The sequence below is a fragment of the Trifolium pratense genome, linkage group LG7 (genome assembly GCF_020283565.1).
Source record: "Trifolium pratense cultivar HEN17-A07 linkage group LG7, ARS_RC_1.1, whole genome shotgun sequence".
Classification (NCBI taxonomy): Eukaryota; Viridiplantae; Streptophyta; class Magnoliopsida; order Fabales; family Fabaceae; genus Trifolium; species Trifolium pratense.
This window is the reverse complement of record NC_060065.1, coordinates 43664886-43777597: the sequence shown is the minus strand read 5'-3', so window position 1 is coordinate 43777597 and position 112712 is coordinate 43664886. Positions and strand designations below refer to the sequence as shown.

General features: G+C 32.6%; 12 protein-coding genes and 1 pseudogene across 14 annotated transcripts; 7 read left to right on the top strand and 6 right to left on the bottom strand.

Annotated features, from left to right (window-relative positions):
* Positions 1-7378: 7378 nt before the first annotated feature.
* LOC123896463 lies at positions 7379-10348 on the bottom strand (annotated as a pseudogene).
* Positions 10349-12262: 1914 nt separating this feature from the next.
* On the top strand, positions 12263-13706 carry LOC123895153 (VQ motif-containing protein 4). The gene has a single exon (XM_045945377.1). The coding sequence runs from the start codon at positions 12670-12672 to the stop codon at positions 13408-13410; it is 741 nt and encodes a 246-aa protein (XP_045801333.1). The 5' UTR covers positions 12263-12669; the 3' UTR covers positions 13411-13706.
* A 3829-nt stretch (positions 13707-17535) lies between these two features.
* Positions 17536-28239, bottom strand: LOC123895152 (probable bifunctional methylthioribulose-1-phosphate dehydratase/enolase-phosphatase E1). Its single transcript, XM_045945376.1, has 12 exons — positions 27862-28239; positions 26438-26574; positions 25434-25529; positions 24431-24550; positions 24256-24345; positions 23837-24013; positions 23471-23626; positions 20723-20872; positions 20546-20647; positions 19073-19182; positions 18880-18998; positions 17536-17969 (listed from the first exon to the last, which is right to left on the bottom strand). The coding sequence occupies exons 1-12, from the start codon at positions 28082-28084 to the stop codon at positions 17878-17880; spliced, it is 1572 nt and encodes a 523-aa protein (XP_045801332.1). The 5' UTR covers positions 28085-28239; the 3' UTR covers positions 17536-17877.
* A 2371-nt stretch (positions 28240-30610) lies between these two features.
* On the top strand, positions 30611-43059 carry LOC123895151. The gene is made up of 12 exons (XM_045945375.1): positions 30611-30925; positions 31918-31982; positions 32123-32221; positions 32795-32930; positions 33032-33091; positions 33217-33276; positions 38628-38750; positions 39709-39780; positions 40087-40224; positions 41629-41784; positions 42019-42117; positions 42683-43059. The coding sequence occupies exons 1-12, from the start codon at positions 30689-30691 to the stop codon at positions 42713-42715; spliced, it is 1278 nt and encodes a 425-aa protein (XP_045801331.1). The 5' UTR covers positions 30611-30688; the 3' UTR covers positions 42716-43059.
* A 1576-nt stretch (positions 43060-44635) lies between these two features.
* LOC123895145 (proline-rich extensin-like protein EPR1) lies at positions 44636-48361 on the bottom strand. Its single transcript, XM_045945368.1, has 2 exons — positions 47893-48361; positions 44636-47782 (listed from the first exon to the last, which is right to left on the bottom strand). Exons 1-2 carry the CDS (start codon positions 48059-48061, stop codon positions 44796-44798), a joined length of 3156 nt encoding a protein of 1051 aa, XP_045801324.1. The 5' UTR covers positions 48062-48361; the 3' UTR covers positions 44636-44795.
* A 3859-nt stretch (positions 48362-52220) lies between these two features.
* On the top strand, positions 52221-54860 carry LOC123895150 (surfeit locus protein 6 homolog). 2 transcript variants are annotated; one of them, XM_045945372.1, is made up of 2 exons: positions 52221-52402; positions 53590-54860. In XM_045945372.1, the coding sequence occupies exon 2, from the start codon at positions 53605-53607 to the stop codon at positions 54610-54612; it is 1008 nt and encodes a 335-aa protein (XP_045801328.1). In that variant the 5' UTR covers positions 52221-52402; positions 53590-53604; the 3' UTR covers positions 54613-54860. The 2 variants fall into 2 exon arrangements, with proteins under 2 accessions (XP_045801328.1, XP_045801330.1); XM_045945374.1 differs by lacking the exon at positions 52221-52402 and adding an exon at positions 52548-52967.
* Positions 54861-55541: 681 nt separating this feature from the next.
* LOC123895146 (protein PLASTID MOVEMENT IMPAIRED 1-like) lies at positions 55542-58286 on the bottom strand. Its single transcript, XM_045945369.1, has one exon. The coding sequence runs from the start codon at positions 58284-58286 to the stop codon at positions 55680-55682; it is 2607 nt and encodes an 868-aa protein (XP_045801325.1). The 3' UTR covers positions 55542-55679.
* A 2433-nt stretch (positions 58287-60719) lies between these two features.
* On the bottom strand, positions 60720-62878 carry LOC123895148 (pectinesterase-like). The gene is made up of 3 exons (XM_045945370.1): positions 62249-62878; positions 61621-61950; positions 60720-61421 (listed from the first exon to the last, which is right to left on the bottom strand). Exons 1-3 carry the CDS (start codon positions 62799-62801, stop codon positions 60727-60729), a joined length of 1578 nt encoding a protein of 525 aa, XP_045801326.1. The 5' UTR covers positions 62802-62878; the 3' UTR covers positions 60720-60726.
* Positions 62879-66237: 3359 nt separating this feature from the next.
* On the bottom strand, positions 66238-70122 carry LOC123895149 (protein DETOXIFICATION 18-like). 2 transcript variants are annotated; one of them, XR_006804106.1, is made up of 8 exons: positions 69571-70122; positions 68447-68991; positions 67843-67929; positions 67699-67755; positions 67173-67411; positions 66972-67090; positions 66533-66735; positions 66238-66330 (listed from the first exon to the last, which is right to left on the bottom strand). XR_006804106.1 is itself a non-coding variant. In XM_045945371.1 (7 exons), exons 1-7 carry the CDS (start codon positions 69838-69840, stop codon positions 66604-66606), a joined length of 1449 nt encoding a protein of 482 aa, XP_045801327.1. In that variant the 5' UTR covers positions 69841-70122; the 3' UTR covers positions 66238-66603. The 2 variants fall into 2 exon arrangements, 1 of the variants encoding a protein (XP_045801327.1); XM_045945371.1 differs by having other exon boundaries at positions 66238-66735.
* Positions 70123-78084: 7962 nt separating this feature from the next.
* Positions 78085-79912, top strand: LOC123895144 (F-box/kelch-repeat protein At3g06240-like). The gene has a single exon (XM_045945367.1). The coding sequence runs from the start codon at positions 78445-78447 to the stop codon at positions 79582-79584; it is 1140 nt and encodes a 379-aa protein (XP_045801323.1). The 5' UTR covers positions 78085-78444; the 3' UTR covers positions 79585-79912.
* Positions 79913-95237: 15325 nt separating this feature from the next.
* LOC123895143 (phytosulfokine receptor 2) lies at positions 95238-99855 on the top strand. Its single transcript, XM_045945366.1, has one exon. It carries the CDS (start codon positions 96323-96325, stop codon positions 99494-99496), a length of 3174 nt encoding a protein of 1057 aa, XP_045801322.1. The 5' UTR covers positions 95238-96322; the 3' UTR covers positions 99497-99855.
* Positions 99856-104003: 4148 nt separating this feature from the next.
* LOC123895142 lies at positions 104004-105252 on the top strand. Its single transcript, XM_045945365.1, has 2 exons — positions 104004-104378; positions 104815-105252. The coding sequence occupies exons 1-2, from the start codon at positions 104271-104273 to the stop codon at positions 105067-105069; spliced, it is 363 nt and encodes a 120-aa protein (XP_045801321.1). The 5' UTR covers positions 104004-104270; the 3' UTR covers positions 105070-105252.
* A 2850-nt stretch (positions 105253-108102) lies between these two features.
* On the top strand, positions 108103-109176 carry LOC123895141. Its single transcript, XM_045945364.1, has 2 exons — positions 108103-108294; positions 108700-109176. Exons 1-2 carry the CDS (start codon positions 108163-108165, stop codon positions 108949-108951), a joined length of 384 nt encoding a protein of 127 aa, XP_045801320.1. The 5' UTR covers positions 108103-108162; the 3' UTR covers positions 108952-109176.
* The last annotated feature ends 3536 nt before the right edge of the window (positions 109177-112712 follow it).

Here is a 112712-nt window from a genome sequence, read left to right as displayed (position 1 = left end):
ATTATAATTAAAATATTTTATAAGTCACCAAGATGTGTCTTGACCAATTGACATTTGACACATTCTATGAAAGTATAGCACATGGAAGTATTTGGAAGATAAGTAAATACTTAAAGGTTTGATAAAGTTATGGCATCATGATATTTTAATTTGTTTTGTGTCTTCAAGGTTATTACATAGTCTTTGGATATATAAATATATTACCTTACTGACTCACTCATATGTATGGCGTGCAACTAAAATTAAGCACTAGCTAGATACAATTAATTTCATAAAAAAATAGATACAATTAATAATAAGTAAATTTTCTAAAATGGTTAATTTCTTACTCTAGACGCTTAAATCAACCCCCCTTTTCTTTATAGAGATATTTTAAATTGGGTTTTTGGATTACCAAATCTTAATTAAGTTAGTCTCTCAGTTAGATTTTGACATTATCCAAATTATCATAGACTAACTTGATCAATTTAAGAGCTATTAGATGAGATGACATGTCTCTTCTAACTTAACCAATGTCTTAGGTTCGTTTTTGACTTGGACATGCAACATAGTTAAAATTAGGGACAGTTTGTGGCTTTTTGAATCCTACAAAGCTCGAAAAATTAGTCTCTGCAGTTGCGCATAAAGGCTATCTGATTTACGCCAAAAAGAGAGACTAATAAGTTTATCAATATTTGGTACCATAAACCAATTTAAACAATATACTATTCAATTTAAGTGCTAAATGTTGGAAGTCACTAAGTTTAAACCGGTTTGAGTAGTATGTATAAGGTTCTAAGTTCAATTAGATATTTACTCAATTAATAATTTTGCCGGCGGTTTTGAATGTTTGTAGCTTGTTTCGGTTTGCTCTGGTCTCCACGTCGAAAGAATTGGGGTTCTGTTTTTGTTCTGTCACTAGTACGGTGGTGGTTTTTTGCCTAGGTGCTCGCGACGGATCTGGGAGTGTGGTGGTTGTGATGGTTCTAATTTGGGATGGTGGTGGCTGAGTCAGATCAGTGAAGGGGTGGTGTGGCGGAGGCTGCGACGGTTCTGAGTTGGAGGTGTTGCGAGGGTGTGGTGGTGAGGTGTCGAAGTAGAGGTGTTGGTTTTGGCGCCGCTGATGGGAGGTTGATGTTGTGTGTAACTGGTTTTCCTCGATACGGAATTCTCTGACCGCTTACAAATCTGTTGAGATTTGCATGACTCGTGTTTTAGTCTTTGAGGGTTTCCAAATCTGCTGAGATTTGCAGGTTTCTTTGTATCTGGTCGACCTTTTTCGCATCGGTGATGACTGCGAGCTAGGGACTTAACTGCCTAGGTTTTCATTTTGTCATTGCCCCATTAATTTTTGCCCCACAAAGCTGCTTTTTGTATTCTGATGGGCCGATCACTTTTTATTCGAGATCGGGAGTTAGAGTCTTATGGCATATTTTTGGGTCGGTTGATGATCCTCTTTGGTGGTCTGGTGATTGTGGTGTGTGCTCTAGGTGGTCTGGTGACTGTGGAGTGTGTACTAGTTGGTGTCCGTTTTTTAGCTTTTACATTGGTGTTCCGCTTATATACAACACATTTGTTTTGTAATTCCGATTATCCCGACCTCTGCTCGTCTTGTGGAGAAACCGGTTATTATTAATAATATTTTTCCGTTTAAAAAAAAAACAAAAACTTATAGCTACCGCATCATTTCAAAAGTTACATGTTGGAGTTAAATTTGATCCAAGAAATGAAAAGGTTAAACTAAGAAAAATATATCCTTTATCATGAAGACAGAAAGAGAGCAAGTAGTCTATTTACCCTTTTGAAATATTGTTCTTTTGACATGAATTGAAGCTTGAAATTGACTCATGTAAGAAGAATAAGGTGCTTGATCATATATCAAGATTTGTTTTTATTTTTTGGTTTCTATAGTGATAAACAAACACAAGACATATTTTCCTATTGCACTCAAATGGGTTGTGATTCCATTAATAATGTCATTGATTGATTATGAATTTGAAACTATAGTAACATGAATTCTCCAATCATATGTCTCCAACACTAGAGTTGAGGAACCAAAAAAATAAACAAAAGGGTCATTTTCATAAAAATAGATCATGACTTGACTTTAGTATTGGTCTCTTTTGTTGATCAAGATATCTCATATAGTTTGGTATTGCGCTTTGTCATCTTATTCAATGCTAGTCATTCATCAATGCTTACTCATTTTCCACTTTGAAGGTGGACATGGTATCTCACTTTCTTCCTCAAATCCATTTAGCTTCTTGACACTTAAAACTCTCACTGATTTTTAGTATCTCATTAACCCTTTATGTAGATTTCTATATTGATGCAAAGAAGATATATTTTTTGTTCTTGCTAATTTTTTTTTTTGTTCTCTAATTATCATTGAAGAACTTTCTTTGATTTCCTAATTACCATAAAGTTTGTCTCTCATTATTTTTTTTTCTTCACAATTATTTGTGATTTGGACTATAAGATTATGTCTTAATCAAGAAAGACTATGTGAACAAAAATATTAATGGGGATGATAAGGGTTGATATTAAATTTATTAAGACTAAGTTTGACTTGATCAATTACTTAAGTATGACATATTACTTGTTCATAAGCTGATATTTTAGGTCAAATAGACTTTTTTAAAACTCGGATACAGCTTGTTAACCCGTTTAAATAAGAAAAGATCTTGCTAACGAGTGTCTCCGGCGCACTCTTTAAGCATTCTATTTAAAAAACTTTTTATTCAAAAAACTAACACTATAATTTCCAATGCGTTGACTTTACACATTCCCATAAAAATTCTATAAAAAACTTATTACTTAAAGTCTTAAAGAATGCTCCGGAGACACTCGTTAGCATTTGTCAATAAGTAATATAACATATTTTTTTATTATAATATAACATTTTTAAATAAACTAAAAATATTAACAAATTTGTGATTTAACACAAAATACAAACCTTTTTTTAACCAAAAAGAGGTGGAATCAAAGCGCACTCCACCGAAAATATATTAAGCAAGCAAACTAAAAAACCAAACTACATGGAGGGGACCAAATCAAAACTCCATTAACAAGAACATAATCTAAAACAATGCATACCTAACTTGTTTTTATCAAAACAATCCCTAATAAACAAAGGAGCTTCTTGCCAATATGCTATCAAAATTAAAGTAAGACTATGGTTAGCCATAAGATCAGCCACTTGTTCTTTAGAGACCAAAAAACTGATTTATCAGAGTTTCGAAAAGCTGAAACAACCAAAGGTAGAGTTAATTTCAAATCCAGATATTGTGCCAATTATTTTGAGAAACAATTTCAAAAGCCCTCATTAGAAAGTGATAATACCTAAAGTTTCAGCAAAACCAAATACAAACTCTATATGCAAACACAAGACATATTTTCCTTTAATATAATGATAATGATGATAATGTTTTTATTTATATTTATTCAAATATGCCGGTCTAGTAATTTTGAAAGACTTTTTTGATAACCTATAGTCAAATCTGGATTTTTTTAAACAAACTTAAAAAAATAAAAAAATAAAAACTATTTTGTGTATTTTAAGAAAACCTTATTTAACATGATAGACTAGATCATAAGCTCTTTTCGGTTGGTCTAATCTATTTCTTTTTTTATTTTGATATATACAACTGAGACTCATACATACAACAAGATTTCAAACTCAAATATCAATATTGTGAATTGAATTAAGTCTTATTGACTCGCTTATGATGGGAGTTTGATTATAATCATAGCTAATACGTTTCTTATATGTCACTTAATTAAGCAGTAGTAATAAATTCATAATTTTTTTTGCATAACAGAAGGAGTTTTAAAAGGAATTCCACAATCCTAATAATGATTATACATTTAGAGTAATAAAACAATTCATGAAAGAAGTGACTTTGTCTTATTGGAATTTGGTCCCCCACCTCACTCTTTTTCTAATGTAAAATATACTAATATAATACAGAATTTGATTCTCCTTTCTTTATTTACTTTTTTAGATTTTTCTTAAGTGTGGAAAGAACAATTTAAACCACTTACTCAAGTGGGGAGTGGATATGAAATTACACATTACCAATCAGAAGCTTTGGAGAATGAATGAGTGAATGAAAGTCATGGAATCCACAATTGCTCCTTCTTCACTTTGTTTGTAGAACAGAACTTATTCACATAAGCAATTAATTAAGGTTCAAATGCTGATTAAATTATATATTAATGACATTATTTTAACATGATATTTAGTGACTAGAGGAAGTTTGTGGATTAAATCTAAAGACACGTCGAAAATAATGGACCGTTGAAACTAGGAATAAAATTTTTCTCCATATTCATGCATTTAAGATATTGATGGTCGTTCAATCATGATTAGATTGTCTCGCAAAAAAATGCAATCTTATAATTTAAAAAATCGAGGTTGAATCAAGATTGTTCGATCAGGTCACCAATGTTTCAAGTGTTTGAATGTGCAGAATCTCCGACCACGGAATCCGAACTTTAAAACTAAGAAACTCATCATAAAGTATCTATGTTGGAGTAATATACTTGGAAAAAAAAAATCAAAGATTGGAACTGTTCAAATACAAATGATGTTTATATCTAATAAAGTCACTAGGTTTGGTCTAATGGTGAAAGATTTTGATAGTATGTTAGATGTCCTGAGTTCGATCCTCAGCTCCATTATAAAAAAAAATTTAATAGAAGAGACTTTCGTATGACGAACCACTATTTAAATCTATCTTAATTAAGAAAGCATCCACATTTAAAAGAACCATCTAAGAGTTTCATGATATTGAAGAGAAAAGCAAATTGTATGAGAGGATCTATTAGTTTTAATTTTAAGCATATGATTTCTTTATATGATGCTCTCCTATTTTAATGAGGAACTTGAAAAAAAAGTCCTTGTGGAATTTTACCCACTGAATCTGGTTGGTTATAGTGCCATAGAACCATATGCATATAAGTGCATGTTTCTTCTCCAATTTGGGCTGCAACTAGCTTTTAATTTTATCAAACTAAAATATGTATATGCAAGAGACAATAAGCATTAGCAAGCCAATAACATGCATGTATCTGTACTTCTGAACTCAACTCATATATATATATATATATATATATATATATATATATATATATATATTTTTCAAGTAGTCTAATTATTAGAATTTTTCTTTTTAAGGTGGAATAGTGGAAATATCGGGGTTCTAACCCAACTCATATTTATCTTCTTTTTTTTTATTTAACTAATGATCGGGGTTCTAACTCAAGCCGCCGTCGCAAGGACGAGGAGCACCTTCAGCTTCTATTTTCAGGGTTAGGAGTCATCGTCGTTAGAATTTTAAATATCTTTTAAAAGTATATCATGTTTGCTATTTGTGGGAGAAAAAAAAATTGATTGCTATGAAATCTTTGAAGAAAATAGGTACAAATTGAATTTTTTACATACTTAAGAATTTTGTCAACTCCTTCGTTGCAATCAAAAGTCTCGTCCATCTTATCTTTGAGAATATACTCCCTCCGGTCCTTTTTATAAGGAACAATTTAAAAAAATCACATAGACCAAGGAATTACATTTAACATAATTATTTTTATTTAATACTCTTATAAATTTAAATTTATTCTATATATACCCTTATTTAATTACTCTTTATTCAACTAATTTACTTATTTTTAAATTCTCTCTCATAATAAATAAGGGTATAAGTGAAATTTAATATTTAAAACATTTGAAAATTGGTCAAAGTTTCTTATAAAAAGGACCAAATTTTTTGCCCTAAGTGTTCCTTATAAAAAGGACCGGAGGGAGTAGTATAAGTAAGGATTACATCTCAATTTAAGCGCACACATATTACCAATAAACTACAAATAATTAAAATGAGATATTAATTGTTGATAAATTTTAACTCAACTAACCAAAAAAAATAACAAAATTGTTAGGTTATAAGATTCGGTCTGAACTTTGTTCCTTTTTTATAAAAGAAACTAAGGAACAAGTCTAAGAATATTGCATCTCATTACATCAAAGTGTAACTTTATAAGACTAATTAATAGAGGGCGAGGAGAATCCACATTAGACCAACTATAAGCTCAACACAAGCTTCTCTACAAATATTGGAGAGAAACAGTGGATAAAATACCCTTTTATATTATGCTAACGACATTTGAAAGTCTACTTCAACGACAAGAGAGTGAATTGATAAATTTCTACCGAGCTTCAAACCAAAGTTTTTTTTTTTTTTTTAACCAAACAAACTTACTGTATTTCATTAATTATTAAAAGTTCAATACATGAAAGAATAATCTCAAATCTATGTGAAATTTTGGCAGGCTGGTGGAAAGATGTTGTGAAAGATGCTACAACATCTCGTACCAGTACAGAGCACAATAGACAAGTTAAAATTAAATTAAGTGCAGGAAGATAAATAAAACAGATCGTTTGATGAAATTACATGCTCGACAAAGATGAGAGTACGTGTTCTTAAATTGCAATAGAATCTTTTGATGAAATTACATACGGAGTCTCTAATTAATCTACCATAAGCAATTGATCTATTAGTGGTTTGGTGAGAACCATCAATATTAAGCTTCTAGAAATTATCATGGGGAGGTTGCCAGGCAATGCACCATTCTTTCTCCCGGTTTCAAAAGTAAGAGTTTGAGGTAAACGTTTTACTAAATACTAATGACATGAACAAAGTAATATGGTACACGTTTTACTAAATACTAATGACATGAACAAAGTTATACACTATATTGTGGAGATTTGTGTCAAAATATGATTTGTCATCAAAGGTTCTTTTGGATTAACTTATTTTTGAGCTTATGCAAACAGTTTTATGCAATATAAATTAGGTTTTATGCTATTTTATAAGTTCACACTAGTAGTGAAAATTGTATTTTTATAAGCTATTTTATCAAAAGGCAGACTTTTCTTTGAGGGTCATGCCATATCCACACCAATATTGAAAGAGGGGATCAATGTTCGAACTGGTAATAATAAGATTATTGGAAAGAAAATCATAAGCATATTTAAAAAAGAAAGTTCCCATCATTAGATAAGTTCCATCTTGAGAAATCGTGAGTGCCATTTGAGGAGGGAGAGTGGTGACTATTAGGGAGAAAACGCTCTCATGAAGTAGAGTGCGAAGTTTTGGCTAGTTCCAACCTGAAGCAATAACATAAGAAGTGAAGTTTTGGCAAGTCAGTTTTTACGTAAAGCAAAGGTTTTAGAGATAGAATGAATCGTATCCGGTCTTTTTGTACGAGAATGATATATATAGTCTCCAATGCAGAGCCAAGACAATAAATGTGAGAACGAATTTAGCGTCCTCGCTATTAATAGTTATCGAAATAACGACCGAAAAATCATAATTGACCGTAAATGACAATCATTCCGATGTCAACCGTTACATAAATGATAGTTTTTGTGGCCATTAGAGAGGACACATGGTTTTGGGCCAGTGTACTTTTGGGTCGAGCTTGACATTGAATTGAACTTGAACCTATTTAGAACATGGATCTTGACCCATTTGGCTCTAGTCAAAGTTAACAGCAATAGTAATGAACTAGTCACCATGCCTGTGCGTTCGCACGGGTCAATATTTCTCAATAACATAATTGGAACTCAAACTTTCAATATTAACTTGTGATTTGGAAGGCCCGAACAGACAATTGTATTTAAAAACTCGAAGTGTGTATATTATTCGGCCTGTCGAAACCAGAGTTATCACTATCTGGAGAATCGTAGCTCAAATATACTTTCTCATCAGCATCTATCAATGACAACATGTACTCATTAATCAAGTCAACAATTGAATTTTTTGGAGTCAATATGGCTCTATCCTGAAAAAATGAAGGATCTTTCATATTATCAAATATAGATGGATATATGGCAATAACAATCGAGGCAATAGGATGATCTGAGCTTGGAATCATAACATCATCTGGAATATGCAGCGTGATGTCAACATCATCTCTGTCTCTAGTCTCCAATACTTCCATCACCAATTCCCAAAACTCAATCTGAGAACATTTTCCTTTCATGTAGATCCTGATCAACACTACCATGCAAAAGTCTCATATTAGTGGTTAATGATAATACTTCGCAGTGATTCCAAATTTTGGATGAATTAATGCTAGCATTTACAATTGCTTGCCTAGTTCATTTGGGTATGACCGGTAGAATTTGTCGAAAATCACCACCAAATACTAGAACTTTTCCCCCAAAAGGAATGTATTTATTGCCCGCAACATAAGGTGTAAGAATATCGCTTAAGGTGCGATCAGCTGCCTCAAAACAATGTTTGTGGATCATAGGAGCTTCGTCCCATATAATGAGTCTTGCCTTGGTAATCAATTGTGCTAAATGACTGTTAGGATGAATAGCGCAACTAGAGTATTCATCCACATTTATGGGAATGCAAAACCTGGAATGTGCAGTTCTTGCGCTAGGTAATAACCGTGTTGTAATACCACTTGATGCAACCTTTAAAACAATATCGGCTCTTGATCGAAATACAGCGGATAAAGCTCTCCAAATAAAACTCTTACCTTTTCAACCATAGCCGTAAAGGAAAAAAAGCTCCAGTTTATTTTCATTCGCCCTTGTCATAATCTTATCATATACGCTCATCTGCTCAAAGTGATTATTGACATCAATTGAACATGTTCCTCCATCAACTTTTGTCTGTCATCAATCGAAGACGTCATCAACAATTCGCTATCAGCCCGAGGCATTGGTGGATAATCCTCTAGACTGGCACAATTACTTTGGAGCAATTTCTCAATTTCTGCAAGTGCGTACCTCTTTATTTGATCATCGCTCAAAACTAAATTAAATAAACCAACTATATCATATAAATGTATTTTTATATAAATAACTCTTTTTTTACCTATATATATATATATATATATATATATATATAAACAATAAAGCGATCATGTCAAATTTTTATTATAAATAAATCGAATCTTTGGGAATTTGTTTATGGAGAAACAAATTATTACAGATGATGTTATTATCTATAAATTTGCATTCAACTCACTTGTTTTTTTATTTTTTTTTATTTTGGTCCAAATTATCACAGATGAAAGATAACTTCATATATCGATAAACAAATAAATGATGATGTCAAATGAAAATTAATAACTTTTTACTTGGGGTTCGTAAAATCTGTCTCTGTCGGTGTAATATGTCATCGCTCAATAAAACCCAAGTGTTGGTCCAAACAATCTCTGGTCTAGATAACTGTTTGAATATCAACAAAATAACGAATAATCTTCTTAAAAAAAATTTGTGCCCCAATGCCCTGCCCTTTGATTCCATCTATATATTTCTTATCATCATCAAGTAATCACATTGCGTAGCAAGCTTCCTTGAATGTTTTGTACCATACATTTTTTATTGTTTTGATATAATCGTAATAAGTGGGTCCTTTGACGTAATTTCAACAATATCCTTAAATAAAATTTCCTACCAGAACCTGGTGGGACATAATGAATTCTACCAATATTGAAAAACCTCTCTGACGGGAAGACCAGAAACGACCATCTTTCTTCCACACAAACTTTGTTGGAAATTGACAGTATGTTAGTTCACGTGCTTCTGGATATTTTTTGTTTGCATTCATCCAAGCTAAAGATTTGGTTTTGTGAATAGATGGCTTATTTAACACATCTTTTGTTGCTTCATGGTCTTCATATACAACTGGTTCTTCACCTTTCAAGTGAAAACTTAAACGTTCAACAGACGGTTCTCTATAATGAACGTCAAAAGAAAAAATTCTCCAAGCAGCCTTACATGCCGATAGATATCTACAATCATAGTACATTTTAATCTCATCAAGACATATATCATCATTCTTTCCCCTGTCTGCGCTATAAAATGTCGTTGTAACATGATCAGATCCTTTGTTGACATATTGGAAAAGATACTTTATGAACTGTGATTGGTTACACCACTCAGCATTTATATGAGCATTATACTTTAAGAGCAACTGGCGATTATAAGGGACAACAAAATGATTATCTACTAGTTTTCATCCTTTATGATTGAAACACCATTATCTCTTCTCCTATAAACTGGATAACCATCTGCATCAATGACTGTGCTATCAGCCAAACTCGTCAGTACGTCAATCCATACAAAGATATATTGGGAGATTGCATTTTTTTTACGATAAAACTATAATAATTCTAATAGATAAGAATTCCCATTTTTTTTATTATCATAAGAAAATTAACCCACTTAATTGTCCTATGAAATGTTGCGCAAAGGAAATTGATGGTGCTTAATTGTCATATGAAAACTTTTCTATTTGATTGATGATAATTGATTCCACAATATGGATGTTTATTACCTTGAGGACATAATTTTAATCACAATCGGTTTACATGTCATAGTAGTTGAGCGACTTTATTCACATCAAGTGTTTTGTGTTCGATTCTCATGATAAACACATTTCTATTTTTTAAATAATAAATGTATTGAGAAAGTTTCCTCCAAAACTGCATATGCAAATTAAGGTCAACCTAGTTGCATATTATAACCATTATATGTAAGAATGATATGCGACTTTTAGCACACTCCAAGTATTATTTAACTTTTTTTTAAGCACCAAGTATATATATACAAGATGTATACATCATTAATCTGCTAGTATAATAATCTGGTAAAATAGATGAAGTACTTGATATAGTATTAAATTGACATAAAAATATGCAAAAAAATAAAAATAAAAAATACTTTCCATAGTTTGAATTCTTATACAAAATTAATTCATGCATCATCCTCTTATAGTAATATATCTATCTTTCTGTTGTCATGGTTACATAGTTGTGTATGTATGGTAGAGCTTGTCCATACTCATAACATGATTTGTACGTGATGTACACGCTCTATTACAAAAGCCACAATCTAAGACTCAAATGAATAATAGTAATAATAATACTCGCTCCGGTGCTTTCTATAAGAAATAATTTGGGAAAAAATATTGGTCATTTTTTTTTTATAAGAAATTTTGATCAATTTTCAAATGTTTTAAATATTTAATTTTACTTATGCCCTTATTTATTATGAGAGAGAATATTAAAAATAAGTAATTTAGTTAAATTAAGAGTAATTAAATAAGGGTATACATAAAAATTTATAATAGTATTAAATGAAAATAACTATGTACAATGTATTTCTTTGGTATGTGTAATTTTTTCAAATTGTTTTTATAAAAAGAACCGGGAGTAATAATAATAATAAATAATTATAATAATTGGTGTTCTCATCAAAACTTATTTATCACCAATCCCATCAAACTAGTATACAGTGTATCATAATTTGCTTTTCAATAATATTTTTCAGTTTTCAAAAAAAAAAAAAAAAAAAAAAAAAAAAAAAAAAAGTATACATTAGTCTTTGTGGTTTGGCTCTGAAGTCAATGCCACATTTATATTTAAACGCCAAAATTATGACTAAACAAAAAATAATAATTAAATCACTATTCTCAATTTCTCATTGTCATTGCTTACTATTCTCAATTCTCTTGCTTTCTGTCTTTATAAGTCCCAAAACCGTTTGAGTGCTTTTTTTTTTCTCTAGCCAACCAAAATCCAAAACCCCACCAAATTAAAACATGGAGAAATTCAATTTTATACATATGGACAAATAAAAAAAATATTAAGAGACATATTCTCTCATATTTAAAATTAAAGAGAATTAAGTGATTATATTTAAGTGGTTAATGAATTTCATCTAAATATAAATTTATTCGAGAGAATTTGAATTTGAATTAAACTCTAATCCGTTTGGTATGATGGAAAGAAAGTGGAAGAAAAGAAAATTACGAAAATTAATTGATGAACTTGGACTAACTTTATAAAGAGTTAAGACAAAAGAGTACTCCTCAAAGCTTGAACATAATTAAGGAAATTAAGAGTCACACTGCACTGCTTTCGGGATACCGGTTAAGAAAATAAAAATGGGTAGGTTTTATTTTGAAAATATCATTTTTTTTTATTTTTTAAAACTATTGACTACACAAATTCTAAAATAAAACCAATGGATTTATCTCTACAATAGCACACAAAGAACATCTAGTTAAAAGATTAAAGAGAAATAAAAAAAAAATTAAAGAGAATCTCATGAGCTTAGTAAGTCACAACAGGTGTAAGCGGATTCTAAACAGACCAGGATCCCATGTTGTAAACATATCCCACAGTTTTCGCAAAAATGAATCTGAGCCATTAATTTAAGATCAGTCGATTGATATTACATCTTTATAAAATCTATACAAAACAATCTCTGTCATTGATTCATGATCAAAGAACTGTAATCGATTACAACTGTACACGGCGTGAAATCCGTTTCCGATTCTAAAGATCAATATCAACCCTTGATTAGAAAATGAAAAGTTTGAATAGTATTACACAAGAGAAAATGAAAATAGTATATAGAAATAGAAGAGTCACAACAAAACAAAACAAAGGCACAATAAGCAACTCTCACCCTCCAACTCTCACACCTTCTTTCTTTCCTCAAAACCTTGTTTTTCACTCTTTCACATTTCTTGTCCAATCTCCACCCAAACAACCCCACCCTTTTTTCCTCTCTTTCCTCTCTCCCTTGATATTTCTCAATTTTTTTTGGTTTCAAGGAGAGAGAGAGAGAAAAAGAGAGAAATATCTCTCCCTCCTTCATCAATGGAAATCACCTCAAGATTTCATCATGAAAGAGAAAATCCATCTCCAATGAACTCACCAAAAAGCAATGTAAGTAATTGCATGAGTAGCAGCAATTCCAATAGCAATGGAATCCAAATTCCAACACCACCTCTCACTCCAAAAACAATCCCTAGATCTGATTCAAATCCTTATCCAACAACTTTTGTTCAAGCTGATACAACTACTTTCAAACAAGTAGTTCAAATGTTAACAGGTTCATCAGAAACACCAACAACAGCACCAACAACACCAACAACAAAACATCAACAACATCATCAACAACATCAAGATCTACCTCAACAAACAAGAAACTTTAACATCCCACCAATCAAAACAGCACCAAAGAAACAAGGTTTCAAATTATATGAAAGAAGGAACAGTCTTAAGAACAGTGTTCTTATGCTCAATACTCTGATGCCAAATTTTTCACAGAATTCTAATTTCTCATCACCAAGAAAACAACATCATCAACAAGAGATTCTTTCTCCAAGTTTGCTTGATTTTCCTTCACTTGCTCTTAGTCCTGTAACACCATTAAACGATGATGCTTTTGATAAATCTTCACCTTCATTAGGAAATTCATCAGAAGAAGACAAAGCTATAGCTGAAAAAGGTTACTATTTACACCCCTCTCCTATTACTACACCAAGAGATGCAGAGCCACAGCTTCTACCTCTGTTCCCTGTTTCTTCACCTAGAGTTTCACAATCAAGTTCTTGAGGATGAAAGAATTGATTGTTGTGTAAAAGATTGAAACTTGCTATGTGGGTCATTTAGATTGAGAAATTTACTACATGGGTTTTGAAATTTGAATCATTTCAATTTCAAAATTACAACAAGGTACAAATACATAGCTTGGTTTAATTTGTAAAAGTGGATTTCTTAATCTTAATCATGAAATGGTTAAGATAATCTTTAATTCTCTCATGTTAATTTTGTTTTCAACTTTTCCAAATATTTGCTATCATTTACCTTTCCATAAATGAAAGAAGAAGAAAAAAATTCTCTTTGTCTAATGAATTTTGTTTATAATTTGTTTTTGTTTTTCTTATATTTTATTAAGTTATTTAATTGTTATTTTTGTTATAAAATCACATCTTAGGATTAATCATAAGATGAGATGTCTTGTCTTAATTCATTATCTTATGATGAATTCAATGAATAAGATTTCTACAAAGTGTTTTGTTTGTGTGTGATTCATGTTTCACACCTACCACATCCACATGTGAAGTTGTGTTTGATTGAGAGATGAATAGAATCCAAAGAAGGCAAAGAGAAGAAAAGTGATTTTTTTTTTCTTTTGAGAAAATAAGGAAGCTTGGAGGGGACACTGACACATTGTACTGGAAATCAGTCTTAAGAAGAACTTAACAAAACCATGTACTATGTTGTCATCATCACATAAAGCTGCACCAACAAGAAGGTGGGGTGTTTAACTTGGTTAAGGTTGAGGGGGTCCATCTTCTTGGTTATTGGTTATGCCACTTTAATCAATTTTCAAAGTGGTTGATTAGCCTCAATTATAATCAAATTCGAATAATTGAGTTTAAATCCCGACAGAAACAATCGTTCATCAGAATTTACCTGAGTTGAACTTCGGATTACCATGACCCTTTTCTCTTATATATATGATCATATGTTTTGGTTTTTCTTTTTCTCTTTTTTTTTCCATTACTCCTATTTGAAGAAAAACCATATATTTCAATATCCCTTTCTGATGAAGAAGTAAAACAAATTAAAGACTTTTCTTTCTTTGCATCCTTTTTTAGTGAAGAACATTTATGCACAATGTTACCAACTTGTACTTCTTACAATCTAGACAAGGGACCTATAAGTATGTGTGTTGATCACAAAATTGTATTTTCTATTATAGGATCTATGTTTGTGTTGAACTGTTGATCATAAACATTCCTTTAGTATTATGCAATCATTCAATGAAAAAGAATTTTTGTACTAAGTGACTGTTTCCTTATAGTAGTACTAGGGAAATGAAAATTCTCACAATGGACATGAAAATCACTCATGTTGACTTTGCATCCCCAAACTCACGGTAGTTCCACATCTAATATAGGTGACCATCATATGGAAAATTACAGTAAAAAATAATCAATCCGGTTGAAATTGTAGTTATGAAGATATCAAACACCTTGATGTCGGTTCTGTTTTTTAAAATCTTGCATCTAATATTGAAATATCACATGAAATTAAGACAAAAAAGATACTCCTTAATAAGCGTGCAAAAAGCAATTTTTGCTTACAAAAGAGGCTAAAGTAGTAGTAGTGATCGATATAATCAAAGTAGAAGGAAAAAAAAACTTAGTATCGAAAAGTCTTAGCAATATATTTTATATCTGTTAAAATGATTCAGTGAATACTAAAATTTATCTATTTTAAGAAAAATCTTTTTTTATGATGTGACATAGTAGAATTGTATATCTCTATTTTTCAATCTTTTTTACTATGTGCTCTTGAATGGAATATTTAATCATACAACATAGTAATAAAAGTTCTATGTGATTACCAACTATATTTTATATTTATAAACTTGAATCAACAAAAAATGGTTCTTTTCTCTTGTTTTCAATTTTCACTCTCTTTGTTCATTGTTTAATTGATTTAAATTTACTTGGATTGAATGAGAAGCATAGTAGGGTTGACAAAATGACAAAGAGAGAAAGATAAGATTAGAGAGAAAGTGGAACTTTTGTTTACAATCATCTTTGCTAAGAGAAAGTGAGGCTAAAAAGAAACAAAATGTAAATTACAAAAGCAGAGAAAACGTGAAGACCACTACCCTTTTTCTTTTTCTTCCTCCTTTTTAGACTTTGCTTTGTCATTTAGGTACATCTTGGTTGGTACCTATTGTTGGTGATGCATTGAACAATAAAACCGCCAATATCTTTTACTTTTCAAGTTTTTATGCAACTTCAAAGTTCAAATATCTTCTACATATTTCGAATCTAGATTCCATGCGGTCAGAAAATCACGTATCAGACAAGTTACATTATACAATAGTAATAAAATTCATTTTAGATGATTTTGACTGTTAGTTTAAGATCGGACGATTGAGATTGAAACGTGTGTGACATAGCTGATGCACCAAATTCAAATCTATATATATTACATGTGACACAACTTTTTTGACTAAGATAGGAGCTAATTAGTTGGTTTGTGAAAAGAGCATGTTGCAATGACCACATGCTTAGAATGAACTTTTACTTATTCAAGCAAATATAATAAGCACTTTATAAATGAATCCATATGCATCAAGCTGAATTGTTACTTGAATTTAGGCATGTTGTTTGTTACTCTCCATGTTATATGTGGAAATGAGAAGTAATGAGAAGAAAAAAAAATATTTTCCATTTTAAATAATTTATTGATGCAAATAGAAAAAAGGGAAATGTGAGCAATGGAGGATCAAACAAGTCTTAAGGGAAATGGGGTTGTGATAACAATGTTTTGGAGGGTTGTCTTGTTAGAACATGCTACACTAGTCAATGAATGAAAAAATTGAAAGCTACCTATTTTAATTTGACAATGACTTTGTTTTGGTGTATTTGAATAATTGAATTTCTTGTTGAATCCGAATCTTCTACTAGTCTTTATGATTTAATGCCCCATGTGTAAAAAAAATTGATTTAAATTTAATGCCCCCAATAAAAATAACTCATTCAAAGTTCAAGATAAACGGCAGAAGAGAAAAAGTCATGCAAAAATAACAAATATTCTTTTCTTTGAAGCAAAAATAACAATATTCTAAGTGGTGTATATTTTCTATGAAAATGGATTTAATAATTTCTTCAGTTATCACTTTGGTCAATAATCTCAACTATTCATGAAAACTCCTATCAAATAGTTTAGATTTTGAGTATTTCAATTTGCTAAAATCACCGCGACTCGTCTCATTTCTATCCAACGATTTATATCTACCGACTACAGCAGCCACAAGAACTATCGAGTCCGATGATACACTGTAATATGCATCAACACAAGATCTATGTATGTCTGTCATCTAGCATGGTCATAGGTTACACTAAGTCTTTGTTCAATTACTTTGTCCTCAACAATCTTGGCATAACAAACATAATGTAAGACTAAGAAGAGGGATGTAAAACTTTTCTGAAAATTGCATTGCTCTTTTTTGGGAAATGAATACCTTATGTTGAAAAAGATCTTAGTTTGGAATTTTAATTTATGTTTCTTCAAAAATATTCAGTAATTATATATCAAAAAAAAATCAGTAATTTTGGAAAAATCTCTAATACAGTTTATTTTTTTTGACAAAAATCTCTCATACAGTTTTAATAATAAGAGAAATAGTCAGAAATTCATTGTGACAATATGAGATTAAATTTCAAGGTGAAAATCCACTTACACTCTTTCAAAGTTGGAAATCATGATGTTAGTCCTTTTCTGCATATCAGGTGTATTTTTCTCATTCACCATATGTGGAGTACATAATAAGACAATAACTATTATACATAGAGAAGACATTTGACTTAACCAAAGTATGACTATTGCATTATTTTTTAGAAAAAGTAACGACTAATTCAAACTAATTTAATTTTAAAAAAATCGGTTATTATAAAAAAAAATTCTAATTTGTTATAAAAGTGAAGTAATATAAATGTAGCTGTTTCAAAAAAAACAGTTGAGTGCAGAAAAAATAAATTTTGATGTAAAAGAATAAAATGATTTTCTTTTTTAATATCGAGAGATAAAAGAGAATTTTTTTTTAAGCAAAAAGAGAAATTATTTGAAATATTGATTTTTAAGAATATAATAAACCTGAAATTTAAAAGCAAAATAAAATTAACAAACATTTTTTGACATAATTTACAGTTTGAGAAAACGCTCTCACTATTAGCATCCCCTTCAATATCCATGACAAGTCTTCAACAATCTAACAAATCTTTTTGACTCATGATGATTCACAAGTAAATCTTTTTATTTTTTCTATCAAGAATGCCTCATGTGGAGAAGACTGTGCCTTATGTAAGCTAGCTAATGGAAATGCATGCAACATGACCATATTTATATTTACATTTTGTTTTTGAAAATAAGCAAGTTAAATCTGAAACTTGTTGAATTCGACATACATTATTTCATATTAAGAAGTAAATGTTACAATGTCCTTAATTATCATCACGTTTAATATCATCAAAGATGACTGCAATTTTACTCTTAGATCTCCGAAAAGGATTTGACTGTCTTGAACCCATGCTGTCCGGGGAGAGGTCCATTTCCAGGTCGAATCGAAATTATCACCTCCAAACCTGAAACAATAGTCCACAAATCAATGTGCAGACAGAAAACGTAGTTTTGTTATATAAAATGAATCTCAGGGGAACGCCAGAAAAAATCCTTTTAGCATACCAATTGGAGGCTTTCATTCACCATCAGTAATTATGCAGGGTGGTAAATCTTGGTTTTGGCCAGCAGTTGGCCCAAAAAGACATGCAAACTATTGTGAAAAACTCAAGTCTCACAATGACTAGAGATACTACTTAATAAAAGCTTATAAAGCTTGGTAACTTCTCACCTCGCAAGCTAGTTTTGTTGTGAGGTTAAACTTGGCTCAAAATCTAAATAACATCGGAGTTTATCCTAGATTCATTGTTGAGTCACTGACGATATTATTCAGTCACCAAACTCATTAGTGCGGAGCGTGAGGTGTATTGAAAAGAAAAGGTCCTACATTGACTAGATGTCATGCCTAGTAAGAGCTTATAAAACTTGGGCACTCTCCATCTTACAAGTTGGTTTTGCTGTATTAAGTTCGGTCCATTGTGCATAGGTGCAATTGGTGTATAAGTGGATGAAGTTTACAAAGCCTGTATATTGCATCTACTGAGCCAAATTTATGTCAATTTTCTATTTCATGTAAATCATGATGTGACATTTTCTTGTTTACCATAGTAAAAATAATTTAAACTTTGTACCCAAAAAAATAATAATAATAATTTAAACTTTTAAGTTTAGTATAAAGGACTAAGTTCATATTGTCTTCACTGCAAGTTAAAAAAAAAGTTGCTATAATCATGTGAAACTTTAGGCTTACTGAAAATGTATTGATAAAAGAAAAAGAAAAAAAAGCTTATTGAAAATATAACAAGTTTCATAACTGTTGGATAAAATTTAACTAAAAATAAATGATGGTTTAGATTCGGAAAAAAATGCTCATACCTGCTGCCTTTGCAGCTGTAGCTTCTTGATATACATCAGTGACAAATAAAATATCTGATGGCTTATCTACGCCAAGTGACTGAGAAATTTCAACGTAACTTCGTGTCTCTTTCTTGTTCCTACAAAAGAGTTTTGCATGAATATAGGGAAACTTAAGACAGTCATCAAAGGGAAACATCAATATAAGCATTACCCCACTGTGGTGTCAAAAAACCCAGATAGAAATTTTCTTAGGTCCCCATAGTTTGTTTTTCCAAATATTAGCCTTTGCGCCAACCTGCTACCACTAGAATATATGTACACCTGTTGCATATAGATCAGAAAAGGTAATTAAAATGAAATAAAATATGCTCTTCAAACACCAGATAAAAACTGCATATAAAATGTGACGCAAACTTTCATTCTCGGCCAACTGAAAATAACAATGCACAGCAGAGAATGAAACAACTTGAAGTTTGCGTCACATTTTATATGCAGTTGTCCATTCTCGGCAAACTTCAAGTTGTTTCATTCTCCGACTGAGATAGGAGTTGAGTAATTTTACACTTAAAAGAATAACAGAGGTCCGTTTCAATTTGTATTATTATATATTAATATTAATTGTATACTCCCTCCGTTCCTTTTTAAGTGTCACGGTTTGACCATGTCATGAAGAAGACATGACAATGCACAACTTTGATCTCTAATATCTTTAATTATCTATTATAATGAAAAGTTTATATTTTGAAAATATTCGTCGAGACAAATTGACCAGTATCTTATGTGACATTTAAAAAGGAACGGAGGGAGGACTAAATTTAAGGGTATTATAACCATGAAGCATTTTATAGTTTTACCATATTACTATATATATACACCAAAAACCAAGTGATTAAGCTCAAGTGGTATATGAACTCCCCCTAGGACGGACTGTTCGGGAGAACCCGAGTTTGATTTCTGGGAGGAACAATTCTTGGCTAGACTTTACTTACCTCGCGGCCGGACTCCAGATTACCAGGGCCCTTTTCCCTTGGCAACCGGTGGCTTAACACCAGAAAAAATATTACTATATATATACTGTATGGTATTTGTGTCTTTTTGTGTTATAATTGCTGGACTGGAACTGTCTCTTCAGGCCAATTCTTTTATGCGTATTCCTTGGTAACTTGATAGTAGGCATGTGATGCCAGTTTAGTGGGTCCATTGAGAAGTCAACATGTGACACAAAGAGAAAAGGAATGGTATTATGGTAGGATAAAGGAGATAAGGATGTAATGGGTGGCTGACAGTATTAAACATGTGTTACAAAGGAATTTTGGTTCGGTGGGGACATACAAAGCCAAGGGCCCACTTTAGGCACCTAAGACCAAACCAGTGGAAAGAGTGGACATAGAAAGAGAACAAGTAAGACAATATAAATGGAAATTCAAATCAAATGGTTAAATTCTAATGGCTATGGAAAGGCATCATATACTCACACAGCCACACATGTTCTTCCTTTTAGCTAATCGAGGGAATATCAACCTATGGTCATGGTATACCCTGACCCTTGTACCAAACATTGGCATCTTGCTTATGCATCAAAGATGCCTAGGGTCAGAATACATGGAAAAAGAAGCGACAATCCAATAGAAAGTCAACAAGGCAACCGAAAAGAAGTATAGAGTTAATAATCAGTAAAGACAACCTTTATGCCCAATGCATTCCACTTTTCTAAAGCCTCGGGTACATCATCAAAAACTATTCCCTCCAATTCATTATTCGCATAACCAGTTTGCCATATATGACCCTGCATAGCTAATTGTCAGCAATATAAAAAATATGAATTCAACAGATAGAAGTCTGCAATATTAGGCTTAACTACCTGCAACTCTTTTAAGGCAGTAATCTTTCTATCTGCTTTGATCATAGCATCCACATTAGCAACTATAGCAGCAATAACTTCTTCTTTCCCAGCATCATCTGGGGGGATAGGCACAGCACCTACAATCCCTTGTTCAAGGTCACTTTCAACCTGTTATCGCAACAAAAGGAAGTCAACCAGCAGATTATCTGAATGTGACATAAATAATCTTTCTATATGTCAATTGGTGAAAGCTTGTTATCCTTTTGTTTGGGACACAAATTGCACTAAGGAAGGTGGGCTGGTCCCTGGATTCCCTACTTCCCTATTATTACCATACAGTTCAGTTCACATAAGAAACATTAGGACGAATCTCCACAAGTCATAACTCATATTAACAAATTTCTTTATAAACGCAAAAAAAAAAAAGGAATTGAAATGAAAGCAAGCTAACATTTTTGTGATTATTACTGAAATTATATGAACTACAAACCTGAAGAAAAAAAACTGTTTCCCTTTGCTAATTCCACTAATAATAACAAAAACGTCACGTTATTGTTTTTTGTTTCCATATAAAACTTTTAAAAACACAAAATAAAAACCTAATATCGTATCAGAGCCTATGAAGCACAGACTCGACACGGACACCGCGACACGGACATCGCGACACCGCTAATGTAAAAAATATAGGACACCTACACCGCTACATATTTATAAAACATATAAACTGAGAATCAAAATATATACATGTAAATCTAATTTGAGCAAGTTATTTCTTATAAAAAGCTTTAAAACAAGATATGATAGTATTTTACCTTTATTTATCCATCTACTATAGAAAAAACTAAAAATATTGTAATCAAAATGTAATATTTTCAATCCCTCATTGATCAATGTTGTTGTTTCGACACATCTTTAACTCTTGTAAATATGTCTCATATGTGCATAAGCAAAAATAAAAAATAAAAAATTTGGGACACTTGTCCGACACGAGTCATACAAGTGTCTTACAGGTGTCGGACACCGATCAAAGTAGTGTCAATGTAAAGGAAAAATTGAGTTTTTTCCGACACCGCTATGAGCTATCTGACACGTGTCGTATGAGTGTCGGACACCGACACGTGTCAGACACCGCGACACGCCTAATCATAGAGGTGTTCATGCTTCATAGATCAGAGCTTATCCATTGGACCACACACCAAGTTCAATAGTGTTTGGGGTGAGGTACTGGGAAAAATCAAAGTCCCACATTGAATAAAGATAAGGCCTTAAATGAGTTTTTAAAAAATGGCACCGACACCCCTCCCCTCACCTTTCAGACCGGTTTTGTAAGGATGAGTTAGACCCAATATAAAAATCTAACACTTTTAAGCTTCACTTTTTTAGGTGAGACTCTCCAAACGGGAACTCATAACAATGCACTACCTTTCGAGAGGCAGCGTCCTACTTTCTTCTTTTATCTCTTTACTCTGATGGAATGGAACACTTTCATTTGACTTTATCCTTTAACAAATGCCAAAACATGTATAAACTATAAGAGATTAATGGGCATGCACTGTTAGTGTAAAGTTATTTTACACCAACATCCAATAACAACTCTTCATTTTGCCACATCATCTTTGACAGTTTTAAAATAACAAGCAGTTACATGATTCTTTCTTGCGTTGGCAAATTGTAATTGGTTGTTAGTGTAAAACAATTTAAAATTGATAGCGCATTCTCCATTTTCTCAAATTATGATAACTTGAAGAAAATTTGAATGATATAATCCAGTGTAGTTGATCCCGCGGGATCCCGGTGGAGCGGAGCGGATCCCGGATCTCAGTGGATCAGGACTTCTATTTCATGTTAGTGGGTTTTAAAGGGTATTTTTGAAATTTGACTGATTCTAGTAAGGGCACAATTGGTTTTTTACATGTCCTTTGTTGTTAACACACTTAACCGTCATTCTCACCATCATATTCTATCACCTTTTCACCGATCCGCCGCTTCACCATCATCAAAGCTCGTCTCTTCGACCACTTCAACTCATCAAAGCTTCACCTGATTCTGTTTCTTCTCTAAGCTCTGTTTCTTCTCCATGTTCGTTCTGTTTCTTCTCTACTTCTCCAAGCTCTGTTCTGATTCTTCTGTTTCTTCTATGTTTCTTTCTATTTCTGTCTTTCTGCTCTGAAGAAATTGGAGGTGATGTTGAAGATAATGAGGTGGAGGCCTATGGGGATTATGTTGAAGATGAGTTTGAGGATGATTTTTAGACTTATACTTTGATGATGAACTAGAGTTTTAATTTTTAGTTACTTTATTAATCTAAGTGTTGGAGACTTGAATATTTTCATGCTTCTTTATTTGCTTGACTTTTGTTGGTAATTTGGATGTAATGTTTGATCAAGACTTGAGATTTGTGTTTTGAATTTTTAATTTATGAATGTTTTATGGATTTTGAGATGTTTGTTTAATTTTACATTAATTATATGTTTATAGTATTATTTATGTAATTTAAAAAAAAAATGAAATAGCGGCCTTCCCCGCTACCCGCGATGCCGCTATCCCAGTTTTGGGGCTGGCCGCTCCGCGATCCGGGATGATATAAACATAGGTTTTTGTACTTCAAAAGTTAAAACTGAACTTCAATTCTCATCTCCAACATATCATTTCAGTGTCAATATGGGATAACATTCCACATAACAGGACTACTACCATTCAAGACCTACCATATGATCAACTGCAGGAATATAAATGCCTTAACCATACAGCCAAATAAAATCTTACTTGGGAGCGAAGCAACTTGATATCAGCTTTAGTTTCAGCGGTATCGTATGTTGCAGAAAGATGCCTCCCAACATTATCACGGGCATATGGGAAGAGAACCTCTGAAACAAATGATATGGGAGTAGTAGTTCCTTCAATGTCAAGAACAATGCAACGCTGCAATCCAAATAGAGAGGATAATTAACAATCTAATTTGAAATAATTAAATTTAATTTGAAACTATAAGATAAAACTGCAGGATTTGTCAGCATTATCAGTATGTTGGGGAAAGAGGATCTTAGGTTCATGAAATTTCAGGAAACATAAATACTCGCTAATGTATTGATGAAAAGCTTTAAACAAAAAAGGAGGATTATGTGAGCTCACTGGAGATGGATCAATATCACCATTATCCTTCCTTGCCTTTGTTGACAGATTTGACTCCCCAGCAATACTTAAACCCCTTCGTGCACTTAGTATCGGGCCATGATTTGGAGTCGACCAGTCCAATCCCACTTGATGAAGTTTGATAGCAGCATCAAAAAGGTAATGGTAACACTCAGACTGGAAGAAATATCATCAATTTACCAAAAAGTCTGTTAATTGTTAGAATATACGAAAGTATATCATAATATTTTGATATTATGTTAGATTATGTTGGTTTTTCTCGTAGGATAAATTTATTATCTTAGATTATGTCATAAAATTATATTTTATGGAAAGCCCATGCAGAGTGCACAAATATGCATCTTAATTCTTATGTGAATTTTGTTGCAATCTTCTTTGGGATTGTGGAGATAAAAAACCTGAGTTTTAGCACTGATCCATGAGTCTCCCCAAACAAATATCCCGTGGTTGCGAACAAGCACTGCTGTTGTTTTAGGGTATTCTTCAATCTACAAATTGTGAACAAATAGAACAATCAAGTTATATCCCAACATATATATAACATGTATGCAGAACTATTAGAAGGAAACATACTGCTTTAGCAAAAGATTCTGTGAGTTGATGTTCGTGGGCTGTGTTATCAATTATGGGGACCACTAGTTCATCATAATAACCATGCCCCTTGATCCCTTTTATCATCTCCATGTGAGTAATCTGCAATTGTGAAGACAACCAGAATCCAATGAGAATAGGAAGAGAACAGAAAAGCATGGAACAAGATATACAATGTGAAGGAGGCACATTAACCATTTCAAAACTATGTTTAGTTTTCTCAGAGCAATATGTAATAAGCTGTAAAAACACAAAATTCACCATCCTACTCTTGATTACGAAAAAGTATCAACAGACAGCATGACAACAAAGCCACAAGGTAGCAGGTTGGCAGGTGCCATCTACATCCACCCTCTCACAACAACAAAAATAATTCTATTCAAAACAAATTGGATCTAAGCTTTCCAATTCTGTGTATAAATTTCTCTGTGCACAAGACAGAAGCCAAAAATTCTCAAGAAAGTTACCGTGATTTAGAAAATAGCCAGTAAGCATATTCAAAGAAGACGGAGGTGATCTGAAAAATGTTCATCTCATGTCAATATTTCTACTTTAAACTTTCTCCTGTTAATTATTTCACATTTTCACTACTTTTCAGTGGCACACTATTTTTCCCTCTAAAAACTTGAGTTTTGGAGCCTGGAGAACACAATTAGAGAACTAATTACACCTCCAAGAAGGATATCTCATGCAGTATGGATCATATTTCAGGAACTTTAATATTATGTCCATTTCAATTCTTTAAGTACGATAAAGAGACTCTCGTTCATAGATGGTTGCCTAGCTGGAATTTAGCATTTTACAAATAGTATTACCCTCAAGCAAAGATAATATATTTTGCACTCAGCTGCATGTTCTATTACCAATCTCAAAACCCACTCAAAGATCAAATAACAATTAATAATTGTGTATCATCATTTTGAATGTGAATCTTTCTCACAACATGAAAAGATTGCAAAACGAAAGGGCACCTATGTTTACTTACTCGAAATTCCTTCGAAAAAGGATTGATCATCGTTACAAGACAAGATTCAATCCCATGACTATGAATAACAGCACCAGCATCACGCTTTTCATATGCCTATAAGGGAAAGAAACATATATCAATTGCTAATTTATGCAAGATAAAAATAAATAAAAAAATAAATAAATCAATAAAACACATAAGAATTGCGATTTTCTACTTTCTAAGGTCAGTCATAGCAGTACATTTGACTCCATAAAAACTATCCAAACTAAAATTTCACACCCATGCCATTCAATAACCAAATAGTAGTTATTTCTTAGTATAAGTGAAGATATACAGATATTATAGCATTTAGAAGATGTGGGTCAAGTAATTGGTATACTACAGAGCACTTGTCAACTGATTGTTACAGATATACGATAAATTAGTATCATAATTCACAAGTCCAATATCCAATACCATTGACCCTTACTCCAAAATTTAAGAGACACCGCTGAGAAATTTGGTAGTTCAATAAAAACCAAAATTGTGAATTGAAATTAGCTGAATGATATATTTTATTCCATATGCATAAGATGTATATATACACAGAGTACAATCCTATTCTAGGAAATAAACTATACAGTCAATAAAGACGTGATTATAATCATTAAATCCTAATTTAATCAGAAAATAATGCTAGCTGTCATTTTTAACTTTGTGGATATAAAACCATCTCTTAAAATACTAAGGTTGCATACCAGGCAGTGGATCATGTCACACAGTATTACCGTTAACATTAGTGTTAGCTTAAATCTGTTAATGTTGTTATTAATGGTAACAAACTAACAATAGTTTCTTAGATTTCTGTTAATTTATCAGTTAACTTCCGCTACTATTTAATCTATTCTATTGTTGTAATAGTTCATTCGATAAAGTGAATTCAATACTCATAATTCATTATCTCTCATAACTCATACAATACAGTAATTAAAAGAATGGGAAACCGTTTGTCAAAAAAAAAAATGGGAAACCAAACTTACCTTCAAGAAAAGTGAATCACAATCAGTACACTTAGGAGGCTTATGTGGATAAGGTTTAGGAGATGGGGCAGACAAAACTGACCCATTGTCGGATAACACATACATATCCTCTGGTTCCATTCTTTCTTTCTGAACAGCTGCACATATTTTTCAGGAAAAAAAAAAAGAAAAAAACAATGATCAATACATGATCGTAATGGAATTTCATTTTCGCTTGCAAATAAAGCCATTTCAAGTCCTAATTGTGTAACCAATTAATACTAGTAAACCATATTGCTGCTACATGAGTTTGGAGAGTGTGACATCTTAATTAAATAATGGAGAGAAAAGCACAAATTTCTAAATAGTAATAAATAATCATGTTGAATTGAAATTCATCATAACATAATAAAAATAATGAGTTTGATTTTGATAACTGTCAGCGTAAAACTTTTTACACTATCAAGCAATCACAATCAATCGTATTCGTATATAAACTAATTGAGTGTGTAAAAAGTCTATATTTAGCATGCATACCGATTAAATCAAAAAAACAATACTCAACAGCATGGAAGAATCTAGTATAGCATTTGTATCAAACACTTCATGTACACTTTACAATTTTTCACTTCACTATTTTGAATTTGGAGAGTGTGACATTTTAATTAAATAAAGGAGAGCAAAGCACAGATTTTTAATTAGTAATAGATAATCATCTTGAATTGAATTCATCATAACATACTAAATTATCAAATAATCACAATCAGTCGCGTGTGTGTTATTTTTTTATATGAACTTTCCAATTTCTAAGAGAAAGAGACCCTGATAATTCGGAATTCAGCCATGAGGTAAATAAAGCATGGTCAGGGATTATTCTAGCCAGGATTCCAACTAGTGTTCTCCCAAACATTCGTCATCAACTGAAACTCATTAACCACTTCAGTTCAACCACTTAGTTACAATCAATCATATACATGACACTTAAGATAGCTATAATTAAATTCAAACATTTTTCATTATCAGATAATTCATATTTTTGGATAATAAAAAAGAATAGTATTGCTTTTTGAAACGGCCAAAGTCAGTAATTAGTTGTTAATGTCAGTATTTTTCTCCTTGACCGGAACTTGAACACGGGTCCTTTTACACCTTTAACCCTTAGCTCAAACCAGTTGAACTACCCAAACCACCTCTTTTGCAATTGAGTACAAGAATTACTCCAACCCAGAGTGCATACCAATTATCCTACAATCATAATCTATTGACAATTGATAGTGCGTACCAATTAAACCAAAAAACAATACCCAACAACAACAACATAGAAAAATCTAACACAGCACTTGTATCAAACAATTCATGGGCACTTTACAATCACAAAAAAATAGAAAAACTATAATGAAAGTAAATATTAACGAAATGAATCTGAAAATGATAAGGAAGAATACCAGAAGGGGACATGAGAATGAGTTGTTGAGGTTTAGGAATGGAATCATCATGAACCTTGATGCTGATGCTGCCACCAGTTCCTGAAACCCATCCCAAAGTGTAGAAGTGGCGACACAGTTCCGCCATCAGAGCTTTGGTTTCTTTCACTGCCTTGCCTTCTAGATACGCCTGAGATGATGTCGTCCCTAGCTTTACTCCGTTCAGAGGAATCGCTGCTGCCATTTCTAGAGAGAGAGAGAGAGAGAGAGAGAGAGAGATGTTTGTGTTGGAATCAATCTGACTGTTTAGTCTTGTGAGTTGTGACACTTGAGAAAAGAAAGAAATGAATACAATTTTGTGATTTTGATGTCATGAAATAAAGTTTTTTTTTCATTATAAAAAAGAATAAAGTATTTTTTTTTAGGCATAAAAAAACTGAATAAAGAGACTTTTCTATCTGATCTATAACAATATATAATCTATAACAATATATAAAGGGGATAAGAGAGTTTGGGTTGGATTTTTTTTGGTCCATTTTGCCCTTAACTTCCTTTATGATTTTTTAATTATTCCATAATTGCCCTTAACTTCTTTTCTTTTTTTTTTATGGTTTTTTCATCTATATCTATTCTATACTATAATATACTAGCGGGTCAGGCAGGCGCGTTCCGCGCCTGCCTGTGTCTAACTTATGTACCCAAAAAAAAAAGATATGCCTTATGTTATGGTGAGTTTGTTAATAAAAGATTTTTGTTGCTACTAAAAAAAAGCAAGGGTAATGTTGGTATTATAAAAATTCTACCCCAAAACTCATGTATTCTTTTTATATATTATAGTATAGAATAGATATAGATGAAAAAATCATAAAAAAAAAGAGAGTAAGTTAAGGGCAATTATGGAATAATTAAAAAACCATAAAGGAAGTTAAGGGCAAAATGGACCAAAAAAAATCCAACTCAAACTCCCTTATCCCCTTTATATATTGTTATAGGTAAAAAGAATACATGAGTTTTGGGGTAGAATTTTCATGATACCAACATTACCCTTGTTTTTTTTAGTAGCAACAAAAATCTTTTATTAACAAACTCACCATAACATAAGGCGTATTTTTTTTTTGGGTACATAAGTTAGACACAGGCAGGCGCGGAACACGCCTGCCTGGCCCGCTAGTATATATATATAATAAAATTGATTATCACCGAATTTATTAATTTATCTTATTAATTTTAATCACCTTGCAAATTTTGTATTTTTTATTGTAATTTCACTAAAAATATATTGAAACAATATAAGATAAATACAATGAAAATATGATAAGCTTAAAAATATGAACAAAACAAATTATAAGGAACAAAAGAGAATAATCTTTAGCATAAAAATAGAAAAGAAAAAAAATAATAAAAAGATTATACTAAGGGTCCGTTTGGCCTAGCTTTTTTGAGCTTGTGCAAATAGCTTATGCAATATAAATTAAGTTTTATGTTATTTTATAAGTTCACACTAGTGAAAATTGTAATTTTATAAGCTATTTCATCATAAACTACCTTGACAAAACTTATAATAATATATAAAAATTACATAAGTTGTTTGCATAAGTTCTAAATAAGAGGAAAAAAAGTCAGGCCAAACAATACCTAAGTTTAATCAATAAAAAAAATTATAGAAAAAATATAGAAAAAATAAGAAAAAATCACATAAAAATAGGAATATAAACAAATACTCTATAAAAAAACATAAACAATATTACTGTCAATTTACTACTGACCACTAATCTACTTCTAATATTCTAAATTTTTTTTGGTACATTTCTAATATACTTGATTAACCACGTTACAAATTTTGTATCCTTTAATTTAATTGAAAAAAATTATTAATGAACAAAAAATTATTAGTTTTTAATTATAACTCCTAAGCTAACGAATATTAAAATTGTTAGGTAATATTATAATGTTTTTACCTACAAATTTAGATATCTCCATTCCTCAATTTCACGTGATATTTAGGATACACGGTGTTTATCCACCGTAATGTTAGCAAATTTGTTTTAATCGGATATATTTAGTGACTTATAATCGGACATAAATGATGACATGACATATTTAGTGACGGGTAAACCAAAATTCGCTAACATTACAGAGACAAAATACTATTTTACCAGACTAACGAGGATGCTATCTCGAGACATATGTTGCATCCACAAACGGCACACGCACTATTTGCAAAGGGGGAGAAACCCAAAGCTAAGTCTTAAGATTAACATTCGACTAAGTACCATGTTTAGCGAACTAATCAACACATTCATTTCTTTCTATAAGAATATGAGAAAACAATTCCGTCTCAAATATACAAATATGACCAAGAACACAAAATTATTATCATCATGACATCAATAGGGTATTCATAATTCACTTAAAAAGTCTGATATTTTTTTATTAAAAAAATAAAAGAAACATATTTTTTGTTTAAAAAAATCACAAAATTAATAGTAATTAATAATAATATTTTGGTGAAATAAATAATTTTTTTAAGTCGCACAAATTAGGATTTAATTGATATGCACCGACGGTGTAAAATAATTTTACACTGTCAACTAATATCAACCATGTTTTCCATCACATCACCCTACTTTCTTGACATGACATGGCAAAATGATGATTATTTATTGGACGATCGTGTAAAACTATTTTACACCATTAGTGCATAACAATTAAACTCAACAAATTAATTTGAAAATATATTTGATTTGATGAAATTGAGATAGATAGTGTAATTTATTACACTCTCTTCCCTCTTCTTCAAAAACTCTATCTATCTCTTCTATCCACTTCACTCTGTTGGCGCCACGCCATGCCCAAACCCAAACCACCCAAACCCCAAGGTTTCCGCGAGTTCGTCGGTAGGTTCTTTGGGGATCGCTACAATGAGTTCAACACCGCATATGGCGAAACCGTTAGCGACATCTTTGCTTTCCCTTTCAAAGTTCTCTTCACTCCTTTAACTCTTGCAATTGACATTGCTGGTTCTTCTCCTCGTGGCTTTGGTGTCCCTGAACTTGTTACTAAGCTCTCTGCTGCTTCTATTTTCGTTAGTTTCCTTTACCCTCTTACATTTTTACTTCAAAAATCAATTCTTTTTGCACTTTGGTTATCTGGGTCATTCACTTTTTCTCAATTTTGTATTTTTAGGTGAATTCTGTTGTTTTATTGAGGTTCTAGTTATGGGCTTGTGGGTTTTGATGTAAATTATTGATTATATTGAACCATGTATGATGTTAGGACTAAAAACAATAATTTTTGAATTTGTAGGACTGAACCCACCAAAACTAAAACACTTCTAGGGACTAAAAATAAAAAAAAACGCTATATTTGTAGACTAACATCATATTTAAACCTACTTTTTGGAAATGTATGATGTTAGGACTAAAGGTGAATTGCTTTGTTGAAAATTGAATGAATGTTATGTATTTAAGGATATGAACTACGGACACTCCTCGGCCTCGGATTAGGTGTGTCCCTTTGTTGGATATGCGTCGGTGTATGACACAACACTTACACATATGATTACATATGTCATTTTCTCAAATTATTATAGGTGTCGACCTGTCAGTGTCCGATCTTCATAGGTTTAGGGAACTATTTCTTGCAAGTTGCTATGACACACAAACACCAGACATTACACTAACATGTCAGCTCGAGGTATCCACATGATCGACATGTGTCAGACATGCCTTCAATTTGAAGTGTCAGTGCTATATAGGTTATTTCATCAAGTTGGATTATTATTATTTTTATATGAAAAAATTGTTACTAATACATCCTCTATTGCACTCTGTAATGAAATTTATTTGAGTGATTGAGTCCATCATTTTGTTATTGGCTACCACAAAATGTACTATGAAATTTTATCAAATAATAGAGAGTGCATTTGATATTTTTTTAGAGTGTGTTGCTAGCATTCTTCTTTTGATATTTGCGGAAATTGCATTGTCTGGAAGCATTAGCAATCACCATTGTTAGTTCTTTGTTTTGTTTTTATCTTTATTTGTTGATGAATATTGCTGCATGGCTTGGTTGTAGGCTGTTGCTACTTTGGGGACTTATGACATTGCATTAAACCTGGGAAGGAAGGTGATATGTCAAAGGTGCTGTTTTTTATTTGTATTAATTGATGCTTGTTACCGCACTTGACTGCATTGACGCATCTAATTTCTGGTTAGTGTAGTGTCGTTTGTTGGCTTTGGAGTTTTTGTAATCTAACTAAATGCGCTTTCATCAAAAACAGGGACTGTGTGACTTGTAATGGATGGCAGGCCATGCGGTGTACCATGTGTCGAGGATGTGGGAGGGTGCACTATCAAGTGAAGAATTACACCTTGAAGAGGTTAGAATTTACAGGCATTATTCCAATGTAGTTAGTGGTTTATTTTGTGTTATTGTTGAAATCTTTAATAACGATCTTACAAACGAGTAACACAATTGATTTCAATCTCATATATTGAGATTCTAGTTGTATTAGAATACTCTGCAATCTTTGTCTTTTAGGGTCATCTTTGGCCTGTCTAATTTGTTCAAGGAAACTCTAAAGTGACAAACATCACACGATAGTGAGTCTTTGTAAAATGGTCGTTTAGAAAGCCTCTTTAGGAAGATCATGCTTACTGAACTTCATAAAGTTTGAGGTCAATTAATTGTATCTCTCAAAGTTATGCTGAAATAATTTTAGAAAATGAAGAGAAATATCTGCAGTTAATTAAATAAGGAAACGTCCATCTGAGTTATAACAATTTCGGTATGTAAGATAGTGCAGTAAATGTTTTTCCATAAATAATTCCCTCCACTTTGATTCCTTGGTTGCATATTTTATTTATCACAATTTCATTTTCATACGATTCTCTCTACCAACCTTGGTTGCATATATACCTTATATTTTCTTCTTCAATTTATTCACTTTTAGTGGAGAGAAAGCGACTGCTGCAGCTGTTGCAGATGCCATTTTCAGCAACGGGGCTGAGTTAGTGCATATACCATCTTCTTCCATGGATCCTCAGATACCATTACCATCAAAAGACTGTCCAATTTGTGATGGAACGGTATGAACTAAATACTATGGTTGTTAACATGCTTGGTCTAGTAATTTTGCATGCCAATGCTGTTGTGATTTTTGGTTGAAGAATTTATCAACAATGCACAGGGTGTAATGGGATGTCCTGAATGCAAAGACAAATTGCCGTTTAGGATTTCAGCAGATGGTGTGAGTTGTTTTGTTAATTCCTTAATACCTTTTTTTTTCCCTGAATTGCTAAATTTTATTGATTCATATTTGAAACTTATTTAATACTAATTCTTACCATTTTTATGTGCCCTTTCTTTATTCAGATTATGGGCCTCCCGCGGCAAGCTTATAGTGTCTTGGAAAAGATGGATTATCCATATGAGGTTAGTCGTTATTTCTAAATTCAATCCGAACAATTGCTATTATCGTCACAGTTGTCAAGATAATGTAGAACACTCTCGTATACTACCAAAACAAACCTTGATCCCCAACATTTATACTTTCATTTCTTAACCTCTCTGTTAGACTATTACCATAGGAGTGAATGTGTAACGACCCGATTTTTAGTAAATCGATATTTTATATATTTGCATATATTTTGGGTTAGTGTTAAATATTTATTTACGCGACCTATTATTATTTATCGCGAACATAAGTTTGTGAGCGAAACCTTTGTCGTGTTAGTGGGCTTGGGCGTGTGATAGAAGCTTAATGGGCTTAGGCTATTGGGCTTGGTTCATGAACCATGGAGAGTAGTATAAGTAGCAAGTCAAACTAAGGAATAGTATCACAATTCACTTTTCATGAGAAGTTAGAAGTTAGCAAGGAGAAGAACTCGAGCAAGGAGAAGAGTTAGAGGCCAAGAATCATCCTTCAATCTAAGGTGAGAGTGGTTAAGCATAAGCTTGGGTGATCCAAGAGAGGGGAGGTGTCTAGCCTCCATTCCTGAACTCTCTCATCCAATTTCTTTGGGGTTTTGGGTGAAGTTTCTTTATCATAAACATGTCTTTTCATCTTAGTATGCTTAATGAACATCTAGGAGGGAATTTGTATATGTTTGGTGATGTTTTTGCATGTTTATGCAACTTTGCTTATTTTGCAAGAAATTGACATGATTTTGTATGTGTGATGTGTTTTGATGTTTTTGATTGTTGATACATGTATATATGTATGGTATATACATGATTGATCACTTGTTATGCATTTATAACATGTTTAGATGAATTTTTGAGTTGATTTGAGGTTAAACCGCCTTATTGAAACTCAAGAACAATATTTTTCTGGTGTGGTTCGCTAAGCGACCAGGAGTTCGCTGTAGCGAACAGGTTCGCTGGATCTCGCCGAAGCTCGCCATGAGCAGGTGACTTCCTGGTGAAGTTCGCCAAGTCTCGCTAAGCCCTCGCTTAGCGAAGGCCTCAGTGACAGCAATTTTTGCTGATGTTTGTGAAGTGTGTGTATCCATGTATTTGGTTTCGTTTTGGTTTGGAATTATTATATGTTTAATAATTGTGTTGTGTAATGGCATTTATATAAAATGTCAAAGAAGTATATGTATGTTTGTATATCGGGTTGTCCGATAAAGAAGAATATCAGTTTGTCTGATAAAGAAGTTTAATGGATTATGTTATCCATGTAGTGAGCGGTAGCTTCGTGCTAAGTGATTATCATATGTTTGGTAAATGCATGGCATTCATAAACTCATGCATTATTTAGGGATATCAGACTTGTCTGATAAAGAAGGATATTGGACTTGTCCAATAAAGAAGGATATCAATGGTAAGTTCCTTGATAAAGAAGATGGTACCACATGCATTAGTCGTGTCTAGGTTGGCATGACATTGAATGTTTGGCATTAGTCGCATTTGAGTAAATGTGCAATTATGTGTTATGTGTTATGTGAGTTCTTTGTGTTGTCCGAGACGACGTGAAACTATCTGGTTGTGTATTTGTGAGTATGTGTTATCTGGTTATTGCTTATGGAAGCATGTGTGTGAGTTAGTAATACGTGATAGGTGGAATATAGGTGCGTTTCTATATTCGTATGTATGTGATTATGTTTACTAACTCTCTACCTATTTGTTATGTGCTGGACCTTTGGGGGTTCAGGTATTCAGGTCGAGGTTTTCGATCGAGCTTTAGCTGTAGATCGTTTTGGTGTGGAGCACTTTTGGTGAGGAGCTAGTGTAGGCTACCTTTGTATAGTTTTGTTAAGTTAGTTTGGTTGTGATGTATATTAGTGCTCTGGTAATTGTAACATCGAGTCGGGGGATCGTTTGTATTCCGTCGTATATCGATGCGAACATCTTAACTTATGTTTTATGTTAATGAATTATCTTTTGAACTACTTTGTTCATTACTTTGAAAATCCTTTATGTTATGTTTTCCGCTGCGACGTTTCGTGTCATGTGCACGATCGTTTTGAAAATGTTTTCCGTAGCGCTCCGGCTACTTATCTTTAAAGAGTTTTTAAGATCACGTTTTTAAGGGTAGTTAGCTGAGGGTGTTACAATAGTTGGTATCAGAGCAGGTCGGTTCATGTGAGCCATTAGGATTTTCTTTCTCTTGTATGAAGCATGTGTTGGGTACACTGTTAATACATTCTAACGTCGAGTTGTGATTCGTTCAGGAATCATGGCTGCTGCTAGGACCAACGCTCAGATTGCACAAGCTTTGACTGCTTTGACTACATTGGTGGTAAGGGATAATGACCCGGGAAGGGATAGTGAGAAAAGATTGGAAAGGTTTATGTCGCATAAACCAACTCTGTTTACCGGAGGCTATAACCCGGAGGGAGCTATCAGGTGGTTAGATGAGGTTGAGATCATCTTTGAAGCAATGGGTTGTTCTGAGGAGAACAAGACTACTTTGGGAACTTATGCCCTTAGAGAGGAGGCAATCGTTTGGTGGAGGAATGTGAAACTCAGGATAGGAGTGGACGGTGTTGCTATCGTTTGGGAAATTTTCAAAAGGGAATTTTTAAGGAAGTACTTTCCGGCTGATGTGAAGAATAAGAAAGTGATCGAGTTCATGGAGCTCAAGCAAGGAAATTTATCGGTCGCCGAGTATTCGGCTAAGTTTGAAGCTTTGTGTGTGTTTAGTCCACACTACAACACGGTGGAAGCCGAAGAGGATAAGTGTGTCAAGTTCGAGAGTGGACTTCGTCCGGATATCAAGCTTTTGATTGGATTTTCTGAAATCAGGGATTTTCCGACCCTTATGACCAAGGCAAGGATTTGTGATGAAGATAGCAAAGCCAAGACCAACTACTATAAGGTTCTGAATGATAGGAAAGGAAAAGGTTTGGATCGTGGTAAGCCGTATGAGAACAAGGGTAATGGAAGTGGAAAGAAGAAGCAAGGAAGTGGAGGTTGTTACAAATGTGGAGAGCGGGGTCATATGTCATATGATTGCCCGAGGAGAAGCGACAAGTGTTTCAATTGTGGACAGTTTGGGCACAAGGCCGATGCTTGTCGGGTGAAAGTGTTTTGTTTCAATTGTGGCGAGGAAGGTCACAAGAGTCCGGTATGCAAGAAACCGAAGATGCCGCGTTGAGGGTTCGTTCTCTGTTTTATCTCTTAGGTAATTTCGAGGGCGAAATTCTTTTAAGGGGGGTAGAGTTGTAACGACCCGATTTTTAGTAAATCGATATTTTATATATTTGCATATATTTTGGGTTAGTGTTAAATATTTATTTACGCGACCTATTATTATTTATCGCGAACATAAGTTTGTGAGCGAAACCTTTGTCGTGTTAGTGGGCTTGGGCGTGTGATAGAAGCTTAATGGGCTTAGGCTATTGGGCTTGGTTCATGAACCATGGAGAGTAGTATAAGTAGCAAGTCAAACTAAGGAATAGTATCACAATTCACTTTTCATGAGAAGTTAGAAGTTAGCAAGGAGAAGAACTCGAGCAAGGAGAAGAGTTAGAGGCCAAGAATCATCCTTCAATCTAAGGTGAGAGTGGTTAAGCATAAGCTTGGGTGATCCAAGAGAGGGGAGGTGTCTAGCCTCCATTCCTGAACTCTCTCATCCAATTTCTTTGGGGTTTTGGGTGAAGTTTCTTTATCATAAACATGTCTTTTCATCTTAGTATGCTTAATGAACATCTAGGAGGGAATTTGTATATGTTTGGTGATGTTTTTGCATGTTTATGCAACTTTGCTTATTTTGCAAGAAATTGACATGATTTTGTATGTGTGATGTGTTTTGATGTTTTTGATTGTTGATACATGTATATATGTATGGTATATACATGATTGATCACTTGTTATGCATTTATAACATGTTTAGATGAATTTTTGAGTTGATTTGAGGTTAAACCGCCTTATTGAAACTCAAGAACAGATATTTTTCTGGTGTGGTTCGCTAAGCGACCAGGAGTTCGCTGTAGCGAACAGGTTCGCTGGATCTCGCCGAAGCTCGCCATGAGCAGGTGACTTCCTGGTGAAGTTCGCCAAGTCTCGCTAAGCCCTCGCTTAGCGAAGGCCTCAGTGACAGCAATTTTTGCTGATGTTTGTGAAGTGTGTGTATCCATGTATTTGGTTTCGTTTTGGTTTGGAATTATTATATGTTTAATAATTGTGTTGTGTAATGGCATTTATATAAAATGTCAAAGAAGTATATGTATGTTTGTATATCGGGTTGGCCGATAAAGAAGAATATCAGTTTGTCTGATAAAGAAGTTTAATGGATTATGTTATCCATGTAGTGAGCGGTAGCTTCGTGCTAAGTGATTATCATATGTTTGGTAAATGCATGGCATTCATAAACTCATGCATTATTTAGGGATATCAGACTTGTCTGATAAAGAAGGATATTGGACTTGTCCAATAAAGAAGGATATCAATGGTAAGTTCCTTGATAAAGAAGATGGTACCACATGCATTAGTCGTGTCTAGGTTGGCATGACATTGAATGTTTGGCATTAGTCGCATTTGAGTAAATGTGCAATTATGTGTTATGTGTTATGTGAGTTCTTTGTGTTGTCCGAGACGACGTGAAACTATCTGGTTGTGTATTTGTGAGTATGTGTTATCTGGTTATTGCTTATGGAAGCATGTGTGTGAGTTAGTAATACGTGATAGGTGGAATATAGGTGCGTTTCTATATTCGTATGTATGTGATTATGTTTACTAACTCTCTACCTATTTGTTATGTGCTGGACCTTTGGGGGTTCAGGTATTCAGGTCGAGGTTTTCGATCGAGCTTTAGCTGTAGATCGTTTTGGTGTGGAGCACTTTTGGTGAGGAGCTAGTGTAGGCTACCTTTGTATAGTTTTGTTAAGTTAGTTTGGTTGTGATGTATATTAGTGCTCTGGTAATTGTAACATCGAGTCGGGGGATCGTTTGTATTCCGTCGTATATCGATGCGAACATCTTAACTTATGTTTTATGTTAATGAATTATCTTTTGAACTACTTTGTTCATTACTTTGAAAATCCTTTATGTTATGTTTTCCGCTGCGACGTTTCGTGTCATGTGCACGATCGTTTTGAAAATGTTTTCCGTAGCGCTCCGGCTACTTATCTTTAAAGAGTTTTTAAGATCACGTTTTTAAGGGTAGTTAGCTGAGGGTGTTACAGAATGCTTCTCTTAGAGTTACATTTTTCGCAAATTATTATCAGTTAAGCAGGAGTATCAAAATGGGACGTAAATTAGGATGAATTTCACTTGAGATTCTCACTCTTATTTGACATTGTATTATTAATCCTGTTTTATGTTTTTAATATTTTCAGCATATAAGGCACAGCATGAAAGATCCCAGTATCGCTGCATTTTGGTTGATTACCTTTCCACAGATTATGTATGGATATAATTATGACGATAATGCAAAGCAGACAATATGGTCAGAGTATAAGGTTGTCGGTTTACATACCTTCCTATTTTTCAGTTTCAGTTCAACTATTCATGTATTAATTTTTCACGTTATTGGTTTCTATATTCTTTTATTTTTCCATTTGTATGTCTTCTATGCTTGTTCAGATTAATCCTTTTTGACCTATCAATGCTAGTACTGAACAACTTGGATGATGTCTTCTATGACTTGAAAATGTGCTTTGAAATAAAGAAACAACAAAAAACAAAATTGGAGTTGGCTTATTGGCTTCGTAGGATTTTATGCTTAAAGCAACAACTATAACGTGGTGTGCAATTTTCCTTTGCAATTTTGTGAAGAAAATGAATCAAAGTTTATTTTCCACTATCATTAATTTCTCTAACTGACAATCATAATCTCTTGGAAGACATTGTTTGAAAACAGAAGTGTCTCCTTTATGCCAATAACTCTATAACTATTCTTTATTGCTAGGGTCTTTCCATTCGTCTTTTGCTCAATGGTGTGTTAGGCCTATGGTTTATTAGTCGATTGTAAGAAGTGTTTATATGGTTATTCTTGCATATTTGCTGGAGTAACCCTTGAATACATTTTATTTTATTGATGATTATTAAAAAAACGATTTAGAGTTTTAGATTTCTTGGGAAGGTGGTTCAGAAAACATGATTGAGTATTTAAAATGAATTTGAAGAAAAGGCAGAAAGTGCATAACACCTCTGATTATTTATTTTTGTGACAGTTAAATTCACCTCGGGCAAATTACTTATTATTATCAAGTAATAACACCTCTGGTTATGTAACGTTCAAAATTCATTATTCTGTCCCCACAAACAGTAGCTTTTTCAAGTTAACCAGACATCATGCAGCCTAACTCAACACTACCTATTAAATTTATACTCTAAAGCTTTGATCAAATCTTCAATTCAAAGTGGTTTTTATTTTACCTTCATAAATAATATTTATCTTTTGTTGGGTGAGTTTAGGAATCCAGGCGATATGACCAACTCCGAGACGAAGTAGCCAAGAGGAAACCAGGGTGGGACCTTCTGCAGGATGTAAGTTTCTTATACTGTGTACTAAATATCGTTGCTTTAGTCTTGGCTAGCTATGCTTTTAACTACGGACTCAAGCAGCGTAAATGTGGCTATGCAAAATTAGATATTCATCTAGTTGATAAATGGAAAATGGATTATCTTTTACAATTTTTGTGATAATCAAGGTGATTTTTTAATTAGTTGGATGCTAGATATTTTGTGTTATTCATATATTTGAAATTATAGCATCTCAATTTTTATCTTCTTCCTTCTCGCTCAAATTTAGCTTTTCTTTTAATATAATTTATAATCATACTGTTATCACAGGCCTTGATATCTATAGATCCTGACCGAGCAAGGGACGATCCTGTCGTGGTTAAAAATATCCCTTACTACAAGGCTAAGAAGGCATTGGAGGAGGAGGTTATGAAGCTTGATCCTCCACCAAGACCACCAAATTGGGGTGTAAGTATTCACTATCTTCATCTAACATTTGGTGGTTACTCCTTTCTAGTTTTTATGATAATTCAAATTTGCCTATGCTCAAGTGATGTGCATAATTTTCTGTCGCATAATAACGTTTTATTGATAATTGTACTTGTTGAATGCTTTCCCTTTTTATTTCTCTTGAATTTTCATATATAACTGTTGTGATCTTTGTTATTCTGCCCACATTAGTTCATGCTTTAGATGTTCAGTGCTAAGTGTGAGGGAGTGTGTCAAGAGTTCTACATCAACTATAGAGAACCTAGTTAGTACTTATAAAGCATGGTCAGTCTTCATGGTCACCTTACAGACCGGTTTTGTGGGGTTAGCTAAACCCTAAGCTGAAACTCTAACTCTAACCACCATGTTGTATGGAGTAGACTACTGTGACCAATTTGACTCGTAAGCTGGTCTAAACAAGCCCATATATATAAACCATTTCCAGTGAATTGGTCAAACCTAGGTGAAACACCTAGGCGGGTTTAACTTTATTTTATTTGGAGGATGCTAGCAACACATTCTCCAACAAACTCATCTCAATACACTTCTTCCTATTGGTTGAAATTCAAATGAGTTCTATTATTTTGAAAAGAGATCACACTAAATTATTTGAGTCCCGCCTGTGGGACCCATATGAATTTCATCTAATAGGAAGAAGTGTGTTTAGAATGAGTGTCTTAAAGAGTGTGTTGCTAGCATTTCTTATTTGATTTACTCTTCACAAAAGGAAACTTGATATGTATGTGAAAACTGTTTGGAAAATCAGCGGGAAATAAACTACTGTAAACCGCTTTGTGAGATTATTAAATAAGGAAACAAATTCCGGAGTATGCCGAAAAAATGTGGTCATAGAATTTTCAAAAGTAAGGGCTAAGTTCAGTGTGAAACCTATGTAGTTTAAAAATTTGTGAACCTTTTTGCAATGTTCTCTTGGGACCATTGGCATTAGGTGTTTGAAAAATACTGGTTACAAAAACTTCATTCATATAGATCGGTACAATAAAGTTGACTAAATTACTCTCACATCCCCTACATTCTGTGTTTCCGTCATAAGTGTGCTACTTATTATAAAAACCGTGCAAAACCTAACACGTTTATAGTTCTGCATAATAGATTTGTTGATTTTAGCTATTGGCTCATGGATGCTGTGGTAAAATGCCATGTTTGGCATTATATATTGAAATTAGTATTTGCACCTCAACCTTTTCATATTCTCTAAATTTTTCCTCAAGCGCCTTTATATTTGTTTGGATTTTTCATAAGTCAAGAATTAAATTCTTTTCTCATTTTATTTGTGTCTGTACATGACTGTTTTGAAAACTAATTAAATTGTATCACACTATCTGCTCTGAAACGAGACGTAACTAACCAGAGAATTGACAGGAACTGGACCTTCCATTGAGTTCATCATCTTGGGGTGAAGAGGATCTAAAAAAACCAGAAAAACACCATGAAATGACTGTTCTTCTCAATGCTCAAAGAGAAATCTCTGAAAAGATATTGGATGTACAGTGGGAAACTAAATGGCGTCAAGAAAAGGTTGGTGATATTTTTCTCTTTCCGTCTCCCGTTTGCTTGCTAGTGCGGAAGGATCAACAACTTAACTGACACATGTCCTAGTCAGGCATTTTCATGGAATGAATTTATTACGTCCAACAGCATTTATGTACAACCGCTTTACCATACCTTGTTCTCGGCCCTCGATCAGTATTTTTTTTTTTTCCATGTGAATTGTGTCTTTTTTTGCTGACTGATGCTTGATTTGAGCTTCAGGTGAATGAAATGTTGGAGGAAAGGGTGCAGCCATATATTCAGAATATAGAGAATGAAGTTCTTTCTGAGCCTATTCTATTAAAACCAAAAAAACAAGAAGTATTCTCTCTCTCTCTCTCTCTCCCTCCCCCCCCCCCCCCCCTCTCCCTACCTCACCCTTTTTGCGTGTGTGTATTTTATCCGGGTTTTCGTTCATCGATTAATAATTATGCATGTTGACTAGGATAGAGACCGAAACCTTTCTATTTGGAATGTCATGCTGAGACTTGATGCATATGTATGCGGCAAGATTGATTTACTCGCGGCCTCTAATGAATTAACTTGTATTTGGTGGTTATTGGTTTGCACATGTTTCCATTTTGAAGTCTATTGCTATTTTAATAAGTAAATGAAAAGTAATTAATGTAAACAAAAGTCATGTAAACTTGTTCATAACATAATTTCCAAGTGTTTGACATTTTCTGTTGTCACCGTGCGTTTTCTACAATTCCAAACTTTGAGGTTTTGCATTTTGTATAAGTTGTGAAGAAGATACTAAAATTGAGAAAAAACATTAATGTGTCTAACAGTAATATTATTTTTTGCTTTCTCTACAATCTATCCTTCTCATAATGTTAGTCATAGTGATGATGCGACTTCCTTAAGCTGTGTGTTACTTTTGCAGAAACGTCGACGGAGGTGGTTCTTCTTCTTTTGACACGATGGGATTGTTTTTGTTTCCAGAACGTGCCTGTATCCCTAATTTTGTATTTTACAATCTATAACCTTCAGACTATTGAAATTTTGTCTTCTCGATTAATTTGCTTAGTCTTTCTTTACTCTGTTTGCCCTGCCGGAAGCCTTGATGCAGCACTCATCATTAAGCGCGCATATGCTGCGCCTCTCTCTGTCATGGTCATCATTTTGTAGAGGAAACAATTGTTTGTGATACAATTTATGAAAAGGAAAATATTTCTGTTAAGCCTAGATGAACATCGACATGTAAGAAGCAACAAAAACCTGCATGCACCCGAATCCAATCTTATGTTACACTTATCATAAGTTATTTTCATTGTTTTTTTTTTTTTTTTGTGAAGCAGTCAAGTGGCTAGAAATTCATCCCTTGAGGTGATTAAGTGGAGAATACAATTCCCCGAGGGCTAAAAATACAATTTGCTACTTAAGTAGCTAACGTTATAAAATCTAATATTTTTGTCCCCTTCACACTTCCTTCACGTCATATGAAAATATTTTTATAAGATTCGTTAGTTAAAGTATGTATCGAACTGTGTTTTTTTTTTTTTTAAAAAAATTTTTCACCCCTTGGTTATGTTGCAAGGGGGTGTTTTTGGAATATCAAAAGGCACGCGAAAAAGTTAGGGGGCGCAAAAAAAAACACTCAACTCTAAAGTGTGTGAATCTAACTACTAAATTACTTGGAAAAAAAAAAAAACAAAGGTTTAAATTATGCAGATTACGAATTGGTTGATACTACATCACTATCATTGCTTTAACACTTGGATATAGTGAGTTGGTTGTATGGATTTTCCACATTATTATTAGAGGTATGTTACTATACTCTACACAGGTCATGGCCCCCCATACTGCCGACAGTATGCCACATCTTTCTTTTCTTTAATGAACAGAAATAATGTGACTTTGACTTGTATCACAAACTTCTGTTCAATGAAAATGATATGGCATAGAAAGAATGAATCTAACTTTACCTTAAGCTTAAGCCGACATATACGTTGGAAGGACATACAAATCATTAAAAGCATCCAAAGAAAATACTCCAAATAATTAAGAAAAACAACACAATATAAACATAGCTACACATTTTGATCTCATTCACTCAATATTAAGACGCTGATGTTTCATAAGTACAACTCAGTTCGTAAATGTAGATGTGTTAAACAATGATTTTGAACTCATGGTTTTTCACTTTTCTATGCTTAAAATGTGCGATTCTCACCAATTGGCTATTTGTTGATAATAAAAAATATTGCTACATTGCTAAGGTTGAAATCAGAAAGCACTATTAACTAGAGAATAAACTATATTATTTCTTCCTTGTTAAGTTTTGATTAAGGTTGGTAGTGTTGTCTTCACTACTTTTTATTCTAATAATAGTGACAACATAGGTCATTTATTCTTTACTGCAAAATTTCTCCGTAACAATATACGAATCAACCAACAAAATCATGAAATTTATGTTTAGTATCACGGTGAATATGTCTGACTCACGGTGATCCGCCGTAATTTTACGGAAACTACACTTTGTAGCTTCTACAAAACTACGGTGAATTACCATGATTTTGACATAGTCATTATGATACCAAATATACACGAACTAAATTCAATTTACGGGTTAATAGAAATGTTGAGTAATCAGTGAGTTACAATTTTGTACAACTACCTTTGAAGTAAAGTTTGTTAATAGTAGTTAGTTTGTTGATTATCAATCAGTATGAAAACTAAACAGTTTTTTTTTTTCTTTCTATATCAAGCTCTCAGGCTTATTTTTTCTATGAGATTTTATGAGACGAATCTCCATCTCTTTGATCCGGTGACATAAAAAAATGATCGACTTGACCTAGTAAACTGGAGCAGCAAAAATTGAAACCAGAGAACTAGATGGACCAAAATCGAATTCCAAGGTACATTGGAACCAAATTTATTATATTATATGATTAATTATGTCCAACACCACTTACAAAACAAAAATGTTCACTAATTATATATATGAAAAAGGAAAATTTAAATAATACTATATAATCATAATATGTTTGATTTTTCTATCCAAGAATAGTACTGGTGAGTGCAGCACCGGCCAAAATCGTAATGGAGTAAGTCCATATGCCCCATGGACTTGCAGACGATACTCCGCTTGTTGTCCGCCCTGCTGATGTGTCATTCGATGAAGAAGGTGTTCCTATAGGGGTGGACGACGGTGATAGACTTCCCTGTGTTCCAGGGACATTGGATGATGGTGACGGAGTTGATGCTATTAGAGGAGACCCCGCAGGAGACGTTGTTGGAGTAGTGGCTGATATTGGAGAACTCGCGGGAGTGGGAGCTGGAGGTGAAGTAGTGGTTGATAATGGTGAACTCGCCGAAGGTGAAATTGAAGGTGATGTTAAGTTGTTGGATGGATACGGAGATAGTGGAGACGGTGTTATTCCACTTTCGGAAGGAGTTTGTGCTGATGACGGGGAAGATGATGGAGAAGAGGTGTTTGGTGGTGGTTTAATGTAAGGTGGTTGAGATGTTGGTGAATGTGAGTTTGGTGGTGTTTGAATATATGGAGGTTGTGAAATTGGAGAAAGAGCACCTCGAGGTGTGTGAGAAGATGGAGAAGGAGTACTCTCTGGAGGTGTTGAAATGTAAGGTGGTTGCGATGTTGGTGAAGAAGGAGTGCTTCGAGGAGTTTTAGTGTATGGTGGTTGTGATGTTGGTGAAGGTGTGTTTGGTGGTGTTTGAATGTAAGGCGCTTGAGAAATGGGAGAAGGAGTTTTTGGAGGTGTTGGTACATTTGGAGGGTGATTGCTTGGGGAAGGAGCTATTGGAGTATTGGGAGGTGTTTCAATGTAAGGTGCTTGAGAACTCGGAGAAGGTGTTTTTGGAGGTGTTGGAACATATGGAGGTTGAGAAATAGGAGAGGGTGTTGTTGGAACATTTGGAGGGTGGTTGCTAGGGGAAGGTGTTGTTGGAGGTGTATAAGGAACATTAGGAGGGGTGTGAATAGGTGAAGGAGATTTTGGTGGTGTAATTGGTACATAGGGTGGTTGAGAGATTGGAGAAGGGGTTTTAGGAGGATTTGGCGTATATGGTGGTTGATTTCTAGGGGATGGAGTTTCAGGGGGAGTGTAAGGAGCAATACTAGGAGGAATGGGATTGGAAGTAGGGGGATGAGTTTTTGGAGGTGTAATTGGAACATAAGGTGGTTGATTTTTAGGGGAAGGAGCTTCTGGAGGAGTATAAGGAACATTCGGAGGGGCGTGTATAGGAGAAGGGGTTTTTGGTGGTGTAATTGGTACATATGGTGGTTGATTGCTAGGAGAAGGAGTTTTTGGTGGAGTATAAGGAACATTAGGAGGGGTATGAATAGGAGAAGGACTTTTTGGTGGTGTAATTGGTACATATGGTGGTTGATTACCAGGAGAAGGTGTTTTTGGGGGAGTATAAGGAACACTAGGAGGGGTGTGAATAGGAGATGGTGTTTTTGGTGGTGTAATTGGTACATATGGTGGTTGGTTCCCAGGAGAAGGTGCTTTTGGGGGAGTATAAGGAACATTGGGAGGGGTGGGAATTGGAGAAGGGTTTTTCGGAGGTGTAATTGGTACATAAGGTGGTTCATTTATTGGAGAAGGTGTTTTTGGTGGAGTATAAGGAACATTAGGAGGGGTGTGAATTGGAGAAGGATTTTGTGGTGGTGTAATTGGTACATATGGTGGTTGATTACCAGGAGAAGGTGTTTTTGGAGGAGAATAAGGAACACTAGGAGGAGTGTGAATAGGAGATGGTGTTTTTGGTGGTGTAATTGGTACATACGGTGGTTGGTTCCCAGGAGAAGGTGCTTTTGGGGGAGTATAAGGAACACTAGGAGGAGTGTGAATAGGAGATGGTGTTTTTGGTGGTGTAATCGGTACATACGGTGGTTGGTTCCCAGGAGAAGGTGCTTTTGGGGGACTATAAGGAACACTAGGAGGGGTATGAATAGGAGAAGGAGTTTTTGGTGGAGTGTAAATTGGAGAAGGTGTTTTTGGTGGAGTAATTGGTACATATGGCGGCTCATTCCCAGGAGAAGGAGCTTTTGGTGGAGTGTATGGAACACTAGGAGGGGTGTGAATAGGAGGAGTTTGAATTGGAGGTGTTTTAGGTGGTGTAATTGGTATATATGGCGGCTCATTCCCCGGAGAAGGGGTTTTTGGAGGAGTGTGAATTGGAGAAGGTGTTTTTGGTGGTGTAATTGGTATATATGGCGGCTCATTCCCGGGAGAAGGCGCTTTTGGTGGAGTGTATGGAACACTAGGAGGGGTGCGAATAGGAGAAGGGGTTTTTGGTGGTGGTATTATTGGTACATATGGTGGCTCGTTTCCAGGAGAAGGAGCTTTTGGTGGAGTATAAGGAACACTAGGAGGGGTATGAATAGGAGAAGGTGTTTTTGGTGGTGTAATTGGTACATACGGTGGCTCATTCCTAGGAGAAGGAGATTTTGGTGGAGTATATGGAACACTAGGAGGGGTGTGTACAGGAGAAGGTGTTTCTGGTGGTGTTATAATTGGTACATATGGTGGTTCATTTCCAGGAGAAGGAGCTTTTGGTGGAGTATAAGGAACAATAGGAGGGGTGTGAATAGGAGAAGGTGTTTTTGGTGGTGCAATTGGTACATACGGTGGCTCATTTCCAGGAGAAGGTGTTTTCGGAGGAGTATAAGGAACATTAGGAGGATTGTGAACAGGAGAAGGTGTAACTGGAACATACGGAGGTTGATTGCCAGGTGATGGAGTACCTTTTGGAGGTGTATAAGGAACATTTGGTTGAGTAATCGGAAGATAAGGAGGAGATATTTTTCTCACAGCCAAAACCACAACAATTAGTTTCTGACCTTTTTCACAATTATCATCTTTTCCACTAATGAAATAAAATGGACCAGATCTATCCAATTGAAACTCAAAATCACCATCATCAAATTTCTTAATTGGATTCTTCTTGTTGCACTTATCATAATCCTCTTTGTTCACCACCAACACTGAATTTGAGTCCTTCTTGTACTTAAAAACTATATATAACACAAACAAAAATCATAATTAAAAAGTAACCAACAAGCAAATTAAATAAATAAAAAAATCATAAGAATTGATTTTTTGCATTAATTGGAAATAAACTTACCAAGAATATCATTGACTTGGAACCTATTTCTCCCTGTCCATTCATTGTAACTTTGATAGGGGTTCAAAACCCATCCATCTTTTCCACCAACATAGAATGTATAAGCTTGTGAGCTTGAAATTAAACTAAAGAGAAACAAGAATAAGCAAATATGTTTATAAAGCTTCATGTTTAATTAACAATAATATATAGACATAGTATTATATGATGATAATATTGTGCATATAGACTTAATTTGCTATGTTCACAAAATGAATGAGAGTGAGGAATGAGAAGAGAGTTGTGTGAAGTGAGTGTGATATAAAGGAAAAGTTTTCTTCGTTACCGTTGTATAGTGATCAAATGAATTATTATGGTTTGGTACAAAGTGATGAATGAATGAATTATTAATTTGAGGTACCAACAAACGTGTATAACACGAGGGAGGTACGTGTGAATTATAAGGGGCTTACAAGTGGCATGTCCTAAATGATGGAGATATATATATATGTATATTATTAATCAACAAATAAAGCCGATGAATTAAAGATCGAACTTAGAAATTCATTCTTATTACTCAAATCTCACATTACTAGACCAAATCTAATAGCACATTCAATCACAAAAATTTGTATCCGTGTGAAATTCATTTAGCATATGAAATAGACATGTATTAATTTCGTCTCCATGAGTTTAAATTTGTTGATAAAAATATTACGCTATATGTTCATGAGTCGAAGTTTAAATTTTAAACACTTTATTTTTTCTTATTTAATGTAAAAATTTTAGCCATGTATTAAATTACGACAGGTTTTCATGGCTCATTATTTTGCGGGTTGTGTCGTGTGTGTGAATTGTAATACTGTATGAAGTGATGTGATGATAGAGGAGAGATATGGAGTTGGAATATAAGAAACTATTTTTTTGTTTTTTATGAGAAAAAGTATCCAATTCAAAGTTACTTTTTTCTAAAAGGAAAATAACAAAGTTAAATGATTATTTTTTTTGGTTGATAAAGTTAAATGATTTTAAATTTTTTTTTTTTGACAAAATGATTTTAAATAGTTAAAAGTTAAAACATGCACTTTACTTTAGAAATAGTAAAGATATTTATGTATAAAGGTTATCATCAAAATGTCCGACCAAAAAATACGACTTATAGTCTGTTTGAATTGACTTATTTTTTATCTTATGCGAAATAACTTATGTAAGTAAATAATTTTTAATGTATTATTATAAATTTTTTAAGGTAGTTTATAAAAAAACTTATAAAGACACAATTTTTATTAGTAAAAAATTATTAATTAACATAAAATTTTATTTATTTGCATAAACTATTTTCATAACCTTAAATCCAAAAAAGCCCTGCCAGAGTGCCAGCAGAATTTGATTGAAAGAATGCGGTACCGGTACGAAGTACTTTTTTGAATTAGATAGACAGCCCCTCCTCTAATTCCACTAATAGGTCCAAACAAAGAGTCTAATATTAGTCCAAAAAAATGATTTATGTACAAAAATAATAACTAAAATGACTAAACATTGCATTTAAATAGAGCGCTAGACTCTAACCAAATTTCTATTTTTTCTTTGATAATTGATTCTAACCAAATTTCTAATAATAGATACAAGACGTGTTTAAACTGTACCCAAAAAATATAAGATGTGACCATATCACATTTAGTGTGTCTAACATATAATTGTTCATTTTTTGTTTGGCATAAATTAAGTATTCATTTGAATTTTGTGAGACTCAAACGAGTGCTAAATTTTGTTTAAAATTTTTAAGATAATAGAATAAATCATCAAAACTTTAATTACTTTTTTAAGCATATGATTTGCAAGTAGAATTTGCACATTGAATTGACAGAATTGTGCAAAGTAAAGTGTTCAAATGTTCGGTGTTGGTTTCTAGTTGGTGTCTTTATGTTAAAAAAATGTGTTTGGTGTTGGTTTCTAGTTTTATCTTTACTTTTTAGGTTTTTGTTGGTGTCATGATTTGGTAGATTAATCTTTTCACGAGTGAGAAGCATGTCTAATACTTAATAGTTAATACTGTAATTTTTGTATTTTACATTTAGGATGTAGTTTACCACTTTACCTCATAGTGGGTATAGTACTATATATCTGTCTATAAATATATGTTAACAAGTAGAAAAATCTTATATTTTTTTTAATGAGTTTGTTAAATATCTAGGAGAAACTTAGAGATCAATCTAATCTAATCTAATCTAATTATGTTAACACCTCCAAAAAATATATATATATTATGCCACATACTCATAAATATATATATTTTAACAAAATGAAAAAATGTCGTGAGTTTAGCTAAGTTGGTAGGACGTTGCATTATATATGTAGGGCCCGATGTTTGAACCCCGATTATCCCACTTATTCATCTTATGAGTGGAATTTCTAATCACTAGATTACATTAAAAAAAATGAAAAAATGTGTCCATGAGGGTGGGGGGAAACCTAACCCTAAAAAAGAAAGTAAAAAGAAACCCTAAAAAATAGAGAAGCCTCCTAAGAAGAAGATATAAGAAGAAAAAACTAATTTCTCATTTTTCATAATGATTTAATAAGACAATTAATACAAGTTTATATAGAGATTTCCATAACAAAACTAATAAACAAATACTAACATACTTATTCTAGAATATTGATTAGTCACCACTTCCTTTCACTTTTGGACTTGACATGATTTGGGCCTCTAGGATCATAACATTATTCTCCAACTTTGCTTTGCTAATGTAGCTTCATTGAACTCTTTAAAAAAAAGTCTAAAACCTATGCCTCTCTCCTCTTTGGTTCGATAGAATAACTCTTTTATGTCTTGGATCAACACAACATGAATACAATACTTAACATGGGTATATTTGATGAGGTTGACACAATGTAAAAAATTAGAGTAGCAAACAAGTTCATCAATACTCATATCTTTAGCAGCAAGAAGCCCTCGTAGATAGCATACAGTTCAGCGAGCAAAATGTCAGACAACCCTTGAACAAAACCTGAGAAGCCTGTTAGATAGTGCTCAAAGGTGTTTCTAATAATATCGCCAAATCCAGATAGAACGGGTGAATTCGAGCAACTTAAGAATAACACAAGAATAGTTATTGTGGTTCCACTTGATAATGTTTCAACTAACTATTCGTTAGAAGCGGGGGAAAAACAGCTTATGAAGGTTTCGACCATAGCTCGGATGTTAAAGGAGACCGACTTAATAAGAAACTATTTATTTTGTAAAAAAAAATAAAAAAGGCTTAAATATGAAAACGGTCCCTACAAAACGGTTTGTTTTGATTTTAGCCCCTGCAAAAAAAAAAGTTTGATTTTAGTCCCAGCAAAATACCAAAACTTTTAGAAAGGTTCTTGAGGTGATTTTTTGGCTGACATGTCAAGTAGTTGATGATTTGACAGATGCTGACTAAGATTTTTGATGACGTAGAATTAACATGTCATTTTCATTTAAAAATAAAAAAATGGAAAATAACATGTCAAATTTTAAAAAAAATAAATACATTGAAAAATAAAAATAGAAAGTTAATATACTTACCCAAAAAAAAGGTAATATATTAGATTCAAAAATATATTATGTTTTAAAAAAACAAAATAAATTAGTTTTTTTACGGTAAATAAATTATCAAAATAGAAGAAAGAAATCACGCAAAGAAGAAATGGACAATAATTAAGGTTCGTGAATCAAAGCTGCGATTAAAGGATAAATCACGTAAAGAAGAAAGAAGATGTGAAGTAGTAAAGTTGGTTCGTCTTCTTCAATTTTTGTTGCAGAAAAGCTTATGTGTGTGGGTGTCAAATACCCATGGTGATGTAAAAAGCTAACAATATGAAACAAAATTACAAAAACAAAATTGAGGAAGATGAACAAAAACAAACAGTAGAAGAACTCACTCACGAAGAAGAGGATGAAGAAAAACTCTTTTAATTTCAATTAACTCCTTACCGTCAAAATAAGATTAACCCCTATGGGGTTCGAAGAAGATGAACGAAAATTGTGTTTTTCTTCTTTGCGTGATTTCTTTCTTCTATTTTGATAATTTGTTTTTTTTTTAATCTAATATATTTTTATTTTTAAATGAAAATGACAAGTTAATTCCAATCATCAAAAATCCTAGTCAACATCTGTCAAATCATCAACTACTTGACATGTCAGCCAAAAATCACCTCAAGTACCTTTTTAAAAGTGTTGGTATTTTACGGGACTAAAATCAAACTTTTTTTTTTTGCAGAGGCTAAAATCAAAACAAGCCGTAATTACATTGCACGGACCTTTTTCATATTTAAGCCAAATAAAAAATTATTTAAACCAGTTGAAATCTTTTTTTTTCAAAAGATTTATTGTTAAATTATTTTATTTTTTTTAAAAAAATAATCGACCCGTGCAACGCAAGGTAGGAACGAGTATAAGAAACTGAACCCTATTTTGCCACCGCTCCTGCCCGCCTGCAATTCCCGCCTGCGTCACCGCCGATTGACCCTATCCACCGTGATTCACCACTTCTTCCGTGAGGTAGGGTTTATTAACCACTTAGCAGTTTATGAATTTGATAGATTTTCCTCCTAAACCCCTTAATAGATTATTATTCACTTTGAAACCTGAAATAATCTGAGAAATTGAATTAATTGAATGCAACAAATTGTGTATGTTTTACTGGTTGGCCGCGCCAGATTGAAGATCAAGTGGAGCGCAAAAAAGATTCACTTGGAAAATAGTGAAGATTTAATTTTACTATATTTTAGAAAGATTTAGTGAAGATTTAAATTTATATTTTAGCTAGATTTATTATTTTTATATTTTAGTAAGATTTGTTATTTTTATTTAGCTAGGTTTGTTATTTTCTTTTACAATCTTTTAGGAGATTTGTTATTTTTATTTTTCACTACTATTTAAGCTAAACTATTGTAGCCTTGAAGGCAACCTTCTTTTGATTGAATAAAAATACAGAGATTTTTCTCAAATTTGGTGGATTAAATTACTCCTTCTGGTGGATTCCGGAAGTCTAGTGGATTCTAGATTAGTTACTCTTTCTGGTGGATTCCGGAAATCTGGTGGATTCCAGAGCCTTATCTAACAGGTTTGTCGCTTGTGAACCTGTGTTTTATTATCGGATTAGCGCTTGTTTTTCCTTCACACTTCCGTACTGCGTCATTTACTTTTACATATTATTGTAAAATGTGCTGTGAGGTATTAGTATTGTGCTTTTGCTGTAAAATGTGCTGTGAGGTATTAGTATTGTGCTTTTGCTGATACATACTGTAACCTGTGTTGTGAATGATTTCTTATAGCATACAAAGTTAAAATTAATTACTTTGTTGAGTCAAAGAACTTTATGAATATAAAGGAATTCAATTGAATTCCCTAGAATTTTGATTTCTGTAGAATTTTGGTATTAACCCTCCGAGGAACGGGGCTCGGGTAATCCAGAGTTTGGCCGCGAGGTAAGTAAGTAAAGTCTGGCCAAAAATTGTTCCCACCAGCATCGAACTCCGCTTCTCTCGAACGATTCGTCATGGAGGGAACTCATTAACAACTTGATCTCAATGTCTTGATTACAAACAGATATTTCATGTTTTTGTTTGTTAGAAAATATATATCAAATTTAAGATTGTTGATGCAAAAGCCTTTTACTCAAGTAGAATTATTGTTTTGTTAGTAAAAGGTTTTTATTCAATTCTTTTTATTTCCTCATGTTACAGTGAGATTTTGGAGTGATGAAGATAAAGAATAAGCAAAAGGGTGTTGTTGAGCTTGATGCTTGTCAAGATTTGAATTCTATGATCCACGAGAATGTCCCGTTTTTTGACAAATTGATTAATCTCATTCCAGATAAGTTTTATCTGCCAACTGATGATGACGAGAAGCCGTGGTTTCAGGGTCAAAGCAAGGGTGCAAAAGATGAGGCAAAGAAAAGAACTAAAGAAAATGTTAAGAAATCTAAGGAAGACCGTTTAGACCCTAACAAGTCATTTGCAACTACGCTTGACCTTCTCAAACAATTTTTGAGAAAAGAAAATGTGAATGATAGTGATGAAGTGGAAGGTGTGGTTAAGCGTTTTATGTCAGGGTTGGACGGAGATGATCGGTCTTTGACCTATGAAGAACTACGCCAAAGGCTTCATCGCAAACTTGAAGAGTTTCGGTCAAATTCTGGAAATGCTAAGAGGGGTGATAGAAGGATAGAATTTTCGGAGAAGAAACGCAAGAGGGATAATGAGACTGAGTTGTATGAAAGTAAGCCTAAAACTGGTGACTCGCCAGAGAAGCTGAAGAAGGATGCCACCGAGGCTGCTAATGAGCTTGTGTTTGGCAATGTTAAACTTCAGGATGGCGAAATGCAAGGGAAGAAAAGAAAAATTTCAAAGCAACAGGTACTCGAAAGAGCTAAGAAGTTAGAGGAATTGAAGAAGAATGATCCTGAAAAGGGTGAAGCTATTGCTAAAAAGGAAGCATGGAAAGCAGCATTGAAAAGAGCTTCGGGAATTAAAGTTCATGATGATCCTAAACTGATAAAGAAAAGTATTAAGAACAGGAAGAAGAGGAAACAGAAAAGTGCAGAGGAATGGGAAGAGAGAATTCAATCAAGGGATCAGTTGAAGGAAGAGAAACAACAGAAAAGGTCAGCAAATATAGCTGAGAGGATTCATGATAAGAAAATGAGGAAGATTGCAAAGAGAGAGAAGAAGCTATTACGACCTGGATCAGAAGGTCGTAACTCGTAAGAAAGGTTTTCTTAATGGCGGTTCCGGCTAACATGGCTATGAAATTTATTGATTTGCACCATTTCTTTGCATTTTATCAAAGACAGAAAAATCACCTAACAATTTCAGTGTCTGGTTTGGTAGACTTGCTTATATTTATTAGTTTATGTTTTCTCTTTTAAATCCCATGGTATATTTTCGCAATTATGCAGCCCTTTTGATATTCTAACATTTTATGAAACAGTGATTTACATGTTTTCTTTGTATCATATCATCATTGCTTATTTGCCTGTCCTTTGGATTATGTTATTTGTGGAAACATTTTTAAGCTTTGATTCAAAATTTCAAAACTTAAGCAGCATCGTCACATCTTCTGTATTGGCCTAGGTGTTGACAATGTTTCTGAACGAAAAGATAACTGTGTTTTTGTTTGGAAGTACGTATATGTTTGATCTCTTAGCTAATAAAATTTTCCTCGAGATATATTTCTGCCATGCTACAATAGAAGTTCCTGTTAAAATCTGGCTGGAATAGAAACCACCTAACAGGTAACTTTGTTACATCATGTATGTCAATATTTATGTCTGCTGTGCAACTCACCAACATGGCAACACCCCTTAGATACAAAAATCTTGTTTATTTATTACAAGTTGTGTTCATCATTTTAGTTTGTGTTTACTTACATGTTCAAAGAGTCTTCACCGCACGCTGAGCCTGGATCTCCAAGTTATAGTTTCGTTCATGCTGTGCATCTAACCGAGCTGTCACTGCAGTTCTAAACATAGACTTATCCAGTCCTAAATGACAGGCATTCAGCTGTCAAACCTGATAAGACACCTATATGCAATCTCTATTGTCTCCCATTGAACTTTCTCTTAAGCTTGTGCAAGATACAAACGCTGGACACGACATTGGTATGTAGACACCAATAATAATTTAAGAAATGGAAATAATTAAATATACTATATGTGTTAGTGTTATGTTGGTGTCGGATACTAAACATACATTTATTTAATCTATAGTACTGTCAATGTTACATCGATCATAACTTGCTTATAACTAAAAGGAGATTATACATGCTTATTACTTTAAAGAAGTTTAACATTTGGATTTCTCATGGTTTTTAGCCACATATCAGCCATGATTCTTGATGAAATGCTCCACAACAAATCTTGCCCTTTTACCAATGCAGCTTTTCCTTTCTTCCCTGCCTTTCCCAATCCATATTCAATCAACCATTGCATTGAAGTTAGCCTTTGTTTCACACTATCCCATCCATTCTTCCTTCCATCACCACTCCTTACCTTAAAACCTCCAACATGCATGCTACTAACTTTAAACCTTTTCTCCTCGTCATCTTCATAATGATCATTACCCTTTGTGTCCACACTTTCTGCATGAATTAACACCATCATAGGTCCTCCAACTGCTTCATACCTTCTTATTGGATCCCTTAGTTGAACAACAAACATCAATGTGATATTTGATAGTTCAGCATTATCAGAACTTGCATTAGTGTTACTATAACTTAGGTCTCTAATCCAGTCCTCAAGTGAAATAGCAGAACTCAATAGATCTTTGTCTTTATTCTCTTCCTTTGTACTGAATGAAGAAACATCAAATGGAGCTTCTTCCTCAGCCATGTCAGCTTGAATTTTCAATGCTTCAATAGTCATGAACTCAATTTTCTGCATTGTAAAAGCTAGAATTTTCTCAGCAGTAAGTGGAATGTCATCAACATTCCAAATTCCTGTTGAAATCCTTTCTTGTCTTCCTAAACTCATCGCATTTGCCATGTCTTTCAAAGCTGAAACTATCCGTGCTGCACTTGAACTTGCTCCTTCCTTGTTTCTACCTTGTATTATAGCTGAAGCAATGCCTTCAAAAGCAATCTGTTCGGCAGTTTTACCTATCAGTTCATCTATTGGCATCAATGAGAAAATTTGAGAGGTGAGTTCATCAAGATCAATTGCAGCCAATTTCTGAAATAACTCTAATCCATTTAAGGAGTGTTGTGATGTTAACACAAAAGGCTTTGACATTTGCATTGCTAGCTTTGGAGTTTCATTTCTTGCTACATGATTGTCTAAAGGATTCATAGATGCTAAGTAGCCGCCGTCTCTTGTTTGAACAACACAACCTAAGCCTTTTCCAAGATCAGGAAGATACACTTTGGAATTGGATTCTCCACATGATGAAGAACTATCATCATGTTCTTCAAGTTGTAAAGGTGGAATTTCAGATTGGTTGTTTCTGTATATTCTAGACTTTTGATCTTCAAGCATATGAAGAAACTCTCTTGTCACATTTTCTTCATCAGAATCCAATCTTTGTGATTCTGTGTCAAAATCTTTGTTATGTTCTCCCATCATGGACTCAAGAGCCTTTATCTGTTTAGATAGTAAATCAAGCTCAGTTAATCTTGTTAAGTGCAACTGATCATGGACTATTTCCTTGACAATTGCACTTGAAGTTGATTTCTCTGATCCTTCTCCTTCATATTCTTTTTTCTCTTCAACTTCAATTCCTTTATCAACAACCTCGAATTCCGGAAGATCAAACTCCTCCTCCTTTTCTTTGTCATCAACAAGTTTATGAGTAGATGGATATGAATCATGAACTGGATTTGGAATTGGATCATCATCATCAAGATTCAAATCATCCATTTCTTGAATATCTTCAGCTAACCTTCTCTGTGAAGGAGTCCAAGCATCATTTTTGTTTGTGATTCTTGGACTAGGCATGCTAAATGATGTTTTCGATTGACGGCGAGCGAATGAAGATGTGAGGTTTTTGAACCTACTGCTAGGCATCAAATTCCCTTCATTGTTGTATATTTCTATTCCTCCGTCTTTCTCCATGATTTGGAACCCAAGTTTCAGTACCAACTCTCCTCCTTTTGCTTTTCCTGATAAACTAAAGTTAGTTTCCCACTGCCTAACTCGATTTCCTTGCCGGCTTTTTTCAATTGATTCTTGAATCAACTGGCTTAAATCCACTGAGTTTCTTCCAAAACTAAGCTCTTTAGCATCAACTGCAAAAAGGTATATCCAAAATGGTCTTGCCTCAAACTTGAGATTTTTTCCATTACCTTGTTGATTGCAATAAACATGACACTTTATGAAAAGTGTTTCTTCAAATTCAGCAGCACCTTGAACAACCCTTGATGGCATTGTTTGAACAGCACCATCTTTATTCTCTTTCTTTCTAACACAAACAGAAAGTCTTAATCCATTCATTGATGAAGGAAGGAATTGAGCAGTTAGAATTTCAACAGAAAACAAACAACTTATTTTCTGCTTTCCAATATGAGAAATTGCCCTTATAGGCTTCCAATTCCAAATACCTTTTTTGTCGGCTGACTTTTCTTTTTCATCAAACTTTTTGTCATCATCTGGTTGAGTATGTGGTGATGATGCCTTGACATCTTCATGATTTGTTCTTGATTTCCATAGAGACAAAGACATGCGGCGCGACTTTGGTTTGTTGCTGTTTTTGTTGTTGTCAAGTTTAGCAGTGTCGTTGTTATCATCTTTAGAAGATGGAACAAAACGAACTGAGGTTCTTGGAAGAGCTAAAGAAGCTGCTCTTCTAGCTGTGGTGGTGTGTGATTGGTTAAGGGATTCACTTAGAGCCTCAAGTTCTTCAAGGAGCTGAACATTGGAATTTCTTTTGGTAGAGTTATCAGCTGCCATATTACTTGTGAATGAAGTTGTTGCAGCAAAAAAAGTAAAATTATAATATTAATGATTATGTCACAAAGAAAGATTATAGGGAGAATTTTTGGAACATGAAGATGATAAAGATTCACATATGCTTTTGAAGGTTGGTTAAATTGAGGACTTAGAAATGGAAAGATTATGAATGATGAGGAAATTGTGAAGTTGTTGGTCATTTCTCAACCAAGAAAATCTTATGAAGTGTACTTGTGGTGCATAAAACATGTACGTTAGCTCTGCTTTGATGCCTTGGTGATCAAGACAAATACGAAATTTTATAGGTAAAGTGGTCCAAATGAATTTAATGCTGGGGCTTCTTTAGGTACACGTTGTTGGTGTTACATGGAAAGTTGGGCTTCTTATGACAGAATAATTTAAGTAATAACTAATAACCCTATCACATTAATAGCTTCTAAAAATCACAGTAGTTCTCCCAATTATAGGGGAGAACTCTAAACTTACCGTTCAACCAAACACATGCCAAAACAATGACAACCAAGTTTCTTATCCCACTAAGTGGAGTTGGATGTCTAAGAGTCATCACTTTTTTTTTATAAGGTGAAGAGGTGTCATGATTCAAATTCCATCTAAGATAATTGTAAAATGACCATAACTTTCACTGTATTAAAAATAATTTCTTCTATTCCAAAAAAAAAAATAATAATTACTTCTTCTCCAATTTTAATTTTTTTTAAAAAAACTAATTTCTATTGGACGCAACTGTCTATCTTGGACCTTTTTAGCGTCCGCGACGACACAAACTCTAAATTGACGCTAACAACCCTATAGCGTCCGTTTTTTAGCATTTAGGGTCTGTTTTGGGTCGAAGCTCCAAAACAGTTTTGTTGTAGTGCAGAACTGCAGATACATGTATCAAACAACGCCACATAATATTTTAACATATATCAAATCATTCATCTTTTTGAGCCTTTCTAGTTTCTAGAGCAAATCCTTAAACAAACCAAAGAAATGTGTTTGATTAACTATCTATGTCTACAAGAATTATTCAAGAAGAAATTACCATGACTGCCACCCCGGTGACACTATACCAAGAATTAGCAAGAGTAGAACCAGCTAACTGAAGCTCACCAAGATGACCAACAAGCATCACAGAAACCAAAGTGATCAAATAATAAAACTATCTCACTCTTAGCTTCTCTTCATTAATTTGTTCTTTTATGATTTTATTTGGGTGGCTTAGGTTAGCCCAAGTTTGTACAAGTTGGATGCAAAGTCTTAATTTTGAAAACAAAACTAGTACAATACCTTGTTTATGCACGAGTCGCGACGTTGACACAAATTTCTTTTAATTTTTTATGAGGGTAATATTGTCGTAAGTAGATATAATGATTAATGTTACATTACATAATTGAATGTCAATTTACATTTTTTTAATTAAAATAATGCAAAAAAATATTAATAGAGTAAATTATAATAGGTCGAATATTGTATACTACGAAATTAGTTCTGTTACAAAATTCCTCGTCAGTGCAAGATTGTTGTTCGGTGGATGATAATTATAATTGTAATATTTATCAGTGACAACTTGTTCATATATGAATAATATTGAACTTGTTGTGATGATATTTCTCAATTTAATAGTAATAATTTATCATGTTTGCGTCCTACAAAACAAAAAGTTTAAAAAAAATACTATTGTATTAATTAAAGCTCGTTATAATTTACTTTTTTGGGTACATAAGCTAATTATAAATTTTATAAATACAATTTTTTTTTACATAAGTTTAAATTTGTATATTATAATTCATAGAATTGACGTTCATCGTAATAATATTTACCTAGCATGTATATTAACAATCTTCATGTACATTCTATTCATTCAATGAATTAACATTTCAATGATATAGAAAGTTCTCTCAATATGTTATCTCTGATTTTAGGGCACACAAAACAAACTCTTCTCTTCCAATTGATTTTTTTATACGCATAAGTCAAAGATCGAAACTCTCACTACATATTTTTAAGGAATTCAAATCTCTTACCACTTGTTGAACGTCACATAATAGTTTATTTTACTTCATATATATGAATTTTCTATATATGTTCATCCGTTCATTATTTTTTTACATAAGTCCTTTATATAATTTTAAAAGAGCGACTTTTGTGAAATGCAGTTAACTTATTTATAATTTTAAAATATTTTTTAACTCTATTATATTTTCAAAAAATACACATAAACCCTACAATTCCATTTTTGAAATGACAACATCCTTATTTGTTATTCAATTTAAACGATAATTAAAGTGGTACAAAGATAATGTTTATATGAATATGAATAGTAATATATGACACAATGTACAAAAGAATAATATTGAGCATGTTCTTACAAGAATTACAATGAATTGTTCACCCAAAGAAAAAGAAAAAGAAAAAAAGAATTACAATATACAAATGATCAAAGACCAGAGGTAAATGGCACAGTAGCTGTAGCCAACCATGTTGGGCCAGCAAGAAGTCCAGTAACAGTAAACTTTGAGGCTTCATTTGGGCTTGTTATCACATGATAACCGGGCCATTTCACTCTCTCTTTTGTTGATGCGCCAGGCCCATAATTTTCATACTCACCATAATACAATGTGTCTTGAGCAAAATCAGTGTCACCCCATGGAGACCAACCCAATGGGCTCACTAAAGTGTCCATAAAAGTTTTCATTACCATAACTCTCGAGTATTGTTGCCAAGGCCGGCCCAAAAAGGTATTGTACTTGTCGACGACGTCCTTTAGATCGGATGCAGCCCTAATTTGACAATTGTGGAATGAAATTCCGGTGTTTTGAAATGGGTCACCTCGACCTTGGGCTGTGATCATGTTAGCTTGACCATCTAAAGGCTTTCTTGCGAAAATGTTACAATTTTGGAATACCACTGCAGCATTGCCAAAGATGAAGTCTACGGTGCCATAGATGTAGCATTGTCGGTAAAATTGACGTTGTGCATGAGTCATTAGGGTGTCTTGATAACCTGATATGGCACAACGGTAGAATACTGAGAGATCAGAGGCTGATCGAAGCGCTACGGCTTGACCCTTGTGTGGACCAGCAGTGTTTTGGAAGGTGATGTCACGTGCAATGAAGTGAAGTCCGTCAATGCCTGAATTTAAATAATTCAAGAGTAATTATATTTTTTAGAAAATAGAAGCTATGATATAGCATACGAAATCGCCTGACACGACATAAACACTATAACATAGGTGAAATTTACTCAACTCCTTCATAATTTGGGAGTATTTACCCACAAACATTATAAGTAAAAGAACATTAAAAGGTAAAGAAATTGGAATATAACTCACCTGCTGTAGCAGAGCTATAAGTTGTAAAACCTCCTTGAACACTTCTAGAACTTGTTATTATAGTATTTTGCATCCCATCACCAACTAACATAATATTATCATTATGCACAGCAACCTCAATATTCTCTCTATAAACACCTTTCTTCACATGTATCACAAACCTTGTCTTAAATTTTCTCTTAGCAGCAGCATCAAGAGCAGCTTGCACTGTCTTAAAATGTCCAGAACCATCTTTTGCCACCACAAGATTGAACTTTAGTGAAGAGTTAGACTGTAAAAGCTTCTTCTCATGCCTAGAAAACCAACTTGGAAACAACCCTTCTTTTGTTTCTGTAGTGACATATCAAGAAATTTTGATTAGCATGATCATATACTATAAATATATTTTTTTAATAAACTATAAAATACAATGACATCATTATCACTTAGGTAAACATTTAGAGATTACAAAATTATATTATTATTTTTGTTTGTCAAGTAGCCTAGTGACTAAAAAATTCACTTTAAAGGTGAATAAGTAGAATGTCCGGAGTTCAAACTCCGGCTGCACATATAGTGCAATGTCTCTGTCAATGGAGGGGAAAATGCTTAGTTTTTAATAAAAATAATGTAAAATTATTGCTATTACCTTTGTTGTGTTTCATGAAATACATATTGATGGCTAAAATGTTCCTTATCATCTCAATGACATTGGTTTGCACAATGAAATTGAAATCTTGAGCATCGAGTTCTAAAGCTCCACTTTTACATGTTTCAATATTTGTGAGAGAAGTTGTGAGCCATGTTTGTGCATCATGTGGTGAACATGTTTTGTTTGCATTGATTAAGCCTTCAAGTGTACGGTTGAGATGAAAGATTGTGTTTTCAAAAAGCTTCAAACAATCACCATGAACCATTTTATGCACCAATGAATTTTGATGAGAATTTTCTTGTGCTTCTTTTTGCATGATAAGAGCTTGTTTTAATGCTAATTGAACTAGCATTCCTCTAAATTCAACTCTATGTTTGATTTTGAAATTATTGTTCATTTGAGTTGTGTAGTTTTTGCATGGTTGAGAATGTGGTGTTTGGTTGCACCACCAATCTATGTTGTTTGAGGAAGGGCCTTTTCTTGATGAGGCTATTGTGAAAATTGAAGATAAAAATAAGAACATGAAAAATATTTTTCCAATGATTGCCATAATTCAATTGTAGAATAATTGAAGAATTTAGAAATAATAAGAGTTTATGTTGCATATAACAAATGTATAGATGATGCTTTAATTTGTTTGACTTATTTTTGGTTTTGACTTATTAAGATATATGTGCATATATATACATAATATTTTGTAGTTAGAGTATGAAGGTGAAAAACGTGTGGAATGAATTGAAAGTATGAAGAATGACACAAATACAAACAATGAATGCAATTGCAAGAAAAAATTAATTGAATATAGGAATAAAATCTTATCTAGTAGAAAAATTGGTATTACTTAATAATTCAGAAAGTTGAAGCCTAATTACTTGTTTTTACAAGAAAAACAAGTGTCCTAATGTGGATTCACATAACATCATTCTTAAGCTTACTTATAAATGCATTAATTAGGAATTTGCGGCTGTGACTATATACATATAATTAAATTAATATTTTGATGAGAATGTTGAGTTGGCTTATGGTGTGTGCTTGTTTCATATGCATGCATAATGTTCTTAAAGAAAGTTGTATATATTATCCTTTTATTAGGAAGATATCTTCAAGGGTACCTTACAAAGAAGGATAGTTTTTTGAACATTGTAACCAATTTCACTTGGTAGGCTTTTGGGTAATAAGCGTTTTGTTGAAGCATAGGTGAAGTTTTTTAGGGTACGTAATCCATGTGGTTTTGACCAAAAATGTGTCAACACACGTTCATGTATTTAAATTTATTAAAAATTATTTATATAATCGGTCACATTTTTACATTATTGGTTAGTGTTATTTTTTTTTCTCTCTTTAGTTTTTGTGCATTATGAACTTTATATCATTTGAAAATTTTGAATTTTTTTTTTCTGCGGTTTCATACATTATAGAAATTTTTTGTTGTAAAAGCTTAATTTTTTTGGAGTTAAATAAGTATAAAAATAAATATATTAAAGGGAGATACTTCTACCAAACAAATATATTAAAGGGAGATACAAATGAAATGTCAAAATTACCCCTAATGCCTTCACATTGAGCCACATGTACAACTATTACTTACACTATTTTTTTCTATATCCCACTATAACTCTCGTTGGTAAAAAAATAGAGGATAGCTGATAAGTTAGCTTATAACAAATGAGCTTATAGCGAAAAAACTATCTGATTGAATTTGTAACGTTTGATAAAATTAGCGGTTGAACTAGCTTATAATTAACTATGAAATGACATAAAAGAGATATGTTTAATTAATATTTAATTTTTTAAAAGTAAGATGGCATGGGTTAAATTGAAAGAAAAATTGATAAGCTATAAACTCATAAGCTACTTAAAATAGTGTGTAAAAAATAAGTTATAAGCTCTTTTTAAAAAATGTTACCAAACAAGTCTTTTTAAGGTAAATGAGCTTATAAACTATAAGCTATAAGCTAGCTTAACTACGTCTTCCCAAAGAGAGTCTACTTTTCGTTCTTCCTTTCCATCCAAACTAACTACTCTCCAATAAAAATTCAACTCTCAACAAATATCTCTCTCTCTCTCTCTCTCTCTCTCTCAAATTTTTGCTAATTATTCCAAAATTAGTTAAAAATTATGGTCAGTTACAATGAATTCGCACAAGTGATAATTATCTTAGACGCGCCTTAAGCAAATGCTAAGAGATTCAATTTTTGACTCCTATACGTATGAAAAAAAAATTCGGTTGGGAGAGAAAAAAAACTCACCTTGTGTACCCCAACAAATTTCCAAAGCAGAGATTAGTTATTGGCAACGACATTAAAAAATTTGTAACTATTATCGTAACTAAAAAAAAACTATGGTTAATCATCTACTCAACAGAATTAACTATATTTTTCAACGTACTTGACCGAATTTCTCAAAAGACTAAAGTATTAATATATAGTTCAAGAAAAAGAAATCACCAAATCAAATTAATAAGCTATTTTTTAGTACACGACTATTCTAAACTTTGATCTGCAAAATGTAAGTACTTGATAGAAAAGTACATGACAAAGTTTAAGGTATTGATCAAATTTTGCCTTGTCCAATGTTTAGTGGACAAAATATTATTTGGTATTTTAAAAAATTTGTACATATGACAAAAATTGTCACGTGGTTCAATGAGGAACATAATTTTAGTTTTTGTCCTGTATCTTAAATCTATTTTCTCTAGTCCCAGAAACAATTTTAAACACAATAAAGATATTAAATTGCCCCTTTTTAAATGAGCTATTAAATTATCATAAATTTATTTTAATTGAAAAATTCCCCTCAGGTAGAAGTTTGATCTGAATTGAACCTTTAACAGTTGCTTTTGAAAAATTGAAGATATTTTTTAGGCTTTTTTTTTTAACCGCAAAACAAACAATTATATTAATCGAGAGAAAAATAAAGGGCAACAAAGTACAAGTGGTACTAAATCTACCAATTAAGATGAGTAAAAGTTGTAAAGAATCATGAAGATTCCATTGTTAATGGCTCAAATAAAGACAAATCAAACAAATCATTGGAAATCAATTTGCGTGAATGCATTGCTTTAATACATGGAGTTAAACCAAATAATACTCATAAAACCACTTAATAATATTTCCTAATATCATCATTACCGTTGGTTCAGTCAAACAAAAATAATAGTCATAAAACTACTCAATGGTTTTTTTTTTTTTACCAAAAAAACCGTTGCAGGTTAGGCTCCATAGGCCTATATAACACGTACAATAGCTTTCTACCATTATTACTACTTTGAATAATATAATCTTCAATTCCGATACTTTTCATTTTCATTACAAGTCTCACATTAGAATTGCCTAAGAATATAATTTATTGGATCCGTAGGCCATTGCAAAGAAAAAATGCCGTCATTTCTAGCCTTACAAATTTGCCCAAAAGGTAGAGGGCCAAACAAGTAACTCTTTCACCCCTTTTTTCCATTTTTTGCTAATGAAGCATCGTAACAACACAAAAAGATTACCCGGAAGGATTATGCGGCACTGATTTTTTGTTGGTTCAAGACAATCAAAATAGACAGCTTTTTGAATATATGTTAGATCTTAGATCAACCATGCATCATATCCGATTCATTGAGGGTAAATTTAGTAGTGTTCGCGTATATAAACATTAGATATAAATGATGTGAAATTCTTGACACATCTCCTCACATTATTACTATTAGACTTGAACGCGAATATAAATGATGAGTGGTTGGATCAGAAATCTGATAGCAAGTGGTTCAGCATATTGTAGATCGAGGAGGTTCTGACGTGGCAGTCCATGTAAGATGCCACATGCATAAAAAATTAAACGTGTCATTGCCATGTGACCGGCCGTTAGTCAACTAACGAATTTTGTAACGTTGGAGATGAAATCCAAAATAGAAAATTAATCGAGGATGAAAAAGATTGATTTTCTTTTATAAATACAAAAATCAAAATTCGCTATAAAAGTAAAGACGAAAAACAAACTTTACACTATATAATATATTGATTGATATGATGTTATAATTAATGATACAAAGGAGCCTGAAGCTCAAGTTATAGTTTCGCTCACATAGCACATTTAACAAGGACCCGGATTCCATGAATTCGTTTTTTCGGTGCATTCATGCAGTCGGGCTGTTTGTAGGCGTCCGATCAAGATCGGACGATCATGATTTAAAACTATATTTATTGACTGCATTTGTTTAAACCGTCCGATCGTGATCGAACGGTTATAAAATGACTGCACCAAAAATTCAACTTCACTGAATCAATTTCCCATTTTAACAAACCTCTCACTGCGATTCCAAACACAATCTTATCAAGCCCTACATAACATGAATTTTCAGTTGTTTATGCAACAATGAGTTGGTCATTATCTTTATCGTCTGAAACGTTCAATTTAGTCCATTTGACATATCTTGTCAAAAGTAACAGTGTCCCAGTTTGACACACCAGGCCACAAATTAGACCAATCCACAAACCCTATAAAATAAAACAAATTCAAAAGAAATACAATGATTAAGCAATTTAATACAACATCATGATTATTCTTTTGCATTAACACAAACACAATTACACTCTGATATGTGTACATATATCAAGTTATATATTTGATTCATACCAAAAAAAAAAGTATATTTGGTCCGAACCAAATATATATAACCTGATATGTGTACCTTTTGTTTATATTTAAAATCGGACGGAGTAACTATTTTTACCTTATACTGCAAATTGGTCTTAAATCCAAGGAGACATGAAATTGGCAAACCAATGAGATAAAAAGTTGCAAGGTTGACATAAACAGCTAAGTGCTGCCAACCACATCCTCTAGCCACCCCTGCATTAAGAGTTTTAGTTAATGATGATGATGATGTTGTTAGAGAAAGCTTCTTAAATTAACAGAGATAAAGAACTCAAACCTGATAAGACACCTTGGATAGAATCTAATAGTATGGAAATAGCAAGTAATGGTGTTACTGAAGCAAACTCCTTTTTGATAATAGGACTATTACTAAACAGCTGAATCCATATATCATGACCAAATAAAAGCATCAAAACAAAACAAAAACCAAGAAGTAGAGAAAGCTTTAGAGTGACTCCCATTGCTTGTTTAGCTCTTTCTGGTTGGCCTGCTCCCAATTCATTGGATACCCTTGTGCTATAAATGTTCAAGTTTCAAATTTTCAATATATGTACGTACGCCTTTTCGAGGAAATTGTATTGTTTGCAGTCATACAGTCACACCTTGTCGGAGGTCTTGACCGTTGGATGCAAATTTGATGACTCCTATTTTAAAGTTTATTTGGTAAAGTTTGAATTGAGTCACTGATCTTCATCTAACGATCGAGATCTCTTGACTGTGTGCTTTTCTGGATTGTAGGAAATCTAGGTCTAGAAGGAAAAATGCAACAATGCCGATGAGTATGTTAATGTAGACGAACTAACCTTGCAGCAGCACTAAGACCATAAGTGATCATGTAAGCAATGAATTCTGTGTTTGCACTGCATAATATTTTTTGAAGAATAACAATAGTGAATCTTTGTTATCTTTACATTAAAAACAAAAATATAAAGATAGAAGAGCCTTACCATATTGCAATCAATGAAGTTGTTATTTGTGCATCAGGCATTATTCCAGCTAAGAAAACTAAAACTTCAAAAGCCCAATACTCCAAACTTGCATAATGTAAAATTAAAATAGTAAGATTCATAATATATTGATTTGGTGGGTTTCAAACGTGAGTGGTTAACTCTCACATCGATTATGAATGAAAAGAATGTTGGATTTATAAGAGAGGTCCTAGAGCATTTGACCCGATGTTTCTCCCGAGCTTCCCCAGACTCCCCAACAGGATCTTACATTAAACAAACAAAAGTATGATAGTGTTCAACCTAGAAGCTAATATTTTAGCATATTCCCGGTTAGGATAAACAGCTTAATTAAGCCTAATAACATAAGCGCTTATCATGTAAGGGCTTATGTATAAAATATTATTATGTAAGGGCTTGAGATATCCTAGAGAGCTTTTGGATTGGACATGTCAAAGTTATCTCCAGAATCCCTCTCAAACAACCTTACAAGTGCTTACGCCAGTAGATAAACTCAATTAAGCCAATCCAAACAGGTCGTACGCTTTCTAAGATAAATCATCAAAAGGGTCAAATAAAGTGAAAGGAATTTAGAAACTCATACCATACCATTGCTGCTGAGGGCAGAGCTAGTTTTATGTTTGTAAGCAGGTAATGAAATGATTGCATTGAAAATCCTTTCCATGTATTCTCAAATTTCTTTGCATATATGACATATAATCCTAACATTATCATTGATATCCAAAGTGAAATAGAAGTTGCAATTGGTCCACCTATGAAATTCAAACTTGTCCATTCAACAAATCCATATGCAATTCCAACATGAACCAATGCTGGAATAGCTGAAAGAATAACCAGTGGCATTACCACAGATTGTGTTTGTAGAAATCTCAACATGTTTTGTAAGATACTATATGCAAATAATCCTGGTATGAGAAACTTCATGTAGAGTGCAGCTGTTCTAGCAATGTCTTGTGATTGATGAAGTAACACTAGAATGTGTTCTGTATAGAACCAAATAATTGATATTATGATAGAAAAGATGAAAGATATGATGCATGAGCCTTGTAGATAAATTCCCAACATGTGATATTCATTTGCACCAAATCCTTGTCCACAGAGTGTTTCTAGTGCACCACTTAAACCAACCTAAGACAAGAACATAAAGTTTAATTTTGTGACAACATTTAGGCCTACTCAGATAAACAACTTATTTATGAGCTTGTAGTATAATCGCTTATCATATTATATATGTACTTATGTACTTATGCATAAGTCCTTTCTATAACAAAAGATAAACTATCACATTCTGCTAAGTGAGGCCAGATACATGTACCAAGAGACGCCATAATATTTTAACATAGATCAAATCTTTAACCAAATCATTGACCTTTTAAGTTTTCCTTAAAATACTAAAACATATTATATAAATGTACATTTGACTAGTATTATTTCATATTGGATATAATTAATGAATAAGAGTTCAAGAATGAGAGAAAAAAGAGGCAGCAGAGAGAAACCAAAAAAAAAATCTCAATCATCATCATCATCATCACAAACCAACAAAAACCACCGATCAGCTCATCCAAACAACATCACAATCTTTCATCCACCACACACAAAACAAAACCACACCACTGTTTTTCTTACATCTAAACTACTCATAGTTTCAAACAATTTAAAAAACAAAATAAAAATGGAATAATAATGAAAATTATGATTAATTACCATAACAGCCACACCAGTGAGACTAAACCAAGAATTAGCAAGAGTAGAACCAGCTAACTGAAGCTCACCAAGATGACCAACAAGCATCACAGAAACCAAAGTGATCAAATAATAAAACAAGTTTGTAAGAATCATTGGTAATGAAAACATCAATTGAATTTTTGCTTCCTCTATATCCAATACTTTGTTCCACCATCTCTCTGTTTGAGTTCTTGTGTTCTGTTCTCCATTATCATCAATTGGCACCAACAGAGGTGTTCTTGCTGCCATGTGAAGAGTATCTTAATCTCACTCTTAGCTTCTCTACCTTCAATTTATTTTTCTTTTCAATTCTATATATTTTTTAAGGGTCTTTTTGTTGGTACTATCGTGTGGCATAGGTAACCCAGCAGGCACTTTGCATGATTATTTTCATTCTTTATATAGTATTATTCAGTTACAACTTGGATACAGTCTTTTTCATATTTATGGAATTTATTTGGTCTTTAATACTCTCTGTCCCTTATTAAAAGTTTCTGGGATTTTTCATGTATATTAAGAAAAAATTGATAGTGTAATTAATACTCCCTCTCTCCTAAAATAAATGACATAATTGATCATATTTATGTTTGTCAATGCACAATTTAATCACTAATATCTTAAATTATCTATTATTAAAAATTATAAAAATTATATATTTTGAAAATACTCACCAAAGACAAATGAAACATCTCATATGCTAATATTTGCATGTACATATTAGTAGAAAAATACAGTCAAAAATAGGTCTTTTTTTTCTCTTACCCCAATATCCGACCCACTGATCGCCTAATTTGGTTCGGGGTCAGTTCTGACATGAAGTGGTTTCATCCCCCTCTCGGTCGCAGTTGCGTGGATCAATTGTAGTTCTCCCTATCAAGTCCAACACCAATTACCATTAAACCAACTAACGATTGATATTTATTCAATTAATTTAAAAAGTTAATATTTAATTATAATCAAGGTGGTTTCTAAAAAATATACAACTTTTAGTCGTAACAATTTAATTATGTTTTTAGTTAAATAAGTGATTTTCACATATTTTTGAGTTTGTTTGAGTTTTTCATCTTTGTGATTTATTTGTCCCTTGTTGTTTGACGTCTCGTCTTGGTACGGTGTTTGTTTTGAGTCTCGTCTTGGTATGGAGTTTGTTTTGAGTCCCGTCTTTGTACGGTGTTTATTTTGTTCAGATTTGCAGATTTGCTTCGATTCAGATCCAATACAGATTCAATGACTCTAGCATCTTCAACGTTGCAAATCCGGATGCATGGCTATTCCGGACACTTGTATTTCGTCTTATCAATTGTAGGCTTAAAGATAAAGATAAAGCCGTTTTATGCTATTAACTCGGATGCCGTGAGCTTGTTCGCAGATTCATCCTTTTTAATTTTTAGCGATTTTGAATATGTAATGATTTTGATTGATGTAATATACCAATTTGAATGAATGAATATTATTGTTTTTGTTGAAAAACAAAAAAAGTAAATTGTAACACTTTAATTATGTCAAATTGTTCAATCCAACCATTCATAATAGAAAGAAAGGGGAGAGGTGGAGTTAAGGTCATTGAAATCCGTATTGATTCTTTAGGTAGTGGGTGAGTACTTATCTAACGGTGGGAGAGGTGGAGTTATGGGTATGGGACTTATTCAGAAGATCTGCACTTTGTTGTAACTGAATTGGAAAGTTAAAGTTTTCACTTTTACCCTGAGGTAAATAGTTGGGTTGATGTTTTAGTCAATATGGGTTGTGAGGTGAGGTTTTATTTACTGATTTATGAGCATTGTCCTGTTTAAGTTTGGTTATTTTTGTTGACGGATTATGCGAATATTTTGCACAATGTTGATTTGCTTGTAGATACTTTTTAGGTTTCGACTCTCTTTTTTTTTTAAGAAGTGTTTATACTATAAGCTGCAAATTAAATTGTTTATCAAACCAACATCATAATCAATGGAAAAAATGGAGATTTGATACACTTTTAACATCGGTTCTTGATTTTGTGCAATAGATAAGAGGCACGACGGATGTAAAAGGTGAACAAGAGGTCCAGAGGCCAAAGCCATGAAAAACAAGTTATGGGGATTTTTTTACATCGAGTAGATTGAGTTGTTTAACCATTGTGAAAAGTGCCCACATTCTAAATCAGTGGTATCTACATCGATTGCAGAATTAATGTAAAAATTGATTTTCGATTGATGTGAAAAGTCTTTTATATCTTAGTAAAAGATAAATAAGAATCATATAAAAATATTAACTATAGAAGAAAATATTTTGCAAAAGGATGAAGTGAAAGTGTACTTTCTTTTTTCAATATATAGAGGAAAATTGTATGAACTTTTCTTTTTGGTGAACAATTCCTGCTATGAAGTATATAATTATCTCTCATTTTCTATCAACATCATCTCAAATGTTAAAAGTAGCGGTAGTTGTAACAACCTTAAGTCTGATACTCTAAAATTGTTAAAGTATTATCTGACACAGATATATTTTACCTATATAAGATAAACATGACTAAGCATGATTCAAGTTACTAGAAACCAAACTGAAAAGTATAGATCAGATCTAACATAAGAAAAAGAAAGTGTGCAAGCTTGAAAATTTGAAATAGTATTTTATTTTCAACTTTAAGCATTTACTTACAAAGGCAATTAATGTCCATTTTCAAATTCATACTAAAATAGCATGTCAATGCTAATTAAACGACCAAAGAAGCACAAAATAGGCACACATTATTGTGCATATGCTTAATTAGAATATTAATTAATTAATCATAAAAACCACACATAGGAAAATACTTTAACATTAATCAAAGAAAGTTTGCAATGAAGTTACATGTCACTGATCTTTCTTTTCTTCAATCTTTTCTTCCTTAGCAGCTTCTTTCACTTCCTTTGTAGGTTGTTTCACTTCCTTAGCTTTTTTCACTTCTTTGACTTCTTTCACCTTTGCACTACCAGCTTTTGGCTTCATGAAGCAAAAGCATGAGCAACAAGGACATTGGAACAAGAATTTCATTTCCAATCTAAAAATGCCCAGATCCCAATTTTCTGAACAAAGAATGTAAGTGTTCAACTTTTGTGTGTACTCTTCTTAGTTCTTATCTTCTTTCTTTCTAAATATAGCCAATTACTTAATGCTACTATACTATAGCCAATTACTTTTCTTCATTTAATTTTTATTTTACTATAAGCTGTATATTCATTGGATTCCACTTCAATCACTTTCAATGTCTAATAATGCCAGCTTTTGAGTGAGTGAGGATATGGGGTGGTGGGGTTATGGCCTTGTAGGCTAGCTGAGGCCATGTTGAAATTAAACGCAGTAAATGCATCACGCAATTAGTTATTGATTTTGATTGTCTGATCTGAAATTAATGATAAATATAATTTAATGAAAAATTAGTGAAGGTGTAATGTGACTGATCTTAAATTATTTGACGGTATCAATTAATGCGTATAATTGTGTTTATTTATAAAGGAAAATGCTCTTTGGTGCGAAATTAATTTCGTCGGAACTGTGCGAATGAGTTGGCGCACATTTTATCATTTTATTTTTACTTATACCCAAAGGCGGTGAGGAATATATAGTCGGTCCAATGAACAATCCTCACCTCAAAACATTAGCTAATTGGGATTGAAATAACATTGTAGTTATTAACAAAGACATAGCATATTTTCATCGTAACATTGAGACACAGCTAGCAGTGATGGTAATTAACAAGGTGACGGATAGCCTCGATGTAAAGATGGATGATTGTTGCGACAACCAGCCCTTACGACACTTTAGTGGCAGGGCAGCAACGACGGTGGACGACGTCGACGATGAAAGGTTGAACATACAGGTTGAAAACATTCTAAAAGACTTTGGAGATAAACTTACTGGAAAATGAGATTTTTGTGTGTAAGTGCAAAAATAATATTTTGACCATTTTGATTTTAATTTTTTAATTTAAAAAAGCAGCCTTAAGCGGTGGATTTGCATGTTAAGTTACCGTTCGCGTGTTTTTTGCGAAAATACTCTCGCACCATATAGCATAGTTGATTTATAAAATTGCAGTCTGCAATAGATCCAAATGCTGCATTTCTTGTAGGATTTGGATTATGTGTTGTCACATTACACAATTTAACACTTCAAAGTCGTTCGATTGAGGAACGGTCAAACATTTAATGTGATTTTTTTATTAATATTGATATTAAAATTTGGATCGTTTGATCTTAATCAGATGACTTTTAAAGTAGATGTTTAATTACAAAGTTATGAGTGTGCAAACATTCGAGATCCTTCCTTGTGGGTCATCTTGGCCATGCTATGAGAAAAGAGTGCACCTATCCTTGTTTTTTTGTATACCAAAAGGGTTACTCAAGCATGTGAGGTATTATAATTTATAACTCTATATTGCCTAAAGGGAGCTTTTAGGTTTGAAAAATTAGGCATAATTTCAAAAAGGTTGAAACCAATTTCAAAGTTTAGACACAAGTAAAAAAAAAAATAGAGTATTGGTTTCTTTAGTTCTTGTGACTTTTCTATAAAAGGTAGATAGTTGGTTAATTTTGTTCTCTTCCCATTTTTTTTTATGATAAGTTAATCTTGCACATAATGATAGGCTAATGGTTAAGTTCAAAGGATTTGATGAGATCAACTAAATTCTTCCAAAAGGATATGCGGCTTGTGCGGTAAACTGTTGTATTTGATATACAGCATATATACAGTATGTTGATCAATTTTATAACTTTGTATTTTGTCTCATTCTTGCTACCCATGTGTATTGGTTTAAGAGCTTCTAAATCCAATGAGAGTTCAATTCAATTCCGACCGTCTACATCTTCGATTTGTTTATATGTTGGGTCATACCGATAATAGATAGAACGAGTCAATTTTAAAAAATTGGATTAAAATTTTGTTGCGACACCTATTTTTCAAATAATTCAATACGTTATACATAAAAAAACAAAAGATAGAAAAATTAAATGAATAACAAAAAAAACGAGATACAATTACTTTGTTTGAAATCTGTAGATTCAAAGACAATAATAGATCAATCATAATAAGTAGAAATTAAAATAGACGATTATATCATATTTTATACCTCTTTCAACATATTACAATGTTGTAAAATATAACATTTCTCTCGTATATCAAAGATCGATAAAAACAACAAAGCGGGGTATGAGAGAGAAAGAGAGAGACTTGAAATCAAAGAAAAAATTAATTTGCACCTTAATCATTGATCGGTCGATTCGAATCTCGGATACTCCACTTATCCGCCTTTAGATGATATTTCTTGCCACTAGGCTATTTAAAAAAGGAGAATGTTAACTTGTGCCCTTAAGGGCACATGTTAAGGAGATAAATGTGGAAAAAATTTATTGAACTTGTGGTGTATTCAATTCTCTAAACATTAAATGTTTTCTATCATTAAAAGCTATATTTCTATTTTTAGGTAGTTTAACATGTGCCCTTAGGGCACAAGTTAACATAACCCTTTAAAAAAATAAAAAATAAAAACATTATGTATATCATGTGTATGCACAGTCTCAATTTAATGCTACATTATTTTTCTGAGGTCACACTCACAAAGGACAATCTTCTCGACTAAAATTACTGACAAATTTCCCAATTATTCTTAAAAGTCTTCAAATATATTCATTTTGTTAATTTTGCCCCTCTCTATATTAACCGATTTTGATGGGATTTGTCCAAATTGAGCAACCTAAATGTGTAAAAAATTGAATACCAAAAAAAAAATGTGTAAGAAATTTGTAACAATTTGAAGCAAGTTTTTTAATACTTTTAGAATGAAAAAAATTAGAGATGTAAAAATTCCTCAAAAATTTAAAGTATTTTACACCTCCAGATTGACCAACCCAACTAAAGGTATAAAAATTCCAAAAAATTGAACTTTTCGACACCTCTGGTTGGCCAATTCAAAATGTTAAAAAAAAAAAAAAAAAAAGTAAGCATTTTACACATTTGGATTGATTAATGGACCAAAACTTACATGCATTTCCATACATGCATTTCTTACTTTTCCTCTCACAAAGAGGTAGTTTTTTTTATTAAAAATAATTTTTTTTTATTTTTTCAAAATGAAAAAACACAAATAACCACCTATTTGTGAGTGAAAAAGTAAGAAATGCATGTATGAAAATGCATGTAAGTTTTGTCCTTGATTAATTGGAAGGTGTAAAGAATTCTTTTTTTTTTTTTGGAGTGAAGCCAATTTAGAAGTGTTAAGAATTGTAAAAAATTTGAAATAAGCATTTTGTACCTCTAGATTGATCAATCTGGATGTGCAAAAACTCATGAAAAATTTGGAGTGTGCATTTTACACATTCAGATTCATCAATTTGAAACTCTAAAAATTTTGAAAGATGTTTAAATGAGAATTTTACACCTATAAATTAGACAAATAAAAAAAAATCTGGCCGAAGAGGATGAAATCTTGAAAGGAAAAAATAAAAAAAAAGATTTTAGAGGCTTTTAAAAATTTTGAGAGGAAAAAAAAAACTCTCAAAATCAAATAAACTCAACAAGATAAAGTTTTGAAATTTTCTCTTTTCACCCTTGTACGAATTTTTATTTTTGCCATTGAATAAATTTTAAAGTAACTATACAATGACAAAGTTATATGACTATGCACACATACGAGATCCTTCCTTGTGGGTCATCTTGGCCATGCTTAATGAGAAAAGAGTGCACCTATTTGTTTTTTGGTATACCAAAAGGGTTACTCAAGCATGTGAGGTAGTATTATAATTTACAACTCTATATGCCTAAAGGGTGCTTTTATATTTGAAAAATTAGGCATTTATATTAATTTATAGAGTAAAATATCTTTTACATCCCTACTAAGTTTTAATTTTCGTCCTTATATTTTAAAATTATTCTTTTTAGTTCCAAATTAATTTTCAGTTTTGGTTTTAGTCTCATATGTTAGGTCAATTAACTATCAAGTAACGAAAGTTCATGTGGTGTTGACACGTTGGATTCCATGAACACGTGGCATCATACGTAGACTGTCACGTCATAAATTTTTTAATAAAATTAAAAAAAAAAATTCGGCCAAGAATTAAAAACGTTTCTTTTATTTAAAGATGGTGGTGGTGCTTAGCTCTCTATGTTTCTACATCTTTGATGGAAAATGGTGGTGATGGTAGTCAAAAGAAACATTTTTTATTTTTGAGAAAAAAAATAAAAAAATATGACGTGGTAGTCCACATAGGATGTGGCATGTCAACTGAATCCAATGTGGTAGCGCCACCTGAACTTCCGTTAGTCAGTAGTTAGTTGACCTAACATTTGAGACTAAAACCAAAACTGAAAATTAATTGAGGACTAAAAAGAGTGATTTTAATGTATAAAAACGAAAACCAAAACTCAATATAAAAGTAGGAACTAAAAACATATTTTACCATAATTTATATTAATATATTATAAAAAAATATCATCAAAACAAGATAATAGTGTATTTCAATATAACTTATTTAAAATTGGATGGTGGGACTATAGTATAATATATCAGTCTGACTACTGACAAAAAAAACACATTTTGCAACCAAAAGAAAATAAAAAACTACATCTCATAAATATAACTCAAATAATAGTCACCAGGAATATTATTGGAGTAGTTGGGGTCCGAACCCGAATTCCTATTTAGAATATCCTATTCTTGATTTGTTTTCTAGACCGAGAAATAAAGAGGAAAGCCTTAACCTATAGAGTAGGGGTGGAAATGACCCGAGCCAACTCGCAAATAGTTCGAAGCTCGATTCGATAATTGTCTCAATATTGAACTCGATTCATGACCCAAAAGAGCTAAACTTGAGTTAAAAAATAAGTTTGATTTGTTCAAAAAAAAAAAAAAAGTTCGATAAATAAATGAGTTGAACATAAACCATATATACTTCAACTCGTTTGGATTATGAACCAGTTTGGTTACATATATTATAGGAAATTAAAATAGAAAAAGTGGATACAGCACCGCATAAAAAAATGTTGATGAAATTTAGTATACAAGCTTACAAACCAACAACTAAAATGAGTCCCACTTCGGAAGTTTAGTGTACACCAAGGATAGATATCATCTATAAAATAGTAAGTGAAGCATAGATATATATATATATATATATATATATATATATATATATATGAAAATGCTAACCGCTGTCCCCGGGCACTAATTAAGGTAATTAAAGATAATAATATTATCTTGAAACTTGTCAAGTCAACATCATAACGAGAATCAAATAAATTTAATGTGCTATAAGAAATTTATAGTGCTGCATTTATTACCCATTTAAGTGGTTTTAGAGCTATGGGTTATGCTAATCAGTGCCCTCGGGCACTAGTTAAGGATATCAAAAGGAGTAATTTTTGCATTGAAAAGAGCATTTTTTATACTTATAAAAAGTAGATTACACAATTTCCAATATATTCATACCTTATTTAGCTCCTTAACTAGTGCCTCGGGGGCACTAGTTAGCATTTTCCTTAAGCTTTACCATTTAAGTTTAACTCAGTCTCTAGCTATTCTATTTTTATTTTATTTTTTTTTTCTTTTGGTTCATTTGATTTGAGTTATCGAGCTTAACCGAGTTGCTCGTGAGCTTGAAGCGAGTCGAATTCGAGCTAAAAAAAAGTTCATAACAAACTCGAGTTTTGAGATTGATCTAATTTTAACGAGTCGAGCAGAGTTGAAGGTAAGTTCGACTCATTTCCACCCCTAACCTAGAGGATGCCGGTAGCAAATTAAAACAAAATCGGAAAAGGGTGAATCTGGAAAATCATCATGTAACTTCTTCAATCTTGGCCAATTCTTCTTAACGGGTCTTTTCGATTTCATTTCACTGTAAGAAGATGGCGAAGAAGAAGAAGAAGAGCGTGCATCTACCTCATGAAGTGATAACGGAAATCTTATTGCGGTTACCGGCGAAGACGCTAGTCAGATGTAGGTGCGTATGCAAATCATGGCGTTCTCTCATCTCTCATGATTCCCATTTTGCAATTTCACATTTTCAATTTACCACCACGCATAAACTTTTCTTTATATATTATGATGTTCCTAAAACACTATCCATAGATTTTAATGCATCGCTTTATGATGATACTGCATTTTCTTCTTCACTACGCCTTCGTTTTTTGCCTCCCCGAGGATCTCGTCTTCAAATTGGAGGTTCTTGTAGAGGCTTTCTGTTTTTGCATTGTCACAGAAGCATCTACCTATGGAATCCATCTACTGGTATCCACAGAAAAATACCTATTGCCTCCAATCATAATACTTCCAAGTTGTTGCTTTGTGGTTTCGCATATGACACGATAGCTGATGATTACTTAGTTGTTTTGGGGTCCTATAAATACATTGTTACCTTAGATCCGGTATATAGTCCGGTTAACTTGGAGATTTTTTCATTGAGAGCTAATAAGTGGAAACAAATCGAGGTTGCTGCTTATTTGCCTTATAGGAAAACTGCTAACTCTGTTGAAGGTCCCATAGTTGGGTTGTTTTTGAATGGTTCTATTCATTGGTTGGTCTGTAATTATGAGACTGGTGAGAATTTTATTACTTCCTTTGATTTAAAGGAAATGAGAATGTCAGAGATAGCTTTGCCAGATGATTTTTGTATGGAGTTGGAGTTGTACTATTCATTATCTTCTATAGATTATGATTTGTTTGAATTTTGCGGACATATCAGTGCATGGAAAGTGGAGATGCAGACGATTGAGATATGGGTGATGCAAGAATACAAAGTGCATTCATCTTGGACTAAGACTGTTCATTTTTCTTATGATCCAGCTCCGAGTTTTAACCCAATATACTTTACAAATTGTGGTGATATAGTAGGAACAGTTGGTGATGGTGGATTAGTGAAGTTTAATGACAAAGGAGTAATGCTAGAGTATCGCTCCTATGGTGACTGTTTCTTTGAAAGATCCCAAATGGTGGTGTATACAGAGTCTCTGCTTTCATTCCCGGGTGGTACTACTGACCAACCTTAAGAAGTTGACTAGTGATAACAAAAAAGAAGAATGTGATTGTGGAATACAGAATAATGAACATAGTTGAGAGTGTAGTTTGCAAATCCTCCGACTTCCCAAGGTTCGCGAATTGTAAGGCCTTCTCAGCAGCTCAAATACCAATTCACAAATTGTTAATCTATGTCGTTTCTCTCTTGCAGCTCCTTAGTGAACATTAATTTCATTTAGTCATTCCTAGTAGGTAGTTTAATCTATGTTTAAACTTGAACAATTGATTTTAATTTGTTTTGGATGATTGTGTTTGATTTGTTTTTTGTTTCATTTTGCTTTAATGCATAATCTTTCTTTATGTTATCTTTGTTGATATTGCGCTAGATGGTTGAATGCTTATTGTGTTCTATTACGACTTTGTTATGTAACTTATGTTGCTTACACAATGAGTATCCATAAATGATTGATACCTTAGATGAAAGGTTAGGTATTTATAAGACCTTTACCATTTCTCATCACTCCTCACATCTTCAGGAGCAAAAGTGGTTGTGTCAAGTCCTCTAATTTTTGTGCTAGGATTTTTTATTCAAGACTTTATTCTTTTGGGGTCAGTAGAAAAGAGAGGGTTAGTTGGTTAAGTGGATGATGAATATTGGAAGGAAGGAGTGGACTGGTGGTGGTTCTAAGGAAAGTGGTGTTTATGGGTTGGGAGTGATTTTGTTGGAACTTTTAAGTCATTTTATCTTTTACTTTTTTTGAATTTATGTGTACCTAACATGTATTATTTATGGTTGTGTCTAACCAAGTATTTTTCCATCTATATATACTATGAAGCCCCGATACTCCAAAAATGGTGAAGTATCGTGTCTGATACGTGTCTGATATTGATACTTGTCTGATACGTACCGATACTCATATACGGAAAAGTATCGGGTAATTAATATTAATTTTAACAAAAAATTACCGATACGTGTCGGATACTTCTCTGATACGCGTATCAGAGAAATATCGGACAATTAATGTTCTTTGGTGATAGAAATGGAGGAGAAGAGACTGATACAATCTGTGTTTCTTCTTAAATAGTGAATGTTATAGTATGATGTTCTTTATAGATGAATCTTTTTAAAAAATGTTGTGGTACCGATGATGTTTTGTTTTGAGATAGTACATGTTCTTTTTGAGTAGTACTTACTTAATTTAAGATATGTAATTATCACTTGTTTGTTCAGTTTGAGTAATTTGAATGCTAATTTATTATAATATATATGTTGATCAATTTTATACTTTGTGTTTTGTCTAAGGCTTTTTCTAATATGAACAAGTGGTTCATGTGGTGCATCATGCATAAGTTTCGAATAACATTATAACGAATACGAATTTTATAAAATCAACCGTTGAAAGATTATATCATATAGATCATCCATATAAATTTTTTAAAAAATTGAAAATCAATTGATATGTTATTGAGATCCATCAAAATTAACGGTTTATGGGTTTTATTAAATACTGTGGCAGTGTTGTTGCCTCATCCCCATAACTAGTTTACGCCCCTGTGGGTTCTGATTTTATTTCTATTTTCAAAAAGTGTTTATTCATATAAGTGCTTATTTAAATAAGTGTTTATCCTTTTGAAATGATTAATTGACTTATTTCAAATTTATTTGAACAAGTTTTGTTTATTTAATTTAATGTTTTTCTCTTAAGCTTGTTTATCTAAGTACCTTTTTTACTTTTAAGTTCTTTAACTTTAATAAAATGGAATGAAAAAAGGAGGGTCTGATGTATAACTTTCTCTTCTCGGATGGTTCGAGGGCCTGACATATATGGGAATGAATTGGTAGTGAGAATGAATTGAACGCGTACTTGAACCCCAGGGTACGTGGTTCGATTCCCATGGAAGACAAAAACCTCTACTAGAGAGGAGTGGAGAAGATCGTGAGGTGACAGTGTCGGGATCACCTAAGGTGGTGGGGCCTTGGGTCTTGCAAATGAGTGTCTCGGGCACTGATGAACTATTTATAGGTTGGATTGGTTTATCTTTCATTCTTAATGTTTATTTCTCTATTACATCGAGTGTTAAGCTCAATAATGATATAAATTAGATGATATCATACAATGATACAACAGTGTGAATAAACATACACTAAATCCAGGTTCATCAGTCTTGAAACTGAAAGTGTTTTCAGGGCATGGATTTTAAGAATGGAGACTTTGATAGATAACAAAAGCTTGACTAATTATTCACTACAAAGAGAAAAACAGAGTCACTCCTCCATAAAATTTGTGAGGACCTTCTTGACTAGATGCTCTCCGTAGACCACTCTTTCAAACTTCTTGTCACCTTTTGTCCTCGTTTTATATGTATCCAACGGCTCTACTGTGGTATCAAAGTTTGTCTGTCCACGCGGTTATGGAAAATGGTATAACCAACAAAAAATATAAGTAAAAACGAATTACAAGTTTGAACTAACCTCGTAAAAACATACTACGCCGACTCTATATTTTGAAGAGTTGTTTATCACACGATGCCCAGTTGACTCGTACAATCCATTGGAGTATATCTGCAGTTACACATCTTCCACATTGAATTAAATAATCACCAAATCTCAAGTAGTTAGTATTCAAGTGTAATATACCTTAATCGTGTCACCAATGTTGCACACAATTGTCCCAGGAACTGGAGGCGCGGATATCCATTCGCCAGATAGGTTTCTTACCTTCAACAATTTCACAACACAAATGCGGTTGAAGAAAATAAAGGTATAAAACTATAAAGATAAAAAAAATATAGTAAAGAACCTGACATATATAAAACACTCCTAGAAGTGAAATCAAGAAAACCATGCAATAAATAACTGAGTAAGAGTATCTATGAAACAGAAACTGAAAGAACCAATATATTGCAAACCTGGAGTGCATTTATATCATCATCCTGGTTTAACAATATGAATAAACCTGTTAAGAAATATCTAAGATCATTAAAGTTTTTGTCAAAAAAAAAATATCATTAACAAGGAATAAAAATATATTCTAGACTTGTTATAATGCTAAGGTTAAGATGTATGTACCATAATCTGTGTGAGCTCCACTGGATTTGTTTTTGATTGAAAGACATGGAATAGAAAAAGACATTAATAATGTAAGGTCGAACAAAAAGAGAAAAAAGGAAAACATTTGAAAGGTTTTCAGGTCCTGAATTGATTTCATTACCATCCAATGTCATCTACATCGGATAAACCAGGGTAACCGAGTATACGCATAACCCAAAATGGATCACCAGCTCTATCACCTTCAAATTCATATGGTGATCCACCTAATGCTAGAAAAATATCATCTCCATATGAAATTTTCATGCTTTAACAATACATTATGTTTTTTTCTTTTTTTTGACAAATTTTAGAAAACTTTTTTTTTTGACAAATCTTTTTTTTTTTTAGAAAACATTAGTTTGCTAATTGAATTTTTGTTGCTATAAATTTGATACAATTTAAATTTTAACAGCATAAATTTTATGCATAGTAAAAATATATAATTATTTCTTTTTATAAGAAAATATATATTCACTTTACAAGAATAATTTTATCATTTACCGAAGAAAAAAAAAAACTTTAATCAATTCAATATAACATGTATCTTATCATATAAATATTAAGTGTGCACTAAATACATGATATGATAAAATAACGTTATCCTATTTCTTATATCATATGTGCACCAAACACGTGATAGGATGCGTGTTTATCATGTTGATATCCTATCATATCCTTATCCAGCTTCTTATCCTATCATATCTCTATCCTATCATACGCACCAAACGGACACTAAATAATTAACGAGGAAATAAACAAATATAAAGACGAACATAAAAAGCGATCAGAAACATACACCAATCCAAAGCTATGAAATGTTAAAGAACACAAAAAATTGTCAGCTCAGCAAAAGAATCTGTGTTTTTACACAGTAATGTGTACAACACCACTGCCCAATAGGCAATTGCCATAAGAAGGAAGTCAAATACAACAACAGAAATTTGTGATTTGAATCAATCTAATTTCTAATTGTTACAAAATTGTAAATAAATTATATGTGTGGACATGCTAGCTTTGCTTGGCAGAACCATGTCTGCTGCTCGAGACTATATTTCACTAAGGTAAACCCCCCAATGTTCGTTTGAAATTAGTTGTAGTGATCTGTATCTGCAGGTCCCGTCTCGGTATGTTTGAGATAAAGTGGGATTCTAGTACCTGTAGCCATAAGTTGATCCACCATGTCATAAAGATGCTCAAATGTAATTTTATATTGTTTTTTAAAATCTTCCCTGATATAGGGCTGAAGGCTGAACCAGTCTCCCAACAATTTATGAACATGGGAGCGTATAATTCTCCATGGCATATGGTACTTTTCACATAGATTCAAATACTCAATTGACAGATCTGCCTGATCAAATTTCCCATCTACAAAGTCTCCTTCATAGCCAGAAACCCATTCAGCTGTACGAAATCCGGCAAAGAGGGCTGGATTTTCAAGCAGAGTCTCTAGAGAAAGCACCCCTTCTGCACCAGTCGCTTCCAAGTAATCTTTAACATCATCCATGTGCCTTATGTTCCCGTTGGCGAGGACTAGGATTCTGACTGCATCCTTCACTGCCTTGATGGCTTTCCAAGGATTGTGAGATTCCAAGGATGTTATAATGCACAAATCCTTGTAGATCAAAATCGTGATATTCATTTGCACCAAATCCTTGTAGATCAAAATATCATCAATGAACACCACCACAAATCTATCCAAGAATGAATGAAAAATCTGATTCATGTACTCCATGAAAACTCTAGGTGCATTGGTCACACCAAAAGGCATAACGGAATACTCATAGTGACCATACCTCGTTCGAAAAGCAGTCTTCGGTATATCCTCCGCTTTCACTCTAATCTGATGGTATCCGGATTTCAAGTCAATCTTACTAAACACGCAAGCTCCAACTAATTGATCCATCAAATCAAGTATCCTCGGGAATGGATATTTTTTCTTAATCGACACTTTGTTCAACTGACGGTAGTCGATGCATAACCTCATACTCCCTTCCTTCTTCTTAACCAACAACACAGGTGCTCCCCACGGCGATACACTAGGTCGGATAAATTTCTTCTCCAGCAGTTCCTTTAGTTGCTTCTTTAACTCATTCAACTCTAACGCTGACATTCAATATGGTGCCATAGATATCGGGATAGTACCAGGTACCAAATCGATAGTAAACTCTACTTTTCTTTCTAGAGGCACGTCAGACACTTCCAAAAATACGTCGGGAAATTCACAAACAATCGGCAACTCTTCCATCTTGACTCCACCTTCGAGCTTCAAGGATGTAAACATCGCAAACATCTCCGCATGTTCTTTCAAGGATTCTACTACTTACTTCTCACTCATCAATTGCAAATTCTCCTCCGGTTTATGAAACACGACGATCTTCTCACAACAATTGATATGAACTCGATTAAATATCAACTAGTTCATACCAAAAATTACATCTATGTTACTAAGAGGAATGCACTCTAGGTCCATACCAAAGTGTCTACCAAATACAATTATGGGGCAATCACGACATACAAGTCGAGTAGTTACGGAACCACTAGCAGGAATTTCTATTTCCATACGATCAGACATTTCAGTCACAGGTATACTAAAAGACGCTTCATGCAATCAACAAATATAAAGGAGTGTGTTGCTCCGGTATCAATAATCGTAATTAAAGGAGTGTCATAGTCACATACCTCTAATGAGATTATTCACATGATCTGCTCCTTCTCCATCCAACACAAACACTTTTCTCATAGTCTTCTTAGGCTTCTTGCACGCTGGACTCTTGTGACCTTCTTCCTCACAATTAAAGCAAGTCACATTCACTTGATAAGTCTCGGACCATTGTCCCCACTTTCCACAATTTAAAAAAATAAAATAAAAATCGGTTGAGACCTTGAAGTCTTATGCTTACTATAATGTCTTATAATACTCTTAATTTATCTAAAAATAAAAAACCAAAAATAAAATATGTTTTGATAGCCACGAATTAAATTTGTTGTTATGGGGGAGGTGGTCAAATTATCTGGAGTCATGTACTTAGGAAAGCTACTTTTGAGCTCCAAACTTACTAAGCACAAGCTACTTTTGAGCTCCAACTTCTAGAGGTTTCTAATTGTTGGGAGTTAACTCCTTTTTCTCATCGATTAGTCAATATTAATTTCCACCCAAGAACATTCCACACAAAAAAAAAAAATTAAAACAAAATAGCATATCAGATTTAACATGATCCTTACCATATTTAATAGTACACTCTGTCTTGACCCGACAAATCCAACACAAACTCAGAATATCAGATTTTAAGGGACATACCTTCCAAGTCACTTAACCTCAAATGCAAAAGCAAAAAAAATAAAAAAGTTATGTACTTTACAATAATTAATAGTATAAATTTTGCTCTAAATATACTGCAACCGTGGAAAAATGAGGTGTATTAATTACTTTGAAATGTCAACTATCTAAAAAGAGAGGGGCATGTGAAAAAGAAAGGGAAATGATGGATGTGTCTATTGTGGAGGATACCATCATATATAAGTATGAAATCCTGGTCTTTTATAAGCTTGCTTGCCAAGATTTATCATAACTAACTTCTTTTCTCTTTAATAAAAGGTTGTAAAATGAAAAGGAAGAAAAAGTGACTAAGTTACAAAACAAAATAGCATAATGATATCATTCTTTTATTTAAATTGATAATGATATAAATCTTTATTTAAATTACTTACCATATCTTTTGATATAAATTTGGGCAGTAATAGTAATACAGTGCACTAATGTACCAAAAAAAAAAGTAATACAGTGCACTAGTGAGATAACTGTTGTCCAAATTCACATCATTCCCTTTTAATTCTTCTTAATCACATATTCACTTGAACGTTGGACTGCTAACGTGTTTTGCATGTATCTTTCTCACCGTACCTTAAATCTGTCACCATACCGTAATTTGTCTCAAGTTATCTCATTCTGGTCTCGTCAGAAAACTATTGGACAAATTTATTTGTCCCGTTGGTGGATAAATTTCACCATTATATATCAAATGATAAAAAATAAATATGTACATATTACAACATTATAATTTTCGTGCAGCATAGACTTTGTTAAAACTTGATGTAACACAATGACATAAATAACGAACGTGTGTTCACATTACCACACTTTCAAAAGTAATCTTTTTATATATATATAATTTCTAAATAGTGGTGGAACCACTAATCTAACCTTAATCCACATAAGCCATTTACATCCAATTAAATCACTCAACAATGCCACATTACTTTCTTATATTATATCATTATCATTATTATGTACTCTTCATATACTCACATCAATAACATTTATATAGATGACTTTTCAAGTTTTTTTTTTGTTGTAAATTTTCAAGTTTTTATTGTAAATAATATTCTTCACATTGTCTACTAAAATATATTATACTAAGTTTTTATTGTATAAATTGTAACAATAAGTATTATAAAATGAAAATTATAATAATAATAATAATAATAATAATAATAATAATAATAATAATAATAATAATCTATATATATAATTTCTAAATAGTGGTGGAACCACTAATCTAACCCTAATCCACATAAGCCATTTACATCCAATTAAATCACTCAACAATGCCACATTACTTTCTTATATTATATCATTATCATTATTATGTACTCTTCATATACTCACATCAATAACATTTATATAGATGACTTTTCAAGTTTTTTTTTTGTTGTAAATTTTCAAGTTTTTATTGTAAATAATATTCTTCACATTGTCTACTAAAATTTGATTAAGATTTTAGGTGGACGTTTTTTTTTTACTTTTCAAGTTTTTTTCTATTTTATTTTTTTTTGTAAATAATCACCCACATTATAACATTAAAATCTCAGTCAATTTATTAATTGTCTAACTAATTATTATTTTTTGGCTAAAGAAATTTTCTAATTATTTTAGTCCTATTCTTGGATTTTTTTTTTCTTTTTTTTTTGGTACATACATATTCTTGCATTCTCTTACTTAGTGATTAGTATCAATTTGGTTGATAGTTTACTCTAGATTTCTTTAGTTGTTGGGTTATTGATTTGTTGTAATATACTAATGTAATTTCAAATACATGGTGCATAGAGAAGTTTTTCGAAATGTATAAACACATATTTACATCAATATATTATATTTAGATTATTATTATTATTATTATTATTATAATTTTGATAATAATTATTATTTCAACTTATACAAATAATTTTTCCGCATTATAATGTAAAATAACACATAAAACCTGTGCATCGCACGGGTAAGATTATATAAATCCTAGATAGTTGTGGAATTGCCTATCAAAACCCTAATCCACAAACCAATGAAAACCTTTCATTTAGCCACATCATCCACTTACATCCATTTAATGTGGGGTACTAATTGTTATTATTATTATTATTATTTTGGGTTATTATTCATTTTAAATTTTTTTGTTCATTTTATTATTTTGTGTATTTTATTGTCTTTTTTTTCAAAAAAGTTAATGTTTTTGCTAATAATCTTTTGCCCAATCTTTATAAATATAAGGAGTTGGTCGATTGTCAGGACTACTTTCTAATGTTAGTAAAAAAAAATAGATAAAATAAATTTTACTAATGGTTGTTATGCCCCGTATGATTTTTATCATATTCGATATTTGAGTATGAGTTAAGTTGATTTATCTTTGCTCCAATAAATTTCAAATTAATATAAATGTCAAATTCGATAATACAGTAGTTTTTTTGTAAGAGATAATGAAGTAGTTTATCCAACTCAGAATCCTCCAATGAGATTTATACAAATATAAAAGTAGTAGTTTATCCTCAAATTAATATAAATGTCAAATTCGATAATATAGTAGTTAGTTTTTTGGTAAGAGATAATGAAGTAGTTTATCCAACTCAGAGTCCTTCAAAGAGATTTATAATATAAATAAAAACTTATGTTTTAACATCGATTGTTTTTCATGGTCAATTATATGTTGTCATTTCCATAGTTATTTTGAAGAATGAGTTAAAAATATTGCTAATCAATGTTAATGAAGAAGATATCAAAGTAACTTCAAATGTGATGTATAAATAAGTTTTTAAATGTATAAACATCTATATATATAATTCCTAGATAGTTGTGCAACCACTAATCTAACCACAGTGTATGAGTATGACCACAAACCGTTTTCATAGTGACATGCATGACAATTTATGGATTACCAACTTATTTTGGTAGATGCAATAGGATCCATTGTAATCTTTTCGAAATGTATAAACACATCTTTAATATCTATCTTATATTTACATCACTTTTATTATTATTATTATTATTATTATTTTGTTGTTGTTGATGTTATTATTATAATTTTCATAATACTTATTGTTTCAATTTATACGAATGATTTTTCAACATTATAATATAAAATATCGCATAACACCCGTGCATCGCACGGGTGTGGGACTAGTTCCCTTTTAATTCTTCTTAATCACATATTCACTTGAACGTTGGACTGCTAACGTGTTTTGCATGTATCTTTCTCACCGTACCTTAAATCTGTCACCATACCGTAATTTGTCTCAAGTTATCTCATTCTGGTCTCGTCAGAAAACTATTGGACAAATTTATTTGTCCCGTTGGTGGATAAATTTCACCATTATATATCAAATGATAAAAAATAAATATGTACATATTACAACATTATAATTTTCGTGCAGCATAGACTTTGTTAAAACTTGATGTAACACAATGACATAAATAACGAACGTGTGTTCACATTACCACACTTTCAAAAGTAATCTTTTTATATATTAAACTTTCGGTTTTAAAAGAAAATGGTTCAGTAATCTGGAGTTCAACTTTTAAAATAAAGTTAGGGGAAATGGGTTGCAGTTAATAATTGATAGAGACTTTAGAAAGGGATAAATTAGACTCAAATCTAGGTACCGTTTGGCCTAGTTTTTTTCCTCTTATTTTGAGCTTATGCAAACATCTTATTCAATTTTTATGTATTATTATAAGTTTTTCAAGGTAGTTTATGATAAAATAGCTTATAAAAATACAATTTTCACTAGTATGAACTTATAAAATAACATAAAACCTAATTTATATTGCATAAACTCAAAAGAAGAGGAAAAAAAGTTAGGTCAAATGGTACGCAAGTAGTAGTGAGTATTCTTACCGATGACAATGAGTGTGGCACGATTCATCCTTGCTCATGTGACAAATTTGTTACGAAGCATATTCTTAAATATGCAAATTAAGTTCATAGAAGCTTCTTTGAACTTGTTAATATTTCTTGTTCTAAATTACATTTACTTTATTAATGTCCGTTCCAAAATGCCTAAAGTTTGTTAAACTTTATGCTAAAGTCTCATTAACGAGTAACGACCCATTCTTTAACTATATAATGCTACTTTTTTAAAATCCACTATGTTTCATTAAAAAGTGGGAATTGCCTAAATTGAGGCTTTAATTGACCTACTATTACATTAGAACTCAATTTCTCTTTTGTATCATTGTTAAAGCTCCTTATTTGACCATGTCCGAAAGATATAAGTTCAGGTGAATACTTTGCTACACATCTTATTTGGATATGTATTGATATACTGTTGAGGTGGATAATTCAAATAGGTCTATAAATAGTGTTTAATATAAAAAAAATAATAAAATTTTTTTCTATTTTTTTAAAATTAATAAATCCATTATGTTCAATTTTAGCAGTGACAATTGTATTCAATTACTCACCAATTTTATTCAATTTAACTTTTTTTTTCTGGTAGATCAATTTAACTATAAAATCATTCAATCTATGCATCGTATAATACAATTATCAATGTAGTGAGAATGCAATTCATCCAACATCTTTTGAAATTACTAATAAATAATTTAAGTAAATATAAACTTTAAATCTTTTTAAAAATAGTAAATTAAAAAAAAAAAGTTTTTTTAAAATAACAAAGGATGAATTGGATTTTTTTTTTTTTTACTTTCACCAAAAGTTTGAATCTGGTTCGAGAGTCGGTTGGTTCCAGTCCTCTCATGATCGCAATTACGGGGATCAAACTGTGGTACTCCCTACCAAGTTCAGCGTCAATCAATACTAAACCAACTAACAATCGGTGATAAATTGGATAGTTATTATATTCTATTCTAAGACAGAGCTTTTAATGTAAGATAAACCAAACAATTACGTTATTATTTGTCAAAGATCTTATGTCAATTTTTTTTTGTCAAAGATCATAGTCCCGTTAAAGTTACGTTGTGAATATTTGCAATATGCAAAACTTAACATTTGTACTAAAATCAAATACATGGTCTTTGAAATTCAACGTAAGAGCATTTTTTAATGGGGAAATGTTGGGGGAGATCAAGATTCCATCTGTTGTTTGCGGATATTGTTTTTAAAAATATAGAAAATGGTAGTAATAGATTGTATTTGCATCAACCATGGGGCCTGCTATATTATTCTGTTTGCACACGAGTCTCTACCGTAGTGGTGTTAAGAAGTCTCACATCGATTGTGAGATGACCTGAATATGTGTTTATATAATAGGCAATCTTCACTTTACAAGTCGATTTTGTAAGAATGAGTTAGACCAATACCCAATTCTAAGATGGTAGCAGAGCCTCTTCACGATCCGCTAGACCACCTGCTATCAGGTTTTCCCTATCGGACCACCCATCATTTATATCCGTCCAAATTTTCACTTTAAAGCCGGTTTTGTAAAGATGAGTTAGGTTTAATTCTCAATTCTAAGAAGTGGCAACAAGTTCATGCGCATTGTGTAAAAAAAAAAAAGTTCGTGCGCACCAGCATGGCCAAAGTGAAGGTACTTACTGTTTCGGGCAACAACGCAGAAGAATATATAATAGTTTCGTTGAGGTGGTCAAAATTATGGTTCTCATGTATACATTTTCTTTTATCTTTCTCAATTCAAGATGGCATATGATTCTTGTAAAAATTATTGAAATGAATTTAATACTATAGCAATACTTTTTTTTATGTCAATACCAATTTGTACTATTTTTTTTTTAAATGAATTTTAAATGCTGACTAGTCTACCTATTAGTACTGCGCTGTGAAGTCTAGACTTGAACGCAAGACACGACATATACACGATGACACCACTAATATAAAGACATAAGACACGGATACGACTATATATATTAATTAATAAAATCGGGGCCGCCGGCACGATGCATGTTGAGGCCTAAAGCGGAAATTTAATTGAGACCTTTAAAAAAAAATATTATTTTAAATAAAAAATATTAGTCCTTTTATTCGATGATAAATGTCACGTAAAAAAATAAATTAAAAAGTGACACTTTTAGTTTTTAATATAATTTAAATTTATTTTTCTTAATTGTGTCATATAATTTTGCGCTTTGTATTATAATAATGAGAATATATTAATATAAATAAAGATAAATTTGTAAATAAAGCGATGTGCCCATATTAAAGTTATAAATAATTTTGCAAATAAATAGATAAAAATAATTTAGCCATTTTACGATAAATTATAATGCAAATATGAATCATGTATACCCTTTGAACTAAATACTCCCTCCGGTCCTTATTATAAGGAACAATTTGGTAAAAACACACATATCAAGAAACCTTATCTTTCTTAATAAAAATTCTAAAATTTTACAATCTATTCCAAAACTAACCTTGGTGTATTAATTTATTCTTATGGAATATGTCACTCTAATTAATGCATAACTTTGGAATGGATACAATTTAATAAGGGTAGAAATGGAATTGTTAGAATAAATTTAATGATTGTTTCTTATAAAAAGGACCAAATTTTTTTTTCAAATTGTTCCTTATAAAAAGGACCGGAGGGAGTATATATAATATAATATAAACATTTGAGGCCTTTATTATAAAATTTTGAGACCTTTATAAGAGCCCAAAACCTTGGGGCCTTAAAGGCTAAAGCTCAAGCTTCACTTGCTTTGGATTTGGGCCGGCCCTGAATAAAATAATGCAATTTATAAAGAGCATAAAATGAGAAAAATTTATGTTTATTTAAACTTACTACTTTCAATCAACCAAAAAAAAATACATAAATCCACCAAACACAATCCGAGTACGTTCAATTCAAAAAAATTATCTAAAACAAAATGATACAACATATCATAGTCATTCCACATTGAGAAAATCAACCTCTAAGTCTACTCATTGGAAATGGATTTCATGAAGTCACTATTTGACTGCAGGTTAATTTGAGCCATTGAATTTTATTATATTTTATATATTTGATTAAAGTTTAATCCAATGGCTCCAATATAATGACTGCATGACTGCACCAGTCTTTGACTGCATGAGATCCAGGTCCCTACTCATCCAAAGACAAGTCAACAACTTCAAGAAATCCACGATCATATCTATTCTATTGGGGAGTGCTCGTTGATAAAGGCAAATGTTACTATGCACATATACTAGTATTTGCGAAGATGCAAAAACATAGAAGCTTCTAGGAATACTAATCATGTGTTGTTTTTATAATGGGGAAGTGAAGTATGAAAGATAAAAAAAATCTTGTATTCTTTTAAAAGAATTATGAGATTTTTTTTAGTAGGGCCGTGTCCAATATGGTTCTTACGTGTGTTGTATATGTGTCTTATATTTTATTATTGGTTAAAATATATTATTAGGGTTCATTGGGTTATTTTTGAGTTTAAGAAAATAGTTTATGCAAATAAATAAATTTTTGTGTTAATTAATAAGTTTTCACAGATAAAATTGTATTTGTATAAGCTATTTTCTTATTTTCTTATAAATTACCTTAAAAAACTTATAACAATACATAAAAACTTATTTATTTGCATATGTTGTTTCGCATAAGCTCAAAAATAAGTTAATCCAAGTAGACCCTTAGTCCTTTAAGTTAATTTTATATTTCTTTTTGGTTTCTTCAAAATTCTTTGTTTCAATTTGGTCCTTTGAGTTAAAAATATTAAAATAATTTAGTATTTAAATTTTTTTTCATTTCATTTTGGACCGAGCTTGATGCTGAGTTGATTATAGACCCAGTCCAAGGATCAATTAGATTAAACTAAGTGCATGATAGACCGATTCTTATATCCTTTAAATGTGACCAGTAGTTAGATTATGATTATGTAAATGGATCCCCATTAAGTCGGGCATGTGGACAATGTTTTAATGGATCACTCCTGATGCCTCATGGGCAAAAGAAAAACATGAGCCCAATACGGTACCTCATAGGGAAATCATTGTACTTAGGGTCACTCTCCCATCTGTTATCTTCATTGTATCGATTGAGTTTGGTCGATCAATATATATGTATAATGCGATAAGCTCACGACAACTAATCTTCCCTAGTTTTATCTAGGCATGTTTAAAGTCACACCGATCCAAATTAAAACTGCAAAAACTGATCTAAAACCCGAAAATCGCATAAAACCAAAAAAAAATTATGTTTTGATGTCCTTTTGTGAAAACTGTTGGATCACATATCAAATTTTGAATTGGTTTTTCAAAATCGATTCAAACTGCATACATATATTTTAATACTTATTTTTTATTTATTAATATGATATATTGCATTAATCTATTATTTGTTACATTTAATTTTTCTTAATACTACTAATTAATTCAATTTAATCAATTTTATTTTATTATTTCATATGTTTTAAATGTAATCGATAATAAGTCGTTCTATAATATTTAACTTTTAATATATTATATGTTATATTTTAAATTAAACCTATGATGTTATTGTGTTTCTATAATACTAATATTTAGTAAAAAAAACTTAATTACATGATTGTCCCTTATGTTTATTTTAGGTTTTAATTTGGTCCATTAAGTTTAAAAAATTTCAAGTTAGTCCTTTTAGTCAAATTTCGGTTTAAATTGTTCATGCAGCTAACAAATTTGCACACATGAACAACTTAGGAGGGTGTCGCGTGGGAGTTTTAAACGAAATTAACTCAAAATTTAATAAAAAATTGGATGAAATTAACTCAAAATCTAATAAAAATGACAAATTTAAGTTGATATCAATAACAAAAAGGATCAAATTGAATCTTTTAAAACATAAAGGACCAATCTAAAATCTAAAATAAAAATAAGGAACTAAATATGCAATTAAGCCTAAAAAAAAATTACAATATAAAATTTAGATATGCAAAAACAGATATAAATTACTAAACTACAATAGATTTCATTGGATCAAATTAAATTTTCTTAGCTCGTTTCTCGGGTAGTAGTCCCTTGATTGATGAGTCACTTTGCAACCTAGAGATACTTGGCTCGAAACTTGACATTAACAAAAAAAAATAATTTAATTTTCTTAATTAAACATGAACCAAAGCACATATAAACTTATTTTTAAATCGTCCTGCGAGCTTAGCTCAGTTGGCAAAAACAATGTATTATATATGTAGGAAGTCGGGGTTCAAATTCCGGTCATCTCACTTCTCCATTTTAAAATAAAGAATTTCTAACAACTAAATTACATGAAGAAAAAAAAAACTTACTTTAAATCGGATAAAATTTTGCTTCAAAATCGATTCAAACTAATCCGAAAACAACTCTAGTTTTACTTTTACCTCCCAACCCACCATCCAATACCATCAAAGAACGGACAAAAAAATTAGGTGCCCCGCATTGACAATCAGAGAGAGAGTCATTTGTTAAAGTCAGCAAGTTGGACTTTTGTTGTTTCTGCCTGTTTCCCTCAACTAAACCTCTGTAAGTTGTCCATTGTGATGCAATCAAATCCAAAACATCACACAAGTCAGCACCTCTTTCTTCATTTCAAATCTACCCTCAAATTTATTTATAATTATTATTTCATTTCTTAGATTCTTATCAAAGATAAAAGAACTTTCCTTTTTCTGTCTTCAACTTTGATAAGACTTGTGTTCTTTATCTCTCCTACACCATCTTTCCTTTCATTTCAAAATTTTCTCCTATCTTTGTCTTCTCTAGATTCTACCCATCACTGTTTTTCCTTTGAAAAAAACATCATAAACAAATAAAAAATACATTTTTTTCAAGAGGGTTTGGTTTCAAAATCTTGCAGCAGATCTGTTTGATGAAAGGTTGTTGAGGTTAGGTTCTTTTGTCACTGTTTATGTCTACAACCCCCTTTTCTTTATTCACCTTAAATTTCAAATCTTTACTCGTTTCTAACATCTCAAATAAGCAAAGATTTGATTTTTCAGCAAAAGGGTCAAATTAAAGTGTCATTGTTGTTGTTGAGTTTATCTCTAATTTGAGTATCATGGGTTTTTGTTTTTTGAGTCAAAGTTCAAAACTTTCATGTGGGGACTAATGGATCTCACTTCCTTTACTTGTTTGTGTATTGATTGTTGTCTTACTTTCTTGTTTTTTTAATGGACACTGTTGATTGCTTCATTTACAAGCTGTTGTCATATGGTCCATGTTCTACTTTGTTTAAGGGTATCCTATCTCTTTCTTCAAGGTTAGTGTATTTTTTTTAGGAGTTTTCATAGATCTCTTGTTCTTGGGATTGGTGTGATCTAAGTCATATCCTTGAAATTGGTGCTTTTTCTTCTTTGCATAGTGCAAGTTGTGATTAAAAAAGGTTGCTTCATTTGAGGTTCTTGTCAGTGATACTATTACTAGCCTCTGTTGTGTGTTGTCTATGGGAGCTTAGAGTCTTTCTTTTGAGATAAACTTTATTGTTTTAGTTTCAGAATGGTGTTAGTAAGAAGTTTCTTGTTAACACTATTTCAATGTTGTGTCTTATCTTGGTTTTTTTGTTTGTCTTTGAGTCTTGACAATGGAACAAAATCATGTGATCCTAGTGATTTATCAGCTTTGAAGGATTTTGCAGGAAACCTTACAAATGGTTCTTCAATTTTGAAAGCATGGTCTAATGATAGTGTTTGTTGCAATTGGATGGGAGTTTTTTGTGGTGATAACAATGGAGAATCTGTTAATAGAGTGACCAAGTTGATCCTTTCTGAGATGAGTCTAAATGGAACAATTTCACCTTCTTTAGCAAAACTAGATCATCTCAATGTGTTGAATCTTTCATTCAATCATCTTGAGGGTAAATTGCCTTCAGAATTTTCCAAGTTGAAGATGTTGAAGTTTCTTGATTTGAGCTATAACATGTTATCAGGACCTGTTAATGATACACTTTCTGGTTTGAATTCCATTGAAGTGTTGAATGTTTCGAGCAATTCATTTTCCGGAGAGTTCTTTCATCTTGTGGAATTTCCACATCTACTTGCTCTTAATGTGAGTAACAATTCATTCACAGGTAGATTCAGTTCTCAACTTTGTAATTCTTCTAAGAATCTTCACACACTTCATTTATCTTCGAACCTTTTCGATGGTAATCTTGAAGGTTTGAACAACTGTAACAAATCTCTCCAAAGGTTGCATTTGGATTCCAATTCATTTTCTGGCCCTTTACCTGATTCTTTGTATTCAATGTTGGCCTTGGAGCAATTATCACTTTCTGCCAACAATTTTTCTGGCATGTTAAGCAATGAGTTAAGTAAGCTTTCTAGCCTAAAATCTCTTGTGGTTTCTGCGAACCGTTTTTCTGGCAAAATTCCAAATGTTTTTGAGAATTTTTTGCAGTTAGAACAATTTGTAGCACATGCTAATTCATTTTCTGGATCATTACCTTCCACTTTGTCTTTATGCACTAAACTTAGAGTTCTTGATCTTAAGAATAATTCATTGTCAGGTTCAATTGATCTTAATTTCACCGGTTTGTCCAATCTTTGTTCACTCGATCTTGCTAGTAATCATTTTACCGGACCACTTCCTAGTTCATTGTCCTATTGTCGTGAATTGAAAGTTTTAAGCCTCGCTAGGAATGGTTTAAATGGTTCTATACCTGAAAGCTATGCCAAATTATCTTCTCTTTTGTTTGTGTCATTTTCAAACAATAGCTTAGTGAATTTATCTGGTGCACTTTCTGTTCTTCAGAACTGCAAAAACCTCACAACTCTAATCCTTACTAAGAATTTCCGCGGCGAAGAAATTCCGCAAAGTGTACCATCAGCAGGATTTGAAAGTCTTGTGGTGTTAGCACTCGGAAACTGTGGTCTTAAAAGTTATATTCCTTCTTGGCTATTGAAATGCAAGAAATTGGCGGTACTTGATTTGTCTTGGAACTCATTGAATGGTAGTATTCCTTCGTGGATTGGTGAAATGGACCGTTTGTTCTATTTGGATTTCTCAAACAATTCTCTCACGGGAGAAATACCGAAAAGTTTGACAGAGTTGAAGGGACTGGTGTGTTCAAATTGTGGAAGACCGAATTTTGCTTCTTATGCTTTCATTCCTCTCTTTGTGAAGAGAAATACTAGTGCTAGTGGTTTGCAATATAATCAAGCTTCAAGTTTCCCTCCTTCAATTTTATTGAGCAATAACATGTTAAATGGGAGTATATGGCCCGGAATCGGTAAGTTGAAGGCACTTCATGTGATGGATTTCAGCAGGAACAATATCAGCGGCACAATTCCGAGTAGTATTTCAGAGATGGAGAATTTGGAAACATTGGATTTATCTTATAATAATCTATCTGGAACAATCCCTCCTTCATTTAACAACCTCACATTCTTGTCGAAGTTCAGTGTGGCGCATAATCACTTGCAAGGTCCGATTCCAAGTGGGGGGCAGTTTCTAAGCTTCCCTAGTTCGAGCTTTGAGGGTAATTTGGGACTTTGCAGGGACATTGATATTGATAGTACTCGATGCAAAGTTGTTAACAACATGAGGCCAAATTTGCCTTCTCATTCGTCAAAAAAAATTAGTAGAAGCAGTGTATTTGGCATAACAATCAGCATAGGGGTAGGGCTTGCTTTGTTGCTTGCAATTATCGTGCTAAGAATGTCAAAGAGGGAAGATAAACCTATTGATAACTTTGACGAGGAGATGAATACTAGGAGGTCACACAGGTTATCATCCGAAGGATTTGTTTCATCGAAATTGGTCCTTTTTCAGAATTCAGATTGCAAGGATCTCGCAGTTTCTGATTTGTTAAAAGCAACAAACAATTTCAACCAGGCAAACATTGTTGGCTGTGGCGGCTTCGGTCTTGTTTACAAGGCATATCTTCCGAACGGCATGAAAGCAGCCGTTAAGAGGCTTTCTGGCGACTGTGGTCAGATGGAACGCGAATTCCAAGCCGAAGTTGAAGCCCTCTCGAGAGCTCAACACAAGAACCTTGTTTCTCTTAAAGGCTATTGTCGGCATGGCAACGATCGATTGCTAATTTACTCATATATGGAGAATGGTAGCTTGGATTATTGGCTTCACGAGTGCGTGGATGGAAATTCAGCTCTGAAATGGGATATACGACTCAAGATTGCACAAGGCGCGGCTCGTGGATTAGCTTACTTGCACAAGGGGTGTGAACCGTTCATAGTCCACCGTGATGTTAAATCTAGCAACATACTTTTGGATGATAAATTTGAAGCTCATTTGGCAGATTTTGGTCTCTCAAGACTACTTTCACCGTACGATACTCACGTCACAACAGACTTAGTAGGAACTTTAGGTTATATTCCTCCAGAATATAGTCAGACACTGACAGCAACATTCCGTGGCGATGTCTATAGTTTCGGCGTTGTTCTTCTCGAGCTTCTTACCGGTAGAAGGCCTGTGGAAGTCATCAAGGGGAAAAATTGCAGGAACTTGGTGTCTTGGGTTTATCAGATGAAATATGAAAAGAAGGAGCAAGAAATTTTTGATCAAGCCATTTGGGAAAAGGAGAGGGAGAAACAACTATTGGAGGTTCTTGGCATTGCTTGTAAATGTCTAGACCAAGATCCAAGACAAAGACCTTCGATTGAAATGGTTGTTTCATGGCTTGATAATGTAAGATTTGATGGCATTCAACAATGATAGTTCTTGCTTTGGTTGGTGTATCATCTTTGACAAAAAACATACATTGTAAAGCAAGTTTGTTATATGATGGTTGAATTTAATGTTCTTGTCATTTTTTGTTTTGAATAGGTAAATGTTATTATATATATATTAGTTGTTATGTTAATATTTTCTCTTTTCGTTAGGGTTTTAACTTCAATCGATTTGTCTGTTAATTTCTTTAACCCTCAGCTCACACCAGTTGAGATATCCCGAAGTTATGGCTACACTCTTATTTCAATGTTTAGGCCTGTTTTAACATGTACTTAAAGCAATAATTTTTGTGTCAAGAAATCTAGCAAAAGCAATATAAAAGTGTACCCTTTTCATTTTTATAACTTATAGGGTGTTCTGTTGTAGTATTGAGTGTTCTACTGTGCTATGCACTTGATTTAATGTGCATGTGATGCATGATGAGTATGACAAATGATTTCAAATCCTTACAAATTTGGATTTGTCTTCATTTTTCAGGCTGATTTTTTTGTCTTGTCTATGACTCTAATTAAATCATTCAGTTTTGGATATTTTTGTCTCCATTGTTGATTGTTGGTTAGATTCAGTGTGTGTGGCTGGAATTTGTGGATTGTGCTTGCACCTAAATAGCATGCATCGACAATGTTTTCCCTCACATTTTATACTCCAAACAAATAAATACTTTATTCAATGAACTTAAAAAGTTTTTTTTTCTTCTTATATTCAAAACAGGAATAGTAGTTTTTAACAAGTTTTGATACCAAAGTAACACATTTTATATTCAATTTCTACGTTTACAAATCAAAACTTAGTTCAACCGGAAGGTATAATATTGTGCATTTAAATAGAAGCTCCAAATAATTATATATTCGACATTAGCGAGTTCAACATACGCGTACCGCGAATATAAACATGCACTATATTGTTCAATTAATTTACTATGCCTCTTTTCAATTTAGGATTTTTTGTTTTTGTTTTTAGTATTTATGTCATCCTACTTTATTCTCCCTGGCTGCCTTATTTGACTTCAAAGAATCTATTACATACATGATAATATTGACATCAAACTTTTTTCTAGATTAAAAGCTATGTTATTTTCTCTTGTGGGAAATGAGGATTGAAAACTATTTGATAGATTTCAATGGTGAGGTCAAAGAGTTGAATAGAGGGAGGAAAATGATACATTAACTACTTTTCTTTTATAATAAAAAATTTGGTCATTGTATCAAGTCATTCACTTAGAAAAGGGTGCATAATTCATAGTGGTTTAAGGCAGAAAAATGACCTAGCAATTCTTAAAATTTAGGCATCATTGTCCAATACATGATGAGTGGAACATGCACTTGGGAATTTATCAATTGGTTAATGAATTAAATCCCAACACAACATTGATATGAAATCTCACTCTATTATTATACATGAGATGAGATTCTCATTTCATGATGATTGATGATACACCTCTAATCAATTTCTTATTAATACACAACTTATAATTATTGTGTTAATTAGAAAGAAAAAAAAAATCGTAAACATAACTCAGTTGATAAAAATATTATATTGTACATATACACGAGTCGGAACTCAAACCTGAATTTTCCAAATTGTATATGTTTGATTTCTCTTATTTTAATTGGCAAGATCTGGCTGCGGAACACCAACCCATAAAGTGGCTTTCTAATGGGAATGGATTAATGAAAGGAATTTTTTTGGTTGAAGACTCAAAAGTAGCCTCCTTGAAATTCAGTATTAGAAACAAATTTGAATTAATTTAAACGAGGAAATCAATTAATTACATCACAATAATTCAAATCCTAAATTTCACAAGAGTAAATTTCACGGTAAATTCTAATATGTACCACTTTATCAAGTGGTCCATGGTGAACCAGTTATGAATAACATTATAATGAATAAGAATTTTACAAAATTCACCGTTAGATTGAAAGTTTATATCATATAGATCTTCAATAGAAAAATTTAGACAAATTAAAAATCATTTGATATGTTATTGAGACACATCAAGATTAACGGTTTATTAAATAACGTAAATCTTGATGGGTCTCAATAACATATCAAATGATTTTCAAAAAATTTTCAAAAATTTATGGATGATCTATACGATATAAACTTTCAATCCAACAGTGAATTTCGTAAAATTCATATTCGGTAGATTACTTGTCCATGGTAGTCCACCATTGCATTAGCCTAAATTTAACGCAGTGTTTATCATTTCAGCCCACTATTAATATTTAGATTTAGATATATGTTAGGTGGTGTAAGTAGTACAATTAAGTGCAAATTTTCAATCTAAAATCCCATGATCCAACTAGTTGCAATAACACATTTAAATATGATTAAGACTTTTGAGGCAGTTGAGGTTTTCCTTCATGTTTGTATGACAAGTTGATGTGAACTCACCTAATATGCGCAAGCCAATACAAAATGTGTGGTGATAAATATGTCCAAGTAATCTCTTTTCCACGTATGGTGGTCAATAGTGACTTATATTTTAAGGAAAATGCTAAACAGTGCTCCCGGGGCATTGTTTAAGGAACCAAATATAGTAATATTACATTGAAGTTTGTGCGGTCAACGCCTCGAAAGTGTAAACATTATTATTTTTAATTTTAAAATTTCCTTTTTTGGTTTCCTTAACCAGTGCCCCGGGGGCACTGGTTAGCATGACCCATATTTTAATAACATGTAAACTTTATAGAAACAAATTATTAAATGATATTGGTGAAGTCGTTATCATCTAGGAAAGTAGAAGCTTATTATAAAAAATAAATAAAAAGTAGAAAGCATCATTGAATGATGTTAAGGATTAGGAAATTTCCTCCTCTGGATTGATGTTTCTTTGAAACTAGAGTTGTATAGGAGAAAATATAGTTAGAAAATTAACACAATGGTCATGGTGCAAGATGGAGGCAAAAACGGTGCATTGAAAATGAGTCATGATATTTTTTACATCAAAATTTTGATATTTAAATAAGGTGTGTTATATGATTTGTGTGTGTGTTTTATATAAGCTTTGTGTGTATTTTCAAAATACATGTAAGTTGTATTTTATTTATCCCAACCATTTTTTTTTAATAATTCAAAATTAGGGATTACATATTTTACCATTTATTTAAGAGGTTCAAATCTCTTACTATTAATCTATTGTTGGTGTAGGACCTAATTTACATCGGACTAATAGTTTTTTTTTTTAATTTTTTTTTATAAATAAAATAGAGAAAGCTAACTAGTGCTAGTTTAGATTTTGATTATAAGGGTAAGAATAGGCAAACTGAACTAGTGTAAAGTCCAAATATAGTTTGATAAAAAAACTCAACATAGCTCGTTTTTGTTATTTATTTTTTCTTGGTCCAAGACTCGCACTTGCTAGTTGCTATAAAATCGTGTTGAATCATAAGAAAGCATATTTGAACACTGCATAATATAGGTTCCAAAATTAATCTTTTTTCGGAACATAGGTTCCATACTTCCATAGAAAATTGGAACCAAATTCAAGAATATTTTCAAGTTTTTGGGGGTTAGAAGCAATGTGGGAGGTCTAAAGAGCAATTTTCTAAACATAAGGCCTTTCTAGCCCACAAGAGCACATACCTTTTCTGCGGCCCAAGATCACTTGCTGAGATGCATCGAATCTAACTTAAAAAAACCTTTCCGACACATTATCATAAGATAATGGAGCTTTTAACGTAAAGTTTTTCTTTTCGCATCCTCTATTATTTTTTCACGTGTTCTACGAAATGACCATAATTTTTTTCTCGCTACTTAAGTAAGTAGCCTCACTACATAAGTAGCGAACTCAATTCACTGATTATGTAGTGAGTAACAGTTTTTTAACTCAACTCCAACGTTTGCACACGTCATGCCTCCGGATGAAATAACACCATGGTTTGAAAAAAGTATTGTCCGAAGGATAGTACAAAGGGGCTGATTGATTTAGACGCGACGTTGGTGAGATTTATTCAAGCTTGATTCGTTTGAGGACCTTTGACGAAATCACGGCGTGCATAGTAGAACCCGAGAACGATGAACTAATTAATTTATCTAATCAGTAATCTCATTTGTTTTTGTTAAATTTATGTTTTTCATTTATGTTATTGTTTATTATCTTAATTTCAAGTTGTTATTCAAAAGTTCATCATCTAGACCTATAGATTTTTGGTCTAAGAGGTGTTTGTTGTTTAAACAACGAATCACAAGATGTTTCGCTGGATAGCTAGTGAATTGTGCATGGTTTCGCAGGTTAACTAACGAACCCTTATGTTACAGGTTTTGCAGAAACAAAAATAGGAAAGGGAATTAAATTGAATATAGAGATTAGTATTAGAGGTTACACCAAAAAGTTACATAAAAAATATATTTGGTAGACAACACTTTAATTTCAATTAGCTAGTTTTTCAGCTATCAGCTATAAGCTAACTTTTCAGCTATCAATTAACTCAGCTATCAGCTAGTTTATAGCTTATTTTTACCAAAGTAACTCTAAGTGGTCTTTAAAAATTACAAAAGTAGTTCAATTAATTGTTGGGTTCATAGTGAGCAAATGGTGAATAACACACGTACCCGAAACGTGTCAAACTGGACCCTGTTAACGTGTCGTTGAAACCTCAAAGACGACACTCACTGTACACGTTGCTTTCACCGTTTAATTAACTCTTCAATATATATTATGAATATGAATCAAGTAGCATAACGTAACATTGAGATATCTAATTAAGCCAAAGAAAGAATACGAGGTTGTAGTGTTAATTAAGGTTGCAAAATTGCCATGTCGTTCTTAACTAAGAAAACAATCCACATTGCTACCAAATCTATGTATACATCTTCTCGCATAATTTCCACAGCTTCATTTTCCACGGCTTATGAACGTGCCGAAGTATATATATATACCCTTCTCTTTCAATTTATGCAACTTTTCATAATTATTATAGACTTCAAAGTTGGGAACATATGCATCTTTTTACGTCTCAGTCAAAATTGGTGTTTATATATATATAATTGGCTATAACTTCAATTGAAGTAGATAACGTGATTGGTCCAATTTATGCAAATTTTCACAATTATTATGACTTACATGTTATAAATTATAGTAGGTTCACAACATAGATTATACTATGCAGTAAAAGTTTGGTATTCTAACCTATATTCAAGAAATAGAGGTTTTCAAATTCCTCTATAAATTAATATAAAATATTATTAGTGGTGTTACTATATGACTAATTATTTGTCTATTTAAATAATAATAATTATAAATGTGTTAAACATATAATGAAGTGAAATATAATCTTAATAATGAAATTAAATTGTTGTAGGGTAGTAATGCGGTGGCAGAAGCAAATAGTGATGATGGGGGTGTGACGATGGAGGGAATGTACAAAGGAATAAAGGAAGAAGATAGGGCTATGACAAGTGATCCAGCAAGAGAGGGTCCAATTAAAGCCGAAGAAGAAGGAGATATTGTCAGAGATACTGCCAAAGATAGCATGGATGGAGCTTGGATGGCAGCTCAAGATGCTAAACACAAGGCTATTAATAGAGATGATGATGATGATAAGAAAAGGGATTGAATTAATTAATGCAACAATGTTAATTTTCATAGTCAAAATGTTAGTGCACGAGGAACCGATAATTAAGGAGGAAAGCATGACTTATTTGTGGTTTAATATTTATTTAGAAAAAATTGATGATTTTTAATTAGTTAAAAATTTAGTGGTTTAATTTTATAAAAGTTAGAACATATATTATAAATGCTTTTGATTTTCACAATGTATTTGCATGACCATCCTTATTAATATGATTTGATGAGAACTTTTCTAATAAGTTGATACTCCTTTAGTTAGCCTCTATGATTAGGCGTGACACGTGTCGGTGTCCGATACTCGTATAACACGCATACGACACGTGTCTGATTGGTCAGACCGGTGTCCAAAAAAAGTTAATTTTTTCTTTACTTTGACACTCCTTTGATCGATGTGTGACACCTATAAGATACTCACACGATACGTGTCGGACAAGTGTGCCAAAAAAATTTGTTTTTTCTTTACTTATACTCTCCTTATGCATATATCATGCATATCTACAAGAGTTAAAGATGGGTCGAAACAACAATATTTATAGTTTTTTTTATAGGATGGATAAATAAAGGTAAAATTTTATTATATCTTATTTTAAAACTTTTTTTTAAGTAATAACTTGTTCAACTTATATTTACGTGTATATATTTTGATTCTCAATTTATATCTTTTTTTATAAATATGTAGTAGTGTCAGTGTCCTATATTTTTTACATTAACGGTGTTGCCGTGTCTGTGTCGTGTCGCCGTGTCCGTGTCGGAGTCCGTGCTTCATAGGTTACTAAGTATTAGCTATTGTAAGTACTTGACAATAAATATTTCTTTAGTTAAGAGCAGGGTGCGGGTCAATCCATGAATCCGCCGACCCATCCAATTTAACCAATTATTTACCCGAAACCGTTCATTTGCGGGTAGAATCCGGCTCAACCCACCATTACCACAAGCAACCGATTCGGGTATTAGATTTGAGTTTTTGAATCCGTGTACCCAACCCCGTCATGATAATGATGTTTTTTTTTTTTGGAAATTTGCTACTCTTATTTAATTTATTAAGTGTTATGATTAAGGATAAATTTTTATTTGAAGTTAAATCGGCGTGTTTTATTCAATTTAAGTGTTAAAAATGTGTCACAATTGTGTTAAATTCTTAAATTGTATTATAGGTTTTTTTAGAAGTTTTTAAAAAGTATATTTTTTTATCAATTTTTTTTTAAAATTTTTTTTATGAACAACTCGCGAACCCAACCCAATAAATATTGAACGGGTTGGGTAACGGATTAGGCCAAACCGGCCCAACCGAACCAGCGTACATCCCTAGTTAAGAGTAACTAGATCGTAAGAATGAAAGTGGAATTGCTTTGTAGAGCGTAATGGCTTCATTCTTAATTAATTCTACGAAAGTGAAATACAACACAAAGTTTTATTGTTCGGGACTCGACCAAAATCCAATATACGTTGCCCAAATGCTTTGGGATCAGCCTAAAATCGCTTCTTCACGGAGGCTTTTCGTTCAAGTCAATGGTAACAAACACGATAACTATTGTACACCTCCTACAGTGGATATTCTCTCCTATACACTCACGAAGTTGTTAGATTCATCTCAACGGTCATCATCGTCTCTAATGACAGTTATTGATTTGCGATTTGTTTTCCATAAATTTGGGTTTCCATGAATTTAGAGCTTTCTTACCGTTTTTCTGGACTGCTGAACAGTTCGTTCCTGGACTTGTTAAAAAATACACTTCAAAAGTCGGATTGAGATTACCAGATGAAGGGGAAAAAGAAAGGAACACAGAGTCTGTTTATTGCTCAGCACTTAGCAGCGTTTCGGTTTCTATCTGTCGAAGTGATATTGGTTCGGATCTTAACTACCGAAATCATCTTAGGGACAATTTCGTCAGCTTGGGGGGCCTGGGAGCAATGCACTGGGCCTAAAGAGCAATTTTATATACTTAAATATGGCGCAAGGCCCATAATTAATTCCATACATAAAATCATGATCAAATTGTCTATGTTATCAGGCTTATCTTATGCTACAACTATATTTCTTACATAAGGATCCTACTTATTATATTTAAAAGTTTTTACTAAAAAGAGTTCATCCTTAAGATGTCGGGAAACTAGTTACATTCCCTATAACTACATTCCTCTACTAAAGTTAGGGAAAAACGTCTCTTCTTTCATTCTCGGTTAGTTAGGGCTTTATCTTTCATTCGCTTTCGCTTCCTCACTTGCTATCGAGTGAAGCGGTGCTGGGATAGAATTTTAGAGCAACCTGGGTGAGACATAGATCGCCAGTTTTCGTGTGATCATTTTCATTATTGCACATAGAGTTAGTAGTCATATTTGTTAACTTCTAAGTCTTAAACACTAAACACTAATTTATCTAATTAATGTGTATCTAAAATGCTAGACTCATGTGTACAATGAATCCTTTGTAATTTTAACCGGACATAGAAAAAGATAATTTTAACTCATAAGTGTAGCTCAAATGATAACTACCAAATATATTGTTGGAGTGACGGAGTTCGAACCCCAAATTTCATGTTTCTCCATATTTATATATGTGAGTCTTGTCATTAGACTACTTAGGAAAAAAAAAAAAAAAAAAAAGACAATTTTCAAATTGAAAGTTAATGGAGCATATTGATATTGATGCAATCTAACGTAATGAGAACCGTTCTACACCGAATAAGCTGATTAAATTAGTGACATGAGTGGACAATCTCACGCTGTTTTCCATGCAAAGACAAAGTAAAAGATTCATGGTACAAATCCTTTATGTTTACATTATTTTTGTCTAAATTTTATTTCACGAAGCAAGGCCTAACATGTGTCACGCAACCAATAGTCTTCACCTTCGTGACAACGTACGAACGTGTTGTGTTACAAAATCCTCAATATTCATGACACATTTCTTTCCTTCCAACACGTGTCACAACACCATTCGACCTATTCCATTTTTTTTATTATTCATCCTAAGATAGTTTCTTTCTCTCTTATATAAGCTAAGGTAGCCTACATTAATTCACATACTTAGACATCAAAAGATATTATTATCCATTTAAACATATATAGACACTAAAATATGGCTAAGAGATTTAACTTTCTTGTGGAGTATAAAGAATTGGTCAAAAATTTCCAATCAAATACTAGTCCTTATAGAGCTGCTATAGTTAGCAACTTCTCAATTGCTAAACAATCTCATGTGCACACTCAAGTAAGTACCCCTCAAATTTGTAAAATAGTAATTTAGTCTCTTAAAATTGAACAATGTTATTTCATTTAGTATTTTTTTTAAAAAAAAACAATATTTAAAACAATATTATGGATTTATGGTTTTGATGAACGTTTAGTAGTGTTATATTTTTTATCAAATGACTAAATTGATATCACTTAAAACCTTATTAGTTTAAGGATCAGGACTCGACAGATCAATATAAAATAACTATAATCAAGAACAATTTTAAAATCAAATACAATACAATTAAATTTATTCCATCTTGTCTCTTATTTTTTGGCAGATCATCAAATGCACCCTAAAATGTTGATTTACTCTAATATGTGTAAGGTTTTTTTACCTTGTTTTATTTTCTGATAAATATTTGCATTTTTTTAAATTCAGAGTGGTGATCCAATAGTAGGAGCAATAAATCAAGGGTCAGATAAAGCAAGGGAGGTGCTAGGGAGTGTTGAAGAAGTGGTAGGTAAGGAAAGTGGGGACACAGCTTGGGATGCAACAAAGAAAACTGTACAATTAGTGACAAATACAACAACTGCTGAAGCTGATATGAATATTGTAGACACTGTGGAGTATAGAAGTAGTGAAGATTTATCAGGGCAACTTGGAGATGGATGTGATAAGATTCAGTTATAGTTAATATATATATAGAATTATATAGAAATTAATTAATAAGGGTATTAATCCTATATATCCTATGTTTTTTTCTTGTTTTGAATTTTATATCTATATAGTATACTAACTTATAAGAGATAAAATATGGAAGTTAAATATTTTGCTCTACTTCATTTTGTTGGATATGCATGTGATTTTTCTAGTCTTTGTTTGTTTGGGAATAAAGAGCCAATAAATTAATGTCAATTGAATTATTTTCAAGAAGTGTGTTTCATCATAAGCAAATTCATCACTAAAAATGGTGTAGGGTCGTAGGGATGATCTTTTTCAACTTTCATTTTTTGTAGTATATTTTTTTGGCTTAAAATGATCTCTTAAAGACATTTTTGGTTTCACATTGGTCCCTTAAAAAAAAATGTCTTAATAGGTCTCTTAAAGAAAAAAAGTCCGAATAGGTCCCTTAAAGACATGTCTGTTAATCAGTTTGGTCCTATTTAGACATCTTTTTAGGGACCAAACTGATTAACGGAGATGTCTTTAATTAAGGGACCTATTTGGACCTTTTTTTCTTTAAGGGACCTATTTGGACCTTTTATTCTTTAAGGGACCAATCTGAAACCAAAAATGTCTTTAAGGGACCATTTTACTAATTAAGCCATATTTTTTTTTACAAAAGTTTAACACAGTTTTGGATCACAACTATCCGCTCAAAACTGTGTAGTCGAGATTGTTTCATGCGATTTTACTATCGCATCAATCTAGGTTGTCCGGTCTGTAATTAACGGTTCAAATTCGAAACTGCGTGAAAACAATGTGGTTTTCTACAACATGGAATCCTAGTCCCCTTAAACGTTTGTCTCGTGCTATTCAGTTTTGTTCTGTTTTTAAGTATTTATATTTTACAGATCAAACGAACCCCTTTATTTTTATTAAAAAATTGGTTTTGAAAAATGTGAATCACCTCTCTTATATATCATATCGAACGAACTAACAACTCACTTTTGAATTCACAATTTCTCCATTAAATGTGAATCTTCCACATTGATCTCCATTTGATCCAACACCATGATCTATGCTTGCCTGCCAAGTCAAATTAGAACTTAGAGTGAGCAACAACAAATTAATTAATAATGATATATGACACTAAACATTAAATTATTTTTTTCCAGATATATTTAGTGGTGAAAAACTTTTTTTTAAGAAACTAAATTAACCCACTCAAATTGGTATCAGAGAGAATCGAACCTCAGACCTCAAGAGGATAAAAAATTTATTTAACCTTATAATTAATATACTATACAAGTACTTCTCCTCCCAAAACCCTTTGTTTCTTCCTTCACCACCGTTGTATAACTCTTTGCCTTCAACCACCGCAGCTACCACCACCCTCCCAATCACATCCAAAGCCTCCTCTTTTAATGATGTAGACTCTGGCAGTTGTTGAAGTGACGAAGTGTGATTATCTTCACTCTTCGTTTCAACTTTCAACCCTTAAAGGGTAACCTCCGGCGTGGTGGTTCCCTATTTTATTTGATCATGGTTCGTTTTTCAAGGCTAAGTTGGATTTCACGAAGGAAGTTGGTTCTTCTAAACCCGTTTTTGGTTCCTCCAACATATGGCTCAGTTTGTTTGCGTGTTCATGCGTTTTGGTTCATTCATTATTTTTTAACCTATGTTGATGCTTGCGGACATGATAGTTTGTTAGGATTAATCAGGTAGATTTCATTTGTGCTAATTCTATATTTGAGACGACCTGCACTTTTAATAAAGATTCTTTGATAGTATGCTAATATGGCAATATGGGTCTTGAGAGTACTCTTACCGGTACTTCTAATAAACATTCTTTGATATCTGTTATTCTCTTTTTAACTTTGAGAGAAAAAAATATATACTATACAAGTGTGCCATTGGAAGCAATATTTTGATTTAATGTCATTGGTCATCACAGGTTACAAAAGCTAAGGACCAGCAACAAATTCCATGTTACCTTGACCAGATAGAAACTTTGTAATGCCTCTTATCTTTATGATCACCAAACATAAGCAGCTAGCTGTTTTTATTGCACTGCCCCTTCTTACTTTGTCCTTTCAATAGAATTCTCCTATCTTTTTTTCTTTTTTTTTTTGACAATAGAATTCTCCTACCTTAATACATCAAAGAACTAAAAACACAAAGGACCACTCTAAACCATTTTTTTAGGGAAAGGACCACTCAAACTTGGTACCACAACAAATGCAAACACACTTTTCAATGGCCCTTGTATTTGAATTGGGCCAGTTAGGCTTTCGTTTATATTTCATGCATGACCTGCAAACAAATGATATTATGGGAAATTAATGAAGCAAAAAAGGGACCAAATCAAAGAGTGATAGCCTGTAGGATATTTTTTAAGAATTTGTGGAGGGGTGTAACATGATGTTTTCTCTCTAGGTCTCCTATTTATCTTTTATATTCCCAAATATTCCAATTTTGTCCTTGCTAAAAACTTTGGTTCGCAGAAATCGAAGTTTTTTCTAGTTCAAATTCAGGGAAAATTCGGTTAACAGAAACCGAATTTTTTTTCAAGGCAAAAAAAATTCGGTTCGTAGCAACCGAAGTTTTTATTGAAGGGCAAAAAAGCAAAATTCAGGGAGAAAAAGAACCATGAGAACCTAAAGAGAAAACATCGTGTAACATTATCATTCATTCATTCTAATGGCCTACAAAATTTAATTGGACACTGTATACATCTATGGCCAAACATCATCTGTACATATTAAAATTCATTTGTTTTATTTAAATGTACATTCATTTGTTTTTATTTAAATTTACATTTGTTACATATTAATAGGGACGTGCTTTCAAATGCACCTTACAAGTAAACCCAAAAAAAAAATGCACCTTACAAACATATATCACATACTACCAAATAACATTGCAAACTACATTGCATAATTTAAGGATGCTTTTTTTTCGGTCTAAAATTTAAGGATGCTTTTAAATACAAACAAAAGGAATTAATGATAAGAGTGTTGCCATCATTTGAAAACATAGTGCATTAGTGCTAGTAGCCTAGTAGTTTGCTTGATCATGTAAAGACCACATAAATAGTGGTTTGGCTAAGCTCTCTATCTTTGGAAAATATAAGGATTAGTTAATTATTAGATGTTTACTTAGAGAGTTAAGAAGTGAAGTAATAAAATGGGAGATAGTAGGATCCATATGCCATTAGATTAACATTTTCTACCTTAATTATTACATATCATTAGGTTAAAAGTTTCCAAGCTGATGTTATCTATCAATCAAGTAATATGAATTAAGTGGTTAATAAATTTTATCAAATGATAATTCATTTGGGAGAACACGGATTTAATTGTTGGGTAAAATAATTTTTAGTTAGGTATTATTTACTTCTTGACCGAACTTCAGACACAAAAACTATTATTATCCATCTAATCGATTATCTCATATACCTAATTGAGTGTACTTACTCCTAATTGATTCATACACCTTCCTAATCAACTATTACTTAATTAATTAGCCAATTCGCCTCCTTTCCTCTTCATGATGAGTTCATGGGAGCTATTTGTCATTGAAATTGCTTTTAATAAGGGATGACATCATTTCTGACTAAAAATTGATTCACAACTTATTACACAGACTTTAATTAGAGCAATCTCGCAATCTCACATTATTCCACGACTCTTCATAATAGATGGAGAAAATTGTCTACATTTTCTTTCTTAAATATATTTTAAAGTCACTCACATTTTTAGAGAGGAGAATTGCATGTTGTGCTATTA

What these genes read in the sequence shown, in the direction of transcription:
- LOC123895153 (XM_045945377.1), top strand. Translation starts at nt 12,670, where the DNA reads ATGGAAATCACCTCAAGATTTCATCATGAAAGAGAAAATCCATCTCCA.
- LOC123895152 (XM_045945376.1), bottom strand. Translation starts at nt 28,084, where the DNA reads ATGGCAGCAGCGATTCCTCTGAACGGAGTAAAGCTAGGGACGACATCA. An exon ending in CATTCTCATGTCCCCTTCTG is followed by an intron (nt 26,575 to 27,861) that starts GTATTCTTCCTT and finishes AAATATGTGCAG; the next exon opens with CTGTTCAGAAAGAAAGAATG. An exon ending in CTTTTTCGAAGGAATTTCGA is followed by an intron (nt 24,551 to 25,433) that starts GTAAGTAAACAT and finishes TCACAATTGCAG; the next exon opens with ATTACTCACATGGAGATGAT.
- LOC123895151 (XM_045945375.1), top strand. Translation starts at nt 30,689, where the DNA reads ATGCCCAAACCCAAACCACCCAAACCCCAAGGTTTCCGCGAGTTCGTC. An exon ending in CAATATGGTCAGAGTATAAG is followed by an intron (nt 38,751 to 39,708) that starts GTTGTCGGTTTA and finishes GGGTGAGTTTAG; the next exon opens with GAATCCAGGCGATATGACCA. An exon ending in TAAAACCAAAAAAACAAGAA is followed by an intron (nt 42,118 to 42,682) that starts GTATTCTCTCTC and finishes TTACTTTTGCAG; the next exon opens with AAACGTCGACGGAGGTGGTT.
- LOC123895145 (XM_045945368.1), bottom strand. Translation starts at nt 48,061, where the DNA reads ATGAAGCTTTATAAACATATTTGCTTATTCTTGTTTCTCTTTAGTTTA. An exon ending in CCAAGTCAATGATATTCTTG is followed by an intron (nt 47,783 to 47,892) that starts GTAAGTTTATTT and finishes TGTTATATATAG; the next exon opens with TTTTTAAGTACAAGAAGGAC.
- LOC123895150 (XM_045945372.1), top strand. Translation starts at nt 53,605, where the DNA reads ATGAAGATAAAGAATAAGCAAAAGGGTGTTGTTGAGCTTGATGCTTGT.
- LOC123895146 (XM_045945369.1), bottom strand. Translation starts at nt 58,286, where the DNA reads ATGGCAGCTGATAACTCTACCAAAAGAAATTCCAATGTTCAGCTCCTT.
- LOC123895148 (XM_045945370.1), bottom strand. Translation starts at nt 62,801, where the DNA reads ATGGCAATCATTGGAAAAATATTTTTCATGTTCTTATTTTTATCTTCA. An exon ending in TTTCATGAAACACAACAAAG is followed by an intron (nt 61,951 to 62,248) that starts GTAATAGCAATA and finishes ATGTCACTACAG; the next exon opens with AAACAAAAGAAGGGTTGTTT. An exon ending in TTATAGCTCTGCTACAGCAG is followed by an intron (nt 61,422 to 61,620) that starts GTGAGTTATATT and finishes ATTTAAATTCAG; the next exon opens with GCATTGACGGACTTCACTTC.
- LOC123895149 (XM_045945371.1), bottom strand. Translation starts at nt 69,840, where the DNA reads ATGGCAGCAAGAACACCTCTGTTGGTGCCAATTGATGATAATGGAGAA. An exon ending in ACTTCATTGATTGCAATATG is followed by an intron (nt 67,756 to 67,842) that starts GTAAGGCTCTTC and finishes AATATTATGCAG; the next exon opens with TGCAAACACAGAATTCATTG. An exon ending in TATCCAAGGTGTCTTATCAG is followed by an intron (nt 67,091 to 67,172) that starts GTTTGAGTTCTT and finishes CTCTTAATGCAG; the next exon opens with GGGTGGCTAGAGGATGTGGT.
- LOC123895144 (XM_045945367.1), top strand. Translation starts at nt 78,445, where the DNA reads ATGGCGAAGAAGAAGAAGAAGAGCGTGCATCTACCTCATGAAGTGATA.
- LOC123895143 (XM_045945366.1), top strand. Translation starts at nt 96,323, where the DNA reads ATGGTGTTAGTAAGAAGTTTCTTGTTAACACTATTTCAATGTTGTGTC.
- LOC123895142 (XM_045945365.1), top strand. Translation starts at nt 104,271, where the DNA reads ATGTCGTTCTTAACTAAGAAAACAATCCACATTGCTACCAAATCTATG. An exon ending in CGGCTTATGAACGTGCCGAA is followed by an intron (nt 104,379 to 104,814) that starts GTATATATATAT and finishes AAATTGTTGTAG; the next exon opens with GGTAGTAATGCGGTGGCAGA.
- LOC123895141 (XM_045945364.1), top strand. Translation starts at nt 108,163, where the DNA reads ATGGCTAAGAGATTTAACTTTCTTGTGGAGTATAAAGAATTGGTCAAA. An exon ending in AATCTCATGTGCACACTCAA is followed by an intron (nt 108,295 to 108,699) that starts GTAAGTACCCCT and finishes TTTTAAATTCAG; the next exon opens with AGTGGTGATCCAATAGTAGG.